The sequence below is a fragment of the Bubalus kerabau genome, chromosome 21 (assembly GCF_029407905.1).
Source record: "Bubalus kerabau isolate K-KA32 ecotype Philippines breed swamp buffalo chromosome 21, PCC_UOA_SB_1v2, whole genome shotgun sequence".
Lineage (NCBI taxonomy): Eukaryota > Metazoa > Chordata > Mammalia > Artiodactyla > Bovidae > Bubalus > Bubalus kerabau.
In genome coordinates, this window is record NC_073644.1 from 50,593,388 (window position 1) to 50,737,566 (window position 144,179).

General features: G+C 39.5%; 1 protein-coding gene and 1 long non-coding RNA gene across 4 annotated transcripts; one reads left to right on the forward strand and one right to left on the reverse strand.

Annotated features, from left to right (window-relative positions):
- Window positions 1-3,293: 3,293 nt before the first annotated feature.
- LOC129636011 (uncharacterized) lies at window positions 3,294-8,187 on the forward strand. The gene is made up of 3 exons (XR_008706590.1): window positions 3,294-3,553; window positions 7,014-7,304; window positions 7,911-8,187. It is a non-coding gene; the product is annotated as an uncharacterized LOC129636011 (long non-coding RNA).
- A 19,154-nt stretch (window positions 8,188-27,341) lies between these two features.
- On the reverse strand, window positions 27,342-110,004 carry SMAD2 (SMAD family member 2). Of its 3 annotated transcripts, none has more exons than XM_055559399.1 (11): window positions 109,742-110,001; window positions 77,895-78,183; window positions 52,461-52,550; window positions 51,218-51,411; window positions 50,066-50,200; window positions 47,707-47,781; window positions 35,527-35,580; window positions 34,111-34,323; window positions 31,614-31,751; window positions 31,157-31,301; window positions 27,342-28,060 (listed from the first exon to the last, which is right to left on the reverse strand). In XM_055559399.1, exons 2-11 carry the CDS (start codon window positions 78,128-78,130, stop codon window positions 27,937-27,939), a joined length of 1,404 nt encoding a protein of 467 aa, XP_055415374.1. In that variant the 5' UTR covers window positions 78,131-78,183; window positions 109,742-110,001; the 3' UTR covers window positions 27,342-27,936. The 3 variants fall into 3 exon arrangements, with proteins under 3 accessions (XP_055415374.1, XP_055415375.1, XP_055415376.1); XM_055559400.1 differs by lacking the exon at window positions 109,742-110,001 and adding an exon at window positions 109,307-109,462; XM_055559401.1 differs by lacking the exon at window positions 52,461-52,550 and having other exon boundaries at window positions 109,742-110,004.
- Window positions 110,005-144,179: the final 34,175 nt, after the last annotated feature.

The following is a 144,179-nucleotide window of genomic DNA, read 5'->3' on the forward strand; positions in this document are numbered from 1 at the left end:
GGAACTGTGCAAAATAAATTTCTGCTGTTTAAACCACCCCTACTATGGCATTTTGTTATTGCAGCTCAAGCTGACTAAGACACTCTTATACTTACCACTTCCAATATTCTTCATCCTTGTCTACTGCTATCATTTCCCTTCAGCCTGAAGAGCTTCCTTGAACATCTTTTCTGGTATGGGTCTGCAGAAACAAATTCTCTAGGCTTTTGTTTTTCTGAAAATGTCTTTATTTTACTTGCATTTGTTTTTGAGATATATTTTTGTAGGATATAGAATTCCATGTTGACACATCTTTTATCTTTCAACACTTCAAAGGTGTATTCATTGTCTTTTAACTTTTATTTTTCTGATGAGTCAGCCATCATTCTCACCGTTTTGCCCCTATATGTAACATGTCTTTATCCTCTTGCTGTTTTTAATGCTTTTTTCTTTATCTTTGATATGTTGTTTTAACTGTTAAACTATGTGTAATTAGTATTGGTTTTCTTTGTATCCATCTGGCTTAGGATTCACTGATATTCCTAGATCTGTGAGTTGCTGTTTTTGAAGAAACTTGGAACATTTTGGCTAATATTTCTTCAAATAAATATTTTTTCTGTTCCATTCTTTCTCTTTTCCTTCTAGAATTCCAATTACATGCAGCCCACACTTTTTTATACAAGTCACTGAGGCTCCGTCCTTTTTTTCCCCCAGTATCTTTTCTTCTGGGTGTTTTTATTTAGATGATGGCTTGTCTTCAAGTCATTTGTTGTAACCAATCCTCTGAATATTTTATTGCTTATATCGTACAATCCAGTTCTCTGGTTACAATGTAATTCTTTTGTGTTTCCATACTTCTCCCGAAATTTCTTATCTCTTTACCAGTTAATTCATTATTCCTATTGACTTTTCAAAAGACTTATCAAGTTTATTTTAGAGTTCCTGTCTGCTGATGGCAACATATCTGTTATCTGTGTCTGCTTCTGTTGACTGATTTCTCTTTGACTATGGGCTACATCTTCTTGTTTATTTGAATTTTTTGTAATTTCAAACTATATATAGGCTATCACAGGTGATTGTTTGTAGAGACCCTAGATTCTGTTATCTTCCTCTGAAGAGTATTGTGTGCTGTTCTAACTGTTAAATAACTCTTAGATCATCTTTATCCTGAGAGGGCTGAATTTTACGATCTGTTATGGTGAATCTCCTTCAGTTTTGCCCTTAATCGTAGAGTGAGTCCCTTAGTCTTGGGGTATATCTTAACTACTGGAGTCCGGGATTTCTGAAATTTCAAAGGGAACCCTGAGATCAAGCCCCTGTACATTCAGTGGGAAGCTGCAGCCTCTGCTGATTTCTATCAGTTTTCCAGTCATCGTTTTCCTCTGGGCAGCTTGGAGTTTTGACCCCTGCATGCTTACCTAAGGAGTCAGGCAGGGGTTTGAGAAGAGCTCGTACACAGATTATGGGACTCCCTGCTCTGTGACTTCTTTCCACCTCAATTGCCAGCTTCTCTAGAAACTTCAGCCCAGTATGACCACTAATTTCTGCTTTAGTTCTATTCACTATATGATGCATGGGCCAGGGAGTACCCTCAGGAAAATAACCTATATAAATGTGGTTCTCACGCACCATGGTTCCCTTCTCTCAAGGGCTGAATCTCCTCTAGTATCTGTCTGTTGTAGGTCACTCTCCCATGCCCCCAGAGTTTATAATTATTGTCAGCAAAAGAGTTAGTCTGATGCAAGCTACTCTGTGGTTACCAGAGGCTGAAGCTTTATTCTTTTGGTTTTAGACACTCTATCATCATACAACTCCTGAATTTATGTCTATAGGCTCAGTCTCTCCCTGGTATCCAGACTTGTATATTCAATATCTTCTGAATTGTCAAGTAGGCATTTCAAACTATACATAAGCAGAAGTAATCCCCTGATCATTTCCCCTGCAAGATTTCGCCCCCTGCAGTCACCCCCATCTCAGTAAATGGTACCTCTGTCCTTCATGCAAACTTTGAACACATCCTTGGTTCTCCTTTTCCTTTACATCTCACAGCTAATCCATCAGCAAAGTCTTACGCATATCCAGAATGAAGTAATACCTCTTATGTTTGCATAAAAATAAAATGATAGGAGTGTAATGAAACAAGATCAGCCATGAGGTGATCATTGTAGCAGCTGGGTGACAGGTAATCATTATTTGTTATCCTGTCCTCTCTGTTTCTATAAATATTTGAAAAGAATACACACAGACACAAAATCAAACCACTTCTCACCACTTCCATTGTTACCATTCTGTTCCAAGTCATCACCACTACCTGGATTATTGCACGTGGTTTCTATTCCTTACCTCTGTACAGGGATACTACTCTCACCTCAAAATCTATTAACCCATTAATTGCTTTCCAGTATATTCACGGAAGAACAGCTTAAAACCCTAAGACCTCAGGATAGTCAACAAGGCTCATTGTTATATCCGTCTTCATCTTACTCAATTCTCTACCATTTGATCATAATTATTTCGTAGAACGTCCTCAATTTTGCTTTTTCTGAAGCTTCATCATGATTTGATTCAGGTTATACATTTGGTAGAAAACCCACTCAAACCAATGATCACTTTTAAAAAATATTTTTTTTAATTTTTAATGTTTTTGGCTGTGCTGGGTTTTTTTCATTATGGCTAGCAGGCTTCTCTTGTTATAGTATTCAAGCTAGTTGCCCTGCAGCATGTGGGATCTTAGTTCCCCATCCAGGGATCGAACCTGTGTCCCCTCCACTGGAAGGCGAATTCTTAACTGCTAGACCATGAGGGAAGTCCCCACTGACCACTTTTTAAAGAAGGGTTCCACCAAGACTCTCCACTGTAAACATACCATTTTCCTTCTTGTGATTGATAATCTGTGAAAATATGCCAACCCCTGATTCACTTTCACTCAATGGTTTTAGTGCCCAATGATAGTCCTTATGATTTAGTCATTACTCTGATGGTTACATAATGGTGATTTTCTGCATTTACTGGCTGGTATTCTCTGTAAGAAGTGCTCTCCCCTCTCAGGGTGGGTACTTTTCTAGCTGCTGCGGTTAGTGCTGGCTTCGATGAAGTCTGTGGTAAGTTTTGGTCAGAGACTGAAACAATGTAAGAAAAGTGAACTAGCAACTCCAAGGATAAGAACATGGTCACCAAAGGAATAGACAAAAGTAAACCCCTGGAGGTGCGCATGCCTCATGCACCCGAGAAAGAGTGAGAGGGTCTGCAAGACTAGAGCAGAGTGGATGGGAGGAGCGAGGTGGCGATAAAGCCAGAGCAGTAGCAGGGCCAAATCTTGAGCACCTACTGGGCCATGCTCCAGGAGGTGGGATTCTAAGAACAAAGAAAAAACAGTGATGATCTTGAGCATAGGAGGGCCATAATCTGATTGACCTTTTTAGAAGATCAAGTCCTCGTACCATTTTTTTCACCTTTCAGATGGAAAAGGTTGAACAAGTTTGATTAATACATTGGGTTGATAAGGGCATGTGGCAAAAGAAATATTCTCATTCATAACCTGTGGTGGTACACACTGATAAAAATTTCATGGAAGGTAAGTGCAATAACTCAAAATTTTAAATGGAATTTGATTCAGCAAGTCTACCACTGAGAATGTGTCCTACAGATATACTTGTGGGTGTATAAAATGACATAGGTCCAATGTTATTCATTGTAATATAGTATATAATAGTAAAACACTGGCAACAATCTAAGAATCACCAGCGGCCATTAAATATGGTACAGTATCCATAATAGTGGATGCAAAAACAGAAATGAGAGTGGACTTTGCTGAACAACATGGAATATTTCCAAGAAATTATAACTGACAAGATTAAGTTACAAAACATTTAAAATGTAGACTCTAGATGGTCATGAACTATATCTTGGAAGGATATAAAAGAAGCTGATAACATTGATTACCTCTTAGGAAGAAGAAAGTAACTTTGATGTCCACCCTGTTAGGCTTTTTCAATTTTATACTTTATCAGTTCTGTTTCCTGTTCAAAAAGAAGATAAAACTAAGAAGACCACTCTGGCTTCTATGTGGAAAAGAGCAGAAACTGATAGACCAGCTGGGGCTGGGGGCTGTGTGGTCCTTCGCAGAGAACTGATGGTGCCTGAGCCCAGCTGTTGTGGGTGAACTGGTGTATCTTTCACAGCCATTAGATCCCCTTCTTCTCTAGAAACTCTGGGTGTTATTGTCTCTCAGAGACTGTTTCTGAAAAAAGGAATAATCCCAATAGAATCTCCTTGTTGGGCCCAGAGAAGAGAAGGGCCTCGCCCAGACCACAGAGCAACTGGTGATGAGTCGATAGGAGATCTTAGGTCTTTTGAATCCCAACCCAGTGCTGACTCATTTCTAATTACTAGAGTCTTGAAACCAAAGCCCACTTGCTTCCTGTCCCACTTTCCAAGCCTCCACCTTTTCCACACCCTCCCTGCGACCCACAGGCATCACAGGTCCTGTGGCTTCTGCAGTCTTTTCTCTCTCTAGCCTTCCTTCTGGCCTGCTGCCCACCCCTGTCTCGGACCTCAGTTATCCTCCCCTCCTCCTCTCTGGGAGGCCCTCCACTACACACACACACACATGTGCCTGCACACAGGGCTGAACTCTTTCAAAGACCACCACCGAAGTTTCTGTACCCAGGCAACCTCCCAGGATGAGCCATCAGACCCCTGACTTCTCTCCCATGCACCCACCAGCATCCTCTTCCTCCCATCAGGCTCCAAACTTGCCCATCCTATATTCCCACCTCTTTGAGTCCTTTCGGCTAACCAGTGTAATTAATTTCAATCCTACCTTCCACTCTCAATAGAGCGTTTCTCCTACCAGTGCCCTGAGTCAGAGGCATAAGGGGCAGACATTTCAGGCGGCTTGCATTCAGATCCACCAACCACAGAGCTAGGGCACTCCCATTCACACCCCCACCCCCACCCCCCACATGTCAGAATGGGACCCAGGCCCCTAAACTCTGTGCCAGCTTTATATTCCTCATTCTACTCATTTAGTCTAATATTTAAAGTCAGAAGTCAATGGATTAATCCTACCCTGGTTACAAATATCTGCATGTGATCTAGAGACTCTGGGAGCCACTGAAGAGAATAACTAATTCTTCTGTTAGGGAATGACAGTGACTTGGCAGCAGACTGGGGTGTTTTTCCGGAATAGGCTTTCACCTAATTCCAAAGATATTAAACACAAGGACTCTCCATTCTTTTCCTGGAATGTGGCTGGGCTTGAGGGGTCTATGGCTTGGGTACAGTTTTGTACTCTGGAAGCCTTCCTGTACAGACCCTGTCTTGCTCATGCATGGCGACACTTTGGCCCCATGACACCACATGCAACCATGAAGAAAATGGAGCGGACAGGCTTCGGCGTAGGCAAGTAAAAAGCAAGTAAAAGCCACAAACCTCAAGGTGGAAATAAGTTTCCCATGGGCTCAGAGGGACCCTGCCCTGGGCGCTAATGCCATCCTCCTTTGTCCAGTGGGTTTATGCAGCACGGCCACAGAGTGATGTAACAAATGCTTTATTGACGATTCAACACACACTGTGCCATTCCCTGATCTGTTTAATGTGCTGTCCTTCATTAGCAACGTGTGTTTCAGGGTGCTGTGCAAAATCACCACCAGCTCGGGGCACTAACGTGACATTTCTATCCAGCCGTCACCATGCAGCTGGGGTAAGTGGGCTCACACAGTTTGTCTCGCTGGTTTTCACTGAGTCAGTATGTGACTACAGCATGTGCAGAAGAGGTCATCTCAGGCGGGCTCAATCAGGATAAGTAAATAAATGAACGAATGAATTTATCTACATTTTAAAACTTTACAGCCCCTCCTTAGTTTGCCAAGCACTTTTGCAGTTTGTTACCCCTGGCGATCCTCTCCTGTCAGTTACAGCCCGGAAAGAGGACCTAAGATTCACACAGACAGGGCCCTGAAGACATTGAAGAGCACCAGGGATCCCCAAGGGCTCCTCTTTTTTGTTTATTTGGCTGCACGAGGTCCTAGTTGTGGCATGAGGGCTCTAGTTCCCTGACCAGGGATTGAACCCAAGCCCCCTGCAATGGGAGTGCAGGGTCTTAGCCCCTGGATCATCAGAGAAGTCCCCCAAAAGGCTCTTCTGTCCGAAAAGACTAGAAACCATGAGGGTATGTGCTGCACTCCCCTTTTACATTTGAGGGCACAGCTCTATAGAGACACAAATTAGAAGACAGAGCCCCTGCCCTCAGGGAGCACTGGGAATGTGACTATAAAGTACAGTAGTCTACCCTTATCCATGGGGGATTCTTTCCAAGAATCCTCCTGGATGCCTGGAACAATGAATAGTGCCAAATCCTACATACAAACATACCCATGATGAAGTTTGATGTATGAATTAGGTACAGTAAGAGAATTGCTAGCATCACTACTCTTGTACCTTGGGGCCAATAGCTAAAATAAGTGTTACTTGAACTGCTATATAGCCCTGCTATATTGAAACAGTTCACCTGATAACCTAACTGGCCACTAAGTCAATAAACAATGGGGTTTTTATAAGAGCCTCTTGATGAAAGTGAAAGAAGAGAGTGAAAAAGCTAGCTTAAAATTCAACATTCAAAAAAAATCATATCATGGCATCTGGTCCCATCACTTCATGGGAAATAGATGGGGAAACAGTGGAAACAGTGTCAGACTTTATTTTTTTGGGCTTCAAAATCACTGCAGATGGTGACTGCTGCCATGAAATTAAAAGATGCTTGATCCTTGAGAGAAAAGCTATGACAAACCTAGACTGCATATTAAAAAGCAGAGACATTATTTTACCAACAAAGGTCTGTATAGACAAAGCTATGGTTTTTCCAGTAGTCATGTATGTATGTGAGAGTTGGACCATAACGAAAGCTGAGCACTGAAGAACTGATGCTTTTGAACTGTGGTGTTGGAGAAGACTCTTGAGAGTCCCTTGGACTGCAAGGAGAGCAGCAAACCAGTCAATCCTAAAGGAAATCAGTCCTGAATATTCATTGGCAGGACTGATGCTGAAGCTGAAGCTCCAATACTTTGGCCACCTGATGTGAAGAACTGACTCACTGGAAAAGACCCTGATGTTGAGAAAGATTGAAGGCGGGAGGAAGAAGGGGACGACAGAGGATGAGATGGTTGGATGGCATCACCGACTAGATGGACATAAGTTTGAGCAAGCTCCAGGAGTTGGTGATGGACAGGGAAGCCTGGCGTGCTGCAGTCCATGGGGTCACAAAGAGTCAGACACAGCTGAGCGATTAACTGAACATTAGACAAAGGAATGGTTTCATATCCCAGGTAGGATGGAGTAGAATGGAGTGAGATTTCATCAAGCTACTCAAAACATGTGCAATTTAAAACTTCAGAATTGCTTATTTCCAGATTTTCCATTTAATATTTTTGGACCACGGTTGATATGGTTAGCTGAAATCATAGTAAGCGAAACTGCAGAAAAGGGAGGATGACTGTACCACAAGTATTCTTAAATCAGTGGATCTGTTATGTTCTGATGAGAGATGCCCTTCAAAGACAAGAGGGGCAAGGCAGTGTCAGGGCTTAGAGCTCAAGCTCTGCTCCTGGAGCCCTGGACTCAAATTCCACCCCACCACTCATCAGTCAAGGGGCCTGGGCAAGATCCCAACCTGTGTGGTTTTCAGTTTCCCCAGCTGTGAAGTGAGGATGTTACCAGGAGTGTCACAAGGATTCAGGGAGATAATGTACATAGAGCCTTTAGCGCAGTTCCTGACACACCAGCTGCACACCTAAGACAATATGCCTCTGTGAGCCTTACTTTGCTGGAAATATTTCTGGACTCTAAGAATTTATATCAGGGCTTCCCTGATGGCTCAGTGGTGAAGAATCCACCTGCTAATGCAGGAGATTTGGCCTTGATCTCTGGTCCAGGAGGATCCCACATGCTGAGGAGCAACAAAGCCCGTGGACCGTAACTACTGAGCCTGTGCGCTGGGGCCCACGTTCCACAACCAGAGAAGCCTCTGCAATGAGAATCCTGCCCACCACAACTAGAGAGTAACCTCCACTCACTGCAACTACAGAAAAGCCTGCTCGGCGACGAGAATAAATAAATAAAACAAATAAAGCTCAGACAAAAATAAATAAATAAATGTAAATAAAGAAATTAAAAAAAATAATTGATATTGGGGTAATTTACAAATGACAGAGAAAAGAAGTCCTATGGCTTTAGTTCTACTTCTGCCTTTATTGCTAACGACGAACAGCCCCTTACGTGGTCATCAACTGGGTCCTTTGGGCTATTTCCAACGATGAGCCCTCTCCTAGTCAAGAACTGCTGAAGGTATCACAGGCAGAGCTCAAGGCAGGATTCTCAGTCAAGCCTTCAACAACAGCATCACAGGAGTCAGTCTGTCCTCTGCGTCTTTGTCGTTGGTGGTGGCCAGCGGGGAGGGAGAAGCTCTGTGTTGCCATGGAAACAGGCAGTCTGTACACTGCAGGTCAGGCCTGCAGATCCTCTAGTCACCACCACCCCCTTCCTTTTATTCAGTTCCCTAAAGCACGTGGTGGATGTCAGTGGGTGGTAAAGGGAAGTCAGTTATCCTGGCTAGAAGCAGGCAGGGTCAGGGGATAGGGGTAGGGGGACGACACCCTTCGATCTGGAAACTGAACCAGGGAGGAGGCTCAAGAAACCCACAGGAGGGGGTTAAAGTAGGCGAGTCAGTCTAGATATGTGCTGTCATGAAGAACAGCCCACCCCTCGCCCCCCTTCTCGGGGGCTAAAGAGCAGCCAGAACCAGAAAGACAATTAAGCACTCTTTTGACTGTGTGCCAGGTCTCCCAGACCTCCAGGTCCAGGTCAGAGCTCAAAAACAGGGCCGTGACTCCAGTCTTTTAAGAGCTTTGCTGGATGACATCCAAGGTTCAGCCTTGTCTGTCTGCAACTCTCTTAAATCTTCTGAGGCTTCCCCACACAGAGCACTCCCCCGCCCCCTCCTCACCTGATGACTAAGTAGTGAGGGAGATGTCATGTGTTCCTACCACGTACCTGTTACTTGGGTGGAGAGTTCTTAATTCTCAACCCTGAAGAACAAGCTACCTACTTCCTTTCGCTTTCTGGTCTGAGACATACTTGGATATGGAGTGCTGTGGACTTGCTACAGAAAACATTTTAAGAGGAGACTAGGTACAATGTTTTTTTTGTTTGTTTGTTTTAGGTATAATGTTTTTAATCAATTCTTTTTTTATCGAAGGATAGTTGTTTACAGTGTTGTGTTAATTTCCGCGGTACAGGAGAGTGACTCAGTTATACACATACATACGTTCTTTGTCATTCTTTTCCATTATCATTTATCCCAGGATACTGAATATAATTCCCCGTGTTATACAGTAGGACCTTGTTGCTTATCCATTCTATATGTAATCGTTTGCATCTACTAACCCCAAACTCTCAGTCCACTCTCTCCCTACTCCTCCCCTTGGCAACCACAAGTCTGCTCTCTATGTCTGAGTCTAATGATTTAAATGTATGATAGATTTCCACCCCATTTGCCAAAAGCCATCCTAAAGAGGGCTGATAAAAGTCTGCTAAATGCTGGTAATTATATAGTGGAAACACGTACCCTTGCAGACATGAAGTCAGAGTGCTCCTACCATCCTGTCTGCCTAGACCAGTTCATCAGAGCACAGTCACTGAGGAACCACTGCCAAACACCACAGCCAGATATTGCAGGGCCTTGGAATGGCTTCTCATCCTAGGAAGAAGTAACCTGATGCCGGAATTCGAGGAACCCAGCAAATTCCAAATTGTACACATATGAAAGGAAACTAAACATCCACCATTCAAGTCATTTCCCAGGTCTAGGACCTCCTGGGTTTTCTCTTTGCCCACTCATGCTCTCTACCACTTGCCCCCTGCACCTCCTTCCTCCACGCTCGCCATCCCCACTGCGCCTCTGCTCAGGCTTTGTTCTCAAAGGCAGTGCTGCCCACCCTCCCCTCCCCACCTTGGTCCACCCTCAGTGCTCCTTCTAGGATCCTGAGGCATTTTGTGCCCTCAGACTGTGCTTTTGATCTGATTCCACACTGCTTTATGATCGGAACTGGCTACATCCATGACAGCGTCTCAAGTTCTCCCAAACAGGTAGAGTTGTTCTCCAGTATCCACAGTAACCAGTGTTTCAAAAGACTAGTTGATCAAGCACCATATTTGATGTAGAAATGTAAATAAAAATAGCCCCAGGCATCCTCAGGCACAGCTAACTGTGGCTGAACCCTCCCTCTGGCACCATCTTCTAGAGTGAGCATCCTCCTCCTTCCTTTGATTTGAGGGGTGCCGCTCCTGGTTTTCTCATGTCAAAACAACTTCTATGTTCTACAAAGACATAATTATCAACCTAGAGGTTTTTCTGTGGGAGTGAGTACCACTGTCCCCTCAAGATTTGGAGTGCGCTGGGATGTTCCTTAGGACGACACTGCAGTATCTGCAGCTTCCACTGAGACCAATCTAACTCCTATTCCCCAGCCCTGAATAGGAGGTAAGGACTAAGCCAAGTTCACTTGATTTCTAGGGGAAGGACGAGAATCCAAGGCTCATGGCCCCTGTTGCTTTGTAAAAGGCTGCCCTGGAACCCAGAGACGTGCCTTAGCACCTGCAGGTACTATTCACTTCCATGAACTGGGTTGGACTGACCCTCAATCCCACCTCTCGCCCTGCTCCTACCCCAAACTCACTCTCATTTCAGGGCTCGCCAGAACCTGGAGTCACCAAGGAAAAAATGAGAACAGCTGATCAAGAGGGAACCCCATGGAAAGCAAAAAAACAAAAAACAAAAAAAGTGCTGGAGGAAAGAAAGAAGCATACTAAGCATTTTGAGGAAAACAACTTAAAAATTAATGAGCTCTCAAGAAAGAAAGGCATCACAAGAGGATCAATTAGGAGATTTTTTTCTGAGCCCCTGTCAGTTGATCAAGAAACATTTATTGCATGCCCACTGCTGGAAATGTTGAAGTGGACACAGTGATGTAGGATAGATTTTTTTTAAATGTTTGGGAAAAACTGATTTTAGCCTCTGACCTCAAGGAGCTTATAACCTAAGTGGTGCTGATCGAATCTAAACCATTCTTCCCAAAGGCCCTGGTCCTGTTAAACTGACTGTCGAGGTTCCTCTCACGTGCGCCCGTGTCACCCCATGTGCTCCCATGTGAGTTCTCGTGTATCTACATTCTCACAAGGTTCCAAGCGCTGCTGCCAGTTGTTGCCATGGTGGGAGGGAATTTTCAATCGCGGTGGTTAAGGAAGACTTCACACAGGAGAGCGAATTTAAACTGGGTCAAGAAGAGTGGATAAATTTGGAAGTGCCGAGCGAAGGCTGGAGAGCTTTCCAAGGCAGAAAGGAGCTCACGATTTAGCAAGGAAGTTGAGTGTACCTAGGCCTAATTATAACATGATAAATGCTCTCCTACCAGTAGAGACACATGACAAACGGAATGCTTAGAAGGACAAGGAAGTTTGGAGCAAATAGAGAGGTCCATGGTGGGGGTGAGATGTGAACTAGACTTTGAGGGATGACTAGTGTTACATCAGATTGAAAAGGAAAGGACATTCAAGGTACCAGGACCAGAACAGGCAAACACGGAAGCCAGGAAGAGCAAGTCTGAGGTGAGAACGTCTATGTAGAGCCAACACTTTGCTGATATTAAAGAATCCATCTTCCTCCTACAGTCTTCCTCCTGTGATCTTCCACTAAAGCTAGGCCCTGACGCTTAATAATGGCAGGACAGAAAAGGATATATACTAGATTAGTAGTAGCATAACTTTGACATTTAGAGTCTTTTTTATTATTTTACTATTCTCCGGCATCTCTAGGATGATGATAAGGAGTTTTGAATGTCAGGTTTTATTGAGAATGAAAAAGGAGATCTTAATTTCAAGAGTTCCATTCACATACCCAAAGCAAAGGTTGGACAACTGAATGCGGAGTTTTCTCTAGAACAAAGATGGGGGAACTTGGGATGTGAAGTAAGGAGAGTCATTTCATTAGGGAGAAAGTGGAATGACTCCTAGGGCAGGGACAGAGGAGGAGTCAGAAAGGAAGAGTAGGTTGTAAAGAAATTAGAATGCCCAGAACTTCATCTTCCTTCTTCTCAGAGTCAACACTCGTGTGTGTGTGGAGGATGCAGGGTGAGGATGGAGAGTGAGACAGAAAGAGCATGATGGGTAAGAGGACCGCTTTCCTAGGCATAACCTGGTGAGCCACTCAGAGAAGTCCTTCTTACGACTCAGAGGCATATGTGCAACACAGCACAGCTTGGAGGCACGAGCTCAGGACTGGCAGAGGGAACTGACCAGATAGTCTAATAATAGCCTGTTGGCTCCCCAAACTTGAGCAAGATGCTCAGGACATCCCAAAGTTCCAATCTCCTCCTTTCCCAAGAGTCAACCAGATGAATCGTCCTAAAGCTGGAAAATGAAGGCTGCTGAACAATGGAGACCTTGAAACCAAAGGCAATGGCAGACTGGAGTCATCAACAGGATATACCAACATGTGAACAAAAGCCACGGAGTCACTCACATGCACCAGCAGATTCAGTAAGGGCAATAGCCACTGAACAGACAGCAGGATGGATCACTGGCAGCAAGCCTGCCCAAGGAACTGAGCACATGCACTGGAGAGCCGCTTCCCTGTCACCCACCTGCTAAAGCCACCTCAAGGAGGAAAACTGGAAGATGCCTTGAAAAATGGAGCATTTATTCCAAAGAGGCAATTAGATGCTCGAGAATAAGAGAATGAGTTATCTTTGATTGGCAAGTGTAAGGTCATTTCCCACTTCCCACACCCTCCTAAATAAAGCTAGATGGGGCTCATGAGGAATTTTAAATTAATGATATGAAGAAAGTGCGACTTTCTTTTGCACGGTCTGAGACACAGTGTGTGGGAAGTGGGAAAAGAGAATAACATGGACAGGGCAAGTCTGAAAGCCCACCGGGGACGCGCTCTAAAGCCAGGGTTTGCTCACTGACCATCACTTCCGGCTTCTAAAATGCAGCTCCCACACTCCTTTCCAGACCTGCTCAGTCAAGATTCCTCAGGGGAGGCCAGGGAAGCTGCATTTTAAAAGCTCTCCTTGTGACTCCATTTGGGAAACTGGTCATCGAAACCCTGGTATTAATTCAAGAATTAGCCTTGGACGGGACACAGCTTCCTCCCAGTCAAAGGGAAAAGACCAGTGCAGCATCCAGAGGCAAGTGGAACAGAAAGGTGACTTCCGTAAGACGGTCAAGGGTGGCTGGTACAAACGAATCTCAACACACGTGGCGGGAACAGCGGGACAGTCCTGACAGGGTTGCAAGGACGTCTGTCTGCATTTCCTGTTGTCTTTTAGAGTGGGGGTTACTGGATATGTACAGGCTGTAGGAAGGGGCAAATGGTGACTGAGAATTGAAAATCTGAGAAGGAATGACTGATTGGAAGCCCTCTAGAGAAGCCACACAGAACCACCTGGGCTCGGAGCCCATGGCTTAGTCTTGACACAAGACAAGTATTCCTCTGCCATTGGACTGAGGAGGGGAGGGGAAGGAACTGGTGGTGAGGAGAAGGAAAATCCTGGAGCGTCACGTGGTACTAGCAGGGGTGACACCCAAGGGACAGTAAAGACACCTCTCAGTGAGGGGCCTCTCAGAACCTGGAGATAAGATCAACTTTCCTTGCAAATTTTAGCTCCTAGTCCATGTTTAGCAAAGACAAAAATACCCAAGGCTTTTTTCAGGGTGGGCTGTGGAAGTGGATTGGAATGGAAGGAAATTCTCCCTCTTTTTTTTTTTTTAACCATATCTATGTATTGTTCAGAAGTTTTGATTTTTTTTTTTCATTAAAAAAAAATCCTTATATGTGTGTAGCTTTAAAAAAAAAAAAACAAAGCATATTGTGACAGTTTTGGATTGTATGTAAAATATATACTTTTGGATAATACATTTTTAAGTTGGAAAATAAGACAGAACTTCACCTAGTAACTGCCTAAGTGATTTACCAAAACATGAACAAGAAAGTAACCACAAATGGTAGTGTGGCATGTTTAATATGTAAGTCCAACACATTTTCTATGTTCATTATATCTGAACACAATGCTAGTTGACCAACAAAATTTCTTGGTTCCACTGCACACTTTTATTTTAGGACGCTTGCAACAGACATGACAAAGAAACGTTTGGTTCCAAATACACTAACCAAAGTAACTAGTCAAGGTGAGGCACATAAAAATATCATGCATGAAATGTCTAAAATCTGTCCAACAGCAAATTTTTGTGTTGCTCAAAGCAAGTTAAAAAAATACATGTCAATTATGGCTTGCTTAATGCATTTTAGAGATTTTTCTTATGATTTGTAATAGCTTCCTCTAACTAAATGTGTTGCTGGAGATGCTTGAAACATTTCCCGTTAAAAATACATATATCCAAAGTAAGGAGGAGAGGAAAAACATGACACCTTGCAGTGGTTTTTTCTCTGGTTTTTATCTGGGTGGGTGATTTTTTTTTTTTTGGCTGGTGTTCTTGTATTTTACAAAAATAATGGGTATTTTATAATGTTAAATAAAAGTAGTTCCATCTCTATGCTTCCAATAAAAGTCCACAAAATATTTTCGTGTATTTACATGAATGTGATCAATAGTAGTAGTGACCATTAAAGGCGAGTGTGGGGAGCTCGTTCAGACTTATGCTTGAGGAGAAATGCCCAGTCTTCTGAGATACATGGTAAGGAAACACTTGCCCAGTCTTCTGAGATATACGGTAAGGAAACACCGGGCACACAAAGTCGAAGGCTGAAAAGTCAATCCCACTTTCAGGGGCGACCAAGCTGGGCCATATCACAAGAGAAGCGCTCACTTGCCAACCTCCTAAACAGCAGAGGCTCAGACTCTCCACACAATTGCAATATCTGTAATCAAGAGGACACAGATAATTGCGGTGTTTCTTTTTAAAATGTGTGTCAGAGTTACGACATACTGTGATCCATCTACTGTGATCCGTCATTCTTACTGGTGAAGCTTCCCTAAAGCATGCCAGGTCTCCAGAAAGGATCAGCGTGAGGGACAAGAGGCAAATGGCTCCTTTGCACATAAGAAGTCCCAGAAAGGTTTTGAAAGTGGTGTGAATCATGTAACATTCTGTCATGTGATGATGGCCAGGGACAACCGGAATTAAGAACCTAGAGTAGACAGAAAATACATGGCTTTGGTTTTAACTCACCTTCACAGTGTGTATTGGAAGAGGTTTCTACTGAATGCTCCATGGATTGAATACACTTGAGCTAAACAGATCCCAGCGTGGGACCTTCATCTCCTACCCCTCACTGGCAAGTAAGTACAAAGCCTGGGCATGCTGCATGGATAGCCTCCGGCCCCGATTCGCACCTCCTGGCACCTTCCTCCTCCACTACTTCACTGTGGCGCCTTTCCATGCTGAGCTGAGCCGGGGGCTCCCTTCTGGGGAAGTCGGCAGGGAGGCAGGAGACCGGAAAGTGGCTTGTGGGGCTGAGCCTCCCTGCCGTTCCCCCCTGCACCCTCATGAAAACATGCCTGGGGCAGCTGCAGGAGGATGGCACGCAGAGAGGAGCTGAGTCAAGTCCACCTCCCTAGTGAGCCAGGCAAACCTGGAACTACGCAGAGACGCCCCGTCTAAATCACTGACCTAATTTGTATACTGCATGTTTATAATTGCATGCCACTGGGCTTTTACGGCTGTCGTGCATTACTTCTGTGGCAACCGAGAATTGCCCCCGTGACTCGACAACTCTTGGTATAGGATCTCTCGAAGCTTTTCTGAGACAGGTTGGTGGCAAAGACCTTCTTCCCTGCTACCACCTCCTGAGGCTCCATCGACTGTGGATCCAGTCCTCCAGCACTGAGCTCCTCTTCTGGGTGATCCTCCTAACCCCCCTGAACAGCAACTTCCTCATTTTGGAGGATTGAAGAAAAGGAGGAACTTGAAGCAAACTGGTGAAATTATCTAAAGTTACCACAAATTGGCAGAATCAAGGCCCAAACCCAAGACCTCTGATTCTGAGTTCAGTTGTATTTTCCATTACATCAGAAATGATAACCAAGGCTTACAACAAGCAGAATGTTATTCTGTCCAAAGTCATTCAAGACAGAAAAAGTTTGTTTAAAAAGGCAACTGAGTTTTATTTCATTATTCAAGATAACTGAAGTAGTTGACCATTACAGGGCTGTTTTCTTCAAGCATTCCACCCTTAGCACCTTGTTGCTTAAATGTCTTTTAAAACATTGCTATTCACAGTTGAGAAACAGCCAGACAACCAAAGAGACTAAATTATATAAATCTCCCACCATTTTTCAGTTATATCTTAGATTTTATCTTCAATACTCCTCTTCGGCCAATCACTAATTATGTAAATTGTAAATGTGAAGATTAGTTGTTCCTTGGTGGCAACAGAGTGAAATACCAGTGAAAATATAAATTAAAAGAGAATATATGAACTATGTACCCATTTTAAAGGTGATCTTCTGAAAGATGTAATAACAAACCAGACTCTCAGACATCGCTCCCTTTTGTGATTTTGGCTCTTAAAAAAGTTAGAAACAAATCAATGAAATATTCTAAGATAAGGCAGTTTTCTAGGGTTACTTTAATTGCAGTTTATAAGGGTGGGCTAGAAATAGGGGGAAGCAGAACAGAGAATTAAGTAACATTTTGGTGAATGAAAGTCACACCCTATATTATATAGATATTACTTGAAATTTTACTTCAAATTTAGTTTAGCTTGATTTTACTAATATATTTTATACTTAGGTTAAATTTAAGCACTAGATACTGGGATGATATCTGTTTAGTTTAAAAAGTAGTTAAACTTTTAGAGGACATCTTGTCAGTGGCTGTTGCTTTAGAATTTAAAAATTGCATTTCACTTTGCATCGTACTTCCTTTATACATATAACTTGGAGCAGAAAATCCCTCCTTTAACAACTTCAGAACAAAGCAAGAAACCACAGTGGTTTGCAGGCCACTAATTCTGTTACAGATGAAAGCATTCAATTATCTCTATAAAATTCAATTCCTTAGAAAATGTGTTTGTGATTGACTAAGTATATTTTTAAAATGTGGTAATACCACACGCTATTATTCAAGATCTTGATTTAAAAGTTGGAATGAAGTAGCTTGTGGTTCTTGCGTAAAACAAAGACCCTGTTTTTTTCAATGTAAAAATATTTTCAATACATCTTATAGAAAAACCTGAATGAACTTTTGGGCCAACCCAATAAAAAGGCAACCTAGAATACTTTTGATTCCAGATGTTAAGCTGGGCCTGTGAAAATTATTTTTTTCCACTGCAGCCCAAACACTTCAAAAATGAAAACTGTTTCAAAGTGAGTCATCAATTATATTATTTACGTAGCATTTATATTTAAAATTCTGTGATCAAATACTGCCAAGAATAAATTAATATCACTTAGAGTCAAGATCTCTCATGAAAAAAAAAAACCCCTTAAACAAGATTTAAAATTAGAGTTAATTCTAAGCTCAAGATGGGTGGTCTCAATGGAATCGCTGTTGGGCAGTAGATAAGGCCTCTCTGATGAGTACCACTTCTCACCATGAATCTGCATAAAATACATACACAAAATTCTGCATAAAATCTCAGAGGGCTCTCTATAATCCTCTCCAGCTGTGAGCAAAAGGTTAAATTCCACTTAACACACACATGTATATGTACATGTTTAAGTTCCCCCTGCCCCAAACAAGCCCTCCATCCTGGGCTGGGGCTATGGCTGGTGTTCTCATGTCCTCCAGCCAGCCAGCTCAGCAGCACAATCTCTATACAGATGGAGACCCAAGGTGTAGATCTAGCTATGGCTTTTACCTCCTGGCTATCTAGGTTCTATTATCAGGTGCGGGCTTCGAAGTAGCACCTTCCCAGCTTGTGGCTGTCAGCTTCCTGCTCACCACACATAGAGGCTCAGTAGTTGCCTAGCTTTCATGCACATTCAGATTCACAAGTTCTGTTCCAAGATCTCATTTTGACTGGTCCCAAAAGTCCTCTTCATCTCTTTGTGATATTATTTCTTTCCTAAACTACTTTTTAAGCAATCTTATTAGGTATTAATAGGTGCAAAGGCAGCCAACAAAACAAATGGAAGATTGTAAAATCTACGGCAGATACGTATCCCAAACTCCATTTATTCTGTAACAAACAATAAGGTCACATAGCTTGGACTGGGACACAGTACTCTGTATTCTCTTGTACCTTCCCAAAGATCCTGTGGTCTTATCACAAACTTGCTACCCATAAGTCTGATTCAATGTTCTTGCCCTCAGTTAATGTGGTTGACTTTAAGAATGCAAACTAGCATCTCAGTATCTATTCACTGCAGCAGCAAACAGCTTTTATATATGCTGTTTTCTTTTGGACTCCTACATTGGCAAACTTCTAATTTTTAGGTTGGGCTTATCTTGTATTACTTTGATGAAAAGGATGAGAGTGTTAAAAAGCTGGACAACTGCATGGTACACATATATTCTTGAGCAGCAGACGAATGTGGTCTTCACTCTAGTTCTTGGGCACACCTGGTGCCGAGAAGGAGTGCACCGAAATACATTTGTTTGATACTAATAGGCATGCTTCCCACACTGGGACTTTTGATCTGTTTTGAAGCAAGTGGGATAAAAGCATTTGCCAAATGCGGAGAAAGCCCAAACATGCAAACAATACTTCTCTCCTACTCTTCGGCCCACTGAATATGTGCAATTAGGGACACGGGGGTTTGTCCTAAAAATCTCATGGTGCAGATAACCAGCATCGCTATCAGTAGGTTAACACGCAGGGATGTTCCCAGGGTGAAGTGACGATGGGAAAAGGATCTGTTTTAGTCATCTGTCAGCTGAAGTCATGCTGAAAATCAATGGCTCCTTTTAAATTAATAGAGCTGTATGGTGCAGCAATTTAGGCAGGATTTAAGTAGGTTTCCTACCAATACAAAATTGTTAACAAAATCAAGCTAGTCTCTGGGCTGTTCGGTACCAAGTAGCATAGTGCATTTTAGCTTCTGAAGTCCTTTTTGATACATCCTAAAGTAAGAGTCTTAAATGGTCTGAAATAAACAGTCTGCTAACGATTCAGAAGTATTGACTCATCCTAGGAACTGAGCTCTTGCAAGGCACAAAGAAAGTCTGGTTGATGTAAAAAGTTTGTTTCTCAATTATTTTATAACAATGATACAATTATGAGTATGTATTATGTATTATTTTTCAATGAAGTCTTTTAAAAATACCAACTGCTTTTTTTGCTAAGAGTACATTTTGAGAGTTAATGTGAATTTCACCTTCTATTCTGTTGTTCACTGAACAATCATGAGTATCAGATCATTAGTTTGGCACAGGAAAGCTCTGAAATAAACTAAAATGCTTAATCAGCTAGCTCTGTGAGGTATGTGCTGTGTGCGTCTATTCCAAGCAGTGTATATCTGTCTGCCAAGGGAATGGGATAAACTTTTCATATAACACCAAACTTAAAAAATAAAAAGAGTCACTCAATAGCATAATTCCATTATGTGAAATACACACAACAAAACTTTTTGTTTCCATATAATTTAGAGTGTGGTCAGCAAAATATAATCCCCTCTTTAAAAAATCAGTTTAAATTAAGATCAATAAAAACAATAAAAAAATTAGTCCCATAATAACATGGTTAACAACTCAAATGGCTTTTTTTTTTAATGCTAGGAAACATGTTCACCTTTCAATGGTGGCAGTACTGTTAACACAGGTAGAGAGCCAACAAGGTAAAAAGTGAAGCACAGACAGACACACACATATATAAAATTTGACCAGGAATCACAGGACATTTAAGCAATGTTTTCTTAAGTAGAACTAATTTTTTTTTTTTTTTTTGTACTTTAAATAGACTAAAGTATTTGGTGTGGGTGGAGGGAAGGAAATCAGTATTTCACAACTTTAACTTGAAAACCAGCTGAAATAAAGCCTCAGCTCATTGTTTACTTTTTTAAAAATGGAACCACATCATACTTCTGACAATCATAGGATTAAAGCTTACAAAGAACACATCTACCGTCTACATCACAGTGCACAGAGAGGATGCAGTCTGCAGACTACCACAGGGGAACAAGAACAGACTCTGCAGCCTTCATATTGCATTACAAAATCAATGCCGTCTTAGAGGAATCTTGCCTCCCGTGGTCGGTGTCGTAGCTGGCAAGCACCTGAGGGCTAGGAGGCTATCAGAACTGAGGGTGCTGCTCAGTGTGGATCAGGACACCAGTTCCTTGATCTGCCCCTGGCTGATGCATTTAGTAATCACAATACAACATTCACTGAGAATAACATAATAATGCCACATTCTGGCTTCTTGAGCAGGACAGTCTGGGGAATGCAGAAGATAGAGCATCAAAGGCCATATCTTTCCTCGAGAGAAAAAATCCACGCTCCTCAGTTTTCTTTTACCATGAGAATTTAAATTTCAGATATAATAATTTAACCCCATAAAGACATGATCTGACTTACATACACACACATGTTCTGAAGAACTTCACTGTCTAGTTGCCTCTTCTGTTTCATTCAACCACCGGGTATCTTTCCTGGATTACTGTTAGTCTCACTACCAAGAACACGTTAGTGCCATTAGCTATTATTTGTCTTAAATCTCACATTCCATCCACAGTAATAAGTGACCGGAGGACACGTGCCATAAGGCAACTGAACTTAACTGAAACTAGTACAATGTTTAAGGTGAGGTTAAGTCACAAGAATAGCCAGGGCTATCAGCTCCTCCTTGCTGTGTGGGCCTGGGCTTTCCTGGGTTTAGCACTCACAAAGTTTTGCATCCAAGGGGACCACCTCAGTCCCAGGCATGCCAGGGCAGGTTGCCACCCTGAAGAGCACTCCTCACTCCTCCCTTAGGATCACTAGAGGAAGCGTAAGAATCTTCAAGAGCATATAGGGCTACTTATGAGGGAATCAGCTCAAAAATCTTTTTAGGACACCTGCTAATCGCTAGTTCCTAGAAGTCCACAAATATCTTACTTTAAGAATAGGTTGATCGAACTTAAGCAAACTGGTGAGCATGTATCAGTTCATCCTTGAAGCCTATTTTCACATAAATCCTCTATAGGTTCTTCAGGTTTTGTCCAGTTATATAGTATTTTACTATATCTTTTTGAGATTTTTCAGAGCTAAATGAATAATCCAGTTTTGTATCTTTTCATATTCTTTTTTTTATGTGAAAATATTCTTTGCCAACCATTTCCCACGTTCGGGCTTCATATGTTAACAAGAAGACTGCCAACTGGAGCCATTTCCCTCAGATTATAAAGGCCCAGAATTATGTTACTTTTAACTGTGCTCCACCAGAAGGTCTGGCCTTGGGGAGAGACGGCAAAAAAAATATTCTCAGATATGCACATTTTTATTTTGCCTACAACACTATGATCTAGCTCAACAACTGCACAACTGCTTTCATCTTAATCATTATAGTTTTTCTTGTTTTGCCGTCTTGTATTACAGAAATGGTTAGTGTCACAGTTTCACTATCAGTAATAAAAAGATATAAATATTTATGCCTTAAAGGCCCAGGGTCAAAACAGCAAAAATGAAGCCTGAGGTAAAGCTGGTCTAAGAAATGACCATTTTGGGTTCTACATTTTGCCAAAAAAAATAGGGTATTTTTAAAAAATGTAAAATCCATGCATGTTACCTACATGCTATGTATGAGATAATTCTTTCTCCTGATTTAATCTGTGTATATACTAGTTACATAAAACCAACAAATGACTACATTCTTAATGCAGGTACATACATTCATCAGAAAAGGACCCTAATCTTTTTCACCAACAATTTTTTTTGTTTGAACAATCCAAGAATGTGAATAAAGAAAGTGACAAACAAGTATCATCTTAGGAATTACCGAGAAAGGAAAATCTCTTTGGAAGAAAAAGACTTTAGGAAGACTTCTATGCTGAGAACCAACTTTATGCCACAGCGCTGTAAACGGCAGGACTTAACACAGAACCAGAAATACAGCAAGTTACCTAGAGACTAACACTGAAAAACAGCCAAAAGCTTTAAAGCCACAGGGAGAAAAAAAACAGTCAAGTGTGAAATGAAAAATACATAATAGTTAAGTATTTTTACAATTCTAAAACTTCACTTCTGTCCTTAAATCAATATATTATGAATTTCACGGTTCAATAAATAAGCATCTTTAATCAGAAGAGGAAGTAAAACCCTTCCCAGCACCACCCGAACCTCCCCGCCTCCCCGCCCCAACCTTGCAAAAGAGCAGACTGGAAATTCTGGAGAGAGTAAGAGGTTTTTTGTTTGTTTTTGTTTTTTTTTAAAAGAGGGTAGAAGAATATAATCAGGGGTGGGGGGAGAAAAATCTAGAAGTCCTTTGTGTGGAGTTAATGAATACTCACTTCCTTCATCAGCGGCATTATTCTTTCAAAGGGCCCTTACATCTCAACCAACGGTGAAAATCTGGGTCTATTGTGGATTTCATGGCAGTGAACCAACTGACACTGAAGTTAACTCAGGCTAATAATACACTCTGGTCAGATCCTCTGTAAACCAGAAATGACCCAGAGAATCTTGGAAAATTCATTTCTGTTGAGCACAGCTAAGAAAGTCATCTTTAGACTATCCTTAATTACAGAAAACTTGACTTGGTAGTGGTACTTCCCAGGTTATGTAAAGCAGCAGTCTTATGCCAGGGGGAAAAAGAGTAGGGGCCGGGGGCACACAACCTAACATTATTATTTAAAAAAATCTTTTATGTAATCTGAAGTCAGTACCTTTCACAGAGACCACTCAAGAGCTTTTTTTTTGATGTCAGTTTCAGTTCTGATTCTTAATTGTCAAGCTGCCTAAAAATGGCATACTAACAGAATCACCAAATTAGGACCCTGGCAGAATAAAAAATTTACCCTGATGGTCTGTCCATGAAAGGAAGATGTCTGCAAGCCAACTTAGGAATTTTTTTACTGAGATCTAACAAATAAAATCATTGAATACTGTAAAAATGTGTGCAAACAACCCCTACTGTTAAGATTTTTATATGAGTGTATATGTATGTATAAATCCATACATACACATTACATAATTTATTTCCTACTAAAAAGACTTAAGGCAGTTATGCTATATATAAAGTTAGCTATAATATCCAAGAGAAAACAGTTCCTACCCAAAAAATTATGTGAACACATCAGACAACTTATCATAAAAGCGATCATGAGGCTATCTGTATCCAGTATAGCTCACATTTCCTGGTCAAGGCTCCCAACACAGGAATTCCACTCCCAAGATTAAATTTGCCCCTCGATCCCCACACACAAAAGGTAGTCTGAACAGACAAAATATTTATAAAAACTTTGAAATGGAAGATATTAAAAAGAACTTAACAGAATTCTGACAACCTCTGGACACCACACTCTATTGTTATTACTCTTGATTGTACTAAATACAACAACTCAATATGCTCCAAGGTGGAAACTGGGCTGGTATTATGGGGAAATTATTGGCTGCAACTGCTGGAAAAGTTCATAATCCTAAACACAATTTAAACAAAATGTGATGATTCATGCTATTTGGTCGTCACACACATACACCACACATATTTAACTGGACAGAATTTCTGAACCACTTATAAGTGACTTAACTAATCTGAACATCAACCTTCGTGGTGAAAAAAGTTAGGACCCTGGGTATGAACAGCACCATCCTTTTTGGTCTTTAGTAAAGTTCAAAGGATAGAAACACTCTGATGTATGCAGATAAAACATGGTTGGAAAGGAAGGGGGCAATCAGCAAAACCACTAGGGATACGTGCTGTCAAGAGAAGCAAGCAAGAAAGAAATTCAGCTGAGGAATATAAAGGGCTCAGTAAAACAAAGTTCATGAAGGAAAGAAAATAGGCAGTTATTTGTTATGTCTAAACCTCAACGCGTTGCACCAGAGTGAGAGACAAGATCATGGGTTGCTTATGTCCACAGACTACTTAATTATCTAAAGAGATACTGGGGGAATGGTGGAGGGGCAGCAATCTGTGAATCAGAACCACTCAGCTATGAAAGTCAAGACTGTACATAAAGACAGATGTTAAGAACAGTGAGGATTGTCTTGCGTTATATTACATCCCACCATCAACCAGACCAGGAAGGTGCTGATTATTGAATAAATGCTCAAAGTATTTAATTATTTTTTTTTAAAAAGATGTTAAAGATATATTTGGACAGTTTTTGGAAGAGGTAGAGAAACGAACTGGGTACATATACTCTTTGATTTGATTTGAACTAGCAAGAGACTAGACTGATTGTTTTTCACCTTCAAAATCTTAGTCTTGATGAAACTGACAATAAAGGCACAAATAAAGTGAAATTAAAATAATTTTAACAAAGAAGAAAATCTGGCAATGTCTAAAGAACAGATGAAGTAAGCAAAAACGTTAAATATGATTTAAGGTTTAAAAAAAAACCTTAGATATTAACAACTTGCAAGTATACACTCAGGATACAGAATAAGAATACAGAACAAGAATATTTAGGTTTCAAGAAAAATTAGGCAGGTTTTCTTCTGACAAAGTGACAGGTCCTGAGGGAGAAAGTAACCCCCACAAGACTAAGAGTCAGTACCAAATCCCAGTCATCTTACCACTCAACATCACACTGGCTGGGTAAAGAACAGGCATCAGTAAGTGTTCACTGAATGAAGGTACATCATAACGCACAATTACAACTAGTTAGTATGGTGTAGTTTAAACCCAGTCAGGAAAGTCAACCTTTTTTTAAGCAGTGAAACTTTAAAAAAAAGAAATCTATGTAGAACTCCAATACAGAATAAAAATGAAGCTGCCACTGGCCAGCCAGGCCGAAGTCAGTGGGAATAAACTAGCCTCCAATTCCCTAAACCAGCCCTAAGATGTATGTAATCCAGTGTGAAAACCACCATTTATTTTGGAAATGTGATAGAGAGCATGATCCTTCAGTTCTCACGTTGTTAAACTGAGGACATTACCAGCACTGTGTAGAAGAAATTCTAAATGATGTTGCTAATTTAAATAAAGACAAAATTCTACAAAGAGGAGATCGTATCACTTAAAGAATGAAAACAAACCCTGTAAAGGAAAAAAACAATCAGCAAAAATTAGGCCACAGTGGACAAAACACAATGCAAAACCAGCATCTCATTAAAAAGCAAATTAAGACCATTGAACATATTCATACAAATGTAACCACCACCACCATCAAGTCAACTGCTTGACTGGTCTAACTGCTGAATACAATAGGTGCTTCCAAAGAGCTGAGTCCCAGCTTCACACTATGTAGAAGAATCCCACCACAACTGTAGAGACGTGATGCATTACTGAAATGCTACAGATGGTACTGCTTTGCTTAATGTATTAATGCAAGAGTAACAGCCAGGACTTTCTACCATTTTGAGTTGTTCTTTGACCTCAGACAAGGAACAGTATTCCCTAACATCACACAACTTCCCAAGTACAGAGGGCAGAGCCTCCACACTTTCAACAGGTCTGAGGGTGGGGACACCTGGGACATTTATACCATCCACAAGACGGGCTGTACAAGTAGTGATCAGTGGGCAGCATGAAGTCTGGAAGCAAGCAGCCAGTTGCTACAACAGTGAAAATTTGCCCAAGGCAGAATTAAAGAAAGGGTTATTCCATTAAATGGTAGTGACCTGGTGCAAGCTTTTTATAGTAAGGACTTGAGGAAGAGGAAATACTAACAAGAATGACACATGAAGCAGTCCATTACAAAATAAGGCCACCTTTAACTATTATAAATTGTAGAACCAATCTGATCCTCAAGTTTGGATCTGTGAAGAGGTTTTTGAATAAAGCATAAAAGCCTAATAAATGATGAGTTTCCTTTAAAATATGCCTTTGCATTTGATGCCATTTTCTTTGCCAAGAATGCCTATTTTTCCCTGGCTCTCCGCATGGCTTGCTCCTTTCTCACGAGTTAGCTCAATCATCACGTTACAGAAGATTTCCTCTGCTTTGCTCTATCACAGCACCCTGTTTATCTCCTTCATAGACAAATACGCTAATTAAGTGTTAGAGTAACTGCTATCTCGGCAAAGGTAAGGGCCATAGCTGTCTTGTTCACCTTTATCCAAAGGCTAAGAAAGTTCCTGGCACACGTAACAGGTGAACAATAAATATCTGTAGAACGAAAAACCACTCTACCAAGTTTACACGAACATATACATGCCTATACAAACAAGGAAAACGCGGGATATCTGACAGAAAACAATCAAATGCGGAAAGTCTTGAAAATAACACCTGTACATACAGGTGAATATGGTTATAAAACACAAGTACCAACCAAAGAAACTCTGTCTTTAAAAATATGAAAACTTACTAGAAAGGGACCAGGAGTGGTTACTGGCTGTTTCTACTGAGATGCAAACAAGAAGAGTTTAAACTGGAATGAGTTAACAATAAACTAAATAAAATAAGGATTATCTGCTGTAGAATGACTTCCAACAGAGCTTTTGACACCTCTGGTCATGCCTGTCCCTGCAGAGCATGAAGTATGGTGGCTTCTAACAGTCACCACATATTCAGGATTAGTTAAGAACAGCTCAGACCACAGGTATTCATAAGTTAAAAAACTTGCTAAACGGCTTCTCCCCCAAATATTACAATTCAGAATTCATAATTATGTAAAATAACATAGATTTTATAAATTTAATACAACATACCTTAAAAACAGATGGCCCCTATCTGCTGATCAGACCTCAGCACCACTTTTCTAGGTATTCTGCCGAAGCAATTACATTTACAAAAGGTCCATTTCGTAATACAATCTGGTGATTAAATCCAATGAAATTCAACTCAAAAGAGGTTTGCTACTGAAATATTGAAAGTATCTTTTAAAAAGGGGGTTTATATTTTTAGATTGAATTTTCAGAAAGGATAAATATATTGAAGTAATTGCAGTATATCCCTGAAAATAATTATACTGCCACCTGTGCATTTTTTATGAGGTGTAAAGATAAATCAAAAGACTGCCAGGTTACACAAGTCTCTTATTACCTGTTGAAACTGAAATTTGGTGTAAGACAAAGGGACTTACTCCATATGAATTATCACTGTACTCAATTAACTGGTGCTGGCAGTATCAGTTCAACCATTGATGGTGATAGATGTCATGCTACACTGTTTTGGTGGAAAAGTAGAAATGGAGGAGAGGTTTAGAAAGATTTCCATAAAGTTTCCTTATAATGAGATTTAGCAGTAAGTAAACAAACACAGAAAGAATGAATATTTAAGACCCACTGAACACATTAAGGTCAAGGATTTCAAAAGTTAATCCACTTTTCTTCCCCCAAGAGTTTATTTTTGGTAAAAGGCAGAAAAATTAGTTTTTCTACAAGGGAAATCTGCTTCTAAATGATAATTTGAAAATCTTGATATATATTATATATTAAAAAAGACACACAAAAATAACAAAAAAGTGGGAATAACAGATTCGGTACTGTAACTTTATAAAGGCTTGCCTAAATCAAGAAGCAGCACACACACACACCTAATTTATGCAAACTAAAGATGTATATAAACAGCACAATACTGTGATACTGGATCATGATACATTACCTGTACACATAACTACTACTGTTATTAATAAACCTTTGGGACACTCAGGTTTATGCCCAACAAGACATCAGTAAGTCTTTAAAATCTTCTCTTCCTCCTTTACGGGAGAGTATTTCTAGACATTAATTTTCCCATCTAATATTCGAACATAGGAAACCAATTCCACAAGGTGCTTTAATTGATGAGACCTCAAGTGCTGTTTTCTCTTGAATTTTTGGATAGTAAACAGTCCACGGGGACCACACACAAATACTATGACAGAAGAGTTGGTACAGTAAGTCTTTTGATGGGACTTGATTGGTGATGAAGCTTTATGACATGCTTGAGCAACGCACTGAAGGGGATCCCATCTGAGTTAATACTTTGTCCAACCACTGTAGAGGTCCATTCAGATGAAGTTCAATCCAACAAGGAGTGCTTGTTACCGTCTGCCTTCTGTTTAAAAGAATGAAAGAAAATAATTACAAAATCAAAAGAATAACAGGGATATGGAAGAACTAAGATAAATCAATAGGCTGTATATACGAAAACCTAGATTCTTTTTTGAACGAGTATTAAGTTTGGACATCTATTATTTTGAAAACTGTTTAATCCTTAAAGTCTAACAAAGTACTTATAACATTATAAATAATCACTGGCAGGGCAGGAGACATAAACCAGCACTGTCCCAAGCAAATCAGAATATATACAGTCACTTTACTTATTAATCATCCGAAGAATAGAAAATACTCAAACAGAAAATGAAGTCCAAATGGAACAGAGTTCGGACTTAAAGTACATCAAAACAAAAATTCTGACCCAAGCTTACCACAGAAGGTTCAAAGCTGGGGTCCAATGTCCCCTGACAAAACCAACAACCAATATCCCTTTTAGCAAAATCATGCAGGTTTTTAATAAGAAACACCTCAAGTACTTCAACTAAACAAGCTATCCTCTAAAAATCGCACACTGTTCAAGGACATCCTGTCACTTTCACATGAAGATTTTAGTTCTTATTTATTATATACAGTAAGTCAGTAAGTCTATTTGCTTCAACGTGACAACCCAGCAAACATGAGGAAAGGCCATGATCAACTCTTCGCCTCCAAGTGACACATGCTCAGTATAACCTAGAACTACCACTGTATTTCAGAGGATGTGGTTTTCCGTAGCAGGTGGTGTTGGTGCCCTGCGACTCCCTTCAGATTCTCAGTGTTCTACAGCCCACTTCTAACTGTAGGTATCTGCATTTCTGTGCCTGCGAACCTCTGTTCTGTCCATATGTGGAACAGACCAGAAGTGCCAGTGAATTAACATCTCCAGGAACAGACCTCAACCAATGACACAGGAATTGGCATTTAAATGCCCAGTTTCTCTTCCCTCCAAGTGGCGTAATTCTGAGTGTCCTTTACTCTTTTCCCAAAGTTTTCCTAAGGGAACAGCTCTAGCGGTCCACCCACTCGAGGAGGAGGCTTAAGAACGGTATGTGTCGTATTCCCGCCCCTGCCTCTCTTCCTTACTTCCTCTTTCCTTGGCAGTGTTCCCTCCATTTCCTGAGTAAACTTCTAGCAGGCAAACCCTTGTCTCAGGGTCTGAGCCTCACATTATCTGTGCCCCTGCCTGATTATTCACTTCAGTACTCACTCACTTAACTGAGACATGAATTCTTTACACATCTGTATTTCCCCTTACTATGTCTCCTGATTTTTATGCTGGGAATCAAGCTGGCACTTAAAGAAACTGAAAAATAGTTTAGAAATCCAAACATCAAATCTATCTCCTCAGCACCTGTGTCATTAAGGATAAAAGGTTCCACAGTTCACAGATATATGGGTATCTAAGTTATTTTGATCTGTAAATATTAAAGGAAACTTTATTATCCAAAGTAGATGTACCTGAACTCCACTATTCATGAATACATACTGTATATTACTGCTTCTTGTATAGATTTTATATTATCTCTGGGTTAAAGAACAGCAGAGACCACAGTGAATGAAAGACAGTATCTCTTTCCACCAATCAACGCTGGTCTTAGCAGGAGACCCATTGACACACATGGCATTCTCTCTAACCTATGTAACTCATGTTTAATGCCACTCCATTTCTACCATGTTTCACAACATTATAATCTTTTGAAGGAGAAAAAGAATGACTGACCTAATAAACTGGTATCAGACAGTACTATCCGAATCTAATTTTAATATCAACTCAATCCAAGTTCAAAGGAAAAAAGAAACTCAGCATTGTTTAAAGTTATCCCATCTCAAAGGGGAAATGATTAAAACAAAAGAGAGCTACAGCAAAGTCAAAATATGAATTCTTGCACTAACATAACTTGGACAAAACAGTGACAAGTCTCACTTTAGATACAAATATATAACACATTGTATATTTTTAGAGAAGTAGTCAAACCAGTAGATCTCAAATCTCATCATCACAAAAGTCATACACTTCAAAATTTAAGACAGGGAATCAAGTTCAAATGAAATAAATTCTAAGAAGGGTGCAAACTGCTGAATGAAACACGAGTATTATTACTATACCATATGAGTATCTTCTTAAGCAGACATTCAAACTGTAAGTAATGTGAACTGGAGAAAGGCTAAGTATTTTATTTATAGGTTTATTCATTATTATGCTGATGAACTATTCCCTTTCTTTGCTGTGGAATCCAATCAACTGTTTAATCTAGCAACAGCCTAATTGATCTTACTCCCTGATGACAGATTGGTTCTGGTAAAACTCAATTATGTAACTGCTACTACTATCCTTAGAGAAGAGTCAAGGAGAGCTTTCCTCAGGTCCCATCTCTACCACTGAAAACGTGTCCTTGGGCAAACTATTAAATCTCACCTAAGCCTATTTCCAAATAAATATTGAGTTTGGACCTTTTTTTTTTTTTTTAAACTTTACAAAGACTGCAACCTTATAAAGAAAGAATAAAAACAGCAACAGTAATTCTTAGCTATGCCGAGAGGCATGAGATACTGCATTTAAAACACAGCACAGTGTCTGGTACCCAAATACCCCCTTCTGCTACTGAATAATGTTCAACCTTTTAACCTTATATTTAAGTCATCTCAACTTCTTTGTCCAGTCCTATTATTCTTTACTTTCTATACTCCAGTCAAACTGAACTATATTCTACTGCCAGGATCATCACTTTCCACCCCTGTACACCTGTGACTATTGAAATCCTAGACACCTTTTAGAACCCAGACTCTGGGCCATCTCTACCTCTCCTGGCCCCAGCAAAACAGCTCTCCTTCTATGAACTGATAACCCTTCCAATATGCCACTTACGGTATTTAACACTCTGCATTCTGTTACAGTGCCTGTCCATACACGTTTTAATTCTATGTTCTATGGTGCCAGCACAGGAATTTGCAATAGTTTTGAATCTAGAGGCCTCCAACTTTCTTTTGTTATTTTACATAAAGATTTGCTCTCTATAAACGTCAATGAAAATACGGATAAACTTCAGAAGATTCAAGGAGTGGAAGAAAAAGAATTACACTCTAGAAATTTAAGAAGTGAACATGCATGTCATACCGGTATTCTGCTCCCCACCCTTTCACAAAACTCATTCTTATGGTGCACATTCTAGTTAGCTGATACACGGCTTCAAAACCCTGATTAACGGACTGAGCCAGCAGAGCAGCAAACTCCTGGTTGTTGAAGATCTTCAGATTACAGCCTACGATTGAAAAAATATATAAAAACATGTACAAAGAAGATAGTATAAGAGAATCATCTTAAAAGAGCTACAGATATTAGAATGGTGGTGGTGGTGCAGTTGCTAAGTCGCAAAACCCCTTGGACCCTAGCCAGCCAGGCTCTTCTGTCCATGGGATTTTGCAGGCAAGAATACTGGAGTGGGTTGCCATTTCCTTCTCCAACAGATATTTAAATATGAGCATGCAAATCATCTCCTGATTCCAAAAATTAATAGCAAAGACAAACTCAGCAAGTTGACATGATAGGCCCATTTATATTGCTGGATCCATACCTGGTGGAATTTTACACACGGTTGCAGGGTGCCAGCCATATCTCTGATTACAGTTGGGGCTCTGCACAAAGATTGCACTATCACTTAGGCACTCGGCAAAGACTTCCCCACCTATGTAATATAAGCGCACTCCTCTTCCTAAAACAAAATACATATGGAATTAGTTTTACAACATTTACTACTTCAACATCACTTCTGAAGGATTCTTAGATGAAAAGTAAAATGCTATCAAGTATCGTGATGATCTCTCCCACAGCTATGCTTTTCCGAAATCTAACTTTGAAACATACTATTATTTTTCCAAGTATTTTCCAACAATGATTTTATTGATTCATAAAGATAGTATGTGCTCATTCCAAGTGCTTAATGTAGAAAAGTGGATAAGCAAAATAAAGAATTTCAAACAAATCATATTTTTGAATAAAGCAATTTAATTCATTTGAAGGAATTAACTAACGTCTAGATTAATATGCCTTCATTAAGATACACAGTTTTTCTTTTTAAAGAACCCACTATGCTTAAGAAAAGAAATAATAAAAATTATCATCTGCCCCTTTTAAAACTATATATTATTGTGGTAACCAGATCTCTATTTACAAACGCAGAATGAGGTAAGAAAAAATTATATCGGGAGATTTTAATATACCTCTTTCAGAATTTGACAAATCAAATATACATAAAATATAAGAAAGACAAGGATTAAAAAAAAAAAACTGTGAAAAGCAGAAATCTAAGACGGCACTTAACATTCTCATCCCTGGTGTGTTTATCTTGTCAATTATTCAGTCAAACACTAAGTAGTGCTTAAAGGAATTTTTCAGATGTATAGTTCTTAAATCAACTGACCCCAAGAAACGAAGAATATCTTCGGTGGGCCTGACTTAATCAGGTGACAAACCTTAGAGGGACTGGGCTGGTCCTGGAGAGAGGGACTCAAAGTGGGAGGGGAAGAACTTAACAGTCTTCACTGCTGACTGTGAAGATGCAGCAGGGCATGCAGCTGGCCTCTAGTTGCTGAGAGTAGCGTCTAGTGGACAGTCTGTAGGAAATTAGGATCTCAGTGCTACAACTTCAAGGAAGTGAACTCTGTAGTAATCACCTGTGAGCTTGGAAGGGGACCTCAAGCTTCAGATGAGGTAGGGTGAAAAAGCAGGGAAAGCCTACTTATTTAGAAGTAAATACGATAAGGTTAACCTCCTGTTGAATTTCTATGCAGAGCCCTAATGAGAACATAGAAAAATCAGAACTATTTTAAAGAAGGGTTAAACTAGTTAAAGAAGGGTGGATATTCAGAGGCCTTCATCACCTACAAGACATCTGAGTACCTCAGTGAGATTATGTAAAATTTATACATCAAACAAGATATGAGAAATTTCACACAGAGCCAATGAACATCTCTGAAGTCACTAGCACTTTGCAGTATCACAGACTCTTTAGTGATCAGCATTACTTCTCATAGGAGGTAATGGTTAATTAAATGAAAACAGAAGCACACTATTATTAAAAGAAGTTTCTTTAAGGTGATGAGAATTATGTTCAGTTATTTTAGTAGCATTCAAACTATTTCCCTCATTGTCAGAAAACAAAAACAAACAAAAAACCCCAATGTCCCAAAATGTTGCTATTCATATGTCTTAAATATATGCAAACTTACCACATTACATGTTAAAACTAAAGATTCAAAAAAAAATTAATTCATTTGAAAATCAAAATAGTAAACTTACTACATATTAACCTAAACAAGTTTATGAAAAGTAACTATTTCCCAAAGTAAGGAAAAAATTAGTGAGAAGAGTTTTATATCTTTGCAAACCTCCTTAATGTCTGGCTTAAGACAGTAGAATTCTCATCAGAGTCTATGTTTAACTTCTTGCAAAATCGCAAGCCTTGTAAGCTCTGGAATACTTCACTGTCGAGTCACAAGAGAATGAGAGTGAAAATGGCAAACGGCATCTTAGTACCATTACCAAAATAGTTTTCACCTCATAAACTTCCTGAGAGGGTACCTGGGACTACCACATTCTAAGATCCTCTGAATTATTTCTGAACAAGTTAATGGTGGTTTTTGTTTTAGATATCTTGCTTTAGATTAATAGTGTACAGATCTGATATATGAATTCACTGAAGCGGAGAAAAAACTAGATGTACACAAACTGAAAAAAATTCATGATTTGCTAAAATTACAACCCTAAAATCTGAACATGACAGCTTTTTGACTGGTAGAGGCTCAGCAAAGGAATTTTAACACATATTTACTGATGGACTTCCCAGTGTCGAGGGTGCCAAATAAGGAGAAACTCAAGATAAAAGTTCGCCGAGAGAGGAAGGATCACCAGAATCACTATTGAAGGCGGTGAAGCTGTGCAACGTGGCTGCACTTAAGCTGACAGAGAGAAGGCAGGCTTTCTTGCACACAATCTCTTGATGTGGTAAACCACACAGTGCTCACGTTATGAGTAAATGGCATTGGTTTTTCACACAAGGAAAACAAACATACCTATATGTCTTCTTGTCATTTCTACCGTAGCATTTCTGTTTACATTGGAGAGTAAACCTAGGCAGAACCTCTCAGAATTTGATGGATCTGTGAAGCCGTCTACGGTGAGCGAGGGCTGTGAGGCATGGAAGGTCTCTCCAACCCTCTGGTTTAATTCATAATATGCTATTGAACACCAAAACGCAGGCTCTGAGTAAGTAACTGGCTGCAAGTCTGGCAGAGGGGAAAAACAAACCCATAAAAGAAATGTTGTGTGAACAATTCAAGCCATGTCAAGCCAAGAATAGATTGAATATCATTATCTTTACATGTTCTATGCCAGCCTATACTGGCAATAGCCCAGGAAACAGACTTAACATCTACATCACGAACCCCAGATTCCAAAGATCACAGCAGATTTTCAGTTTCTCAAATTTCCCCTATCTCCTTAAGTCATCCAAATCTTCAAACATCTTTTTTAGACTTTATGGTGCATTACTTGTTCCACTAGTAATTCTACCCCAATTGCACCACATGTAAAATAAGTCAATTTGCATTATACAATTAATTTTGGGTAGGATCGAGTAGAACAAAGCTAAAGCAAGGATTAATACATCAACAGCCAAAGATTAAAAAAAAAAAACAAAAAAAAAACCTGTCATGACAGGATACAAAACATGACATATTTTTGACATTTGTCGATTTTAATGAGATTCTCACTGAGTTACCCTAATTACAAAAAGAGAAAGCCTGCATATACACAAGAAACAAAAATACAACACAAAGTATGCAAGTGGAAACACAATATAAATCGAAAGAATCTACGTATTTCATGGGAAAACAAGGACCATATATATTTAAGTGCTGTAATTTTGATTAAAATGCATAAGGAATACCACAGGAAAAAAATGACAATTTTGCAGAATAAATTCCAATGTGTAGAAACTAAAGAGAAATTGTGAAATTGTATAAAATGAAGACCAAGGTGCATACACACACATGAACATACATATGCACATGTATCAATACAAATACATACACATTAGCAATCACACATATGTATCTCCCATATCACATGTATATGCGAGCAATATGTCTCTATATTTATCACAGTCTCATATTAACAATTGCTATTATAAAATATAATAGAAACTAAATATACCCATAAAGTCTAGCCATATAGGACATAAAATTCCTCATGAACAATGCATATGATTTCCATGAATAAAATTTAACTTCTTATATTCATTATGTGCCAGGAGAAAGGTGTTTTAGTAATATTGAGGCACATTATCAGTATCATTTTTAAAAAAGCACTAATTTGAACAATCATCTGTTATTCATTGAGCTCTCTTTCTCCTATATATGGAAAATAATTACCAGAAAGGACATTTAAATAAAAAGGTGGAAGAGTACTTTTAAGTATTTGCAACTTACCCAAACTATGATTAACAGGGGAAAGAGTAGTAGGAGATAATTCTGCTGGAGATCCTGAAACAAAAGGATTCAATTTTAAAACAGCTTATGAAAGAAAGTATTTTCAAAACCTCTGACCAAATAATAAAATTTATTGTATCTAGCTGTATTAATAATCATAAATAATAACACAGATAATTTGCCAAGAATTCAAATGCTTAATGGGACGTTTAATTTTGGGAGCTTCAATATATAAAAGATAGAAAAAAGTCCTGGTTTCAAGTTACCCTCTTGCAAAGGCATCCAATGTTGTCAGTTCTTGGTGTATCTTTCCAGAAATATTCTACAAACCATACAAGCAAATGTATTTCTGTGCCTCCTGCTTTTTATGTACAAATGGTAAACACAATTCTGAACTTTGCTTTTTTATTACATATTCTTCTGTATCAACATCTAGAGATGCTGGTACATTTCCTTACTATTTACTTACACATCTATCCATAACATTACATTATGGTATATTATGATCCCATATTAACAGGTGTTCAAGAAGCAAGATTCCAATGAGCAACTAATCTTGCACATTTTGCATACTCTGAAGTGTATCTGAAGGATAGACTCTAAAAGGGAAATTGCCAAATCAAAGGACTCTCCATCTGTAACTTGGATAAATTTTGCCAAAATTGTCATCTACAAAGGTTGTATCAGTTTACACTCCCAGTCACAAAATAGTGAGGGGAGGCTCATGTGTTATTGCTGATAAATGAGAACAAGGTCTCAACAAGTGTAGTTTTAATTTGCATTTCCCTTATAAATGACACTCAGCAGCTTGATATTTGTTTATATTTTATTTCCTTCCTGTAAATAGTCTGTTCTTTTCTTTTGCTCAATTTTCTATTGTGGTGTTGATCTCTTTTCTCACTGATTTACAGAAGGCTCTTTATGTTTTAGCAATATGAGTCCTTTCATGGTACAGGATGCAAATACTTATTCATCTGTCTTATTTTTCAGCCCAATTTTGATTAAACAGTATTAAAAAACTTCTATGTGACATAATTAATCAATCATTTGGGGATATGTGACATTTTGACAAAAGTGGTGATAGGGGAAATTCTTTTCTTACTCTTAACTTTAAAGAAATACTTCTAGTATTTGCCCGTTAAGTATGATGCTGGTTTTAAGGATAAGAGATAAAATTCTTTATTTAGAAATTTTACATAAATAATCATAAGCAGTAAAGATCTGTAGATTTATGTTATAAGCACAAATGTTATGCTGCCTCATAAAGTCAAGCTAGAAGCTTTATGTCTTTTCTATGTTCTATAACAGTTTAAATAGTATTGGGATAACATATGCTTTAACAGTTTGGTAGAATTCCCATGTGAAATCATTTACAGTTAATAATTTTCTAGGGTTTATTCTAAGATATTACTCTATTTCTTCTACGAAAGATGACTGTTAAGACAGCTCTACTCTCTGGAGTCAGTTTGGGTAAACTATATTTTCTTTGAAAAAAGTATTTGTTTTTTCCAGTTTGAGGTAAACTGGTTAAATCTAATCAAGAAAATAAGGAAGGAAGGGGCACAAACACAAAAAGTTAAGAAAAAGAAGGAACACCACAGACAGAAGAGTGAGACATTACTTCACTCAATTTCAGGCAAATTTTGAAACATGTTTGCCGTAAACTGTCGTTAAATAATCGTAACTGTAGGATACACTTTGTTTTCTCATCATTATCCTCTACATATTTTGAGAATGTTACCCAAAAAAGCAAGACCTACAGCTCCCCAGTTTTAAAACTGCAGCAATGGCGCAGATGTCGAGTAAGGCCAGCAGCCCCCTGGTGTGCCCCTCCCTCTCTACACCACGTGAACCAGAACACCAGGCACACAGGTAAAACGGCAGCCCCCACGCAAACAAACGAACCAACAAATACAGAACAGGTGATGATTTCTGAGAAGCCAGAACAGCCTTCTATAACAAAGTTCTTGTGTTCTTTTTTTGTTCCTCAGTTTGAAAAATCTGTTGGCAAGTCATAACAGGTACAGCTATGAAAGGTCAAAACATATTTAGAACAATGAACTAAAACCCACTGCTGTTTCCTGAAGCTAAGATAAAATAAACAGAGCCACTATTAGAAATGGAGGAAACGGCCCAATTTTTCATATCTTTTAACTGCTTACTCTCTCTATTAAATACTTATTAGAAATGACCAGTAGAGTCATGGTTTATTAATTTTGACTGAGTCCAGTCGTATGTGATGAAAGTTAGAACTGAAAATTATGAAAAGTTGGTTATAATCATATACAAAATTTTTAGAATTAAGATAAAAATGTATTAGGTGGCAGAAGTTTTTAGAAACTTAAAAAAAAAAAAAAAAAAAGAGCCAGGTTAAATCATGATTACTCTGTTAGTTATTCATATATACATGCTTCTACTGAAGTCTGGGACTCGCAGTTATGAGAAGCAATAATCTCACTATTTAAAGCTAGTTTCTATTACTTGCAGCTAAAACATCTAGAGAAATCCTTGTGCACACAAGTTTGCATATATTTGTAGGATACATTTTTCAACAAGGAAATGCTGAACAAAAGGAATGTGAGGTTAAATTGTTATAAGGACCAAGTACCCTCCCAGGACATTCAGTCCCATCAACAATTTATGAGCATTTCTTCACGCCATGTCACTACCTTTTGACATACGACAATTTGAAAGATTTAAATGGGGCAACTCCTACATTTAAAATTTTTATTTATTTTTATTTTGTTATAAATAGTACACTCATGTCCTTTACATCCATTTATCTATTAAGCACTGTCTTTAACCTCTTGATTTGTAGGTTTTAAATCTAGAAATCAATTATGAGACTTCTTGCACATATTTCCCCCAAGTTTTTTGGTTTTATCTTTCAAAATAAAAAAAATTTTAATAACATTATTTTTTAGAGCAGTTTTAGCTTTACAGTAAAATCGAGCATTAATAATGTACAAGAGTTCCCATTTACCCACAAATGTACAACCTCCCCTGCCATCAGTGTCTCAGATCACAATGTACATTTACGACAACTGAGGAACCTACATAGACATTATTACTCAAAGCCCACAATTTATATTCGGGTTCATCTTTGGTTGATGTACGTTCTATGAATTTTGACAAATGTACGATGACATGTATTCACCATTATAATAGTAGCATACTGAATACTTATACTGTCCTAAAAATCTTTGTGTATTAATCCCTCCCTCCCCTTGAATCCCTGATCTTTTTACTGTTTCTATAGCTGTCTGTGTCTTTTCCACAACGTCATATAGTTGGAATCATACAGGTATATCCCCTTTTCAGATAGACTTCATTTGTAATATGCATTTAAGGTTCCATGTATTTTCATGCCTTTATCTGGCAGATTTCTTTTTAGCCGAATAACATCCCATTGTCTGGATGTGCCATCGTTCGTTTACTCATTCACTTACTGAAGGACACCTTAGTTGCTTCCAAATTTTGGCAATTAATGAATAAAGCCACTATAAACATCCGAGTGCTAGTTTCTGTGTGTACCTAACATAAACTTTCAACTTTAGGTGACTACTGAGGGGCATGACTGCTGATTGCATGCTAAGTATGTGCAGCTTTGTAAGCAGCTGCCAATCTGTCTCCCAAAGTGGCCATACCATTCATTTTGCATTCCCATTAGCAATGAATCAGAGTTCCTGACGCTCCCCTTCCTTGCCAGACTTCAGATTCTGGTCATTCTAAAGGTATGGAGCGGTAGTGTTCTAAATGTCATTTACTTAAGTTTATCAACCCTTTCTTCTGTGGTTTTATATCTTGCATAATTCTTGCTCAGATTATTTTAAAACTTCAAGTTCTCTCCAAATGGGATTCATGTTGATATGACTTACATATTTAGTATCTATTTTATAACTTTTTGAGAAATATTAAAATTAGTTTGAATTTCTTGATCAAAATTAATGGCAAAAAATGTATATTTTACTTTTTTTAAGTTTCAGTATATAAACTAACCATAATTATCATTCAAATAAAAAAATAGACATTCTTCCAAAAGGAATATATGGGAGGACAGAAAAGTTAGTTAAAGGCCTTAAAATAATTTCATTTTATCATCTTTAAATTCAAATTACAAAAAACAGTCCCAAAGAACTAAAATTATCTATGATTTTGTTTTTATACCAAAAAAGTCTTAAACATATGATTTAAAAAAAACTCATTTACTGAATACAGAGACCAATCACATTCACAAACCTTTCAAAAAACTGATCGTCATGCTGGCTTACTCCTTCCACCATATCCATACCTGATCACCAACCAAGTCCTACCTCAGCAAATACTGCAAAAGCAGGCGTTTTTCTCCATCTCTTCAGAAACACGCCAGAGGAAGCCTAGTGCAATAGTCAGGAACAGAATTTCTAGAATCTGAGATCCTAGGTGCAAATTCCTCTGTCTCTTTCTAGCTATCCTATGACATTAATTGTGGTACTGCTTTTTATGAATTAAACACCTGCTTTTAATTTTTCATAATGAATATCCACTTGTTGAATAATTCAAAATGCTGCATCAGAAGTTTAATCTGTAAAACACTGTCAAACTTTTGACACAGAATGGTAAAAATTTAAGATTAAGCAAAAATAAGATATAGAAACTATGTAAATCCAGTTTAAAAAATACATACTTCCTTCATGTTTCTTTATTATGTTCTATGTATTTCCAAGTTTTCTGTAAGCATGAATTGTTTTCAAAATGAGAATACAGTTGATCTTCTTTTGTTTTTATTAGTAATTTGTACAGGGTTCCCCTTATGGTTAGAATATAGAAGACTGTTGGAAAAACCCTTACTCCTACAATAAGAAAGTATCAGAAACACTAAAAAATTGTATTTTTACCAAAAGTGACCCCAAAACTACAGACTCATTTAAATTGTAAGTCATTTACTGAAAGGGATGAGCTCTTCCTACATTAAGTAGGGAGTGGTAACCATTTTCATTGCTGGGAATATCTGCCAAGTTATCACACACAGGACTGTTCTTGCCAAAGGACAAACCAGATTAAAATTTAATGGCCACACACAGGCAACTGGAATCTGAGAAGCTCAAGCACAGATACAGTCCTCTTCACTAGCCAATTCTAACTCCCATATCTGACTTGTTGAAGGCAGGTGAAAATTCCAAGTAAACCTCACCCTCTATCAGACTAGAAATGAGGGAAGGCGTTCACAGTCTATGAGGTTGGAAAGCGGACATCCCATCTGGGTCCCTGATACACGCAATAGAGATACTAAAACAAGCAAGATCTCTGAACCAATGAAAGCTTGGGTTCATCATTTATACACAATGTTGACGGATGTTTATGTTTATATGAGACACATTTTATAACAAGAATCACTTCATCAGAAGGATGTAATTCGAAATGTGTACCATTTAATAAGAGACTCAAAATACATGAAGCAAAAACTGACAGGACTAAACGGAGAAAGAGATAAACTCAAAGTCACATTTAGAACCAAGTCAGAGTTAAGAAGATTTAAACAGTATCAGCAATGACCTCAACCAACAATGACACCTAGAGGAACACTACAACTGCACAAAATTCTTTTCCACTGTAAATGGAACTGTGAGTCAAAGTTACGTATACCACACCGCGGCACAAAATAATTCTTAGTAAATTCCAGAGGCCTGAAATCATACCCAGTATGTATGAAACATAATGGAATTAAGCTAGAAATCAACAGACTATCTAGAAAGCCCCTACACTTCTAAAAAATCATGGATCAAAGAAATAAAAGAGGAATTAGAAAATACTTGAATGATAACAAATAATACTGAAAAATAACATTAAAATTTGTGGTATGAAGCTAAAATAAGGGTTGGAAGGCAATTTTCAGTTTTAAAAGCTTACATTAGAAAAGAATCAATGGGAAAAAAATACAAAAGAATCAACTATCTAAATTTAAACTACAATGCTCTAAAAACACCAAATTTAATGCAAAGTTAAGTAGAAGAAAATAATGAAGAATAGAAACAAATCAAATAGTAAAAAGAGAAACACAACGGAAAAATTTAACAAGCCCAAAACTGGGTATTTAAAAATATTAACTGATAAAGCCCCTGCAAGATTTATCAAGAAAAAAAAATAAATTATCAGTATTATAAGTAAATAATCAAGATTTGCATGATCTTGCAGACATCAAGGGGATAACAAAACATTAGAAATGACTTTATAGCAATAAAATTTACCACTCAGATGAAATGAACAAATATCTTTTAAGACACAAGCTACCAAACCTACATAAAAAATAGAAAACAGAGAATCTAAACGACTCCCAATTTTAAAAACCCTTCCCTTTAAGAGATGGTTTCTCTAGTAGGAGCTATCAAGTAGTTAAGGAAGAAATAACAATCCTATGCAAAATTTTTCAGAAAATAGGAGAAAATCTCATCCAATTTAGAGTCCATTACTGATACTGAAGCTACAGAAAAACATTATATGAAAACTAAAGACCAAAATCCCTTATAAACATAGACTTGAAAATCCTTTAAAAAATTATCAAATCAAACCCACAAAGATTTTTATTAAAGTGCAATTTATCATAACCAAATAAGGTCAAAATTGGTTTGTTATCAGAAAAATCACTTTGTGAAATTCACTTCAAAAAGGAATAAAACTGTATGATCCTCTCAGGAGACGCAGAGAAAGTATGGACAAAATTCCACGGCCATTCATTACAAACATTCAAAGCACCAGGAACAGAAAGAAATATCCTCAATCTGATAATCTATTAAAAATCCATAATTAACATCTCACTTATTCAGGAATTATTAAATGTATTCGCCCTATGATCAAGAACAATGTAAAAATATCCATTCTTAGTATTTTTATTCAACAGTTTACTGTAGGGCTTAGCCAGGACAGAAAAAGAAAAAAGCATAAAAATGAGAAAGTAAGAAGTAAAACTGTTTTCAGAAAATCTTAGGAATCTACAGAATACTAGATATGAAAAGTGACTTTAGCAAAGTTCAGGAAAAAAAACCAACAGACAATAATCAAATTTTACTCTATATTCTAGGAATAAACAATTAAAAAATAAAATTGAAAAATAAATTTATAATAACAGCAAAAGGTTAAAACAGTGAAGCATGCATCTCATAACAGCTATACATCTATGCTAAAAACTATAAAACACTGCAGAGATGGCACACCCAGTAAGACCATTACTCTCAAGTTCACAAACCTGACCCTTTGTTCCTGGCAAATTACTTTCCTATTTTGAGAAGATCCTAATCATGACAATGAACTGCTCCTGCTCTGAGATCTCAATTCCCTCAATTTACTTCTAATATCCATGCAGTCAACTTTAATGGTTAATTCACCTTTTTTATATTTTCTCTAAATACACTCATACAGTATTTCCTATGAGTTAGGTACTATAATTATCCCTAGTTTACAGATAAGGAAACTGGTGCCTACATCATCAAGCATAGAGCAGAGGGACAATTCAAGTCCAGGCAGTCTAGTTCAGAGGCCAGTCATGCTATCCAGCAGCCATGCATCTGGTTAGAGATGCTGTCTTCTGAGTATAGCATGTGAACCTTATCTAGGGGTACACAAAATGACCAGGTTGCAAGAAGAAAAGGTTAGAACTAAACCAAACCTGTATTTCTTATGACGTTCATTCAGCCTGATCGCTAAAGTCCACAGGCTTTAAAGAATGAAGGCTTGATCAGAGAAATTAAAACACAAAGCAAAACAAAAAATAACATGTACCTGCTCATACAGTTCTGTATTTTACTTTATTTGTCCTCTGGCTTTATTTTTTTTTTTTAATTTTATTTATTTATTTTGGCCCCGAGGCTTGCAGGATCTTAGTTCTCCCAACAGAGATTAAACCCGTGCCCTCTGAAGTGCAAGCACAGAGTCCTAACCACTGGATCACCAGGGAATGCCCCCAACTATTAACTCCTTCTATCCCAGAAGGGTTTCAAAGATTAATTTAATCATGTCTTCCCTCAGGAAAAGTATGGACCAGAGTTTAAAGAGAGGTCAATTTTGTTCTAAATTGGGATCCTGCAGCAGTCAGAAAATTCTTGTCACTGCACTAAGACAATAATAGATAGCAGGTGGAAGACTAGTATTGAAGCAACTTTTTAGCATCTCATGAATCAAATATTCACACTGTCACTGTCATTAGAGTAAATACTTTTAAATGTGTCATTTTGAAAAAGATAGTAACATTTCCTCCATTGAAACAGAATTAGAAATATTAGGTTATGTTCAAAGCTAGCCCCAAAACAATGAATTCATTTTGATTCAGCTTATTCCCCCACACTGGATTTTGACCCATTATCATAACTAAGTCATGTCCGACTCTTTGGGCTCCCATGGACTGCAGCATGCCAGGCTTCCCCATCCTTCACTATCACCCAGAATTTGCTCAAAGGCATGTCCATTGAGTCGGTGGTGACATCTAAACATCCCATCCCTCTGCCACCCCCTTCTCCCTTTGCCGTCAATTTTTCTCAGCATTAGGATCTTTTCCAATGAGTTGGCTCTTCCCATCAGGTGGCCAAAGTACTGGAGCTTCAGCAGCAGTCCTTCCAATGAATAGTCAAGGTTGATAGCCTTTAGGACTGACTGGCTAGATCTCCTTGCTGTTCAAGAGACTCTCAAGCGTCTTCTCCAGCACCACAGTTTGAAAGTATCAGTTCTTTGGCTCAACCTTCTTTATAGTCCAACTCTCACATCTGTACATGACTACTAGAAAAACCATAGCTTTGACTATACAGACCTTGGTCGTATAGTCATGTCTATACAACACGACTACAGATGTCTCTGCTATCTCTGTATACACTGTCTAGGTTTGTCACAGCTTTCCTTCCAAGGCAATCATCTTTTAATCGCATGGCTGCTGTCACCGTCCACAGTGATTTTGGAGCCCAAGAAAATAAAGTTTGTCACTGTTTCCATTATTTCCCCATCTATATGCCATGAAGTGATGAGACCACATGCCATGATCTGAGTTTTCTAAAAGCTGAGTTTTAACTGAGCTTTTTCACTCTCCTTTTTCACCTTTATCAAGAGGCTCTTTAGTTCTTCCTCACTTTCTACCATTAGAGTGGTTTCACCTGCATATCTGAGGCTGTTGATATTTCTCCCGGCAATCTTGATTCCAGCCTATGATTCATCCAGCCCGGCTTTTCACATGATGTATGTTAAGTTAAACAAACAGTGACAATATACAGCCTTGACACAGTCCTTTCCCAATTTTGAACTGGTCCGTTTCTAACTGTTGTTTCTTGACCTGCATACAGGTTTCTCAGGAGACAGGTAAGGTGGTCTGGTATTCCAATCTCTTTAAGAGATCGGTTTGTTGTGATCCACACAGTCCAAGGTTTTCTTACAGTGTTGTAGTTAGGGATGTCCTTGGCACAGATCAGCTGGTTGGAGGGCAAGTCTTTGCCCAACTTGTGCTTGGATGTGCAGCAAAAGTTCATGAAGGTCTGGGCCACCACGCTACCACCATCACAATGGCTATCCGTGAACCTGGTCTTGGTCAAACATAAAGTGTGTGTTTTTGATCACATTCATTCAGAAGCACAGGGAAAGCTGCGGGCAGGTGGGCGTATGGTCAGCCAGGCATCGGCAGCCCTTGGGACATGGGGAGAAGAGCTGGCCTATGGCCTCCCCATCCTCCCAGCTCTGGCCTACACGGTGACCATGGATTTCCATGCAGCTGGGGAGACAGGTCCAGAGAGCCAGGCAGTGAGTGAGAGCTGTTCCCACTGCACCCTTGCCCCACAGTCCCAAGATGAGGTGTGCATACCCAGAGGCGCTCTCACGTGGGGTCACCCATGGGCACGGCCATGGTCCTCTAAGCCTGAGCACTTGTTCAGGACTGGGTTGGCTCCGGGAGACACAGCCCTGCAGACAGCTGATCTCTGACCCCAAACACCACCTGTACAACAGCCATCAGCTGGGTTACCAACAGCCTCTAGCCACATGTCACTGTTCAAATCAAATAAAGATAAAAATTCAGGTTCTTGGCTGCACCAAATATGTCAAGTACTCCTAGAAGCATGTGGCCACGTGGACAGCATACACCTAGAACCTTCCACCATTCCAGAGAGGTCCCTGGACTGTGGCCCACCAGGCTCCTCTGTCAATGGGATTTTCCCGACAAGAAAACTAGTATGGGGTGCCATTTCCTTCCTTAAGGGATTTTCTAGATCCAGGGATGGAACCCAGGTCTCCCACACTGCAGGTGGATTCATTACCGACTCAGCCACCACGAAGTGCCTAACCAGTGATTATATTCATCTTATTGCTCCTCGGATGTTTCACCTATATTATCCAATGGGCACTAATTGGAATCCTTATGGCTTTTTGTGCCTGGCTTCTTTCACCTAATATAATGCTTTCAAAGTTCATCCATGTTGTAGCATGCACCAGTATTTCATTCCTTTATGTGGTTGGATAATATTCCCAAGTATGGATATAACTCACTTAATTTATCCATTAATCATCTGATAGACAATCTGGGTCATTTCTACTTTCAGACTACTATGAATAATGCTTACATTTATGTGCAAGTTTAGTTTGGAAATGCTTTCAATTTTCTCGGGTGAAACTGCTGGGTCTTATTGTTATTCTATATTAAACTTTGAAGAACAGCAAATCTTTCCAAGGTAACTGAACCATTTTCCCACTAGCAACATATGAAGACTTTTAACTTCTCCGATCTTCATCAAGACTTCTTATTATTCTTCTTTGATTACGGCGCTTCTTTGGTGGCTCAGTGGTAAAGAATCTGCCTGCAATGCAGGAGACCTGGGTTCAATCCCTGGGTCAGAAGATTCCCTGGAGAAGGAAATGGCAACCCACTCCAGGATTCTTGCCTGGGAAATCCCACGGACACAGAAGCCTGGCAGCTACAGTCCATGGTTTCACAAAGAGTTGGACTTTTTGATTACAGCCATTCTAGAGTGTGTGAAGTGATATGTCATGATTTTATTTGCATTTTCCCTGATGACTAATGATGTCATCAGAGTATATTTTTATGGTATTCATGTCTAAGTGTCACAGAAGGAACTGTCCATCACAGGGCAAAAAGGAACATGGCTGATTTAGGAATATAGTTCTGTGAGGTCCAGTGGTTAGGGCTCTGTGCTGAGGGTAGGGAATGAAGAACTCTATAAGTCATTAAGCCAAAATTAAAAAAGAAAGAAAAAGATTCACAACATGCTATATCAAATGATCATCACCTACTTTTCTTCATCATTTACTATTCTGAAAAGCTATAAAGTATGATTAGCTATAGCAGAATTTCTTTACTTGGAAATTGAAATAATGAAAGAATTTAAGCAACAGAATTATTATAAAGCCAACCACCCAAGCCCTTGCCATTTAGAAAATCACTTAGATTATCATAAATATAGAATGCCTTAGTATAGACTGCGTAGAAAAGCTATGCTTTTCTTGGCAGGTTGTGATATTAAGGTGTCCAATCCTTAAGATACAACCAAGATGGAATAGATCAAGATATACAATTACAGGGACATCACAGCTACTTCACTGGTAACCTACTAGTTATGATGGGTTATACACATTCTATTATATAACAACTTTTCTATGTGTGTAATATTTATTACATGTCAAAATTTTTTCTTCATTGTGTTTAAAGTTGACAGCCAAGTATTAGAAATTAAAGTAGGTCAAGTACAATATACAAGGTACTTTATGTAAACAATCTACTATAAGTCAGAACTATTAAGTTAAAAGAGCACTAAAAAGCTGATCCCCATATCTTACTTCCAAGTTCCTCTGAAAACCTGTTATTGGGTTAATTAATTAGAGTCTTTCATCACGAAGACATTTATTCATAAAGTCCCTAAAACTTTAAACAGAAGCACAAAACACTTGAAAAATATCTGAGTGTTCCCTGATTTTTATTTAACTCTAGTAAGAGAAAATCTTAACAATTATTCTGCAGAGTAGTACATGTTAATCTTTCACTGACAAAGAGGGTCCTCTCTCTGATTGCTCAAATATGATTAAATCAAAATAAAAGATTCCATTTTTTTGGATAGGGGTCCCAACTTTTCTAAATATAAGGGTAAGTAATAATTTTAGTGAATTTCAAACACGACAAAATTGTGTATTTAATTACTGAGTAATTTTGAAAATATTTTTTACCTGTATCCATACTTTGGTTCAACTGTTGATCACTTGTTTCTCCATCTTCACTGATATATCCAGGAGGTGGCGTTTCTACAAAAGTTTCGAACAAATCAAGTACAGCTTCAATTTAATCTCAATGCCTTTTCTCCCAGCTACCAAAGATACCAACAAATCACTCCAAATAACATATGAACGTTATATAACATCACTATAAAAAGCAGTACTGGATACTGAGGGCTTATGACTCAGGTTCTGACCCAAACCTTATAGGTGAATCCTTAAAACCCACTTGTAACACAATTGAGCTCTCTGTGCATATTTTCTTAGCATTATTTACATATCTGGCTCATTCTCATTTGAATATTTTCTGGGGCAAGAGCCAAAAATATAACTTCAAAGATGCCTGTTCTTAATCAGAATGTTTAAAAGAAATTAGTAACCAAAGAGAATTTTTTAACTAATGGCCGTCGTAAATGGGTACTTAGACACACAACATAGGCACACAGGTTTCAGGTTTACAAAGTAATACAGGCTGACATACTATACTAGGTTCTATACGGCAAAATACGGTAATATAGTTCAGGAATGGTCTAGCCTGAATTCTATCTAAAAAGTGGATTGCTTTAGTGATTTCCAGACAGTAAGTCCTGAATGCTTGAGGCAGAAAATTAAATTCAAGTAAAACTGCTGCTACACAAAACTGAGGTCAATTACTTTCTGAAAATACGTAAGATTCTAATGTGTCATTTCCAAAATGACAAAATGTTTATATTCAGAAATATATGAGCAAAATGTTTATAAACAAAATGTTTATATTCAGAAAGTACTTGAATATCTGAATAAGCTTCATGTAAAATAAAAAATTTATACAATTTTACCAATCATAATTCCAAGCAGGAAAAAAAAGTTTAGGTGATGCAGGTTAAACATCTCCTTCATGAGCTCCTGACAATCTCTCTTCAATAAGTTAATTTTAAGTTTTAACTTAAGTATCAAACTTTTCGTTTTAAATGTCAGTGCCCCCCAATTTTTAATATGAGAATAAAATAAATTCCTTCATAGTAATACTCGAACAACAAAGAATATAAAAATAAGAATATATACAGTTATGTGCTATTTTAAAAGTTAAATCAAATAAAATTAAAAACAGCTAAGCTTTGCCAGTTTAACCACAATGTCTCAAAGGTGTAAACAGGGAAAAATACTGAACTGATATATACGCTATTCTTTTTCATTTTTCTCCATTATTATTTATATATAAAATAGTAAACAATAAAGGTATAATACTAGTGTCTTGGAGGAAATGTTACAATTTCTTTCGCAGGGGAATAAAAAGTGAACACCAAGGTTTTGCTCTCAGTTGGAGCTGGGTAAAGATCCACTGTCCAGAAAAGCAGGTTAAGTATAATCCACATGTGATTTTCCACTTTGTAAAAGACCCATATTTAAACAAAGATGATGGAAAAGCAGCCCAAATATCTCCACAGGTAAAAGTCAAACATTTTGATTAACATCCTTCTACATAATCACTGGGTAGGTGTCTTACAAGAGCGAATGCTTACACCTCAGTTTCCTAAGGATTGCTGAATTATACTAATTCCCACATCAGATTTAAGGACTCCCTCAATCCAACACACTACTCACATGTAACTACTTATAGCCAAATTCCTCTCCCTACAAAATGCCTTGTGTTCACCTTGCTTCCACTTGTCCTAGCCCCCATTTTCCACAACAAACTCTTTGCCCTGTACTAACTCCTCAAAATGTTTATGTTTCCCAATAAAAGCAGCTTTAAATCTTCTTTTGGAATAAATAGTAATAAAAGAAAAAAGCATTAAGATAGTCAGAAAACACTTTTTAACCTTAAAATTAGCTGTTTTAAAAAAGTCTTTATTTATTTTATGTTTTCAAAATTACCTCCAATGAACAAGCATTATTTCCATGATGAGACACATTAAGACAATTTCTCACTATAGCTGAAACTTGAAGCTCCTTACACATCTTCAGTGGTATAAATAAAACATAAAAGTGGAATAGATAAATACTACACATGGAGAAAAAAATTCAAACACCAAAAAATCCCATATACAGCTAAATGCTCATGCTTATACCTTTAGTTTATACTGGACATGTAATGTAATAGAGCGGAATTTGAGAATCATGTAGTTCATTTATTTTTCAGCATTACTGAGTCTCAGATGAAAAAGAACTAAAATAGAAGTTTCCTCATTTTTCAGTACAACATACATGTTGCTATGTCTGCAGAACTAAAATTTTTAAAAAGCCAAACCATAACTTATTATTAATAGATGAATGTTTATGAACAAAATTTGTATCTATCTCACAGTTTAGGAGACTCAGAAGGCAAAAATACCTGGGATATAATTACTCTGCGGCTCGATTCCTGCTGGGAAGTTAGTGTTTTCTGGAATGGAGTGGGTGTAGTCATCCAGGGGGGGCAGTTCCGTTAGGATCTCCGTGTGCCGGGGCACCAGCACCGGGGGCAGAACTGAAAGAGCCGAGAAGTCCACGTCAACGGCAAGCAGGTGAGAACGGGCCCTTCTACTAGAAGCTTCACACACACAAAGAATTAGCCCGATTAATGTCTGAAGTTTAGGATCGACTTATTTGGTATTATTCGGCTGCTGAGAAACTGACAAACCTGATTATGATTTTAATTTACCACGAAGTCCACAATCTAAATCTCCAAGTTCTGATTTACCTCGTACTTCTGGGGAAAGAGTGATCCTGATCATATTATACGACCACAGAAGTTCATAAATCCTCACTGGAAAGGTTGCAAAAAGATTTGTAAAATCTAGCTTTTTTTTCCCTAAATATAGCAGCATTCTATTAAGTTTCAAGTACTAAGTAAACTGAGTAAGTAAACTGTAAGTCCTGCTATGAGTTTTACTAAACTGCTTAGTTACAAATGGTATCATTAAAGTGCATCAAAAAACCAAAGAGCGAAATGAATTAAAACAGGTAATGCAGCAGACAGGTAATGAAACTTATTCAGTTCTAAGCAGACTGTTATCTATAGGATTAGAATTTCCTAGATATGTACTTTGATGTGAAATATTATTTCAAGAAACTAACATATCTTTCCCTCTAAGATATAGTTTCCATAACATATAATCAACATTTTTTTAGTATTTTTAATTACTGCCAAAAAATATACTGAATTCAAGGTAACTTTAATTAGAGTTTTATGCTCCCCTGGTATGTCAGATGGTAAAGAATCCCCGCCTGCAATGCGGGGGACCTGGGTTTGATCCCTGGGTCAGGAAGAAAAGGGAATGACAACCCACTCCAGTATTCTTGCCTGGAGAATGCCACCGACAGAGGAGCTTGGTGAGTCCATGGGGAAACAAAGAGTCAGACACAACTGAGCAACTAACACTTTCACTTTTCACTATTAGAGTTTTATACCAAAGTTTCCCTGGGTCAATTAGGTGTAAGAGTACCTAATATACTTAAATTCAAGCATTTAACTAAAACGAGGGAAAAAAACTAATTTTCCTACCTGGTGTCTCAACTCTCTGGTAGTGGTAAGGGTTTACACATACTTCATCCTTTTTAAGATTAAAAGCATATTCGCAGTTTTCAATTGCTTTGAGTTCATGATGACTGTGAAGATCAGGCCAGCGCCATAAGCGGCAATATATTACATGAGGCAGTCCTTTTCGATGGGACACCTGAAGACGACCATCTAGAGACCTGTTGGGAAGCAAGGGGAAAAGAAAGATGGGAACTTAAAAAAAAATAAACATACTCAATTGGGCTAAACTAGTACATTAAGAGCATAAAGAAAGGAATGACAGACATTTAGTTAGTTTTAATGAGTACAAGGAAGAAAAACGTACTATCTTATGGATCTGATATAAAGGTAAGCAGCAGCACTAGGGTATTTTTCTTATAAACATGCTACATAAATAACTCAAATGTCAATCAATGAACAGGGAGCCACTTGGGGAAAAAAATGTTTTTTTAAAAAAAGTCTCAAACAGCTACACTTGAAAAATGTTATCAACTTCTATCTCTAGTGACTCAAACTCTTACTTAGGGAGGCTTAAGGGCATTACTTCTGTAGGTGACTGAATTATCAAAAAAAGGAACTAGTGTGAAGAATGATAAATACCAACAACGATGTAAAAGTCACTTACTAAAACTAACGTAGTTCATTACCCAGTTGTGACCATTTTGAGTACTGAGGTATATTTTCTATAGCTCACACATAAATGCAGATGGTGATGAAAATGATGAGATGAAATGGACAAATACCAATATGCTCAAAAAGAGAATAAGGTGATTAAAAAAAAATAAAGAACCAAAATGAGTCAGCCTAGCATTAATTGTGACATAAGGGGTTCAGTAAATAACCATGTACTTATTAGTATAAAGATGAGATTTAGATGACAGCAAGAAATTTAGCAAAAACTGGTTATGTATCTACTGAAAAATTAGGCCAACAACAGATTATAATCTACCCTCACACTAAAATGAGAATATAGTTATCGAAGCTCCTATTCTTTAGGGGATGCAGTAATTTAAAGAAGATTCAAAACTAGAATTTCATTGATCAACACATCAGCGGAAACATTTAATATATTTTTAATACCGGCAAGCAGTTATTTTAAATGCCATGCCTTATTTTACATTAAGGTAACATCCTAGGCAAAATTATACTAAGCAACCCACTTTAGGTCTTCCAAAACACCCTCCCTCCCACAAGATCTCTAGGATTCCATAGAGGGCAGAATATTCACCTGGTTTGTTCAGAGAAGCTGTAAAGGCCTGTTGTATCCCACTGATCTATCGTATTTGGTGTACTCAGTCCCCAAATTTCAGAGCAAGTGCTGTGCATAAATTGAAAAACAAAAAATTGATGTGAACATGGAAGCATGGTTATTCAAATTACCATGATGTAAAACATGGAAAATGTACAGAATACTTCCTTCACCCAGAAAATATACACTGCTTCACTTTTTCACGGGCATTTAGTGCTGATTTCTATATTTTCTATATGAAGGAAGCCAATAAATGGAACATGTGACTCCAGATAAATTATGATTATGTTTTTAAAATGTGAACACCAATGCTCTCTAGCTTAATGAAATCATACCTGTGCCTTTTCCAATTTCCTCTACTCACAACAGAGGATCCTATGCCATTAAGTCTTACTAACAGTGCTTCATTTTATAATGCAGTTTAAAAAAAAAAAATCTAAAAATGGATGTCAACTGGTATTTTTAACAAAGATAAAATTTCAATTAAAACAGACATATATCCAGTTAAAATTTCAAGCTTATTTAAGATACATACATATCCAGTTTTACTGAAAATTATTATTGCTCTTATTACTACAAAGGACAAGGAAATGGATTTTGACGTCATCCTAGCATAGCACACTACCTGAAAATTTTTAAGAAATTGCTACAAGGATTAAAGATATGTGAAAGCACAAAATTTGTAAAAGACACTATGACTAAATTGCTGTATCTAGTTTTTTTCATCAATTCACCTGAAAGACATACACCAGAAAGATTTTTTTGAAAAATCTTATTTGAAATTTCAAAAATCAAAATTTTTCTTCCACATTTCTTTCCAGAACAAGGACAGTCCAGATATCAGTCTGCCTATTTTCCCTGCCACCACTTCATCTGTGTGAGACGAGGAGAAAAGAAGAGCTTAATAAATAGTCTGGAATCGAAGTACTGACTGCCAAAGGGGTCTCAGGTAGCAAGTCATACTTTTTAAAAAATGAGAGTCAAAAGACAATTTCTGAAACTCCATTCCAATTTCTTACCTGTTACAAAATCATCAAAACTTAAAGGAAGAGAAAGAAACATCTCAAAACAACTTTTGAGCATCCTTTGCTAACGAGCTCACTCACTCAGCATTTCAAAGGGCACTGGTGAAAAGCGCTGCCTTCCTGAGACTGGGTAACTCGTCCAGTCCGGTGGGGCTGCTCAGGGCCTCCTGCAGGGTTACTGAGCTGCACTCGGGATGGCTTTGCAAAATGCATTTTCAGACACTTTGGAGCAGCTTGTTGAGACATTTTTACAGATTCTCTTGGATTTTTTAGGCTTCACAAGTTTAACTTCCACTTCTCAGACTACAGAAGTCAGAAAAGGCCAAACTGGAGGCTAATTCAGACCCTTTTTTTTCCTCCCAAAGGTGCACTGACTACAAAACCATGACATAAATGGTTCTTTTATTTAAGATACTTATCAAATATCTACTGGAAACATATAGCACCAAGTGGTTTACAACACAATGAAACCAACCCAACCCTGGAGTTTCATGAATCTGAATTCAAACCTCCGAAGGAACAGTATACACCTTCCTCTCTTTAAAAACAGCCGAAGGAAAATGCCTGAGAAGAGTACATAATGTGGCTATTCTGCTCTTGAGGCTAAAATAAATATTTCACTCAAGAAATTCTGGAACTGACATGAGAAGCAGAAATATAACAGGGCATGAAGAGCTTAAGCTGTGCTTTATTCAAGCCCTGAAATTTATCAGAGAACAATAAACAGTAGCTGTTAAAAGCGTGCAATCAATCTAGAGGCAGACAGAACTACGTCCCAACTCTTAACTCGGCTGCTTTTCCACTGCCATCATGGGGCACTTAAGCCTCAGTTCTACTGACCACTGCAATCAATCTCTCTCATGCAAATTGGAAGGTTTATTTAAAAATAATAAATTTGCTTCTATCAAGTAAAATTTTTCCTCATTTATATATGAAAATTTTCTTAAAGAATCAATTTATATCAAAATATACAAAATACCTAGGATAAACGTAATTATAAATGTGTCAAAACTACTAAACACTTTGTTACTAAAGAACATAAAAATCAACCAAAGAGAAAAACATACATCTTCCTAAATAGGAAGCTAACATCATAGCAGTATCAGTTCTGCCTAATTTCTATATTTGATGGACTCTAAACAAAAATTAAAAAAAAAAATTAAGACTCAAACAAAATTGCCCAACATATAACATATCAAAAAAAACTACAAGAATGACCAAGAAAACGTCCACGAAGAAGCAACTGGCTCTACTAGTTCCTGAAACACATTATAATCTTCAATAGTGGAAACCGTATGAAATTAATAAAGGAATAAACAAACAAAACAGAATGCCGTGCCAGTAGAACAGCCTCAATCAGGCAAACCTTCCTGTGGATAAAAATGACAGCCTTTAAACAAAATATAATAAAATTAACTATTTGAAAACCAAATAAAATCAACTATTTGATAACAGTGGAGAGACACAAAAAACAGACACAAACTGAAGGAAAGTCAACCTCTATACGGGGGTCCTGCACCAGGTAAGAGGTGCATTTGCGTGGCTCCATATCTAAAGGCACCCCACAGTGGACGCTACCCAGGGGAACTAGACCTGAAGCAGAACACAGCGCTTTAACGACCTGCAGAATCAGAGGGTGGATTTGGGGCTACCGGAAAGGCTGGAAAAAGAAGAGGGAAATCCCATAATGAAGGAAAGAAGCCACAAAGGGGGGGAAAAAAAAACATCAAAACAGGAGTGTGAATTCTGGCCAGACCCTAAACTGTCCCTGTGGGAGAGGCTCTGGAGGCCTGTTCAAAACCAGCACTTGAAAGTCTGAAAGAACTAAGCTCAGATTTCAGCTACTCCTTTCCTCAGAAGCAGTTTGCACTTTAAGGTCACCCAAAACTATCTGTAAGAACAAAAATCAACAATCTTCAGAGAAAGATAGAGAATTTAGTCTCTATGATATTTTGTCCCAAATATCCAATACAAAAAAAAAAAAAAAAAAAATCACAAAATACTAAACATGTGAAGAAATAAGAAACTGTTACCCTCTGGTTAAAAGAAAAAACAGCCATTAGAAACAGACCCACTAAGATGAATCAACAGACAAGAATCTTGAAGTAACTATTATGAGCATGCTCATGGACTTAATGAACCAATAGGAATCTCAGGGAAACTATTAAAACAAATGAAAACTCTAGAACTGAAAACTACAAAGTCAGAAATTAAAAATTAACCTGATGGAGGGAGAAGACAGAAGAGTCAGTGAATTTAAAGATGGATCAATAGACGTTATCTAATTAAAATTGAAATAAACTGAATAACAAAAGTCTCAGTAGCATGTGCAGTCCCAAAAGAGGACAATTAAGAACAGACAAAAATATTTGCAATAATAATAGCTGAAACTCTTCAACTTCAGTGAAAAACTAAACTTATACTTCCCAGAAACTCAGTGAATAATAAGCAGTTTAAAAATAACACCCATGAAACAACCAAAAACACACTAGAGCATATCACTGTCAAACTGCTAAAAACAAATGCGGAAAAGAAAATCTTTAAGCTGGTGAGAAGTATGAAAACTCTTTCGAAACACAAAGGACTCCATCCAAACCTCTGCAGTAGAAGACTTGACCAAACTCTAACATGGCTCCTAGAAACCTAAGGCCTCGTCGAGTGACACAGACCCTTTGGAGTTCCTGTCTGGAAATGCTCAAGACTGCCAAAAGAATTTACCATTTGTCCCAGCCAATACTGATACATAGGCTTCTGACCTCCTTTTCCTGAGGAGCATCTATTTAAAAAAGCTTACAATTGTAAATCCTTCCTGTCTCTTTGAAATGTATATATGACTCCTACAACTCAGGAGGGGAGGACCTGAAAACCATTCCTTTGAAATGTAACTGATCATCAGGAAAAAAGGGCCTCTCTCTGCCTCCCAGTCTGCCCTCTAAGGAAAGGCAGAAGCCTAACTTCTGATAAATGCCTTTCGGCAAACACAGATGGCCTAAATCAGTGACACTGACCAAACCTCTAGCCTACTTGTGTATATAATTTTTCACTTCCCTGACTATGTTGCAGGCCCCACCCTTGATCCCCGTGCTACTCATTATTCCAGTCACCTCTGGGCAAATTGGAATTGGGCTCCCATCTTACCACCCCGATGGCAATAGTTACTGAATAAAATTTGCTTTTTATCACCTTTAACCAACGACACGCAGCTTTAACTTTGACAGCGGCCTAACCACAACAATTCATACATGCAGAGGCATAATAACAATTTCTCATTAGAAAGAGTGGAAGCCTGCAGGTAATGGAATAGCAGCTTTAAAGAGCACCAAGGGGAAAAAACCCTCAACCTAAAATCCATGATCAACAAAATTCAGGATAAAGAGAAATGACAACAGATGTAAGTTAAATCACAGGGGAAATTTTTAAAAAACTAGAAAGTAGAGGTATGTAAGTAAATATAAAAGATAGTATTCATTTCAGCTCTTCATTTCTACAGAAAGATGATGACCAACAACAGAAAAAAACCTATAACTAAAGGTATGCGGGTGTAATTTAAATGACAAGGGCAGCAGAAGAAACAGGAGGCTTTTTAGAATCACTACACTACTGCAAAGCTAAAAATACATACTATCACTGGGAAAGCAACCCCCTCCTCAAACAGCCAAGAGATATAACTAAAGAGCATAGAGAAAACTATTAATAAAACAAAATACTAAAAAATAAGTCCAAAGGAAAGAAAGAACAAATAACAGATGATAACTGAAAACAAAGTGTAAAGAGTAAAACAAAGAGTAGGCCCAACCCCATCAGCGTTAACATTATACATAAACACACCTTATACTCCAATTAAGAAAGACTTGTCAGAGTGAATACAGGATGCAATATGTCTACCAAAAGGGTGTACTTTACATATATAGATGAGCTGAAAACACAAGAGTGGAAATATAGTTCATATAAGCAGTGAGTTTAATAAAGCATAGTACCAGAAATAGTAAGACTCATGTCTAAAAATATTAACAGAGATAAACAGACATATTTCATTGAGAGGGCCAATTCATCAGTAGACCTGTATGCATTTAAAAATAAAGTTCAAAATACATGAAGTAAAAACCAACATATCTAAAGAAAGAAATGAACAAATCAGTCATCATCAGAGTTATCTCACTCACTCTTAGGACAGTCAGACTACCAAAAAAAAAAAATCTGTATATCATAATAAGAGCTGTACAATACTATCGAAGACCATCTAACTGACATTTATAGAATCTGCTTCAAGTACACACAGAATATTTAACAAAGAGAGCAAAACCGTGCCTGACAATCAGCGGGTGGGTGGGTAAGTGCCTGGTTGTTTAGAAGAGGTTAGAAAATTGCCTAAATTTTTCTAGAAATGCTAATTTCTTCCCAGAAATGGCTTTCAATTTACATCACTAAAAAAAAAAACCAGACCAAACTTAGGACAATTTTCTCTTTCCTTCTAGTCTTTATGTTCGGGGACATGTAGTTCAAGACCTCCCAAGAGGACTCCATCAGTTTTCCTGATCATGTATTTTAACAAGAATGGCATGTAATGAGAAGTTATCCACAGATCTACGGTATGTTGTTGTTTAGTCACTAAGTCGTGTCCAACTCTTTTGTGACCCCATGGACTGCAGCCTGCCAGGCTCCTCTGTCCGTGGGATTTTCCAGGCAAAAATACTGGAATGGATTGCCATGCCCTCCTCCAGGAAATCTTCCCAACCCAGGGGAACTCTCTTAAGTCTCCTGCATTGGCAAGTGGGTTCTTTACCATTGGAGCCACATGGGAAGCAAAAGATCTTCAAAAGCAAAACATCTGGAAAAAGAAGAATTATTGATACAACATGGATGAATCTCAGAAGTATTTGATTCAGAGAAGCTGAACATGAAAGACTAGATCCTGAACGATTCCATTTACATAAAGTTCGAGAAGGGACAAAACCAACTGAAAGTGCAAAAAATCCCAACAGTAGTTGCCTCTGGAAGGAAAGAGAAGGAAAAACTTTCTGAGTGACTGAATGAAACCTTCATCTTGATATACTGTAGCGATGGACAGGGAGGCCGGACGTGCTGCAGTCCACGGGGTGGCAGTCAGACAAGACTGAGCAACTGAACTATGTGCATCTGTCAAATCAAAACCTACTGAGCACCGTGATTTGTGCACTTTTTGATTTGAAAATTTTACAGAAAAATACAAGCGAGGAGGGGGGGAATTCAGACACTGAAATAATAAAAATGTAAAGTAACAACAAAAAAATTATATATTAATTTAGTATATAATAAAGTTCCCTATGAATTGACAAGGAACAATCTCTCAAATAAAATATTAAGTTGAAAAAATGTACAGTATTTTTCAGCTACTCTGTTTAAAAAAGAAAGACAGTAAAAATATCTTCCAATGTCTGTACAAGCGTACAGGAAAGACACACACACACACACACAGAGTGAACCGGAGTTACTTGAGGTGGGGAGAGGGAGGGAAGAGAAAAATTTTCAATGTTTGTTCATTCTGTTTTTACATATGCATGCATATATATGTTTACACATAAAATATATACAGATTTTAAAACTATGTCAATGTATTGCCTTTTACCAAAATTAAACAAATCAAACAAAAGAATACTGCCACAGAATTAAACGTAAGTCAAGTTGTCTTGACATTTCTATTAAAAGATATGCTTCTAACCTTAGATAACTAAGAATAAGAAGTACAGATTGTTATTTTCTATTCTGTGCCATTTAGGAGATAACAAATGCCAGTCTGAGGTCTGTTTATTCTAGCCAAATGTCCTCTCTATCTAACATGAGCCTTTGGTACCCATTTTCTTCCACATGCATTTATGTCAATGGCCTGCACCTAGCCCCCTTTTAACCTGACTACTAATTCTTTAGGTATGCCTAGCAAAACAGGTTAATTTTTAAGACCTAGTAGTCTAGGGGATTTAAATCAGGCAGTTTTAATTACTCCCTCTTCTTTAAAGAGTCTTTCTACCCAAAGATTTTATTTATGAACAAAATAAACCCCATAAGACCTTGAGCTTCCAAAGGTCTCTGTATCCCTACCACATAGCAAGCAAGGTAGCTGGTGACTAAATTAGTATTTTTATAGCATAAAACTGAATCAGAATGTTCCTGGGCACACTAAATCATAATACTTTAAATAACAGTGAGGAAAATGGCTCTCTCAGGTTTTCAGTTTGTTAACAAGGAGTGGCAAGTTATAACTGCAAATATGGACAGTTCCTAAAAGATATTAAAAGAAGTAAATGCAGGAAAAATGTCAGAAAAACAGCACTGATTACAACTACTTTATAAAACTCTTGTACATTCTCTATTTCAATAAGTCCAAAATGCAACATTATCTTATACTAAATAAGGAAAAACTTCCAGTTTTATTTATATGATGTGTCCCAAAGTGAAAAAATGTACATCTGAAAACCAGTGAAGTAAGTAATAACAATTACCTTTGTAAGTTAGCCAGGCCATATGCCAGGCATAATTAAGACTTTAAATGTATTATGGACCTCATAAGAACCTGCAAGCTACTTGCTATCTCACTTTAAATTTAAGGTAACTGAGCCTCAGAGGGACAGTAAAACAATCTCCTAACAAGTGGCAGGGCCAAGATTCCAGCCCACTCTTGTCCGACACTTTCCACTTCACCAGGAGCTTTCTGAGTTTTTGTTTTCACGGCACTTCTGTCAGCATTTCTGTAACTAAAACCTGGGGATCCCTGGGCACCTCAAATACAGTACGGTCGGGAGTCTCCAATAATTTTTTTAAGTTGTATTTTCATCCCGAGTAAACAGTAACATACACCTTCTAGACACGTGTTCTGGATAACCTGGCAAACACCAATCTCGCTCTGCTGCATCGTCTCAGTGCCTCAGTTTGGATCAGGGTTTGACAATCACCTCAGCACCAAAGGTAAGCAGAGAGACTGACTTAACGTGTGAGTGATGAGACCACACCAAAAAGGCCAAATGGTATTAGGATGTGCTAAATAAACTATGCTTCCTAGTACTCTTAGAGAAAAGAGGTACAGAATTTAGTAATACAGGGCAGATGATAATATGCTGACCTTGAAAGAACCTTAGTCATTCAGCACCACAATCACAATGGAAACAAAAAATCAATATTAACAAATCATTAACTTGATGCTAGAATTTTCTGTTACAGAACTCAGTATAAATTAGCCTTTTGATAATCATAAACCTTCACTAAATTATGTTTCTACACATTTAAACAACATTAAGAAGTCCACAAGAAATGTCTACATATCACTTGAAAGTGAAACATATCAACGCTTCACTGTTATAAGGAAGCGAGATGGGTCTGAAAACATCAAATGGATAAAAATACTTGATAGGAGAAATTCATATGTTCCAAAGAAAGTATTACACTTTATTAATTACAAAATAAACTGTAGTAATAGCACTGTCCCATACACATTAGCTCAACATCTCCTAAATTTGACTATCTGACTTTAGGACAGTCTAAATACTGAAAAGTTTAAAAAAATTTGCATGCTAGTTGGTTAAAAACAAAAACTGGTCTCAGATAAATTCAGCCTGGTCAAAATTTGATATAGTTCACCAATGCAATTAACATACAATAATATGCTGAACTAAGACACAACAGACCAAGTGTAAGTCATTTACAAAGCTGTCCTTGCATAGATTCAGTCAGATGAGCAAGCATGTCCATAGCAAAATCTCATGCGAAGTCCTGCAGACCTTGTACTAGAGATTTCTCCACAATAAACCTCATTATGTTTTACTAATTCATTATTTTTCATGACTTTCTTGCCGAAAGAGTTTATTTCTTCTACAAATCAAAAGGAGTAAGGATCTAGACTGTCATGGGGAAATCCATATATACGACGCTGAACACTGAGTAAAATTAACAGAATGGCATCAACAAAAGAAACTTTTCTGGAGGCTCCAGTTCAATTACTGATGTACTCATGAGATACGAGGGGTTTCCCAGGTGGCACAGTGGTAAAGAATCCACCTTACAATGCAGGAGACACAGGAGACACTGGTTCAATCCCTGGCTTGGGAAGATTCCCCCAGAGTAAGAAATCGCAACCCACTCCAGTATTCTTGCTTGGAAAATTCCATGGACAGAGGAACTAGTGGGCTAGTCCATAGGGTCGCAAAGGGTCTGACGCAACTCTCAGCATGCATGCATGATATATGAACTCGTATGAAATAATTTGCATCGACCCATCTAAAACTATTTCTACTTACAATAGAGGAGTCCTTCCATTTTGTACATGACTAAAAAAGGCTAAAAGTTTATATCAGCTCAGGAATCAAGAGCTGATAACTGTAATAAAAAAATAAATTCTTGTCTCTATAATTCTGTATACTGTATGTATCTGTATACTCCACTTTATCACCATTATACAGCTGAAGTGTGGGATCAGAAAACAGGAAAACGCCTACCTTCAGATAGTTTTTAACCTTCCCTCCATCACCAAGAAAGGAGCTTTAGGAACAACCTTGTTCTTAACAAATTAGCAAAGGATATAAAGGAACAATTAAGAAATTTTCATTGGCTACAGAAAACTTAAGAAAAAACTGCCAACATTTATTTTAAGCATTTGCTATGTACCTGGCACTATTCTTCATATGTATTACATAATTTATACTCGTACCAACCCTATAAAGTGAATTAACATGAACATTGTTTTCATATAAAAAAAATGAATGTGAGCAGTTAAATAACTCAAAAGGTCACAAAGCTACTGAGGTAACAGCCAGGATTTGTATCTACTTCTGGCTGGCTTAAGAGCCTAAATTTTTCAAGGTATACCTTTGCAGAATGATGGTTTAAAATCTGTAGTTTTAAGCTTTTATATGAACATGTATTAACCATATTTTCTCATTTTCTGTATCCTTGACACGCTGGCATCTGGAGCTTTGATTTCAGAGAGACTACCCCCTTCCCAGGTCTAGAGACAGCAAGGGACTCCGTTGAGAGCTCACCTTTCAAACACAAATCAACAGATTCAGAGCTCACACCTCTACTATTAATCAAACTCTGACACACCAAGCTAATATTCTTCCTGCCCTAAATCAACCTAGGGGTATGTTCCGAGACATCTAGCAATCACCTCTATAGCCCAGAGACTGACCAAAATCACTAAAACTCCCTGATCCTAACCGTAGCTCAGCATGTCCGCCCAGCACTGCCACTCCTTCCCTGGAAAACTGCAACGAAAGCGCGGAGCCACGCTGTCCTGGCCCCAGTATCTATTTATCAGTCCATCTTATTTTTGATGTATTCAAAATTAAGTTGTAGATACTTTAAATCTAGACACTGAAAGCATACATATATCGCACTGTTCACTCTTTCTTAGAGGTAATATTTACACAGAGTCAAACAGATCTTAATGGTACCATTTTGTTAAGTTTACATTTTATCAAATACATAAATGGGTAACTCTGTATCCTGACAAGAAGTCCCCTCCCAGCCCTTTCTCAGTCAGTTCCTGCCATCCCCTCCCCACCCCCAGAGGCAATCTCTTTTCCTCGGCGGTGGAGGCTGTGCAGCAGTTATTTCACTGTGGTCTCAGTGTGCGTTTTCCCAGTGACTAACAATACCACACACTTTCTATTTGCTCAGCGGTCCTTTCCATATCTTCTTTTGTGATGCATCCAAATCCTTTGTCCATTTCTAAAGTAGGCAATTTCCTTCTCACTGCAGAGTTAAGAAACACTTTATAAAGTGCGGATACAATCCTCTTTTTAGTTAGAAATACGTTCTGCAAATATTTTCTTCCACTCTGGTACTTGTTTATTCATTTAATGGTTTTTGATGAAATGCTTTTTAATATTGATGGAAGTCTAACTGAATTGAATGTCCTCTTATTGCTTTCCATATCCTTTAAGAAAAAAAAAAAAACCAAAACACTTTGCCTAAGTCCAGGTCACAAACAGCTGAGAAAAGAAGAGAAGAGAAAGGCAAAGGCAAAGGAGAAAGGGAAAGATACACCAATTGAATCAGAGCTCCAGAGAACAGAAGGAGAGATAAGAAAGCCTTCTTATGTGAACAATGCAAAGAAACAGAGGAAAACAATAGAACGGGAAGGACTATAGAGATCTCTTCAAGACAATTGGAGGTATCAAGGAAACACTTCATGCGAGGATAGATATGGTAAGGAAAGGACAGAAATGGTAAGCACGTAACAAAAGCAGAAGATATTAAAAAGAGGTGGCAAGAATACACAGAACTATACAAAAAAGGTCTTAAGGACCTCGATAACCACGATGGTGTGGTCACTCACTAGAGCCAGACATCCTGGAGTGTGAAGTCACTGGGTTTTAGGAAGCATAGTACTAGAAACAAAGCTAGTGGCGGTGAGAGAATTCCAGCTGAGCTATTTCAAATCCTAAAAGATGATGCTGTTAAAAAGCTGCATTCGGTATGTAAGCAAATTTGGAAAACTCAGCAGTGGCTACAGGACTGGAAAAGGTCCGCTTTCATTCCAATCCCAAAGAAGGGCAATGCCAAACAATGTTCAAACTACCATACGATTGCGCTCATTTCATGAGCCAGCACAGTAATGCTCAAAATTCTTCAAGCTAGGCCTCAACAGTACATTAACCGAGCACTTCCAAGATGCACAAGCTTAGAAAACGCAGAGGAACTAGAGACTAAACTGCCAATATCCACTGGATCACAGAAAAAGCAAGGGAATTCCACAAAAGTATCTACTTCTGCTTCACTGACTAAGCTAAAACCTTTGTGTGGATCACAACAAACTGTGGAAAATTCTTAAAGAGATGGGAATACCAGACCACCTTACCTGTCTCCTGAGAAACCTATATCCAAGTCAAGAAGCAACAGCTAGAACTGGACATGGAACGACTGGTTCAAAACTGAGAAAGGAGTTTGTCAGTGCTGTATATGGTCACTCTGCTTATTTAACTTATGCAGAGTACACCATGCAAAATGCTGGACTGATGAATCACAAGCTGGAATCAGGATTGTGGGGAGAGAAACATCAACAACCTCAGATATGCAGATAATAACCATTCTATTGGCAGAAAGTGAAGAGGAGCTAAAGAGCCTCTTGATGAAGGTGCAAGAACAGAGTGAAAAAGTGGGCTTAAAACTCAACATTCAAAATACTAAGATCATGGCATCCAGTCCCATCCCTTCATGGCAAATAGATGGGAAGAAAGTGGAAACAGTGGCATTTTATTTTCTTGGGCTCCAAAATCACTGCTGATGGTGACTGCCTGCAGCAATAAAATTTAAAAGTTGCTTGCTCCTTGAAGGAAAGCTGTAACAAACCCTTGTGTTTAGTCGCTTCAGTCATGTCCGACTCTTTGCGACCCTATAGACTGCAGCCCACCAAGCTCCTCAGTCCATGGGATTCTCCAAGCAAGAATACTGGAGCGGGCTGCCATTTCCTCCTCCAGGGGATCATCCTGACCCAGGAACTAAACCCACCTTTCTTATGTCTCTTGCACTGGCAGGCAGGTTCTTTACCACCAGAAAGGTTCTGAGAAGCCCTAGACAAACCCAGACAGTGTATCAAGAAGCAGAGACACCACTTTGCCGACAAAGGTCCGGATAGTCAAAGCTATGGTTTTTCCAGTAGTCATGTACAGATGTGAGAGTTGGATCATAAAGAAGGCTGACAGCTGAAAAATTGATGCTTTTGAACTGTGATGCTGGAGAAGACTCTTCAGAGTTCATTTGACAGCAAGGAGATCAAGCCAGTCAATCCTAAAGGAACTCAACCCTGAATATTCCTTATAAGGACTGTTACTGAGGCTGACTTGGCCACTTGATGGGAACAGCCGACTCTCTAGAAAAGACCCTGATGCTGGGAAAGATTGAAGGCAGGAGGAGAAGGGGATGACAGAAGACGAGATGGTTGGATGGTGTCACTGACACAATGGACATGAGTTTGAGCAAGCTCCAGGCGATAGAGAAGGACAGGGAAGGCTCGTGTGCTGCATTCCATGAGCTCGCAAAGAGTCAGACATGACCTAACTGAACAAACGTAATTCAATTTGTTCACAACAAATTAGTCACAACAAGGTCACAAATTATTTTCCTATACAAGCTTGACAGTTTTAGCTTTTAGATGAGAACTCTGATTCATTTAGAATTACTTTTGTTGAATGGTATAAGATGGGACCAAGGTTCCTTCATCCACAGGGACAGTCCAATTCCCCCAATATTATTTGCTGAAAAAGACTTTCCTGTCTCGATTGGATTGCTTTGGCAAACCTGTCAAAAATCAAATAACCATTTGTTGGTTGTTCACAGTTGCTAAGTTCTGACTGACTCCTTGTGACCCCACCGACTGCAACACGCCAGGCCCCTCTGTCCCCCACTATCTCCTGGACTTTGCTCAAATTCATGTCCATTGAGTCAGTGATGCTCTCTAATCATCTCGTTCTCTGCTGCCCCCTTCTCCTTTTGCCTTCAATCTTCCCGAGCATCAGGGTGGCCCCAATAACAAGAACCCACATCTCTCACTGTTTTATAGAACCATCTATTTTAAGGTTCTATATTTTATCCTATTTATCTGTTTTCATGACAGAATCACAATATATTATTATTGTAGCTTCACACAAAGTCAGATAATTTAAGTCCTCGAACACTGTTGATCATTTTCAAAATTGCTCTGGACATTCTAGGTCCTATGTATTTCCATGTAAATTTTAGGCTAAGTGTGTATATTCTATGAAAAACAAATACATATATTTTTAGGGTTTGATGGAGATTGATTTGATTCAGATTAAACTGGAAGAGAACTTAATACTACTGAGTGCATCAATACACAAATATATGTCAGTTTACGGCATGATAGTTTAACAGGAAGGTTGTCTCAGAGGTGTCCCCATCGGTTTCCTCCTGAGCAAAGGTCCCATTCTCTTTGTTCCTCAGAGGTTGAGTAACTTAAAAGACTGTATGTTGGACGCTGAACATCACATGATGGGGATGCCCGATTCCTCCAAGTGTTAACTGGGTTTGTTTTGGCAGGTAATTAACTTGTTTGTACTCAAACTGCAAACTCTTAAAGTCTTCAAGCAATTTCAATCAGTTTTTACCTTCAGCCAGACTGCACTAACTCAACCCCACACACATGTGGGTTTAGGGGTCAGTCTAGTGATTTCTGCAGAGTTTTACAGGAAAACCTGAGACTCCCCTTCAGTGGCTCTCTCCATGCTAGAATTCTCCCGTCACTCATCAGCAACTCTGGTTGTCCTCAACCCTGATCTCTGCTTTGTCAGGCCAGAAAAGGTGAAATTCATATTGAAATTTTAGCTACTCTATCCATTCTGCATGGATAAAAGCAATAAACAGAAAATTTGCCTGTCACTGCCACCCAAGGGTCAAATCTCCTTCAAAATGTCGATTTTGTTTACTCTGTTGTGCCTTATTTTTCTTTTTATTCTGTGCAGAGTTGATAAGGTTTATCTGAGGGAGTGTGAGTCTGATAAAAAGAATTATCTGACTATGTGAGAAGAATTCTCTCCTTACTTATTTAGTCCTTAATTTTTAAGATTTTGAAATTTTAATATACAGATCTTGTCTTTAAAAAAAAATGTATTCTTAGATATTTTAATTGTATTCATGCTATTTATAGAATTGTTTTAATATTAATTCCACTTGTTTGCTGTTAATGTATTGAGTATTTAATGAAAATACAACTCATCCTGTAAAATGCAGCCTTGTTAAATTTACTCATTTGCTTTAGTGACTGTTTTTGTAGATCCCTTGTTTCTTACATAATCACGTCATCTACAAAATGTAAGCGCTCTGACCCATTCTTTGAGCTCTTTATGCCTCTTACATTTCATTTCCCTGCCCCACTGCACTGCCTAGGTCTTCACTTACTGATAAAATGATGAACTGAAGAAGATATAAGAATGGATATCCTTGTGCTCTTAGGGAAAACATGTTATTTTGTAAGTATAATCTTAAGCTGTCAGTTTTTCTTAAATGTGCTTTATCAGACTGAGGAAATGTCTTTACATTTCTCATTAGCTGGGAATGTTTGTCATGAATGGATGATGAATTTTTATCAAATGCTTCTAACCAAGTACAGTGATCACATTGCTTTCCCCCTTTGTTATTGCTCTGAATTACACTGATTAATTTTTGAATATTATAAACTACCCTCTCACTGTTGAGCTAAATCTCACTCAGTCATGATGTGCTCTTTGTATATTGCTGGAGAATATGTGTTTTGTTAATTTTTTATACCTTTGCTCATGACTAATACTAATCTGTAAATTCTCTCCTTGCTGTGCCATCTTTGTCAGGTTTTGGTATTGGGGTTACAATGACCTCATAAAATAACTGTTTTTCTGAGTTTCTGTGAGATTGATGTTATTTCTTGCACAAATGTTTTGAATTTACCAGTAAAACCATCTGGACCTGGAGTTTTCTTTGTGAGAGAGATTTTGATTATGAGTTCAATTTCTTTTTCACTGATATAGGGCTATCCAAATTTTCCACTTCTTCCTGCACCAGCCATAGTAACATGTTCTTAAATTTGACCATTACAAATTACTGGCATAAAGTTGTTGAAAATATATTCATAGTATGCTTTTAATGTCTGTAGGATCTAGCACAGTATTATCTCTATCATTTCACACATAGCTGATTCGTGGTTATGGGCTCTTTCATTCTTGTCCATCAGTGTTACAGGAGAATTTATCAGTTCTACTGACCTTTCTAAAGAATCAGCTTTTGGATTTATTATCTCTATTGTCTCTTTTCTAATCACTGATTTTCTGTTATTTTTTATTTTATCTTCCTTCTACTATTTTCTTTGACCTTTTCTCATTTCCTAGGTGACATCTTAGATAACTTTTCTAATATAATTATCTAAAGCTATCAACTTCCCTGTAAGCATTGTTTTATCTACATCCCACTTATTTTACATGGTGTAATCTGATTATCCTTTAGTTTTGATATATATTCTAATTTTGCTCACAGTTTTCTTCTAAATAACCCATGGGTCAAAGAATTATGATAATTTCCATTTTTTAATACATGTCTTATTGGTATTGATTTCTAATTTTGTTCTGTTCTTGGCAGAGAACATACTCGGTTGACTTTTAATCTTTTAAAATTTACTGAACCCTGCAAATAGTCTTTCCTGGTGAGGGCACCATGAGAACTTGAAAAGACTTACTACACTGATTTAGATCTACTTTTCTATAAATACCAAAATAGTACTGTAATTTAGATCTTCCATGTCTTTACTCACTTTTTTGGTCTTATTTAACTCTCTATAACTACAAATTTGTGATTCTGATGCATTAATTCTATCGAGTTTTACTCATACATTTCGAAACTTTTATTAACTAGATACATGTTTATGGTTATGGCTTCTCAGAGATGTCATTTTATCATCTTCTGGCCCCACTGCTTCTACAAAAGGCCACATGTCCTTCACATCATTATTTCCTGGTATGTAACATGTCACACTGTTCATTGGCTGCTTTTGAGATTTTCTCTTTCATGGGTTTGACTGTGATGCACTTAGTGTAGCTTACTTTCATTTACCCCTATTGAGTTTAATGAGGAATCTGACTCTATTTTGATGTTCAACTGTGGAGAGTTTCAAGTTCCACCATGTCTTCAACCCTCTGCCTCAAATGTGAGCAAACTGGTAAGGAAATCCTTGTGGCTGGCCGGAATTTTAAACCAAGAAAAGTTTGGGTACACACAGGAACGCAGGAATTATCAACCCAGCCCCACGACTCCCATTACTTCTTTCTCAAGTAATTTCTGGACAAGTCCGGAAGCCTGTCCTGCTTTTCCCGAAAGCTTTATCATATGAGCAATAATCTTTTTCATTCCCTTTTAATATACGTTTGGCTTCATCAGTCTCACATCAAAATCAAATTTGGGGAGGGATCCATCCCATGTACAGCTCACACAGATCAAGCACTTACTATATATCGGGCACAGCACTAATTTGTTACATATACTAGATCACCTAATCTCCCAACAACCCACAAGTAAGGCAGTTAACCCACTTGACAAATGAGATCATCAAAGCACAGAGATAAAGTGACACGTCTAAGGCTGTACAGCTAGCAAGTCGTGGGGCCAGAGGCTGCATTCTTAACTACCAACTCTATTCTGCCTCTTACATAGTTCAATAAAAATAAAAACATGGCAGATAATTAAACCAATAACTTTGGCATAGCATTTTAGATAAGTAAAGCATTATAGAATGTGCTTAACTATAAAAACTAGAGCGGTCACTATAAGAGTTAATTTCTCAGGAAAAAAACATTCTTTGGACAATGAAATTAGTAGAGTCACTCCCAAATCAAAACAGGAGGAGACAACACAATTTCCATAGAGTCCAATAAGATAAAAGGGATACTTTTATTCTTCTTGGTTTGGAACAGCTCTTTTTAGAAACAGAAGAAAGGACCAAGAAATGACTGAAAAAGTTACTGACCTTTCTCTTTAAATGTTATGTTGAAAATACTCTTTGAAATCTTGCTAGGTGCTTCTACTGCCTTTGAAAAATAGCAAAATATCCCCCACACAAATAAAATAGTCCCTATCATTGGAAAGATTTAAATATCAATTCTAAAAATAGTTGCTCAAAATATTCAAGTTCTTCCAAAAAACAGAAACTATTACTTAAAAAAAAAAAAGCCAGCACCAAAGTAGGCTCAAGGACATTTATTTTAATAATACAGCTGATGGATTTTTAAAATTTATTTTAATACATATTCTGTTTTTAACAATTAAAAAAAATAGTATCCTAAAAGACAAGAAATCCTAACAAAATATAACTTTGTGGTCATTTCAATCTATTAAATGCATAAAACTTAAAACAAGAATTGCACTCAGAATAGAGTTCTGTAAAAAACTCAACTTATTAATCACACATTATTGTGATGCTATATTTGGCTGTAAAGAAATGACTTTTTAATTTGACAATTTTAATATTAGCATCCTAGAAGATAAAAATTAACTCACATTTGTATACCACTTTGAAGTTGACAGTGGGATTTTACATGTAGAGGTTAAAATGTTTTACATGGTCAATGTAAATTATATAAGCAATCACATAAAACTTATGGGAAAAATTACTGTAAGTTAATTACTTTTCATTATAAATTTCTGTTCACTATCTAACTCTGAACTTTTACATCATCCTTAATAAAAATACAGCCTCCCTTAACTTCCTCTCCCCCACTGGCCTAGCAAACTTAGGGTAAACCAAGTTACGGAAAAATTATATCCTCTTAATACATAAAAAGCCATAAACATAAGCAAAGTTCATAAAAGAAAAAAGTCTGGGATGAAGGAGATAATCAAGAATTTTACATGTTTTAGTTCTAATTTAAGCATTATTCATGATAAGTTTCATACGAGTCTCAAGCAACCAATTCACATTGTTTATAACAACCCAAAAGCAAAGCTAAAATAAATCTGGATTTTGAGAACAGAGATTGAACAGTTCAAGGGGGAAAAAAAATGTGATGGTAATAAAAGAAAACTCTAGTTGTAATAAAATCGTTCCTGGGGAAAAAGCATCATTGGATAATTTAACAGGTATACAGTCAGATTTTTGTAAAAAAAAAAAAAAAAAAAAAAAGTGTTAAAAGGCTGTGCACTTCATGTAGACATACGTAACATTCCTCCATTCTCCCCACTCAGTTTGCTTGTCCCCAGTGTCACTAAATGTGGATTCCCTAGTTTTCTAAAGGAGAACATAGACAGTTTTTTGAAAACCTGTTCAGTATTCCCATATCATTATCCTCAAGCAAGCTCCTTTTCAAACTGTTTTCCTCATTTCTGCATAAAATCTCAAAAAGGTCACACGGCTGTTCTAGTACACAATATATATAAAGTATATATATATATATATACATATAGTATATAATATATATAATTAAAAACCTTTGAAAAAATTTATATTTTACTACTCTCATCTAAATCAAAACTTTTATTCTCTCATTGAATTCTGCTAACTTCAACTCTTCCAGAACTCTCCAGCTGTTACTTTTAAGGGCCCTGTGGGTTCTGGAATAGCAAGAGGGGATTTTAGAGGAGGAGGGAAGAGCCCTATAAGGTCAGAAGCCCAAATGCTACCTTTTTCCTGCAATTAGTTCCTACTGGAAGAGTTTCTCTGGCTGTCCGGCTTGGGTCACTTTGACTCTCCAAGTTGAGCCTCTTGATCTTTTCAAGATAAGTCAACTTCAACTACCTTAGAAAAGTCCACCCAGCCCGTGGGAAACTTCCACTGATACAGGAGCAGCTCAACTGCTCTCTTACTTTTTTTTTTAGGCTTTTTCAGGTGACAGTAAAGTACCAGTCTATTTATTTCCCATACCTCAATTCAAACTGAGGAGTTCCCTGACGCCCCTCAATCTGGATAAAAGAAGAAGGGAAATGCCAGAGCAAAAAGCTACTCTCTCCAAGTTTTCATATGGGATCTCCCTCACGAACTCTTTATCATGGCAAGCAGGTCAGTGATAGGTTAAACCTAACAATACTTGTCTCAGCTAATCTTTCCTGCAATTCCTGCATAAATGGTATAGCACCTCAATTCTGATTGTAGGTTACTTGTAACCAGTTCTTACATTTGGGAGGTCTCTGAATACATTTCATAAGAAGTTTCACTTTAATTAGCTGTTACAATTTTACTTCCAGGTAAGATATAAGCAGGTCATACATAGCAAGCTAATGTTCCCTGTTGCAAAAACTAGAGGGAAAAAGGTAACAAAAAAAAATTTACTCAAAGACAACAGTGAGCACAGCGAGCAATTAAAGCAATGAGATCCAAACGAACAAAGACTGAGAGAAGAGAAGACACTTTCTGGTGAACAGAAAACTGTCTGCGCCATTTCCTTCCCTGGAGTCACTTGTACATTCCAGGTACGAGCTGAGCACCAGGTTCAGTCTGGGAAAAGAAACTCTAATGAAGAAAATGAACACGGCCAAACTTGTGACAATCACAAGATTCTCCTCCCTCAAAGATGTCTGCCTAATTTTAAAAATGCAATCATCAAGAGTATCAAGCACCAAACTCAAATTATGGAAGAAGGGTTGATATGAATCTCCCACAATGCTAATGACGGAAATAAATAAAAGGTATGTGCCAGTGCAGACTAAAACAAATTAAAATGGCAACCAAGCCTCAGCCCAGATCAGCCATGGAGATTAAAGTGATCAGCCTGTCTACCTAAGAAAAAGTTAATGACTCTTTGGGGAAGGCATCATTTGTAGCATCTATAAACATGGCTACAATTTTTTAGATGCGTATTATTTTAGCTAGGTTGATTCTAGGCAGTTAAGTGAATTCTTCAAAGCAAAATACATCAGGTGAATGGGACAAGAAAAGTGAGGATGATGTTTACTGTAATGAGTGTTAAATTTAAAATTAAGTAGATAATAATAAATCTGGGTAATAATTCTGTAATTTTATAAAGGAACCTAGGTTCTAGGGCAGGTATGTTTTCTCTGATAAGGTAAATGATAAAAATGCCCCATGGAAGAATGTATTATATACACACACAAAAGGACTTTGAATACCAGGATCCTACAGCATGCGCTACCTCAGAAAAAATAAAAATGTAAATGTAGGCATCAGATAAAAGTTAAGGATCTTAGCAATGTGTCTTTCAAACTGTGTTTCACAGGAGCCTAATGAAGTGTTCATCAGAAGTGCTTTCACAACTTATACACAGATCATGCAGACAGAAAATGACAAGTTGGATGCTGAGGCTGATAGTCTCAAAGTTCTAGTTTGCATTTATACACTGTTTCACTGTTTTGACTAACTGATTTTATATTTTAATAGTTATACTAAATCATGATAATTATCTGGTAGAAATGTTTACTAAGCAAAGATAGACAATTATAATTCAATATGAGTTCTATGAGAAAACCTGGAAGGAAAATGAAGACATGGAATACCTGGGAACATTTCAAATAAATCATATTCATGACTATAGTGCTTTATAGCTTATAAACCAATAGTTATAGTATTTCAAAAGACCCCAAAAGAGTACTGTGAAAGAACTCAAGATAGTACTGACCCCTTTCACAGATGAAGAAATAGTAAAAAATACAGTTACACGCCTCAGGATTCACATTCATCAGTACTGAAGCAGCTTACAAGTCACCAAACTTAAAATTCAGAGTTCTTTCTGTCATAGTACTCCATGTATATTATCTCACACACACATCTATGTATGAGGGAGGAAGAATCATTCTTATTTTCTTCCGAAATAAAAAAGCACTAATTTAAGAAGAATGGAAGGATACTATAGTTCAGTTTTTAAAGACTTTTCTTTAATTCTTTCTGGGTTATCCAGAGAAGCAAAAGAGTAGGAATATGAAAATAAAAATAAAAGCTGACAATCTGCATAAAGTTTACTTCAATTAGTCTGATGTTTTAAAAATTTGGAAGATGGAAAACAAAATCCAAATGTCAGTGACAGTATTAATAAGATACTCAGTATCCTGGAAGGATATATAAGACAGAAGTAATACAACAGGGTGAGGATATGGGTGATGACAGGAAGGAGAGGGAAGAATTTTCCCGCTGTATAATCTGTGTTCGAATTTGGAATCATGTACAACACATACTACTTTACCTTTTTAAGGAACATACTTTTTAAAGGAAAAAATATAAACACGTGTATAACATGTTAAGAAAATGAAAACATTGTTTCCCTGTAACAGGAAAGTTGACTTAATTTAAAGGGTTTTAAAAAATACATAAGAATAGTCTAAATATTGCCAAAAAAGTTTTTCTTAAACATTTAACTGTGCTGACTACAAAAGTAAAGCATACCTTCATAGATAAATACTAGGGAAAAATTATAGGACATTTCTCGTTTTAGGTAATCCATAAGTAATCACTATTAACAATTTGGCATTATTTCTTCTAAAGTTTCAAGATTAAGCATTAACATTTTTATACTTTATCAACTTACGAAAATTCCTATTCCTAATTTGTTAACATGAGCACTGGATTTTATAAAAAAGCTTTCTAGATCCATTAAGATCAGAGCTTTCATAAATACGAATATGCAGTGTCTCATATTAATGGACCTCCAACAGGTCAATCATACTAGCATTCCTGCAGTACACCTTACCCACTCATGATTTGGTGGTTTTGTTTTTATAATTTGAGCTTTTTTATTTATAATTTTTGGATCTATTTTTACGAGTAAAATTGGTATAAACTTTACTTTGCTATTCAATTCTACTTTACCATTCAATTCTGGTATAAAATGAGTTATGTAAGTTTCCTTTATAGTTAAGGGAACTATGGGTTATGATTGGATTTATCTAATTCTTTGCTATTAAAAACAATGCTCAAGTGAACACCAGATATCTTTGACCACATTCCTGACTGTTTCTTTAGGATGAACCATCAAAATGTCATAAATGGTCAAACACAAAGTATCACCTTAGGAAAGTCCTTATAACTGATATTTATAAAAAAAAATTCTGTATTCCTGCTTATTTACGTACAAGGACCATTATCAAATTAGCATTCAGACCTCATAGCCTCCGGTTTTTAACTTTACAAGCTCTCCATCTCCACTGCTGTTTGGATTTTGTTTTTCTGTAGATAATATGCACTGAAGGCCAATTTTTCTTCTTTTGACTGATTCGTTCCCTAAACATCAATTGCCACTCTGATTTCTGACTGAGTTGTCTCGAGATGGAAAAGCTTCGTGAAACTTTATTTATTCGTACTATTCAGCTCACTGTAGCTCAGCAGGTTAAGTTCTGCCACGAGTCACTTTGTCGCCGCATACAACAGGAGGAAGGAAGCAGTGACACACGCGCAGCTACAGCTGTCGCTCTCTGCAGAGACAAAGCGATGAAGGCAGAGCTAATATGAGGGGGACGAGAGGGACATCAAGTCAGGTCTGTGTTTCTACCCACCATTTAGTCCCACTCTAACATCAGCAGATGGAGGTGGAGGGAAAGAAACGGTTGAGAGTCAATGAGACACTGACCATTTAAGAATATTTGCCATTTTAAAAATTAAGTAATTTATGCTTCATGTTCATCAATACATGATGAAAACATCAAGACATCAATACCTAAAGGTATTTTATTAACAACTCACTTGCAATTTTAAGCTAACAGACTTACAGTAAATCCATTTTGCATTACATCTTAAATAATTTTGCTTAAGCTGCGGTTTGGATTCCTCCACAATGGGCCCTTTCTGCACCCACTCGCCTTGTTTTACAGTTGATACCATGACGAGTTGACCAAATGTTTAAGGATATTCAGGAGTTGAGAAATGACTAATAACCTGATACAATTTTCAACTATTAACAAGAAAGCAAACTTCAAAAAATATATGGTTCTAAAGAGTACAAGAAACTTAAATTTTTCGATAACAGCCAATATTAAATCTACTTTTCTTGCAATATTAAAAAAAAAACCCACCAAATTACACAAGCAAGTTTCTAAGCTTCAATGAACTTTTATTAAAGAGTGAAAAACAAGAGACTGGACAATCAACACTTCACTTTCATTAATCGGGTAAAAGTGTTGGGGGAAAAATCTTTAAAGAAAAAGAATGTAAAAGAAAAAATCTCTGAAACTAGTGTTTAAAATGAAAAATGGACAAGAAGGAAAAGAAATCTGACTAAGGGGACTTCCACAGTTTAAATACAAAGTCTATACATTTCAATCAAGAGGCTGCTACCTACTGAATCTCCTTAAGAGGCAGGACTGCATGACTCTCCTTGCAGCTCCGCTCCGTCAACACTTCACTGCACTGGCAGAGCCTTAAATGGAGCCGTGCAGAACCACGGCCCCATGTCTTCCTGGACCGGACCGCATCGCTCCCTTGGATGAGGAGGAAACATACTAACCAGTCTCCCACCTCCACTCTTGACAGTCTCACAGCCCTTTTCCGCACGTCTTTACCTAAGACTCCCTGATGTCTCCCCCCTCACCCAATCCCCAGGGCTCAGTGTGAACGGTCAGCACGGGACGCAGCGCTTGCTCACTACCATGCAGCCTCTGAGGCAGGCCATCTCCCGTCTCCTCCCCTACACTCCCAGGACCCCGGTCAGCGGCCCTCCCCGCCGCCACTCTGGGTGAATCAAGCTTCTCCTAATTAAATTCCTCCTTGACGTCCATCCAACTCGGCCACCAATCTTTCTTCAGGAGGAAAATTTTCACAAGCTGCAGAATAGGGAAGGCTTCCCACTTTGGACACAACTCCCTGAGCATACATCTTTCAGAAAGCCTACTGTATGTTATAAAACTATCTTTCTTATTTTTTCAAGTTTACCTCCCTTACTAGGAAGTAAGCAACTCAACAGCAAAGACTGTATGTTGATATTAACAACTGTTTACTGAATTGAAATGCCAGGCATCTATAAACATTTCTAAAATGAAAGAATAAACCAGGAAAAGTGACACTTACTTAAGAAATACATGAAACAAGCTAGGTAAAAGAAACGGATAATTAATCTACCAAACAAGGCAGGAAACATTCTGTTAGTATTTGCAAGTAGATAGGCTGGTGTTACTAGGCTCTATTATCAACAAGCATCCACAGTGTATTTCCCAAAACTCATTAGAAACATGTCAAGTAGAATGGCTTCACATTCCATATGCTAGCCTATGTGTATGACACTGCAAACAATCATTTTATAAACTGACACTCCCTCAAACTCTATAATGTGCACAATTATGGCAGTACAAATTAAAACCACTTGCTACTTTATTTTAAAAAACACTGTTTCTGAGAGTGGTACTACTCTGAAAATGATTAAACGTACACTAATAAAACTTCAACCTCTTAGGTAACACATCCTTCTGATACAAGAGGCAGGTCTTCAAGACAGGTTCTGACCAACTATGACACACAGGAAGCTGTCTTACATACGGTCCTTTGTTAGAAGTAATGTTGCAACTCAAATAAAAACTATACAAAATTCATCACAATGTGAGCTGTCTCTGTTAATTCCTTACTGAAGTTTTGACCAAAGGAGGAGAAAACGGCCAGTCACTACTGCGCTAGTGATAGAAAATATTTGACTCTTTATTTAAATTCGATCACAGAAATTACAAAAGTATACAATGAAGCATTCAGGCAATGAAGGTAAACGAAGACAGTGAAGATAAAAATACAATCTAAGTATTTTATTTTGCTTGATTTAACCTTCTCACTGTTCAAGAAAATGATATATAAAATAAGTCTTAATGAGTCAAACAAAATTAATGTGATAGGTTAAGAACAGCTATCTTATTTTAATAATTACTACTGACTTGAAACTAAAAAAATTTCAGTAATGTTCCCTTAGATTCCTTTAAGCAACTTTCAACAGTAAGGCCCTCAAATTTCTTATCTAACAACACTTACCTTGGTATGGTAACACATTTAGTATTACAATTCTGAGTGGTGATGGCTTTCTCAAGCTCATCTAATCGTCCTGTTTTCTTCAGCTTCTTCACCAAACTTTTAACTGCTTTCTCACACCACTTTTCTTCCTGTCCATTCTGCTCTCCTCCACCAGCTCCTCCAGATCCACCAGCTGACTTCTTCCATCCCAACAGTCTCTTCACAACTGGTGGAGTGAATGGCAAGATGGACGACATGTTCTTACCAAAAGCGGTGGTCCACTCTAAGAAAATATTCTCCTTAATCTAACCTAGAAGAGACACCGAAAGAATAGTTTAGAGGCTAACTTTACGATCAACCACTAGTTTCAGCACAGTACCAAAAGGCAATTATGAAACAGAAATTCAAATTATTACTTTCACAACAGACATTCAAAAGTTATCTTTTTCACCCTTGAAAATAACTTTACTAATTTAAATGAACTGTGAAAAAACCAAATTCTTCTAAAAACAAGACAACGTTGTAAGTGGATAAATGTAATACTTTTGCAAGTGAAACCTTACATCTTTATCAACACTGGACAAGTTTCTCATCACCCACGCGACTTTATGTTTAACTTTTAATGGTATCAATAAAACATTTCACCAAAAGAAAGTTTTCCTCACCTTTTGGCATTTCAATCTATTCTCAAAACTCGTTAACAAAAGATACTTTTTATTTTACAAGCCCAACAACCCCAAAGTTTTAAACTTTCATAGCGAAGTATCATAAAGGAAAATCTAAAGTTATAACAATGGAAAAGGCATCAAGTGTGAAGTAAACAAGAAGGAAGAAACAAAAGTAAAAAGAGTCTGTGAAGAAAAGACTTGGTTCACTTTTACCATTCCCTGAGAAGACTTTTTATTAAGCTTCTTTTAAAAAAATGTTCATTTTTATCTAAGTAACAATATGTATAGGGAATAAAGTCAAATACAGCTCCTCTTCTTACACCAAGGTACAAATTCCTTAAAATCTTTTAAATTTATTCTTGCTATTTATACCTCAGTAATGATAGCCCTTGAAATATCAAGTTGAGATATACTTATCGATTTTTCTACAGGAAAATCAGGATTTACATCACAGCCACCTGCTTTCCTCCAACTTTAAAAATAACTATCTCCCAACTGTAGCTTTGTACCTGATGACATTAGCAGTGAACCACTGTATCATCATGTGCTCCTTTCTGTACAACTCTCTTCCCTACAGCTAACCATGTTAGTTTTTCATTTGCCCAGTTTTCTAAGCAGCCTCTACAAATTCTTCCCACACTCTCCACAAGCCCCTCAATTACAATTTAATGTCAATGGCTTTAATCTCAAAGTAAGACATAAGATAATTTGCCACTTGAGGACAGAACTGGAGAGTTCAGATTTGAGAAGAATGGAAAATATTTCAAAATCTAGCTCTGAGAAATTCAGTAGAAAATCCAACTACAGCAAAGTGAAATAACAAACTTTATCAGGTATTTGCTAGATTATATACCAGAAAGTATTCCATAAAGGAGTTCCACTTCTAATTAGGATGTAAAAGATCACAATAGATCATCACTTTCACCCTAACAATCCAAACAAGACAGAAAAGATATAAAATCATGGTTTTTCTGAACCCATCAGGAAGTTTAAGATGCAAAGTAACCTGAGTGGAACTAAATTCCAAAAAGTGTTGAGTCTTGATAGAAAAAGGAACCCACAGATGGTCTCTTTCCTGGTGGAGCGGCTATGGAGGAATAATCCCACCACAGTGAGAATAGCAGAAATCAACCTAAATTTTAATACATTTTAACAGCAACATGTAAGCTGACAAGATATATTAGAATTCCAAGGATTCCACAGAACAAGTTGCACTACTCAACCACTCAACCCCACAGACCTGCACCAAGTGTTGGCCAAAATGTGCCAAAGGGCAGAGGACAAGGCTGGAAAGCTGAGATAACCCAAGAAGCAAAAGGTCCTCCTCAAAGGCCTTGCAGAGGAGAGGTAAGAAAAATTAATCCAAGAGACTCCAGACATTGAGCTAGGCTGAGGTGGGACAGGAGAGCTGAGACAAGAACTTCTACAGAGATACTCTGTAAATTGAACTACCAAGGCTAGGGTAGGAAAGGATTGCTGAGAGAAAGCCCTGGAAGATACAAGAGCCTGCGGCAGCACTCCAGAATCACAAGAACCCAGAGAAAAGCAGAGAAATCACCCACAGTTGAGAAAGCTGATGGCTCAGATACAAAGCACAGGGAGAGAACTAAAATTACAATAAGACAACAAATCTTGTAGAATGTGAAGTCTTAACCCTACTCTTAAAACACTTGAGCTTATCAAGCTAAAGTTGCAAACAAGCCGAGAACTAGGTCAACTACACACACATCTTATCACTTAGCCTCACAAGAAATGATGGGCCATTGCATTGATTTTACACAAACATTCAGCATTCACTCAAAAATTACAAGACAGAGAGAGTAGCAAACCACAGTCAAAAGAGGACAGTATTAATATAATCAGATCAGAGGGCCTAGATTTGAAAATTATCAGACATACTTTTAACTATGATGAAAACTGATGGAAGAGAGAGACAGCATGTATAACAAAATAGAGATTTTCATCACAGACAGTGAGCTATAAAAAAAGATCACGGGGAAATGTGAGAAATGAAAAATACAATATCAGAAATTAAAGATCTCTTTAGATGGATTTAGAAACAGACAAAAATAAGCAGTGAATTTGAAGACAGGCCAAATTAAAGTGCTCAGATTTAAACACGAAGAGGAAAAAAAAGTGTGGAAAAAAATTCCAGAACATCCAACAGCAAATGTGAACTTGGGTTTAAGTGGAGTATAACTGGGGTCCCAGGAGATGAATGGGACAGAAAAAGCATAAGAAGAGATAATGGCCAAGAACATTGCAAAAATGATATCAGACATCAACCCACAGATGCAAAGGAAACAGCTAACAGTCAGTCTGCTGAGTATTTCAACCTACTGAATATTAAAGATAAAAGATAATGGAGAGCTCCTCCCAGTTAAGCGGCCATCTCACAGGAAACAAAGGCTTCAGCCAGGAGAGGAGATGCAGGAAAGCCTCCCACTTCCCAGGCCCAAGGGAAGATCCCCTGCCTCAGAGGGAGGAGCAGAACCCCAGCTGGGAGGGCGGGGGGAGCAAAACCTACTTGTGCACCTGCCACACGACAAGCCGCTCACGTGTAACATCCCTACGGTCCACTCCTAGAGGAAGGCAGGAAATAGCTCACCACCAGCAGCAAACGTGCCCTGATGCTGAGAAATGAGTATAAAGAAAAGCTGTCTGAAAACACATCCTAAGACCTACTTGACTTCACACTCAGCATGCCTGGCTCTAGATGAGTGACCACACCATCGTGGTTATCCAGGTCATTAAGACTTTTTAAATATAGTTTTTCTGTGTATCTTTGCCACCTCGTCTGCTTCTGCTAGGTCCTTACAATTTCTATCCTTTATCATGCCCATCCTTGCATGAAATGTTCCCTTGATACCTCCAATTTTAAGAGATTTCCAGTGCTTCCCATTCTATTGCTTTCCTGTATTTCTTCCCATTGTTCACTTAAGAAGACTTTATCTCTCCTTTCTATTCTCTGGAACTCTGCATTCAATTAGTGTATCTTTCCCTTTCTCCCTTGCCTTTTGCTTCTCTTCTTTCCCAAGCTATTTAGAAAGCCTCCTCAGACATCACTTCATGGCAAATAAATGGGAAAACAATGGAAACAGTGACAGACTTCATTTTCTTGGGCTCCAAAATCACTGCAGATGGTGACTGCAGCCATGAAATTAAGACACTTGCTCCTTGGAAGAAAAGCTATGACAAACCTAAACAGCGTATTAAAAAGCAGAGACATCACTTTGCCGACAAAGGTCCAGTCAGTCAAAGTTATGGTTTTTCCAGTAGTCATGTATGGATGTGAGAGTAGGACCATAAAGGCCACTGAACACCAAAGAATTGATGCTTTTGAACTGTGGTGTTGGAGAAGACTCCCAAGAGTTACTTGGACAGCAAGGAGATCAAACCAGTCAATCCTAAAGGAAATCAACCGTGAATATTCACTGAAGGACTCATGTTGAAGATGAAGCTCCAATACTCTGGGCCAGCTGAAGCGAAGAGTCAACTCATTAGAAAAGACCCTGATGCTGGGAAAGACTGAAGGCAGGAAGAGAAGGGGATGACAGAGGATGACATGGTTGGATGGCATCACCGACTCAATGGACATGAGTCTGAGTAAGCTCTGGGAGATGGTGAAGAACAGGGAAGCCAGGTGTGCTGCAGTCCGTGGGGTTGTAGAACAGTCAGACAAGACTGAGCAACCAAACAACTTCAGACAACCACTTTGCCTTCTTGCAGTTCTTTTCCTTTGAAATGGTTTTGGTCACCACTTCCTGTACAATGTTACGAACCTCCGTAACACTGTAGTTCTTCAGTCACTCTGTCTACCAGATCTAATCCCTTATACCTATTTGTTACCTCCACTGTATAACCGTAAGGAATTTGATGCAGCTCATACCCGAATGATGCTGTGGTCACTCACCTAGAGCCAGACATCCTGGAGGATGAACTCATTGGGCCTTAGGAAGCATTACTACAAACAAAGCTAGTGGAAGTGATGGAATTCCAGCTGAGCTATTTAAAATCTTAAAAGATGATGCTATTAGAGTACTGTACTCAGTATGTCAGCAAATTTGGAAAACTCAGCAGTGGCCACAGGACTGGAAAAGGTCAGTTTTCATTCCAATCCCAAAGAAGAGCAATGCCAAATAATGTTCAAACTACCATACAACTGTGCCCATTTTCACATGCTAGCAATGTTATGCTCAAAATCCTTCAAAGCTAGGCTTCAACAGTACGTGAACCGAGAACTTCCAGATGTACAAGCTGGATTTAGAAAACGCAGAGAAGCCAGAGATCAAATTGCCAACATATACTGGATCATAGAGAAATCAAGGAAATTTCAAAACATCTACTTCTGCTTCACTGACACTAAAGCCTTTGATTGTGTGGATCACAACCAACTGGAAAATTCTTAAAGAGATGGGAATACCAGACCACCTTAGCTGTCTCCTGAGAAACCTAAATACATGTCAAGAAGCAACAGTTAGAACTAGACTAGGAACAACAGACTGGTTCAAAATTTGAAAAGGAGTTTGACAAGGCTGTATATTGTCACCCTGCTTATTTAAGTTCTATGCACAGTACATCATGAGAAACGCTGGGCTGGATGAATCACAAGCTGGAATCAAGACTGCTGGGAGAAATACCAACAAACTCAGATATGTGGATGATACCACTTTAATGGCATAAAGTGAAGAGGAACTAAAGAGCCTCTTGATGAAGGTGAAAGAAGAGAGTGAAAAAGCTGGCTTAAAACTCAACATTCAGAAAACTAAGATCATGGGAACTGGTCCCATCACTTCATGGCGAATAAATGGGGAAAAAGTGGAAACAGTGCCAATTTTTCCAAGGAGCAAAACTGGTTTACCAGTTTAAAAAAAAAAAAAAAAAATCAAGCACTTCATTTACAGTATACAAGAAAAATCCTTATGATTCTCTTAACTGATGCAGGAAAAGAAAAGCATATGACAATGCTAATTTAACATCTATTGTTGTTTAGTCACTACACCGTGTGTGACCCTTTTGTGAACCCATGGACTATATGGGCCACCAAGCTCCTCTATCCATGGGATTTCCCAGGACAGAATACTGGAGTGGGTTGCCATTTCCTTCTCAGCAATCTTCCTGATTCAGGGATCGAACCCGCATCTCCCGCATTGGCAAGCCGGTTCTTTACCACTGAACCACCACAGAAGCAATTTAATATATATCCACGATCAAAAACTCTTAAGGGAATTAGAAACATAGACGAGCAAGAAGTTCTTCATTCTGGAAAAGGATAACTATGAAAAACTACAGCTGGCAACATACCTAATGATGAAACATTAAGTCCCTTTCCCTTATGACTAAGACAAGGATGCCCACTGCCACCATTTCTATTCAATAACACACTGGATGCTCCAGCCACTGCAATAAGGCAAGAAAGAAGTAAAACACATAAAGACTGGAAAGAAAGACGTATGTTCTCTGGTGATTGACCTGTCTCTATTGGAAACTGCATAAAAATCTATAAAAACACAGGTAAAATTAGTAAGTGAGCCAGTAAGGTTTTATGATAGAAGGTCAACATATAAAACTAACTGTATCTCTACATACAAGCAAAGACCAAATGGAAAAGGAAATTTAAAGAAATACAATACACAACTGCAACGACAAAAAAACCTATAGGTCCATCTAAATAAAGATACTCAGGACCTTTATACTAAGAAATGCAAAATACTGTTAAGGTAAATGAAAGAAGACTGAAATGAATAGAGACCATGTTTATAGACAGGAAGACTCAATATTATTTAAATGTCTATCCTTCCCAGTTTGACACATAAATGCAAGCCCTGTTGAAATTTCAGCAGGATTTTTTTTTTTTTTAAAGAAATTGATATGCTGATGCTAAAATTCCCATGGAAACAGGAGATCTAGAACAGTAAGACCAATTTTGAAAAATGAATGATTTTGGAGGACTTATACCACCTTATTTCAAGACCTAGTAATCAAGATCATAGAGTAGGCATAAGAAAAATAAACAGAGTGAAATGCAAGAGTTCAGAAACAGACACACACGTATTCAGTCAACTCATCTGCTATCAAGTGAAGTGAAAGCCACTCAGCTGTGTCTGACTCTTTGCAACCCCATGGACTATACTGTATAGAATGGAATTCTCCAGGCCAGAATACTGCAGTGGGTAACCTTTCCCTTCTTCAGGAGATCTTCCCAACCCAGGGACTGAATCCAGGTCTTTAGCATTGCAGGCAGATTCTTCACCAGCTGAGCCACAAGGGAACCCCAATACTGGAGTGGGTAGCCAATCCCTTCTCCAGCAGTTCTTTCTGACCCAGGAATCGAACCAGGGTCTCCTGAATTGCAGGCAGATTCTTTACCAACTGAGCTATCAGGGAAGCCCTTGCTACCAAGATTACCAAGACACCAAGTCAATCTATTTTCAACATTTTTTCAACAACATGGAAAACAGTAAGCCTCAATCACTATCTTATACCATCTTCAATGTGAAAGGAAAATCTTATCTCCAGAGGGAAACAAAAAATACTTTTATGTCCTTAAGATATAAAAAGCACTAACCATAAAAGAACTGTAAGTAACACAAACCTCATCAAAACTTAAAATGTTTGCTTACTTAAAGACACCTTTAAAAAAACGAGTAAAGTCACAGATTAGAGAAGAAAATGTTATAAATATATTTGGCAAAGAACTACTATTCAGAATATATAAAGGACTGAAAGTCAAAGAAAAACATGAACTCAAAAATAGGCAAAAGACAAATTACAGATATTTCATGAAGAGGATACAGGAGTGCAATAAGCACATTAGGAGATGTTTAATATCAACATTCTTCAGAAAAATACAAGTTAAAACCACAATGCATTTCACATCTAAAATGGTTTAAAAATACTCTGACATCACCAAATGCTGGTGAAGACATAGAATCTATTAGTTTGCTATTGCTGCTATAACAAATTATCACAAACTCAGTGCCTTAAAACAATACAGAGTTACCAAAATGAGTTTCAATAAATTAAAGAAAGTCAAAGTATTGTCAGGATTGGTTCCTTCCGAAGAGTCTAAGAGGAGACTTTGCTTCCTTCCCTTCAGCTTCTGTTGGCCTCCTGTATCCCTTGGCTTTGCCCCATTCCTCCATCTTTGAAGCACATCACTCCCATCTCTGCCTCCACTGTCATACTGCCTCTGCTTTCTGTAATCAAACGTCCTTCTACCCTCCTATTAGGACACTTGAGATTACATTTAGGGATCATCCAGATATTTCCCCAAAACCTCCACATCTCAAGATCCTGAACCACACCTGGCAAGTCCCTTTTGCCATATTAAGTAATATTCACTGGTTCTGGGGATTAGAACATGGGTGTCTTTGGGGACCATTACTCGGCCTGACATGTGAAGCAGGCGGAATGCTCACACCCTATTGACACGAGTGTAAAATGGTTCTGTGCCTTTGGAAGACTGGCAACCTCCTACAAAGTTCAACATACATCTACCCTATATCAAAATAATTCCACTCCGAGACATATGTTCAAGAAAAATGAAAACTTAGGTTCACAAAAAAGAGACTTGTACAAGAATGTTCACAGCAGCCACATTCACAATGGCCCAAAACTGGAAATGGCCCAAATACCAAGAAAACTGGAAAAAAAAAAATTAAATTGCCGTGTATTTGCACAATGGAATACTGCTCAGGAACAAAAATGAGTGAACTACTTATACACTTCACAACACAGATGAATCTCAAAACGATCATGCTGGGAAAAAAATAATAAAGTTATTATTTAAGAACAAAATATACAAGATATATACTGATTCCACTTATGACTTCTAACAAGTGGGGAAACTAATGTAGTGACAAAAGTCAAAATAACTGTCTCAGGAAAAGGTAGGAGCACACAGCGGAATGCTTGGCCAGAGGCACAAATATCTTTCTGGGGTGATAAAATTGTTTTCTATCTTATTTTGAGAAGTAATTACATGTGAGTACACAATTACGAAAACTCACAGAACTGAAAATTTAAGGTTTGGGCATTTGTCACATGTAAATTACAACTCAAAAAAATTAAAAAGCTCCTAAACAAATACACTAAGAAGTTCCAAATAAGCAAAGTTAAAAGGATTTCTTAACCAAAACTTTACCAAACCTTCAGTATGCCAACTCATACTGGAAGTTTCAGAAGGGAGGCAGTGGCAGCTGACCGAATCCGGAGGTGAGCCTCCACAAGCACGTCTAGCTGTCTGCTGGGGAACAGGGACAGGTGTGGTCGGGGGAGGGGCTGTTGTCTAAGAACAAAAACTGAGAGCCCAAATGACATCCAGTCACAGACTTAATTGGGGCAGTGGTGGCAAGGCTGCTGTACAAGGGGAATACATTTACTATTCAATAAATAAGTACAACTCTCAAAAAAGGACTCTGAATTCTCAAAAGGTCATTCTCAAAAATGATCTTCCAGCTAAAGATACTGAGGCCTCGGTATAGTCTGCTAGAAAATAAAGGTCACAACATAATTATCAATAATTATAATCATATTCATTCCCCTCAAAAGGAAAAAACAATTAAGTCCCCAACCTAATTCAGGAGACTGTCCCAAGGGTCCCAAATTTCATAAATTTACTTGGCCATAGTAACTTTTTTATAGGGACGTCTCTGGAATTCTACATAGCAACACTGCCCCGACATCCTTGATAGCCCAACTGTGATTTAGATGCTAAAAATTTGAAAGGAGTCAAAAAATAAGATTATGTGACTTCCTTTAAAGTTTTCCCACTGTGAGGTAAGTAAAGAACAATGAGAATTGCATAGTAGATAGCACCATTAAGCTGTCCATAGAGTGAGAGATGCTGTAAAAATGCACATAAATAAGCATACATACAAATGCTATATATTATACCAGAGTAAATATTATAACTGAAAAATACTATAGTATATAAAACCACAACCTGACAAAATAAAGCAGACACATAAAACTTCACCAAACACACGCAGACATTTACAAACCAAAGCAGACATTTCCAACCAACAGGCAGCAAAAAGTGTATTTGGCTACGTTTTAAACTCTGCTGAGTTCCTACTGTGTGTCACAAAGCACGCTCCAGTGCAGCCAGCTGCGCAAGCCTCAATACCATGTGACAGTCTTATTCGAGCGCGGAGAACATGCTTATTAATTCAACCTCTGGAAGGGAGACGTATCACAAAAGCGACAACAAAGCAGAAGTGTGGAGAGAGAGAGAGAAAACGAACAGCAGGCAGAAAGTTCAGTATATTTGAGAGACAGGAAACGTTTTAGGAGCTACAAAAAAAGAAGAAAAAAAATGCAGGTATTGCTGGAACACAGAGTACAAGGAAGCAACACAGTAGGAGAGAGAGAAAAGCGAGGCCGGTCCAATTTAAAAAACTGAAGACAGAAGTTACCGCTAATATTAAGAGCATTACTTCAGTGATTGCACAAACAATTCACATGTGTTTCTGGCCAAGCGGATACGGACAGTTTAGGGAAAGGGAGGATTTGAAGATAATGGTCACTAACCAGTGTAAACCAAGCAGCACAGAATAATGCATTAATCACTATTCAGAACACAGAGGCCAATCTGAAAACTAAGGTTACAGGGTCTGTATTAACACATGGCCTTACTCGTGTTCATCACATGACCGGGGGCAGCAGAAAACACAGCAGAGGCTCAGCAGAGGGTAGTCAGCAGAGGAGAGCGCACACCCAGGCAAGGCAGAGCACGCAGCCCTGTGGAGATCCTCCAGGCACCGTACAAGCTCCACACCCATTTTATCCTTAGATCAAAACTCTTATTCCTAAGTTACAGGAAAGAGCCCTGTTCCTTGCGAAAAACTGCCAGAACAAGCAAATACAACAAGATGCTATCTAAAAGTGCCTATACCTTTAGTTCAATTAGTTCAGCCATGAGAATTACAGCTAGGAAAATGAATAAAAATCAAACTTTTCTATTACCAGCAAAATGAAAGGGATTCCCAGAGTCAGGAAGAACCTGAGTAAACAGGGTCTCTGTTTCACTTTTGTTAGGAAAAATGTTTCTTGTGAGTTAAGATGTATTCTTAGGGATCTGAAAACTTTCTATAAAGTCTTTTATAAAAACTTTTTTCTTCATGGAATTGAAAACATGAAAAGTTTAAGCCTATTCTGGGTCATCTGAATGACCTCATGACCTAGTACGGCCATGATTTCAGTGTCCCATGTCTTAGAAAAAGCAGTTATGATCACTTTGGAACTACGTGATCACTTAAAGTTACCAGCCTTAACTTGTCATGTCCTAGTAATCATGGCTGGTTAACTCCTGGCTAATTATCTCTGGAGAATTTTTTCAATTATGCAATAAAATAATTTTTCAGTAATGCTAATATAATTAGTTGGGCATTTTAAATAGCTAAGGCATTATATATTTAGCCAAAAGTTTTAAAATGTAAATAGATTGAGTTTAGGTTTTTATAAGATATCGATTTCTGCATGTTCCAACTTGAGGACAAAATAGAGTAAGAAAACAAGAAAATTAATTTATGATCAAGTTATCAAAATATGAATGAATCTTTTACATCATACAGATTTCCTTCAATAGTGTGGTAGCAAGCTCTGTACTCAAGTCAGAAATGTTTTTCTCAACATCTGCAAGAATTGAAAAGTTCAGATACTAACCTTGCTTCTAATTCCAACTGTGATACTTACATAGTGCAAATTTCAACAGAATAGGAAAATTTCACTTCACAGCCAAAGAAGAAAGCTTATCAAGTGATATTTTAGTAAAACTGAGATTCCAAGATTACTCACTGGAAAGTTTCAGTTAAGTAAGAGGTCTGATTATCCCGAACTAGCAAATAAAGCCAAGTTATTAATAACTGTAAAACAGTTTTGCAAATGGCATTCCCTACATTTCATTTCTTCAGTCTTCAATTTGCTATTCTTCGTATACTGTTTTTTATTCTGATAAAAAACACTATCAACTGAATGTGTATTACAAAAAAAAAACACCTCGAAATCCTCAGAATGTTATTTTATTTCCTTACATTGTCTTTTAGCATACAAATTTATACTTAAATCAAAATATCTTATGATACAATTTTGTTAAGTTCTAAAAAAAAATCTCTTTCTACACTCTAATATAGTAGCAAACATTTACTACGTGCTTACTCAATGACACAACACATTAGTCTAACAGGTAAGCATTAACTCATTTAATTCTCTTAAGAATTCAGTGGGGTGGGTACTATTATTTACAAATGAGGAACCTGAGACACAAACAGATACCTTGATTTTTTAAAGATACTGCTCCTTCTAGATATTCTTATAGTTTACATTTGCTTTTCACATTTAGGTTTTAACTTAGCAGTAATTTCCATTAGCCCGCCAGGCTCCTCTGTCCAAGGGATTCCCCAGGTTCGAATACTGGAGTGGGTTGTCATTTCCTCCTCCAGGGGATCTTACTGACCCAGGGATGGAAACTGCATCTCCTGTACTGCAGGCGGATTCATGACCACTGAGCCACCTGGGAAGGCCCTTTTATAAGCACCGTTAGTTTATCTTTTCTTTACTAATTCAAAATGCCACTCCTGCCACATACCAAGCCCCTGTAAATAGATGTCTCACTGGGGCCTTCATATTCTGCCCCCTGGCGGGCTTACTCACACCTACACGCCTGCTACTGCTCAGACAAGTTTCGGTATCTGAAAAGCAAGTCCTCCCTCACTCTTTTTTTAATTTGGATGTTACTTTTAATTTGATGGACTTCCCTGGTGGCTCTGTGGTAAAGAACTGTCCTGCCAATGAAGGCGGCTCAGGTTCGATCCCTGGGGTGGGAAGATATCCTGGAGAAGAAAATGGCTCCCCACTGCAGTAGTCTTCCTGGGAAATCCCCTGGACAGAGGCGGCTGGTGGGCTACACCCACAAGGCTGCAAGAGTTGGATCCAACTTAGTGACTGGGCTTCTCCAGTGGCTCAGCTGGTAAAGAATCTGCCTGTAATGCGGGAGACCTGGGTTTGGAGGATCCCCTTGAGGAGGGAACGGCTACCCACTCCAGTATTCTGGCCTGGAGATTTCGATGGACAGTAATATACTCCATGGGAGAGTCGGACATGACTGAGAGACTTTCAATTTCACTTTAGTGACTAAATGACTTTTAATTTGATGTTGTCAAATTCCACCACAACCCTAAGAATTTTGGAAGTGTGACAAATTTGTATTAATTTATGACACTATGTTGGAGAAGGCAATGGCAACCCATTCCAGTACTCTTGCCTGGACAATCCATGGATGGAGGAGCCTGGTAGGCTGCAGTCCATGGGGTCGATGAGAGTTGGACTCAACTGAGCGACTTCACTTTGACTTTTCACTTTCATGCATTTCCAGTGTTCTTGCCTGGAGAATCCCAGGGACGGGGGAGCCTGGTGGGCTGCTGTCTCTGGGGTCACAAAGAGTCGGACACGACTGAAGCAACCTAGCAGCAGCAGCATGATACTATGTATTCTTATTTATGCAAATAAGATAGTTCCACTTATTTTGGACTTAATAACCATCAGTAAGCTGTCTAATTTTCTGTATAAAGGTGTTACACATCTCATTAAATTTACTTTTCCCTCCAGTTATCTTGAATTTTATTGTGGCTAGAGTGTTTATTTTTTAAAAAAATAAGTATTTCAGTCATACAAAAATATATATTGAAATACCCTTGGATCTCCCATCCAGCTCTGTCAACTCTCAGCATTTTGTAGTATATGATTAGATATAAGACATGACAGATGGATTTAGCTAAAGTCTCCTATGAACACCTTTATTATCCCACTGTCCTTCCTCTTGCTTCTCAAGAGACAGCCACGATTTTGACTTTCCTCCACAGTCATTAAAAGGTTTTCATACACATGGTATCCATAACAATAAAGTTTTGCACACTTCTATAAATTTGTGTCAAGCTTTGACACCGCTCATGTCATTTCCCTTTTTTCATTCGTTATTAGAACTATTCATGCCAATACATAAATAATCTTCAACTCTAGGGCATTCATTTTAGCTGTCATATAGCATTCCACTGTATGACCCCAACAGTTCAGTGTCTGCTGCTGCTGCTAAGTCGCTTCAGTCGTGTCCGACTCTGTGCGACCCCATAGACGCCAGCCCACCAGGCTCCCCTGTCCTTGGGATTCTCCAGGCAAGAACACTGGAGTGGGTTGCCATTTCCTTCTCCAATGCGTGAAAGTGAAGTCGCTCAGTCATGTCCGACTCTTAGCGACCCCATGGACTGCAGCCTACCAGGCTCCTCCGTCCATGGGATTTTCCAGGCAAGAGTACTGGAGTGGGGTGCCATCACCTTCTCCAGTTCAGTGTCTGTCTCCTTCTAAAGAGGAGGCTGTTTCCAATTATCCACTCTTACAAACTCCCATCAGTAAGTAGTTTGGCATGTAACTTCTCATTCATATAGGAGAGCTCTTTAAGGACAGAAGCTTCTGAACTTCCTGATCAAAGAAGAAACCCCACAGCAAGAAAAACGGTTTCTCACTGCAGCCTCACACACACACTTAAAACAGGCATTTTTATTATATGTTATCCTCTGCCATCTCTCTAAATTGAGGGTTGTGAACTACCGGTGACTATGAAATCAACTTAGTTGATCCTGAGCCCTATCTTTTTTAAAAGAACAGAAAAGAAAAAAATAAAAACAGAATACGTAGAAAACAGATCATACTCGATTTCAAAAATTTTAATTCAGCCTGTGTCTCATATATCAATATATTTCCCACCATGGGTCTGTAAAAAGCGTATGAAAAACAATGCCTTAGGACATATAAATGCTGCCTGGCAGGACATGCACATATACATCTTTACCAAGTACCAACAACATGATTACACTAATTGTCATTCCCACCATGAAAAAATGAGTTCCTATTTTACCATCATCAACACATTATTTGGTCCCTCAAACTTTCATCAAAAGCATGAGTGCAACAGAGAGGAGGGCTGTCAACACTTAGCATTTCCCCAATTACTAAGAAATTTGAGAATATTTTCATGTTTACTGACTTTTCAGGATCCTGTTCCTCTGAATCATTTGTTCACATTCACCATCTTTTTCTTGCCCCTGTGCTTAGTCACTCAGTCCTGTCCACCTGTTTGTGCTACGGACTGTAGCTCACCAGGCTCCTCTGTTCAAGGAATTCTCCAGGCAAGAATCCTAGAGTGGGTTGTCATTTCCTTCTCCAGGGGAACTTCCTAACCCAGGAATTGAATCAGGGTCTCCTGCATTGCCAGCGGATTCTTTACCAGCTGAGCTACCTGGGAATTCTTCATATAATCATCTTTTGTTAATTACACAAGCCACATATATCTTCACCTAGCAAGTGACTTTTAATGGCCTTTTTTAAATAAAGTATTTCACTTTAAAGTGCTCAAATTTATCAGTATTTTAAATCATGTATACAAAGAAATAGAGAAAAACAAAAGAATAGGAAATACTAGAGATCTCTTCAAGAAAATTAGAGATACCAAGGGAACATTTCATGCAAAGATGGGCTTGATAAAAGACAGAAATGATATGCACCTAACAGAAGCAGAAGATATTAAGAAGAGGTGGCAAGAATACACAGAAGAACTGTACAAAAAAGATCTTCACAACCCAGATAATCACAATGGTGTGATCACTCACCTAGAGCCAGACACCCTGGAATGTGAAGTCAAGTGGGCCTTAGAAAGCATCACTACGAACAAAGCTAGTGGAGGTGATGGAATTCCAGTGGAGCTATTTCAAATCCTGAAAGATGATGCTGTCAAAGTGCTGCACTCAATATGCCAGCAAATTTGGAATACTCAGCAGTGGCCACAGGACTGGAAAAGGTCAGTTTTCATTCCAATCCCAAAGAAAGGCAATGCCAAAGAATGCTCAAACTACCGCACAATTGCACTCATCTCACACACTACTAAAGTAATGCTCAAAATTCTCCAAGCCAGGCTTCAGCAATACGTGAACCGTGAACTTTCAGATGTTCAAGCTGGTTTTAGAGAAGGCAGAGGAACCAGAGACCAAATTGCCAACATCTGCTGGATCATCAAAAAAGCAAGAGAGTTCCAGAAAAACATCTATTTCTGCTTTATTGACTATGCCAAAGCCTTTGACTGTGTGGATCACAATAAACTGTGGACAATTCTTCAAGAGATGGGAAGACCAGACCACCTAATCTGCCTCTTGAGAAACCTGTATGCAGGTCAAGAAGCAACAGTTAGAACTGGACATGGAATAACAGACTGGTTCCAAATAGGAAAAGGAGTACGTCAAGGCTGTATATTGTCACCCTGCTTATTTAACTTCTATGCAGAGTACATCATGAGAAATGCTGGGCTGGAAGAAGCACAAGCTGGAATCAAGATTGCCGGGAGAAATATCAATAACCTCAGATATGCAGATGACATCACCCTTATGGCAGAAAGTGAAGAGGAACTAAAAAGCCTCTTGATGAAAGTGAAAGTGGAGAGTGAAAAAGTTGGCTTAAAGCTCAACATTCAGAAAACGAAGATCATGGCATCTAGTCCCATCACTTCATGGGAAATAGATGGGGAGACAGTGGAAACAGTGTCAGACTTTATTTTTTGGGGCTCCAAAATCACTGCAGATGGTGATTGCAGCCATGAGATTAAAAGACGCTTACTCCTTGGAAAGAAAGTTATGACCAACCTAGATAGGATATTCAAAAGCAGGGACATTACTTTGCCAACAAAGGTCCATCTAGTTAAGGCTATGGTTTTTCTTTCTTTTTTTTTTTTTAAGGCTATGGTTTTTCCAGTGGTCATGTATGGGTGTGAGAGTTGGACTGTGAAGAAAGCTGAGCGCTCAAGAATTGATACTTTTGAATTGTGGTGTTGGAGACCCTTGAGAGTCCTTTGGACTGCAAGGAGATCCAACCAGTCCATCCTAAAGGAGATCAGTCCTGGGTGTTCTTTGGAAGGACTGATGCTAAAGCTGAAACTCCAATACTTTGGCCACCTCATGCGAAAAGTTGACTCATTGGAAAAGACTCTGATGCTGGGAGAGATTGGGGGCAGGAGGAGAAGGGGACGACAGAGAATGAGATGGCTGGACGGCATCACTGATTCAATGGACGTGAGTCTGAGTGAACTCCGGGAGTTGGTGATGGACAGGGAGGCCTGGCGTGCTGCAATTCATGGGGTCGCAGAGTCGGACACGACTGAGCGACTGAACTGAACACACTTATACCTTCTTAAAGATCCTTGCATATGCTGTCACCTTTTAAAAGTCAAATTGCAAAGTTTTGCTGTTCACCGCTGCAATCCATTTTGGTGTGTGATGTAGGGTAGGTATCTTCTCCCCAACAGAAATAATCAAGTACACCAGTACCATATATTGAATCACTTCCCTACTGTTTACAAATGCTACTTGTGTTTCTAGGCTTTTTTTCCCTTTCCTTCCATTAGTCTATATCTGAAACAAATACCATCATGTCTTAACCATGAAAGCTACAGATTATGTCTTGGTATTGGACAAAATGAATTCTCTTTCAACTTTCTGCGATTTTACTTGGAATGACACTGAATTTATAAATAAATAGAGGAAAATTTGTATTTATGATACTGTATCTTCTATTCATAAATAGAAGTATATTTTCTTATAATTGAATATTATATGGGTCTTATAATTTTTTCCATTAAGGTCCCACATATGCTTTTATTTTTTCCTAGGTATTTCATAGTTTGTGTTGCCATTTTAAAGGGTGTCTTTTTTAAATTCAGATTTTGCTTGTTGCTGGCATATAGTAATGCATTGGTTTTTATATACAATTGAGCCTTGAACGAGAAGATTAGAGATGCTGACCCTCCACGCATTTGAAAATTCACATGTACCTTTACAGTTAGCCTCTATATCACAGTTCTACATTTGAAGATTCAATCGTGAATGGGGTAGTACATAGTTTCTGGGGGGGAAACACACACACACACACACACACACACACACACACAAACACAGACGTAGACAAGCACAGTTCAATTGTCAACTGGATTAACTTAAAAAAAAAAAATCAACTTTATTGAGGCATAGCTTACATACAATAAAATGCACAAGATGTTAAATATGTAATTCAGTGAGTCCTGATAAATACATACCTCCATATAATCACCATCCCTGTCAAGATACAGAATATTTTCACTGTCTCAGAAAGTTTCCTTGGATCCCTTCTGAGTCAATATACCCTTCATATTCCTGATTTATATCAAAGTAATTTTCACCTGTTACATAAATTCAGAAAGTTGTAATCATGCCACAAGTACACTTCTATTTTTTTTTAACAAAGACCATTTACTCAAATTAATAAGTTTCCTTATATTCCTAATATTCTAAGAAGTTTTGTCAAGAATAAGTACTGAATTTTATCATATGCTTTCCTTCACCCATTGAGATTATCATCGAGCTTTTTCCTCTTTTGATGTGTTAATGTGATGAATTTCATTTACAGGTTTTCTAATGTTTAATCATTTTTACATTTTGAGACAAACCCTAATTAATCACAGTGGCTTTTTTGTTATGAGCAAATACTAACATTTTATCTAAAATTTCATTGCTGTGCTTATTATTGAGGTATAGCCTGTATGTTTCCCTTCTGATACTCTATCTGTCCTGACGGCTGGTGGTACTAAGATTACAGTAGCCCAGCAAAATGATTTTTTCTCATATATTTATTCACTGCATCTCTTCTCCTATCAGGACCAGACCACATAACATTTTACATGACACTGGAATTACTGGTTCTTCGTAAGTTTTGTAGAACTTGTCCATCTGGGATTTTCACTTGGGGTTAGGATTTTTTGAAATTTTTATTTAATTTCATTTCTTTGTATTTTCTAACTATGAATTAAGATTTTAAACTTATAATCAAGTTTCATATCCTTAAGCCACTTTTGGTAGTTTATTTTGCTGCTGCTAACTCGCTTCAGGCGTGTCTGACTCTGTGCGACCCCATAGACGGCAGCCCACCAGGGTGCCCCGTCCATGGGATTCTCCAGGCAAGAACACTGGAGTGGGGTGCCATTTCCTTCTCCGAAAAAGAAGGCACAAATATATTAGAAATGAAAAAGGGATAGGATTGCGGACAAACTGAGGTTTCAAAACTGAGACACATGAACAGCTTTTGCCTTTCGATTGGAAAACAGGTTGAATGGAAATTTATTTTGCTACAGATTTCCATTCAACCTGTTTTCCAATCTAAAGGCAAAAGCCGTTCACGCGTCTCAGTTCTGAAACCTCAGTTTGTCCGCAGTCCTACCCCTGTTTCATTTCTAATATATTTGTGCCTCTTTTTCTCCTCTGTCAATCATGGCTAACTTAGTCTTTTCAACTTAGCACCTTAAGTTTAGTCATTTCAATTATATTTTTCCCCCATTAATATTCCTCAACTTTACTTCCTTCCTTTTGCTAACACATTACATTGTATAGTTAATGCATTTATTTTTCTTTACTAAACATTCTTAATTCTTCAATAAACATTTGAAATTCTAAATTTCCCAGGTAGGCAAATGAGCTTTTGTTGTCTCCCAGTTTTGATGAGTAGCATTTTCATCACCCTAAACATTTCTCATTGTTTTCCAGCATCCACTATGGATTTGGGAGCTGGCGCTGTCCTCCTGCTGTGTTTCTGACTTAACCGTGCTAGGGTCCCAGAACATGACTCACAGGGTGAGAATTGTTAGGCATTTGTCAACATTTGCTTTGAGGTTTGATACATAACCAAGTTTTAAAAATTCCACAAGTATCAGAAAAGAATATATTGTCTGTAACTGCTGCATGCTTGCTAACTGCACATTTCCAATCCTGTATAACCTTATTTTTTATCTATCTTTTCTTAAATCATTGTGACGTATACTAGAATCTCCTAGTACAATTATTACACATTTGTTTATCTTGTAATTCTGCCAATGTTACCGTATAGATCGCTACAGACTGTCCCTATCACACCCACCTTGCCCTGCACCCAAATTCTTAAGTACTGTGAAGCTGCTCAGTCATGTCCGACTCTTTGCGACCCCATGGACGGTAGCCTACCAGGCTCCTCCGTCCATGGGATTTTCCAGGCAAGAATACTGGAGTGGGTTGCCATTTCCTTCTCCAGGAGATCTTCCCAACCCAGGGATTGAACCTGGGTCTCCGGCATTGTAAGCAGCCGCTTTTACCGTCTAAGCCACCAGGGAAGCCATCAAATTCTAGGATGACATAATTTTAAAATAAAGAAATGCAAAAAGTTGTGCTAGGCATAATCCCCATTCGGGCTGCTGTAACAGAATTCTGTAGACTGGGTGCCCTATTAAACAGTGGAAACCTCTATTTCTTACAATTCTGGAGGCTGGGAATTCCAAGTTCAAGGTGCCATCAGATTTGGTGTATGGTACGGGCTCGCTTCCTACTTCCTAGACAGCTGTCTTTCTGCTGTAACCTCATATAGCAGAAAGGGGCAAGGGAATTCCCTGGGGTCTCTCTTAAAAGGGCATTAATCCCATTAAGGAGGGCTCCACTCTCTTGATCTAATCACTTCCCAAAGGCCCCATCCCCAGATAACATCACACTGGGAATTAGATTTCCACATAATGCCTAGCACAACTTGTTGCATTTCTTTACTTTAAAACTATGTCATCCTAGTTTAAGAGGCATTTAATTAAACTTTTTTAAGTTTTCATTCTCCTTTAACCAGTAAGCTTAATGTGAACTTATGTACTGGTTTATGGGGATACTGAAGCTAACTTTCTATCACCTTATTTTGTTTTCTAATTCCTAAGCAGTTTCTTCGATTCTTTTTCCCCTTTCCTGGCTTCTGCTTGAATGATCACATACTCATCATTTCAACCCCTTCATCCCCGCTGATTTGGAGTTACACATTCTATTCCAATTCTTTCAGGAGGCACTCCTTAAATTTTTAATGGAAAACTTTAATCAGTGGTTGTAGGTGAAGACAGCAAACAAAAACCAAAATAACACACAAATAAAGGGATTTAAAAACAAAAGACTTTCATGAGGATATGGTGAAGAGTAAGAAGAAAAGCAAAATTCTGATAACTGGAAAATGGATGGATGAGTAATAACTGTGAACAGATTTCAGAAATTACTACTAACTCTAAGCTACCTGTGGAGAACCATTCTATTTACACAGCAGAATTCTCAAAAGGTTAAGTTGTGGACACTACCAGGCATAGCAGGAGCTGAGGACCGCGAGGGGGGGAAGGAGATAAAAGAGACAGGATTGAGTGAGAGATATCTGAGAAGCAATCACCACCCACTTAGATCCGCTCCCCCGCTGGGTAACTAACTGCCCCTTTCTCTCTGCAGAAGACTAAACCTTTATTCTTGGCAGAGAAGAAATCAGTCTACCTGGACTGGGGAACGGTCTGGGTCCTGTTAGAAGAGATGGAGTAAATGAACACAAGGCATGCTAAATGCAGACACTCCCCAGCCCTTTCCTTCACTGAGTTCTGGTTTCCAAAAATACTAGAAGCCAGACCTTTACCCATTTAGTCAGCACAAGACTCCTCTCTGGGGTACCTGACCAACCTAGGAGGAAAAATATACAGACACTGAAATCAAGACTTTACCTACAAACAGTCCACTCAGATTATTCTTCAATGAAACTGAAAGGAGACATGCCTCACCCAAATGCATAGTTTCCAATCAGCTTTTCAGACCCCTACTTTCTTAATTAAGGATTACTTGGATTATTTGAGGAAAAATGAAGCAAAAACAGAAAAACGCAGCTTAAAGAAGTTTATATAGAGAAAGAAAACAGTCAAAATCATCACTACACCCAGAGAAACGAGAGACTATAGCAACCCTGACCAAGAGTGCATGTTTTACAGAGGAAACAAGCTTTACAAAGGGAACCATTCAAACAGTAAAAGAAGAGCTCTTGGACTGCCCAATGTTCAAACATCAGAGATGACAATGGAAGGAGGGGGAATTATCAAAGAAATCAAGAAATATCCCCTGAACTGAAAGATGGGAGCTTCCTGATTGAAAAGGTCCATCAAGACCCCAGGCCAATGGATCAAACATGCCCACATAAAGGCTGGTGGCTGTAAAACTTCTGAATGCTGAGAACACAAATGAAGAGCCAAAAGTTCCCAGATATAAATTTTTTAAAAGGTCATATAGAAAAGAATCAGAATGGATTTGATTTTCGGAACAGTAAACTAAGTGAAGCCAACAGAGCAATGCTCTCGTTAATTCTGAAACACAATTATTTTCAACCAAGAATTCTATTAGCCACCCAGGATTGAATAAGGGTATTTTCAGATATACAATATCTCCAAATATTTTCCACATACACTCTCTCTCAAGGCAAGTCCTGAAGGGAAGGATACGTTTTATAGAAAGAAGGGAGAGCAAAAGAATAAGAAATCTAGCAAAGGAGAAAGGCTAAGGAACCCCATGAGAGCGGAGGGAGATCCCAGGACAACTGCTGCATCCCAGTGTCGGCAAGCAGTGCAGAGTGGAATGGGTTCAAACAACATGCAGCAAGAATGATACCAGGCTTCTCTCCAAAGTGGACAGACATTGTAAAAGTCAATGGAAGCATGACTGCCACTGATGAGACCCACTAAATGTTGAGAATGAATGTGACAATAAATAACCACCGGGTTTGTTTTAACTAACATCCAGATTTCTGATCCTATAGATTAGAATGCAAAGGAAAAAAACCTGCCTGTTAAGAGGAACTCTCATACGTTCAGACATGTTTATATACATACGGAATTTTAGACTCAATGCTGCTCAACAAAAATAGCATGCAAACCACATATGTATTTGTAAACCTTCTATTAGCTACATTTTTTAAAAAAGTAAAAATAGTTGAAAGTAATCATAGTTAAAAGTAATCCGTGAACAGTTGGACTCAACTGAGCGACTGAACTGAACTGAATCATTTTAATAATGCAATCAGTTCAGTCCAGTCACTCAGTCGTGTCCGACTCTTTGCAACCCCATGGACTGCAGCATGTACTAATTTATCCTACCATATCTAAAAAGGGTTTTCCCAGGCGGTTCAGTGGTAAAGAACCCGCCTGCCCATGCCGGAAACATAGAGACAAGGGTTCAATCCCTGGGTTGGGAAGATCGCTTGTAGTAGGAAATGGCAACCCACTCCAATAAGCTTGCCTGGAGAATTCCATGGACAGAGGGGCCAGGCGGGCTGCAATCCACGGGGTCACAAACAGTTGGACATGACTCACCATACACACAAGCATCTAAAATATTATCTCAGTGTGTAATCAGAATTAAAGATGAAAAAACTTCATTTACAGGAATTTTTTTTTTTACTTAAGTATTATAAATCCAGTGTTTTATACATGCAGCCCATCTCAGTTTGGACTAGCAACATTTCAGGTGTTCAAGGGCCACATACAGCTCGTGGCTATCTACTGAACACAGCAGCTCTAGAAAGCTATAGAACTGGATAGTAGGAGGTAAGAGATCTGAGGGAGAGTTACTTTTCATCATTTACTATTTTGTTCCTTTTGAATCTGACATCATGTGCTCTTATTATTCAAAAAATGAATAAAGTACATTTCCTAAAATATATTATAAATGTAGATATCCTCTGACCTACTTCTAGAAATCTCTTCTATGGATGTTAATGATGCAGAAACAGTTATTTGTTGCAGCACTATTTTTAACACAAGACTGGAAATAAACGTCCATCAACAGAGGACTGATGAAATATATTATAGATACACATACAAAAAAATACTGTGCAACCAAAAGAAAGCTAAAAAGTACTTTTTATATACTGACAAGGAATAACCTACAGGATGCATTATTAAGCAAAACACAAGGCCATTTTTTGTACTAAAAGGTAACGCATGGACAAAGTTGCTCATATACGCGTACACTTTCAGAACAACACAATAAAACCTCATAATGCTACTTGCCTTTAGAAAGGCAACTGAGTAAGGCGTAGCAAGAGACTTTTCAGTGTGTATCTTCTGAATTTCAAGTTTGAATACAATAAAGTATTACCTACTTAAAAAGCCCACTATTCAGAAAAACCCCCCAAAACCCACTATTCTACATCTAACTAGTGTCTGCTTTTTATTTACCATGCTTGGCATTCATGGGATACTTAAGCCCATCTACAAAGACTAGTGTTTTTCTAGTTTTTCCATAGAGAAGCTTGAAGCTTGTTTTTCTCAGAGGCCACAGAAATTTCAATGTTATTGGAACAGATGTATATATATGTGTGCGTTTTAGTATACAGTTTCCAGAATTTTATCTCCTTTTCCCAAATGGCCATAGAACCCCAGCCCAAGCTACTGGATTATTTATCTAATAAATTCCCCAAGGCTTTTCCTTGACACTAACTGATTTTCTAAGCTTCTGATACCTGGAGACTTTTTTCTCCTTTGCTTCCCTCTCTAGATCAGCTATATATATATATAGCTGATAAAAACAGTTGTGCATTTTATTCAATATTTGAAGGAAAAGGAAAGGGCCTAATCTATGTCTCTTTGTATGATTTTAAGAAATCTAGATAAAGGGAGTATACAGTCAATGATGGCAAACACTGAAGCAGTATGATAATGGATGAAGACTGCTCAACTTGGCAGTTCAGAATTCAGTGATGACTTTTTTAAGGACAGCAGGAAGGCGATATGGAAATGGGTGACAAAAAAACCACGAAATTCAAGTGTCGAACAAAGAAAGTCATTCAGTGTTGAAAGTAACCGTGGATGTCAAACATCTTCAAATTGCAAATATGAAATATTCCCCAAATGTCTATATATTTATTTCAAAAGAAAATCAAGTTAGATATTTCAACATAAAATACGTGAAATGTGATGGTGCTGCCTCAAAAAGAACACCTAAGTTCCTGCTGAAATAATAAAACATCATTATGAGATTTTTGGCAATCCACATTCAAACATGTATCACACAGGATAAGGAAAAAAGCAAGATGTATTAATGACCTGAATTTTTACAACTGTTTTAGTCAAAGAAACCAGGACAATAGAAAGCATTAATGAACACAGACACACATAAAAGCCAGTTTAAAAAAACATTTCTCAATTCTCACTGTAACTGTCTTATTCCCAAAGTTGTACACTAGTAAGGAAAGGCACTGCCAACTGGAAACCCAAGTTGGCCCCATGGAAAGCAATGGGTAATGTGCCTTTTAAATAAAAGCAGAGAAACATCCATGTGTTCGGTTTTATGGACTGTTAAAACGTAATGTCAGAGCTTGAATTTAACCCTAAAAAGCAGGTCATTAGTTGAGAGAAAATCCACATTAAAGGAGGACTGCTGAGCAGAGTATCTGTTCTTCAGTTCAGCTACTTTCCTTTCACTTTTAATGAGTTGTGTGGAATCCATAGGCCTATATTCAGCTTATAAACATAAAATTACATACTCGTTTATCATCCCCGGATTGTAAAAAAGGATGCAATTATTGAGACTACACAAGCCCAGACTCAAATCAGCATAAATATTCAGTACTCCAACTTCTCTTCAAATTCCCAGAGTCTGTATTGACCTTCTGCTGAAGCAACAACTTACGCCCACATCAACCGGGTGCAAGTCCTCAGAGTGTAAAAGTCCAACTAAAACAAAAACTAGAGAATGCCCGACAGAACTTTAAAATTAACTAAAATTAAATTCAATATTCATTTCCTGTTACAGTAGCCATATTTCAAGTGCTAAATAGTCACATGTAGCTGCCATCTATGGGGTCGCACAGAGTCGGACACGACTGAAGAGACTTAGCAGCAGCAGCAGCTGGTGTCTACTATATTGAATGGTGTGGGTCTACACCAAAGATCCTTCTCTACAATCTATTATTCCTCTAGAGCTTCAAAGGCTTCCTGGGGGTAAAAGAATGACAGGGAAACTGCACAGGCAGGACTTCAGTAACTGCCACTTGGCTCACATTCTGAGATTCTGCATAATGTTGCTGTTGCTGACAGGAGCCTTCCTTCTGGTTGCTGCTGGGTGTACATAGGTCCGTGTGAGGTTTAAAAAGTGGTTTAGAGCAAAAATGACCAAGGCACAACCCTCAGGCCAAAGCAGGACCCTCCTGATACTTAAAACATTACACAAAAAGTTTAATTGGCCAGCTTACCTGAACTACAGCCTAACCACCTGTCTATAAAGTAAAAACACGGTCTAAACAAGGAAGATTTGCATTCATTGCCATAGATAGAGCAACTCTAGTCAACAAAAGTTTCCATAGTTCATTCAAATCAAGGGAGAAAGCCCACATGCTCAGCTTCCACTGTACCATTTATCAGGAGTTTATTCTGTGAACTTTGAACACCAGATTCACCACCCCACATTTTGTAATGAAGGGTGTGATTAAAACGGAGCATTTCTTTAATATTTACAAATCCGTAACCATTATCTCTTTATAGAATTTTTGGAAAAAGCTGAACATATGCAAATGTACTTTATCTTAAAACAGGCAAACTACAAGATCACAGATTTACTACACTACATCCTCAGATGGAGTTTCTGAATTGAAAGACTCAAGGTAATAAATTTGATGAACTTGCAGTGGCTCCTCCCAGTTATTCTTCCTTACTAGCTGAATCCTTTAAACCTGAAGCTAGGCCTGTCCCCTCCAAGAGAACACAGGTGGTGGGAAAGGGCACTACAGATTGTTTAAGGAAATGCAGGTTTTCAGATGCAAACTGGACATGAGTACTGAACAGATCAAAACTAAAGTCTGCACTCACATTCCATTGTTCCAAAGTGATCCCAAGATTTTGAAAAATTACAGAACTATCTGGAAGAGTTAGTGACAATTTCATAGTAAAATTTTAATGAGAATGAATCACTTTAGGATTTGTTTTCTTAAAAGCACACACCTAAAGACAGATCTAAATGACCAGGTATCTGTTCTCTATCAGTGTGGCTCACTTATTATCCAAAAGAAACCCGTACACTGTATGGCAAGTGTGTTAGCCACAATCACCTTAACTACCTTAATATTTCTGGCTAACTAGTCAAACCAGAGGCAGGGTCCAAACCGATCTGACTTGGCAAAATTACATTCTTCCTACATGAAACTACTGAAATTGAAACTCAGAGCTATCCTTGAGATGCCTACTTATAGTCAGTATTGAAGTATGTCCTAGTTGAACAGATCACAATTATACCAATCTGGAGAAATGATCGAAATTAAATCAGAGATACGCAATAAGCCTCAAACTGCATTTTTAAACAAAAAGGGCTGGATTACTACTAGTTTTTTTAAAAGTCCCTTTTTTTTTCCCCAAATAGCTAAGGCTATAATTACAAGGTCACCAATTAATATTAATATTTGATGGAGTAGATGGTTTAGAAAGTACAACCTGGAGATAGGAAAGAGGAAGATCCAAAAAAGTTATCAAGGCTAATATTGAACAGAAGTCACTTATAAGAAGCATGAAGCCCTCAACAGACAGACCAGCCAACTGTCCACACTGGTTCTAGAAATCATTAGCATACTTACTTTATCTTAAAACCCAAGTGAACAATTGTACATGACATCCCTGCAGACTGACAAACAGAACGACTTCCTCTGAAGAACAGGTGTGGGTGCTATACCATTCACATCACCTTTCTTTACTACTGGCCTAGCAGGAAAGATTTTTCAGTCTGGAATCAAGGCCCCCAGAAAGGCAAAACTAAAGAAAAGCAGCTTGGTCACGGTAGGTACTGTGGATCTTTCATGAAATAAATCATTAGAATCACGTTCTACTCCTTTAAGAACATGTGTTAATCATCCTGAATGACGATCTAAAGTATACTATGTCGATTACCATGCTCTTTAAATAGATTTTCCCAAATATGATTTAAGCTAATTGATGAACATTCATTACTATGCTTTCAGGTCTGGTCCTGCACTGAATGGTTCCAGACATGCTAGTTAGGCTCTGAGTATTTGTTTCTGTGTCTTGCAGATTATCTCCATTATCCTCACCAAGCTGCTATCTGTTTTATCTTACAATGGACAGTAGGTTAACAGTTCCCCATCCTCCTAGTCCACTCCCCATTAGCCTGGCCTCAACCTCCCACATTACCCACGATCTATTTGTCTCTAATCTTCTGAGGGTTAGAAGTAAGATAACTTTGCTTGTTAGAAACATACAAAATAAATGCCAACGGGATCTAATTAAGGGTAGCGATAACGCTCCCGTGACTAGAGCTATAAGGTATGGACTCGGGACAATCTGGCTACCCTTGGCCTTTCTGCTTAGTGTGTTTCTCGTATGTATGTTATCATAGGTCAAGGAGAAGAGGGTAGGAGAGTTGTCTGAATTAGAAAGAAAACAAGTGAAAACTACAACCAGAAGAGAACAAAAGAGATATCTGAGAAGACCCTTATGTCTTCTCAGCCACTGTTTTAGATACCTTCATACCCTCATCACAATCATTTACTCTTTCTAATAACCTTAAGAAGTAGGTGCTATCAGCTCCATTTTCAGTCAGAAAACCAAATCCCAGGAGTTAAAAGTAATTTGTCCAAAAAACTGAGAAACTGACTGTAAGCCTTGGTCTCTCTGACTCCAGAACCCAGGGCGTTTCCACTATACAAGATTACAGCCCAGTCCTTAGTCTTGGTTGGGTAACTGTTCTTATACTTTATTTCTGGTTCTTTCACTGGAACCTGACCAGTTCAGGTTTGCTTTTTTTCCCTAACCGTTTTCTATAAAGTGAAGCAAGAGTCGCTCAGTTGTGTCCGACCCTTTGCGACCCCACATGGAATTCTCCAGGTCAGAACGCTGGAGTGGGAAGCCTTTCCTTCTCCAGATCTTCCCGACCCAGGAATCAAACCAAGGTCTCCAGCATCGTAGGCGGATTCTTTACCAACTGTGCCATCAGAGAAGATATAAATGGCAATGGATAATCAAACCAAGGCCAAATTAGGCTAGCTCTTCAAGTGTTCACCTGCTCAGCAACAAATACTAATTTCTGAAAGACTGGTCATACCTTCAATTTGTAGAGACTGTGCAAAACTGGTGACAAGTTTCCTCTTTCCAAAAAAAATACATGATCTGTTCCCAGAGACGATGAGAGTGAACATGTGACCCCTTCCCCAGTGCTGTGCTCTATGCTCAAAAGAAAGCGGTGCAGGCATACTTCAGGAAGTGGCTCAGTCCTGTATTACAATCTCCCTCAATTTGTATCAATACATGAACATGATTTTCTAAACACTGGAGAACACGGCAAGGAGACATGAAGACTTCCCACTTTCCGAATTCCATTAAGGAACAGGGTATACTTGTTCCCTGTTACTTTATTGCCTAGTTCAGGGCTTGACACACAGCAACACATCATTTTACTGTTTAATAAATGAGTAAATGTTATCTGTTCAATAAATACAAGTTACGTGTTAAATAAATGCATAATCTTGCCTGGACTGGTTTTGAAATCTTTTTATTTCACATTTTCTGACATACCTTTGTGATACTTAGTGGAAAACATCTACAGATAAAAATGGCTCCTCTACTCCCATCAAAAGACATGCCCCTCTCCAGCCTCTAAAAATGACTCTTGTCCCAAGAATATGAATAAGGCTCCATCTGCCAGACTGCACTAAATACAGATTTTATATGCATTACAGAAACACCTGTATAAAAAAGCTGCTACAAGAAACGAGGCCTCAGAAATCCTAAAGTACAAAACCAAACAAGAATAAGGAGTGCTTTTGGACTTTTTATAAAAGCCAAAGTTGAAAATATCTGCAAAATAACTATTCAATAGGTCTTTGATCAGCAGGTTATGCAGCTGAACTATTCTGTCACTCAGATTTTCTCTCAATGTGAAGTAACAAGATGTCAGCAACACGTTTGAGGTATTTACAGTATGAAAATGAAAAGGGGACCTTTTGCCATCTTGAAGTAGAAACCACCTTTGTTCTTACTAAAGAGAATTTCTGCTGAAATATACAAAACTATCCCCAAATTCCTACATAAGAGTTAAAGCACATACCAAGCCTGACAAGCCACAAACAACAGGAAATTACTCTGCACAGTTTCTTGCAAACTATTATTTCATGAACCTTACAGATGTGTGTGTAGAGGTTTGACCATTTATGACTTTAAAAAGCCAAACTTTGCTGAACACTTACAATGTGAAATCACTTTAGAAGGTATAGCTACAAAGTATAAAAACCAAGTTCTAACAGCAATTTCATACTAAAAAAAAAGCCCAGAATGGATGTTTCCAAACACCTTACATTAATTAAAATAGACCAATGAACTACTTCAAACTCAACTTTAACATTAAGGGTTTAAGTGGGCACTCATCTTAGAAATGCCAATAGATTTGAACTATTCTTATTTACTACAACAACTAATTTTACAGCAGGAAAAAACTTAAGAAACTTTAAAAATAAAATCAGTGTTGGTCTCTGTGAACTTCTGGTGGAGAAAATTCTATCAATATCCTGTATGGTATTTTTTTTAAGGCAAATGAAAAAAAATCTTCAAACTATGACACATTTATGAAGCCCATTTTACATTATTTCTTTCATCTCTGTGAATATTTGCTTCATTTACTTGTTCACAACTTACCAAATTTAACTATTTACCCTACACATTCCCTAACCCTAACTTTTTTTAAGGGATCAAAACTAAAACAACAGCTAATGTATTATCAAAATAATAGAAAGTGTATTATCTATTAGTCTCAAAGAAAGCATCCTTAACAATCAGTGGTGAAGGTTCAATTCATATGAAATCAAAAGATGGAATTTTTGAAAAGATGCAATTACTCCAAGCAAGTTCGAGAGATCACTTATTTATTCACAACAAATTTAGCTGTGTCGTGTTAAAAGTTTAAACCACCACAATTTAGGATACCCCAAACTGTAACAAACATGACAAGACTGATGGAAAAATGCTACCTCATTTTCGTTTTACCTGGAAATGTTTCTTTTTAAATAAAGGGTTAGTTGACAACAAACCGGCAGTATTTAGCTTTTTCAAGGCTCAAGAGGAAGGAATAACAAAACCAACCTAACTACTGTTTTTTCTTTTGTTCAGGATCAAAAGGAAACCATTAACCACGAAAGGATTAAGTAAGTAGAAGACAAAAGTACTCAATCCAAGGGCAGTATTCCCCAGGAGAGAAGAAAACAATTAAAGAGGCAGGATTTGAAAACCAAGTTTGAAATACGTGAAATCAATTAGCGTGCTCTCTAAAGGCGTGTGATTAAAAAAAAAAAAACACTAATAGGCTCCACTCACAAGAGCAACTTTCACAAGCTAGTAGAGAAGTTATGTGGACGGAGTACCAGCCGTGTGCGTGTTTGTGTGAGAGCACACGCTCGCGATTCTGAACCCCGAGACCAGAATGGTTAACAAAGGTTACAGCACCACAGGAGGGGGGAAAAAAGTGGAAGCAAAGTCTCGCATGCTCCTAACTCGGGCTTCCCAACAAGTCCCCGAAACCAGAGCTCCGTCCCTGCGGGATTTGAAAATCACCACCACAAACTACCGAGGGTGACCGCCACGGAGGAGGAGGGGACGGGCCGGGCCACACAGCCGGCCCCCGCCCGGGCCGCGCGCGCGGGCGGGCGGGCGGGTGGCTCCAGCGCCGACCCCGTCCCCCCGGCCGCCCCGCCCGCGCTCCCGCACCCCGCGAGCGGCCCGGCGCCTCGCCACACCCCGGCTCCCCGGCCCCCCCGGCCGGGCCAGGTGACGCGGCCGGCCCGCCTCATCGACCCCGAGCCCCACAGAGACACACCCCGGCCCCGAGGCCCCGCCGGGCGCCGCGGCGTTACCTGGACCGAGGCTCCGGGTCCCGCCCCGTCAAGAGCCCGGGGGGGTCCGGGACCTTTGTTCCTTCCTCTTCCGAAGGGGATGGAGGGGCCGGGAGGGGAGAGGGGAATGGGCCGACTGGAGGCGGAACTGAAAACACTCTGGCGGCCGCCCCGCCCCCCCAGCCGGAGCCCGGCCGGCGGCCCGGCGCGCGGGGAGGGGACGGGAGAGGGGGCGGCGCGGGCCCGGCCGCCGCCCGCGGGGAGGAGGGGGTGGGGACGCGCGTCCCGCCGCCGCCACCGCCGCCCCTCCTCCTCTCGGGCGCGCGCCCGCCCGCCTCGCCCCCACCCGGGCGGCCCCCGACGGCCGAGCCGTCCTCCCCCGCCGCGCCCGCCGGCCCCACCTCCGCTTCCGCCCTGCGCCCTCCGCCGCCGGCCGCAGCGGCGCGGCGCACCCACCTCCGGGCGGCTCGCTCGGCGCTCGCTGGCTGGTGGCTGGGAGCTGCTCCTCCGCCGCCGCCGCCGCCGCCGCGGCCGCGCGGTAGCCCCGCCTCCCACCCCGGGCCGCGAGCCCCGCCGATTCGCCGGCGCAGCCCTGGGGGGCTGGCACCCTGCCGCCCTCTGATTGGCGCCCCCGGACGCCCGTTAGGGGCGCGAGGTACGCTGGCCGAGCGCGCGGCCTTGAGGGCGCGCGCGGAAGACCCGGGGAGCGAAGAAAGGGAAGGGGTTAGGCCTGAGCGCCCGTGTTAGGGCCAGGGCGCGCGCTGTGGGCTCTGAGAGGCGCGGGCCGCTACCTCTCCCCACCTCCTTTCCCTCCGGCCTCCCCGCCCTCCCGGCCGGACCGGCGGCGCACGCAGCCAATCAGCGCTCTGGGTGCTCGGGGTGTGAGCCGCGCGTCGGGGGCCTCGAATCGGAAGGGAGACGTCGCTCGCTGATTGGTCCCGCCTACCCCGTAGAGCGTGAGGCAAGGCGCGGCCGGGCGGGCGGCGGAGGACTTAGGCGGGGTGGGATGCCCGCCGTTTCGGTTGGCTTCGTCTCTCGCGCGCTCGCACGGGAAACTCTTGGAAAGGGAGTGGGGTGCGGGGAGGGGAGGCACGTAACCTGCCGTGAGGGCGACCACCCTTCCGTACTGATCTCGGCCCTGGTCCTTCGTCCCCGTCTCTGGCCGGCACCACTGGGTGGGGCCTGTCGGAGGCCGCCGCCCGGCCCACCTACTCTGTAGTCAAGCCGGGAGTGGAGGCGTGCTTATCCTCGGGGTGGGAGGCCCCGACGGTGGGCGAGCTAAGGGGCCGAAGAGGGGTGTGCCGAAGCCTGCGTCCCGGACCCACGCGCGGGGCGCCCTGTGCGAATGAGTGGGCGCGGCCCTCGTGGTGGTAAACGGGGGCGGGGTCCGAGATGTAAATAAGCCCGGGGCCGAGCTCTTTGCTTGGGCCGTAGGGTCTGGTGGCGGAGCGGGGGGTCACAGGTATTTTTCTTGAACGGGAACTTGGTCCTATCTTCGTGAAAAAATGGTGCTCATCATGCGTGCTCTGAATGCTCCTTGTGAAATCTAGAACACAAGTGCCTGGCACGATATCCCTCAACTGCTGAGTTATCTGTTCCGTTCTTCATTTCTGCACTGCTCAGGCGCTGTTCTTAGACCCCATCCTCGCACGTCTGCACTACAAAGCCTCTAAGCTGCTAGAAACTTTGGTCGCCTTTTCCTTGCAGACCCCGAGCCTCTGTCTGAAATCTTGAACCCAGCCAATCACATCAAGCGATTATCAAGCATGTACGATGTTAGGCAGAGAACACCATAGAACTTCAAGTTGAGAAGAAATTCGGGTCTCACATAGGTCGTTGGTGGCAGAGACTAGACTTGTAACACGGTTTTCTTGGTTCTTGTCTGGCACTCACATGTACACTGCTTCGTGAATTTAACAGAGGACTCGAGGCAGAGCAGCACTGGCAATACAAATCAGCAAGCAGGAAGTACCAAATGACCATTACAAATAGAAAGGCTTTCTGAAATACATTCTTTATTTTCAGAAATGAAGGCTTCTCTTAGGAGGATACCTACTGTTGAACCTGGAGAGATATTTGGTCATCCTCTGAGTGTTACAGATTTTCCAAATATCCTTTAAAAAAAAAAATCTCCATATCTACTATCTCTCTCCTCGAACATGGAAGTACTTTTCTCATCAAAAGTTTGTGATGAAGAGCATGAACCCTGGAGTTGGGCAAATTGTAGTTTTGAATGCAGCTGTGCTTCAAATCTGTGACCTTTGGCAAGTAAAATTCTCCTGCAATGATAGCTGCTTAACTATAGTTGTGTGAGGGAGGTGGGAGGGGGGTTCAGGATGGGGAACACATGTACACCCATGGCTGATTCATGTCAATGTATGGCACAAACCACTACAATATTGTAAAGTAATTAGCCTCCAATTAAATAAATAAATATAGTTGTGTGATGATTAAAGAAAGTAGTAAATATGAAAGTAAATAGCAAATGGTTTTGAAGTTCGAAGAAAACCAATAATCGTTATCATTTTTTCCCTTCTGTTCCCTGCAGGCACATAGGTCAAGATGAACCCACTCGACAGAAATCTTACCTTCAAAAGTTTAACCTCCAGGGTGGCCTCTCCTCTTGTAAATTTAGAGGCAGTTCTACTCATCTCTTTCTGAAAACAGCTTGTGAAGGAGAGCTAGGAAGCCAATTGGTGGAGCTGTTCCACCTCTTAAGACTTCCCTTTCCACTTCCCAGAGCCACCAAGGAGGATGTTCTAGGGCAAAGGCTATTTGACGTAGAAGTAGGAAGGCTGTTTATGCTTTGTGGTCCTTCTTCCTACTAACAGACCACCAGTTTTTAAATGAAATAGTCCATAAAAAGCTACCTGGGTCACACAAGTGTTTTCTCCTATGTGACCAGGGTATGCACTTGGATGTCCCTGTGAGTGAGGACAAATAGAACCAGATCTGACTGGAATTCCAGAAGAATCTGCTCCCAGTGTAAGACGTAGGTACTTTGAGAGGCACATTAATTCGATGGATAATATACTTGAGGTCTAAGACCATCTCTCCAAAGTGTCAGACTTTGAATCCCTAACTCTTCCATTTAGGAAGCCTTCCAGGATTTGTATGATCAAGTAAAGGGGAGGAGGGGCAATCTGGCTACCAATGCAGTCCCCAAAAGGCTTAGGAAAGGAGCATGCCTTCTGCCACTCAGCTAGAAATGCATCTGAGCAGAAGTGGATCGAGATAGAAACTGAAGGCAGATGGAGCAGGGATCGCCGTGGCAGCAATCAACTTAGAAATTCATTAGGGCACCTCAAGATCTATCAGTAGGCCCCAATTATATAAGTTATATTTTAAATCTTATGTTTATATGAATAGACACCTTGTTTAACACTTTATTTTGCATGATACTGAAAAATCAAAATAAATCTATTTAAAAGTAGTAAAATGTTCCAGAAAGACACATAAGGAAAATGGTAACAGTGTTTGCTTCTAGAAGGAGAGTCTTGAAGTCATGAGTGGAAAACTTTTATCAGTTCTTTTGTAGTTTGAGTTTTAAAGAATATATGTGTGTGTGTGTGTGTGTGTGTGTGTGTATAATCTCCATGTATTGATTTTTCATAGACTAGAACTCACGTTCCTTCTCCTTTCTGCTAAATCTGTTAAGTTCTTCCTTGTTACTCCAGCCCAAAAGATACCACTCATCTATGAATTTTCTCTCATGGTCAGAAAGATTTACATACCATGACTTTGCTTTGATTAATGTCTTGATCTATTAGTTTAGTCTTGAGTAGTTTTTTAACTTCTCATGTGTGTGTTTTGTCTCACCATTTAGATTGTAAATTCCTGAAGGACAAGGACAGTAAGCATATTGTTCTCAGTTGTTTCCCCACAATCTGAGATAAAATACCACATAATTGGAGAAATATGAAATACAGCATTTGTATAGCAGAAAAAGGCTGTATGTGTGTCAGAGGTCTGCAAGCATTCTACACAGCTTTGCCCCTTCCAGTTTGTATTTGCCCTCAATAAAACGTTTGAGTATCTTGTGAACATCCAATCTCTATATTTGTTCATCCTCATGGAACGAAGTTGCCGTATTACATCTCAAAGATTCAGTTATTTGCAACTAAAAGGATACTGATTAATGAGATGACCTGAGTAAAAGTTGTAAAGAACGAATGTGTGGGGTTATTTTTGTTGTAAATGAAGAAACCCGATACCAACTGCATTTTTATCTCAGTACAATGAAATTTCATGTTTTAAATGAAGTTATGTTGAAGATGTGTACACCTGCCTCTACAAACACACATTCACATGCTAATTTTTACTAAAAATAAAAAATATGTAATATCTGATAGGAAATGCTGGGGAATAAAGCATATACAAGAAAAAAGAATTTCAGCAAGTATTTATCAGATATCTCTTATATGCCTATCATAAAAGCATCGGTTCTTCATGGTAGAGAATTCTCATTCCATGGCAAAAATCCCTCAAGAAAATAAAACATGCAAGTGGTTTTTTGATTTAAAGAAAATGAGATTGGAAGAGAAATGGCTGTGGTTGAAAAATACATTTGGAGAAAAGTTATATTTATCATCATTATCCAGGCATCTGATAATTAATATTTCTATCTGTACATTTGAAAGCATAAAGAATCACTGGATAATTTATGGTGAGATAGCTAATCCAATGATTGTTCAAACATTGCTTGGAAAATTATAATTCCAGTGAAGTGAGCATTCCCATAAAGGCATTTAAATGTTATCTGAGATCTCTGTATTTGAAATAAACTAAACAGGGGCCACTGTCTAAATCCTAGAAGGACAATGGACAAATTATTTAAAGTTCTATTGTGAGAGGGATAATTTGGTAGTCAGTTATCAACAATAGGGCCTTATGCCTTGATTATAATTGTCTGTGTGTGACAATATTGACTGAGCCAGGCTGCTGCTAGGCAGGATAAGTGTATGAAGGTATAATGCACTTAGAAAATTTCAAGCTTATTAGCATAATTGTTCTGATGAAGACTGAAGAGCTTACTTAACATAACTGACTGGAGTAGACAATAGACGCATAATCAGTGTCCTAATGATTGAATTAATGAGCCCCCATTGTTTGTCCTTACTGTAAGCAGTCCTCGGCTATGAAAAAGACATTTTGCTAAAAGAGTCTGACAATTGTGTTAGCTGATGAGCGGCCAGAATGTAATTAATGATGGAAGAGAGCTGATTACTATTTGGTCCTAAAGACTTCAACGGTGGATTTCAAGGGGTGAATTACATAGCTACAGAGAAGTTTCCTATCAGCTCCCCCTTGCCTTCATACAATAATGGAACCTGATCAAAGCTCTTATTTGCAGCTAAGGAAACTGAAGCCCGGGCTTTTCCAAAGTCCCGTGACCACTTTAGGGGCTCTACATACACTGCTTCTGCTGCTCTGGTACTGCCTGCCGACTTTGACCTGCCCCTGGTCTACGCCCTCCCCTATGCCTTTGCTACCCTCTTCAGTCTCCCTTTTACCTTCTGTGCACATGTCCTAACCAAACTTCACAATGAATATGGGACAGGTTTCTCCTCCACACCTGAACCTCAACACTAGACAAATATGTCTGTCTCCAAATCTATTCTCCAGACATTTCCTATGGAAAACCTGCTCCTCTGCCCGTGGAAAAAGCTTCTAGCTATTCTCTGTTCTAGATGAGAATCAACCGTTCTACACACACACACACACACACCAGTGACACTCTCATATCACCTTTAAACTTTTTTCTTCAGAACTCTTATCATTATCTGGAATTATATCTATTTATTTCTTTACTGATTTATCATTTGTCACTTCTCCCTGCTGAATGTAAGCTCTGTAAGAGCAGGAAACTTGTCTGCTTTATTCACCAGAGTATCCCCTACTCAAGCATGCCTACTTCGTTCACCGTATTGTCCCTAATTCAAGCATACCTGGAGGTACTCAATGCATATTTTTGAATGGATGGATAATTTCCCCTCACACTCAAAGCATGTGAACAGTGAACTCATTATCTTTTGTTTTACTCTCTGGTTGTGTTCTATCCCAGTTCCCTAGAAAGCAGAGCCTGAATCAAGGATGCTGACGCTTTCTTTAGGAGATATTATCCCAGGTCAGGGACAGGGAAAAGGCAAGAAAGAACGGAGAGCAACGTATAGCGATGCATGACTGTGCTGAACACTGCTTCATAGCAAGCCTTGACAAGCGCAACTGCTTGGCCAGACAGACAACATGGAGCACTCATGCCTTGGAACATCTGAGGAAGGAAGGAATTTTATCTTATGTCTCTAGTTGCCCACTGGCCACAGCTTGCCCCACAGGGGGCTAACTTTCCCATACTTCCCAGGTGTGTGATCTGTATCCTTTGACAGCCACTCAGAAAGCAGGTCCTGCCCTGGAGGCCAGAAGTGGTAGGAAAAAACTTGGTATGTGGCTGGTCGGCCTTAGGCTGTCAAATCGCGAGGGACTTCACTAAGTCACTCATGGTAGCGGCTAAGAGAGCAAGAGGCCCAGAGAATCTGAGAAGACACATGAATGGGGCCTGCTGTAGAGCAGTTGTTACCACAACAAGCATAAGAGCACGTCAGCTCCCTTCACTGCGTTATAGCAGTGGCCACCCACAATAAGTGATAAATATTTGTTGAAGGAATGTGTGTGTAAATGGCATCACCATCTCTGACTAATGTAAGCCAGAACCTTGGAATTGTCTGAACTTCCTTCTTGCCTATATATCTAATTGACACAAATCCCTCTATCTCCTTAATACATCTCCGATCCAATACCTCTTGTCCAAGGTCACTGACTTGATTCAGACCTTCAGCATCTTTCATTGGAATTCTTGCTATAGCTCCTTAACCGGTCTTCACATCTTTAGTCTTCCTCTCCAATTCAGTCTCCTTCCTGCTGCCAGAAATTTTTTTTATAGTGTATTTTCTGAATGCAAATCTGATAATGTTACTATCCTGATTAAATTGATAGTTTTTTTTTTTTTAAGATAAAATCAAGTCTCTTTAGCATAACCCAAAAGATCCTTCATGATCCGTCCTAGGCTACTCTCTTTAGCTTTACACCTCACCCCTCCCGCCCTGCCCTTGTACCCCAGCCAGGCGGAATGCCTGGTGTGTTTCCCCACACACCATACTCTTCCATGCCTCGGTGCCTACGTTGTGCTCTTTGTTCTGTCTGCAACACATTTGTGCTTGATGAACCTCTTGTTGTTGTTATTTAGTCGCTAGTCACTAAGTTGTGTCTGACTCTTTGCAACCCCATGGACTGTAGCCCGCCAGGCTCCTTTCTCCATGGGATTTCCCAGGCAAGAGTACTGGAGTGGGTTATTTCCTTCTACAGGGTGTCCACCTGACCCAGGGATCAAACCCACGTCTCCTGCACTGGCAGGTGGATTCTTGACCACTGAGTCACCTGAGAGCCCTGATGAACCTCTACTCGTACTTCAAAACACTGTTTCCATGTAACCCCAGTTCATCCATTGAGGATCCATCCACCCACCCACTCATCCATCCAGGGTTCACTCTAAACAGGTTTCTTAGTTGCAAGCAGCAGCAGAAGCTGATATTTGCTGAATTAAGAGAAAGGCAGTTCATGAAAGGATACTGGGTGACTGACAATTGCTGGGAAGTCTGCAGAAACAGTCTCAGACAGTAAGCAAGAACAAGGAAGTCTGGGCAGCAGCCAGGATCACAACCAGTATCGTGGTACAATGCTTCAAAGGAGGTGACTACCACCATTCAAAACAGGATACCACAGCTAACACTTGCAGTCCAGCAGCACTGGACACAGGTACCGTCCATTACTGGCACTGCCAGCACTCTCGGTCCTGGAAGGCAGATGTCACTGCAGTGCCTGTTATTGCCGCCAGAATGGATTCTCCACCAAACCTACTTTGTATTACTCAGGCTCTCTCTTTGAAGTCTGTGGCAGACCCATTAGGCTTACTAAGCTTAACACATATTCCTTGCTCTAATTTCAGGCAGCTTGGGAATGTAAAGAGGTGACATTTTTGGACATCTGTGTTGTAAATGGGATCTGCTTCTTTCCAGTAATCTTTAGATTACCCCCCCAAAAAGGAAAGGGGATCAGATTTTGGGAAACCCCAAATGACAAATGTGCTCAAGTTCTGTCAACATATAAATTGACATCTGCCTGTATTAGGTTCTCTTGCAGGCACTAAGGGTACAAAATTGACTGAGGTGACTACACCCACTGGACTGGTCAAAAAGAAAATAGCAAGTGTTAGCAAGGATGTAGAGAAATCAATGGGAGGAATGTAAAATGGTGGACTTTGGAAAACTGGCAATTCCTCAAAAGATCATATAGAGTAACCATGTGCTTAGTCTCAGTCATGTCCAACTCTTTGAGACCCCATGGACTGTAGCCCACCAGGCTCCTCTGTCCATGGGGATTCTCCAGGGAAGAACACTTTAGTGGTTTGCCGTGCCCTCCTCCAAGAATCTTCCCATCCCAGGGACTGGACCCAGGTCTCCTGCATTGCAGGTGGACTCTTTACTAACTGAGCCACCCAACAACTCTACTGTTAGGTATATATCCAAGAGAAATGGCAACATATGCTCACTTAAACACACACACACATGTTCATAGCAGCATATTTATAAGTGCCAAAAAGTGGAAACAAACACCCATCAACTGATGAGTGGACAAAGTGCGGAGTAGCCATACAATGTAATATTATTTGGCAGTGAAAAGGAATGAAGTCTGAAGCATGCTACCACATGGATGAACCTTGGAAACACTGTGCTAAGACAAAGAAGCTATTCACAGAGGACCACATACTGTATGATTCCACTTATATGAAACATCCAGCATAGGCAATTCTATAAGGATAGAAAATAGATTTGTGGTTGGCTAGGTCTGAGAGCCAGACATCCTGGAATGTGAAGTCAAGTGGGCCTTAGAAAGCATCACTATGCACAAAGCTAGTGGAGGTGATGGAATTCCAGTGGAGCTATTCCAAATCCTGAAAGATGATGCTGTGAAAGTGCTGCACTCAATATGCCAGCAAATTGGGAAAACTCAGCAGTGGCCACAGGACTGGAAAAGGTCAGTTTTCATTCCAATCCCAAAGAAAGGCAATGCCAAAGAATGCTCAAACTACCACACAATTGCACTCATCTCACATGCTAGTAAAGTAATGCTCAAAATTCTCCAAGCCAGGCTTCAGCAATACGTGAACCGTGAACTTCCTGATGTTCAAGCTGGTTTTGGAAAAGGCAGAGGAACCAGAGATCAAATTGCCAACATCCTCTGGATCATGGAAAAAGCAAGAGAGTTCTAGAAAAACATCTATTTCTGCTTTATTGACTATGCCAGAGCCTTTGACTGTGTGGATCACAATAAACTGTGGACAATTCTTCAAGAGATGGGAATACCAGACCACCTGACCTGCCTCTTGAGAAATCTATATGCAGGTCAGGAAGCAACAGTTAGAACTGGACATGGAATAACAGACTGGTTCCAAATAGGAAAAGGAGTACGTCAAGGCTGTATATTGTCACCCTGCTTATTTAACTTCTATGCAGAGTACATCATGAGAAATGCTGGGCTGGAAGAAGCACAAGCTGGAATCGAGATTGCCGGGAGAAATATCAATAACCTCAGATATGCAGATGACACCACCCTTATGGCAGAAAGTGAAGAGGAACTCAAAAGCCTCTTGATGAAAGTGAAAGAGGAGAGTGAAAAAGTTGGCTTAAAGCTCAACATTCAGAAAACGAAGATCATGGCATCCGGTCCCACCACTTCATGGGAAATAGATGGAGAAACAATGGAAACAGTGTCACACTTTATTTTTTGGGGCTCCAAAATCACTGCAGATGGTGACTGCAGCCATGAAATTAAAAGATGCTTACTCCTTGGAAGGAAAGTTATGACCAACCTAGATAGCATATTGAAAAGCAGAGACATTACTTTGCCAACAAAGGTCCGTCTAGTCAAGGCTATGGTTTTTCCTGTGGTCATGTATGGATGTGAGAGTTGGACTGTGAAGACGGCTGAGTGCCGAAGAATTGATGCTTTTGAATTGTGGTGTTGGAGAAGACTCTTGAGAGTCCCTTGGCCTGCAAGGAGATCCAACCAGTCCATTCTGAAGGAGATCAGCCCTGGGATTTCTTTGGAAGGAATGATGCTAAAGCTGAAACTCCAGTACTTTGGCCACCTCATGCGAAGAGTTGACTCATTGGAAAAGACTGATGCTGGGAGGGATTGGGGGCAGGAGGAGAAGGGGACGACAGAGGATGAGATGGCTGGATGGTGTCACTGACTCGATGGACGTGAGTCTGAGTGAACTCCGGGAGTTGGTGATGGACAGGGAGGCCTGGCGTGCTGCGATTCACAGGGTCGCAAAGAGTCGGACACGACTGAGCGACTGAACTGAACTGAGGTCTGAGAGCAAAGAGGGATGAGATAGGGAGTAACTGCTAGAGTTACATTTTTATCTCCAGCAAGAGTTTCTTGCTGGAGATAAAAATGTTCTAAAATAGATTGTGGTGTTGATTGTACAAATCTGTGAATATACTAAAAATTATGAAATTGTATACTCTTAACTGGGCTTCCCAGGTGGCACTAGTGGTAAAGAACTCACCTGCCAATGCAGGAGATATAGAGCCGTGGGTTTGATCCCTGGGTCGGAAGATCCCCTGCAGGAGGGCATGGCATCCCACTCCAGTATTGTTGCCTGGAGAACCCCAGGGGCAGAGGAGCCTGGCAGGCTACAGTAAATCGGGTCGCAAAGTCAAACACAACTGAAAGGACTTAGCATGCGTGCATACTTTAAGTTGGTGAACGTGTGGTCTGTGGCTATTTTTTTTTTAATGAGTGAGATAGAAAGCTCTCTCCTCAAGAAGCTGACATGCTTGTGGGACAGCAAACAAGCAGGTAACATACAACTTAAACTAAATGGTCAGCCTCTTCCTCGTTCCTACGTCTTCTTTCTTGATTCCTCTAAAGGGAATAGATCCCGCCCCCTCCCCTTCACAACACTTATTATACTTTTTAAAATCATCTTTCTCTGAAAAATAAGATCCTTGAGATAGGGTGTGTGCCTTTGAACTATGAGTCAACAGAAGTAGGCGCAGTGCCTGGCAGGTAGTAGGCTTATAATAATTGTCTGTTCACTGGAGAATAAACGACAGAGCCAGGATTAGGAGGTGGGTGTCCTGAGTCCCAGGTCAGCACTCCTTCCAGTCACAGCGGTGTCTGACATGAAGCATCCCCAGATTGGACAGCTAGCCGGGAGAGTCTACACAGAAGCAAAAGTGCTTTTACAGGCGTCAGTCTCAGGTACATGTTTACATTTTACGCTGTAAGCGTAATTGTGCTGTTTCCTCCCTCGTTCCGCATGTCCTTTGAATAATCTTTCTACTCACCTCATTCACAGCTTTCTCCCTAGAGTTCATCACACTATAGCAGCTTGGCTGGCATCTTTAACATCGTGTAATCCTGAACACTCAGCTGTGACTGGGGCTCCCTGGACTATGCACGCAGGAGTTCAGAAGCCCAGATTTTGGTTTTTTAATTATTATTATTTATTTTTGGCTGCAGTGGGTCTTCGTTGCTGCCTGTGAGCTTTCTCAAGGTGCAGCGCACAGGCTTCTCACTGTGGTGGCTTCTCTCGATGTGGAGCACAGGCTCTAGAGGACAGGCTCTGAAGTCGTGGCACACAGGCTTAATTGCCCCATGGCATGTGAGATCTTCCTGGACCAGGAATCGAACCCGTGTCCCCTGCACTGGCAGGCTGATTCCTACCCACTGGACCACCAGGGAAGCCCTGAGGCCCAGATTTTAGAGATTTGGTTTTTCACTTATCAAGAACCACCAAGTAGAACTCTTACAAGTAAGGATTACCTTTAAAAAATTATTTTTTTCACAGCCTACTGAGATATGATTTTGCAATGAATGTTCTCTACTTCTTTTCAGAAACAGCTTTTTTTGGAGACATAATTCACATACTATGCAACTTGCCCATTTAAACTATACAGTTCAATGGTTTTTAGTATGTTCACAGAACCATGCAGTGATCATCACAACAGAACATTTTGTCACCCCCAAAATAAACCTCATACCATTGCATTCACTTCCCTTTCTCTTCGCCTTGCCCCAGCCCTAGCCAACCACTAATCTAGTTTTTTGCTTTTGTAGATTTGCCTATTATGGTTGTCTCATGTAAACGGACTGGCTTCTTTCACTTAGTACAATGTTTTCAAAGTCCATGCATGTGGTAGCATGTCTCAGAACTTCATTCCTTTTCACGGCCAGATGATAGTCCATTGTATGCATATGCCACACTTGTTTATTCATTCACCCATTGATGAGCATTTGAATTGTTTCTGCATTTGAGCTTTCATGAATAATGCTGCTTTGAGCATTCTTATACGATTTTTTATACTACTGCATAGATCCTAACTTTATTCTCAAATTTCCTCTCCCTTTCTGATGAGCTCTAAATATGCTGTCCATCAGTCTACAAGATTCTGCCAGGCTTTTTATAAAGAATCATTCATGGATATTGAAAGCTTGGCAAACATACAGCCTTGCTGCTTTTGGAGTTGGCTGCCAATATATAAAGTATTTCATTGAACTAATGAAACAATTATCTCTCAAATGACATTTTGTGACTTCTGTTTGGAGATGCCAAGAAGCCAAGTTTTCCTTTCATTCAACAGAGCTGTGTGTTCCTGGAGAATCTCCCCTGTATTAAGGATTGTGCACTGTGCTGGGAAGAAAAGGAACAGGGCACAGTCCTTGCCCTACAAGATCCTTTATTCTGTTAGGAGGCAGTTTGTTGGGTTTGGTCAGGGTAGGCTTCCCAGAAGAAGAAGCAACTGTAGCCAAGATGGTACCATCAGAAGTTAACCAGACAAAGAGTCAAGACAGCAAAGGGAAGCAGGTGTGCAGAGGTCCAGATGTGAGAGGAACATGTCTGGATGGGAAGAAGGAAGGAAAAGAGAGAGAGAGAGGAGGGGGCATGAGGAGGTGGGGAAAGAGATGAAACTGAACAGAATGCCAAGTAAAGAGAAGATCACTACCTGAAGGGGAAGGGTTAAAAATTCAGCAGAAATGAGCAGTCACAGAATGGTTGACTCATAAAACAAACAAACAAACAAACATGAGAACTTTTTGGAAAACATACACTATGAAAAAAAGATCACGATTTGTTATTTTTCAATCCTCTTTTTAGGAGCAAATATATTTCCTTTTAATCAAAAGATTCAAATTTGGTATCAACTTGTAATACTAGTAATGTTTTAAATCACTTTAGTTGATCATTTAATAAATATGAGCTCTTCATAAATATGAACTCTCTTTTAATAAATATGATTACTCACTTCTCTGAGGCTATAAAATGTTTCCTAATGCTTGAATTTTCACTTCCAGGCATTATATGGTAAATCAAGTAAGACATGAAGAAAGTGAAAGGAATGCAAAAATATTTTATATATTATATGTATTACTTAGAAAAACAGCACTACAAAATAATTCAAGTCTGGGCACGAATCTCTCTCCTTAGCACAATTATAATTAATGCAATTTAAAAATAAAAGAGCCCTACACCAAGAGGCCTTCAACTAAGAGTCTTTTAAATATTTTTGCTTTGGAAATCTTTCTATTCTCTAGTTCAATTCAGGGTAGAACAATGGGAGTGTAATAAATACACATTTATTAGATGTTACAAGCAAAGCACTATTCTGTGGACTATGAGGATAGGAAGGGTACAAAGGATAAAAGGGTCCAAAGCATGGCAGGTGTGGTTCCTTCTCCCAGTGACCTTCAACTGAGAACAAGGGAGCTCAGGACAGGGGAGACAGCGAGTGTTTATTGCTAGTCCTATCACTGGATGGCTCCTAAAGCTCACTTTATCTCCATTAATTTTCAAATGACCCCAGAAACACGGAATTTTTCTTCTAAACAGCAAAGTTTCCAGAGAGGTAAAATAGCTTGCCTAAGATCAATAAGCTACAGTGGACATTTCCAGTTGAGCTAAAACCCAGGAAATGTGCACCAAGTGCAGACATCTGGGCAACCTTCTTGTTCTGCTGAGCCAGAATGAGCCTGGGTTCTCTTGTAATTGACCTTCAGGGGTCTTGTTTGCATATCTACCCTTTGTGGAAGGCAATGAAAGGACGTTCTGAGACCTGGGGATTGGACCTGGGCAGCCACCAGGGAAATGTGGATGTGTTTCTGCAAGGCGTTGATTCTACTTCCAGACCTAGGAGGAAGCACAGGGGCAGGCACGTTGCTGCTCATGCCTGGGTCACCCCAACACATTCTACCTAAATCTCCTTGGACCCCCAAGATGTGACTGTATCCTTGGGTGCAGGTAACTCAAGGAGTAGGGCCAGGGAGCTCAGAGAGGTCATGAGTTGTAGCTGGGAGCAGGATGCTTTCTCCTGGATACAGCAGGAATGTAGCCCAAAGGCACCAAAGCCACAGGGCTATGTGGTCAGTGGGCTGCATTTCAGAAGGACTAGAGATGGAAGTGTTCCCAGCAAGAAGACTGGGGGACAGTCAGGCTTACTGATGCAGGGGGTTTCTGCTACAGTGTTTTAGCATGGCCTTGCCTGGAATGGACTTCCCTTGTGGCTCAGTTGGTAAAGAATCTGCCCACAATGCGGGAGACCTGGTTTCAATCCCTGAATTGGGAAGATCCCCTGGAGAAGGCAAAGGCTACCCACTCCAGTATTCTGACCTACAGAATTCCATGGACAGTATAGTCCATGAGGTCACAAAGAGTCAGACACGACTGAGCGACTTTTACTTGCCTGGAATGGAGGAGCTCTTCCCTAGAATGGAGAGCATCTTGTCCTATCATATTTACTAAGCATATGCTGTGTGTCAGACACTGTTCTAGACACTGAGCTAAGTCACTTCAGTCATGTCTGACTCTGCAACCCTATGGACTGTAGCCTGTCAGGCTCCTCTGTCCATGGGATTCTCCAGGCAAGAAGACTGGAGTGGGTTTCCATGCGCTCCTCCAGGGGATCTTCCTAACCCAGGGATTGAACCCACATCTCCTGTGGCACCTACATTGGAGGTGGATTTTTTACCATTGAGCCACTGGAGAAGCCCATTCTAGACCCTAGAACACAGCAAATAGTATTAAACAAACAAACAAACAAAATCTCTATCCTCTTGGGGTTGCTGCTAAGTCACTTCAGTCGTGTCCGACTCTGTGCGACCCCATAGACGGCAGCCCACCAGGCTCCCCCGTCCCTGGGATTCTCCAGGCAAGAACACTGGAGTGGGTTGCCATTTCCTTCTCCAATGCATGAAAGTGAAAAGTGAAAGTGAAGTCGCTCAGTCGTGTCCGACTCTTTGCGACCCCCTGGACTGCAGCCTACTAGGCTCCTCCATCCATGGAGGATTTTCCAGGCAAGAGTACTGGAGTGGGGTGCCATTGCCCTTCTCCATCCTCTTGGGGTGCTGTATTCTAATTGTGGGGGCAGGAGGTAGAACATAAGAAAAATGGGCAGTAAATATCAGGGAGTTAACTTTGGAGGAGAGAGATAAAGCACGAAAGGAGAATAGGACATGCTGGGGTAGGGGAAGAGGGCAGCCTGCAGTTCTCAGTAACACAGAAGCTGAGACCTGCTGGAGGCGAAGGAGCCAGCCGAGTAGACATGTGGGGAGGAGGTTCTCAGGCAGCGGGGAGTGAGGGCAGTGGTCCCGGGGCAGGGGCAGGCCAGGCGGACCAGTTAAGGCACAAGGAGGGCAGAGTGAGCAAGGGAGAGAGTGGGGAAGGGGCGGGGTGGGGCTGTGGGTAGGGGCCATTTTAGGGACTGTGCCTCTAAATAAGGCACAGAATAAGATGAAGATCCTGGGCATATTCAGCTTTGAGGTTGTAGGGGTAGAATAAAGAGATAGCTGGATTGGCCAGGGTTGGGCTATTGCCACCCCAAAATAAAGAATTGGGAGCAGGCAAAGGAATGAGGGGGCTTCTCAGGTGGTGCTAGTGGTAAAGAGCTCACCTGCCCAAGCAGGAGACATAAGAGGTGTGAATTCAATCCCTGGGTCGGGAAGATCCCCTGGAGGAGGGCATAGCAACTCACTCTAGTATTCTTACCTGGAGAATCCCGTGGACAGAGGAGCCTGACGGGCTACAGTTCATAGGATGGCAAAGAGTCAGACACGACTGAAGCAACTCAGCACTCATGCAGGCAAAGGAATGAGGAGTAATTACAATGATGAATTATTCCACTTACCACTGTTGTGGAACCAGCTACCTTAAAATACAGAAACAACCACAGATTCTGTGTGTCAGGAATTGGGGTAGGACACAGTGGAGATGGCTTTTCTGTATTTGATGACGTCTGGGGTCTCACCTGGGAAACCTGAAGGTTGGAGGGTGGGCCAACACGGTTCATGCTGCCATAGAGGGGACACAGCTTCACTTCCACGTCTGGTGGCTCACGCTGGCGGCTGGCCAGCACACCTACACACGGTCTCTCCCTGCGGCCCAGCTCCTCACAGCCCAGGGGCTTCGGCAGCCTAAATGGCCACTCAAGGCTCCCAAGGCGAGTGTCCTGAGAGAAAGTGGAAGCTGCCAGTGTCTTAATGGGCACAATGTCACTTCACCATGTTCTACTGGTCAAGTAGTCACAGAGCCCAGATTCAAGGAAAGGGGACATAGGTTCCATCTCTTGACGGGAGAAGTGGCAGAGAAGAATCATGTTTAAAATACAGGACCAGCTGAACTCGTTTAAAGAGAGAGTGTGGTTAAAGGGCAAGAAAAGGCCATAACAACATTCTTAGAGTGAACTCTATCATTTGGAAGTAAGAAATATGAGGAGAATCCAGCCAAGGAGAATATAATGGTAGTGGGAAAACCGAGAGAATGTGATGATTGTTTTAAGAAAAGGGAAATGATCCACTGTGTGTGGTGTTGCTATTAATAACAGGTCAGAAAGATAAGCCTGAGAAATGCCCTTGGGCATGGCAAAGAGGAGAATGTTGATATCATGACAATGACAGGCTTAGTGAACCCATGGGGATGAAAGTCTGATTGGAATGGGTTAAAGATAGAATGGGGGAGAGAAAGCAAGGACAGCAAAGATAAGACATGTCTTTTGAGTTATTTTGTAAAGAGTAATAGAAAAATGGGACAGACTAGTAAAGGGAGTTGCAGATTAAAGGAAAATAAGATGGAACATAAAAGATTTTATAGGCTGAAATGAACGATCCAGTAGAAAGAGGGATTTAATGGTACAGGATAGAGAGGATAGTGGTGGGAATGATGTCCTTAAGTTGGCGAGAGTGGATGGCACCTGTGTACAGTGGATGGTTTCATGTACAACATGGATGGTCCACCTGAGGTATACCTTCTCTATGGGGGTGAACACTGGTTCTTACTCTTTTTATGTATAAGACTTCAGATATACATATAGTATAGAAACAGATATGCAGAGTATCTATAGGACTAATATTTCATGGGGGGGCATATTTAGGGAAGAATGTATCTAAAAAGACTCTTTAAGGAGTGTGGTAATGAAAAGAAGGGTTGAGAAATGCTAGTCTATTATAATCGAAAAGAAGGCAGGACATATGTATAGATAGTGGGTATTTGGGTGCTGTGGTAGGGAAGGTGGAAGCTCGCTTCTGATAACCTCTATTTCCTTAGTGAAATAGGAACAAGAAGAATCAAATGTTAGGAGATAAAAGGGAGTTCTGCAGGTTTGACAGGAGATGAAAAAGTTTGAAATTGATGTTTTGGCAGTTAGGAGTGGGAATTAACTAAGGGCTCACTTGATGCCAGTGAACATTTTAATACGAGACCCATTGGCACATTTGTATGCACTTCTCCAACCACATTTAGCTGCTCAGTTTAATCAGAGGTTGGGGAGGGGCCTATCCCAAAGAAGGACTCTACCTGTCATCATTGTCCCACCCACTCTCAGTGGTCCCCATCACAGTGAATGTTGCCGGGTTTCACACCAAGCACCTGCAACTCTCCATCTGAGAACTTCCTGTTGGCCTGTGTTCCAGGCAGGCCAGGAGTGCTGGGAAGCCAGTGCCCTCAGGACTCATCTTCAGCCAGTGATGGATGGGATGCCCCCATCTCCTTGCGCCTGGGTACGGCAGGGAGGGAATAACCTGATGAGTGTTTGCATACCTGCTCAAAAAACGCCCTTTATTCACTTCCTTCCCTTTCACGTCTGACTTTCATATATCCCTACCAGTGCTTTCTGGGATCACTTCCCAAATATACTGCTTGCACTCAAATTCTTATCTGAGGGTCATCTTCTGAGGGAACCAAACAGGACAATGATGAATCATAGCTTTTAAGCCAGGAAATGAGATAATTAAGTACATGATGGAGGGCGTGGGGGATAAAAGGGTTGAAAGACAGTAAAAGGTGATAGGACCAGCACGTCTGAGGAGCCAATGAGATTAAAGATTTGGAGTCGGGTTCCAGACAGTGATTAGAGAGTAGGACACTTGAAACTGAGATTATGAAGTTATTGGTGAAGACAAAGTTTAAAGTATGACCTTGGGGATGTGTGACTTGGTGGGGTGGAAAGTGAGATAGTTGCAGGTAAAGGATCAAGGAACTGAGAGGCCAAAGACTAGGCAAAAACATGTAGGGAAGAATGATTATCTTTCATTTGACTTCTGCCTCTCCCATAGAGTTATTCTGAAGATTAAATAATATAATCCGCCTAAAGGTGTTAGTATAGGGTTTGGCACATAGATAGTGCTTAATAAATGTCTGTAGAGACCCACAGATGAGCACGTGATGTAAACCACACCAGTCAGTCCTTCCCAAGGAGGGTTACAACTCAATCCATTGAGGAAGCACTGTCTTTCCTCTTTGGTTATGAGGCTGGAAGTTTGCAGCTGCCTAAGATAAAGAATCTGCCTGCAATGCAGGAGACCCAGGTTCAATCCCTCAGTTGGGAAGATCCCTTGGAGAAGGAAATGGCAACCCACTCCAGTATTCCTGTCTGGGAAATCCCATGGACAGAGTAGTCTGGTGGGCTACAATCTGCTGCTGCTGCTGCTAAGTCGCTTCAGTCGTGCCTGACTCTGTGCAACCCCATAGACAGCAGCCTACCAGGCTCCCTCATCCCTGGGATTCTCCAGGCAAGAACACTGGAGTGGGGCTACAGTCGATGGGGCTGCAAAGAGTCAGACATGACTGAGTGCCTAACACAACATGGCAACCTTCAGACCTCACAGGTGGCACGAGTGGTAGAGAACCTGCCTGCCTATGGAAGAGACAAAAGAGATCCCTTTTGGGTTGGATCCCTGGGTTCGAACCCTGGGAAGATTCCCTGGAGGAGGGCATGGCAACCCATTCCAATATTCTTGCCTGGAAAATCCCATGGGCAGAGGAGCCTGGTGGGCTACAGCTCATAGGGTCACAAAGAGTCAGACACGACTGAAGTGACTAAGCATACACGCACACATACATGGCAACCTACACTGCCCCACAGAGAGAAAGACAGATTTAGGGCAACACAAAGACAGAAGCAGAGAGAACATAGAGAGAAGATCCTAGCAGTGAGATTCCCAACAGTCAGTTCTCTCTAAAACCAGATCTGCTGCTGTTGCTGCTAAGTCGCTTCAGTCGTGTCCGACTCTGTGCGGCCCCATAGAAGGCAGCCCACCAGGCTCCCCCGTCCCTGGGATTTTCCAGGCAAGAACACTGGAGTGGGTTGCCATTTCGTTGTCCTATGCATGAAAGTGAAAAGTGAAAGTGAAGATGCTCAGTTGTGTCCGACTCTTAGCGACCCCATGGGCTGCAGCCCACCAGGCTCCTCCATCCATGGGATTCTCCAGGCAAGAGTACTGGAGTGGAGTGCCATTGCCTTCTCTGATAACCAGGTCTACCTTCCCTCATTTACAATGATTGCTTGATTTCAATAAAACTTTTGTAAAACTTTTCATTTTGTTTGGCTTGAACTAGTTTGAGTAGAGTTCCTATCATTTGCAACAATAATAAAAAGAATAAAATAATAAAAGAATTTGCCTCTTGCTTTATGCTAGCCTGAGTGATCAAACTCATGGTTCATACATGGAGATCTTTCAGAGCCCTAGAGAGGAAGAAGTATGGTGAGATTCGAAGAACATCTGACGAAGTTTCAGTCCTGAGTTTGTCTCAACTCTGCCATTTGCTAACTGAGTGAACATTATACCTTGAGATTTGACTGGGAGACTAGCCTTCCTAACTTAGGTTTAGCAAAGTCTTTGTCTGCATCATCTACTTCAACTCACATAGTAGATGATGCACACAGGAGACATTTGTTTTAGAATTCGTTGCCAGAAAAAAACTTTACTTCTCTCAAAGAATTGGCAAGGGTTTTCTTCATGAAAAGAGAGAACTACATAATCAGTTGTGTTTGTTCACTTTGGCTTTTCTGGAAGCTCAGAGTACAGCTCAACATGGAGGACCTTATACTCTGCATATGTGAATATGTGAATTTTGTATTTTCCTCCTAATCTTAGTATTCTATTCTTCCCATGTGGCACTAGTGATAAAAAAAAAAAAATCTCTTTTTCCAATGCATGAGACATAAGAGATGTGAGTTCAGTCCCTGGGTCAGGAAGATCCCCTGGAGGAGAGCATGGCAACTCACTCCAGTAGTCTTGCCTGGAGAATCCCTCGGACAGAGGAGCCTGGTGGGCTATGGTCCATAAGGTCACAAGGACTCGGACATGACTGAAGTGACTTAGCATGCACACAATCTTAATATTCAATTCTAGTCTATTTTTCTTAAAGCATATTTATATGTGTTACATAAAAATTTTTATATGTGTTATATAAAAATTCCTCAAATTATTTATGGAATAAAGCATAAATAAACAAGTGAACACACTAGTATTCAATCTGAGGGATGTTACTTCTCCCTTTACTGTAAAATGATTGAGTTAAAATTTTCAGCGGAGATGGCAAGTTCTCAAGCCTCCATTTTACTCCAAATTATAGCAGTCATAGATGGCTATAAAAAATGAAATGAAAACAACACAACCAGGTTCAAAAACAAGATAAAAATCTCCATTACCCAGAAACAAAATAGAAACATCAAGAAATAAAAAGGGCTGCAGCCACAGCTTGCTAGGCTTTGGGTCTAGAGGCAGCAGCCATGGCTAGGAGTTCCACTTCTGCAGAATAGTGAGGACCAAGGTGCTGCACATGCAGCGGGGTGTTGCAGCCACCAGCACTTACCTGACCAGGAAGGGAAGCTGAAAAAGCAAACTGTTTTGACCACTGTGTGAGCTTACAGCTTTTATAGAGGCAGGAGGGAAGTCTAGGGAGGTAGGAGACAGACACACAGGCCCACAACCAGGAACAAAAACAAGCAGCTCACTGGCCTGGTGACTGGATCTGAAGCATCCTCAGTAATGTTATAGGGCAGAACCCCCAACTGCATATATATATATGGTGCTCAGTCACTCAGTCGTGTCTGACTCTTTGCAACCCTGTGAACTGGAGCCCACCAGGCTCTTCTGTCCATGAGATTTTGGGATTTTACAGGCAAGAATCCCGGAGTGGATTTCTACTTCTTTCTCCAGGAGATCTTACCAACCCAGGGATCAAACCCATGCCTCCTGCATCTCCTGCATTGGTAGGTGGATTCTTTATCCTTGAGCAAACTCGGAAGCCCCTGTGTATATATAAGACCAACATTTCTAAGACCTAGATTGAGACACTGGGTTGAGGGTGGGTGGGGGGGAAACATAAGAAGTAACCACAAACCTGCTAAATAGGGAAGAGAGAAAAAAAAACAAATATCCCTCTCAAAATGAATTTCCAAACTAAAATTACTGCAAGGCATTTGAAGACATTTAAGGCTAAGAAGACTATAATCATAATCAGTAATGAAAATACAAATTTACTCCATTAGAAATGCATTTTAGAGGCTGTTCTAAAGAAGACTTAAACATAAGTATTTCAGCATGCTAAAATCACATCCATATAAGAAAGATAGGAAAACAAGCAAGCAAAAGTAAGAACAGTTATATGTGGCAAAAAAATGATTTAAAATTTGAAATAAAATTACAGATTTTGAAATTAAAAACCTCATAAGCTACTGAGTACTTTTTAAGAAGAAAGTAGTAAATTTGATGACAGTATCACAAAATTTCTCAGAATGCAGCACAGAACACATAAAAAGTTTTAAAGAAGAGTTAAGAAATGAGGAGAATAAATTGAGAAACTACACAATACATCTAATAAAAGTTCCAGAAGAGAAGAATGCAGGGAATGAAGGAGAAACAATAAGAAGTGGTAACTGAAAATTTACCAAAATTAAGGCATGATACAAGTTCTTGGATTGCAAGTATGGAATACCAAGGAAGAGAAGGAAAATTAAATCCACACTTAGATACTTTAAAGTAAAACTGCAAACTATTAAATGAAAAAAATTTTAATTGTTTGAGATAAAGACAGATCACCTAAAAATAAATGACTACTAGAGGTTTCTTATTGGCAACAATGCAGGACAAAAGGCAATGGAATAATATCCTCAAAATGCAAAACACTATATTTGGTGAGCCTGAATTTTATACCTAGACAAACTGTCATTCAAGATGCAGCAAAATATAGACACACCCACGTAATCTAAGAGATTTTACTACCTACAAATCCTCACTAAAGGAGAATATTTAAACTTTTTAATTTAAGGAAGTAAAAAGTTGAAGAAAAGAAAAAAGGAAGAAAATATTCAAAGAAAGTAAAGCAAAGCCTTGAAATATAGGCATACCTCAAATGGCATGTGATGGGTTCAGTTCCAAACCATTACAAAAAAAGGGAGATCACAATTGAGCCACGTAATTTTTTTTGTTTCCCAGTGCATATAAAATCTATGTTTGTGCTATACTGTAGTCTGTTATTGTACCATAGCATTATATCTAAAAATAACAATATACATATCTTAGTTTAAACGTCCATTACTGCTAAAAAAAAAAAAATGCTAACCTTCATCTGAGCCTTTAATGAGTGTTAGTAGTAACATCAAAATCACTGATCACAGATCACTGTAGCAAATATAATAACAGAAACTTTGAAATACTACGAGAATTACTAAAATGGGACACAGACAAAAAGTGCGCAAATGTGGGTGGGAAAATGGCACTGAAAGACTTGCTAACAGAATTGCTCTGTAAGGGCTGCCACAAAACTTCAGTTTGTGAAAAATGCAATATCTGCAAAGCACAATAAAATGACATGCCATAGAATGAAGTATGCCTGTACAAGGAGAAATGGTGAGTACAGAATGAGAATGTATGTTTCCATAAATTTCACTAGTACTGACTGTAACAAGAATAAAAAATGATTATACATATACAAAGGGAGGGTAAATTAATCAGAAGATTGTGGGCATAGTGTGCAATAGCTAAAGTGTATTCATGTTATCATTTTTAAAGAAGGATATAAATATTAAAAAATTAGTTAAATATGTACAAATTAAATATTTAGAATGATCACTTTAAAGAATAAAAATAGTATCTCTAGCTTCTCAAAAAGGGGATTTAAGAATAGAAATATAGAAAATTTTATCTATATACAGAAGTGTGGAATGGAGATGAAGAAGCAAAGAAGAATATAGTAAATAGAAAGCAAATTAAGATGATAGAAACAAATATGTTAACAATTTTAATATATAGAAAAGAAATTCACATAATAAAAGATAGATTATCAGATTGGATTTTAAAAATTCAACCATATGTTGCTTATAAGACACACCTAAATGAAACCATATAAAAAATGTTAATAAAAGAATGGAAAAAATATATACTGTGCTAATACTATCCAAAAGAAAATAAGGACAATAGCAATAATACCAAACAAAATTTACGGCATGAACTCCACATAGGGATAAGGGGTATAAAGTTAAAGTTAGTTACTCAGTCATACTTAACTCTTTGTGACCCCATGGACTGTAGCCTGCCAAGCTTCTTTGTCCAAGGAATTCTCTAGGCAAAGAATACCGAATTGGGTATCCATTCCCTTCTCCAGGGGATCTTCCCGACCCAGGGATCACACCTGGATCTCTTGCATTGCAGACAGATTCTTTACCATCTGAGCCACCAGGGAAGCCATATAACAATAAAAGTAATGATCTTAAAAAGATATACAATATTCATAAACATATGTTTACTAATCATGTAGCTTTTTACTACACAAAATAAAAAGTGATACACTTATAGGGAGAAATTGACAAATCTGCCACCCCAATGTAGAATATTAATGTAGAACCCTGCCTCTTTTAGAAATTCCTATATCAAGCAGACAGAAATTAGATAGGTTATGGAAAGTTTGAATAACAATAGTAAGAAGTAAGACCCATGGATTGTTTAGAAAACCCTGCTGGTTGGAGGAGGGTTAGCAGGCTCATTGGGAGAAGATTAGAGCAAAAACTCACAGGCTTGAGCCCTGTGTCAGGAGAGCATCTGCAACCAGCAAGCGCAGGCCTACATATTTTGAATTCAAGGGCAGGGTCCAGAGGAGCACACAGTAGGACAGGGACTTGTGGGGACGGGGTGGCAGGGAAGGTCAAGACATGGCCTCTACCTTGACTGGGCCACTTTGGGCAAATCACTTTGATTTATCTGCTTCAGTTCTACAAAACAGAGATAATAATTAAGACATATATCTCCGGGTTTTGAAATGAGAATCAAGTCAATGTGCTAAAAAGAAATTAAAGTGGCTGGCACATGTTGATTGCCTGCTATATGCAAAACATGATAATAGTTGTAAAAATTATAAAGGCAATGACATAGAACCTGCCTTTAAAACTGTTCAATTCAGTTCAGTTCAGTTCAGTCGCTCAGTCGTGTCCGACTCTTTGCGACCCCATGAATCGCAGCACGCCAGGCCTCCCTGTCCATCACCAACTCCCAGAGTTCACTCAGACTCACATCCATCGAGTCAGTGATGTCATCCAGCCATCTCATCCTCTGCCGTCCCCTTCTCCTCCTGCCCCCAAACCCTCCCAGCATCAGAGTTTTTTCCAATGAGTCAAGTCTTCACATGAGGTGGCCAAAGTACTGGAGTTTCAGCTTTAGCATCATTCCTTCCAAAGAAATCCAGGGCTGATCTTCTTCAGAATGGACTGGTTGGATCACCTTGCAGGCCAAGGGACTCTCAAGAGTCTTCTCCAACACCACAGTTCAAAAGCATCAATTCTTCAGCGCTCAGCCTTCTTCACAGTCCAACTCTCACATCCATACATGACCACAGGAAAAACCATAGCCTTGACTAGTCTAACCTTTGTTGGCAAAGTAATGTCTCTGCTTTTCAATATGCTATCTAGGTTGGTCATAACTTTCCTTCCAAGGAGTAAGCGTCTTTTAATTTCATGGCTGCAGTCACCATCTGCAGTGATTTTGGAGCCCCCAAAAATAAAGTCTGACACTGTTTCCACTGTTTCCCCATCTATTTCCCATGAAGTGGTGGGACCGGATGCCATGATCTTCGTTTTCTGAATGTTGAGCTTTAAGCCAACTTTTTCACTCTCCACTTTCACTTTCATCAAGAGGCTCTTTAGTTCCTCTTCACTTTCTGCCATAAGGGTGGTGTCACCTGCATATCTGAGGTGATTGATACTTCTCCCGGCAATCTCGATTCCAGCTTGTGTTTCTTCCAGCCTAGCGTTTCTCATGATGTACTCTGCATAGAAGTTAAATAAACAGGGTGACAATATACAGCCTTGACGAACTCCTTTTCCTATTTGGAACCAGTCTGTTGTTCCATGTCCAGTTCTAACTGTTGCTTCCTGACCTGCATACAAATTTCTCAAGAGGTGGATCAGGTGTTCTGGTATTCCCATCTCGTTCAGAATTTTCCACAGTTTATTGTGATCCACACAGTCAAAGGCTTTGGCATAGTCAATAAAGCAGAAATAGATGTTTTTCTGGAACTCTCTTGCTTTTTCTATGATCCAGCGGATGTTGGCAATTTGATCTCTGGTTCCTCTGCCTTTTCTAAAACCAGCTTGAACATCAGGAAGTTCATGGTTCACATATTGCTGAAGCCTGGCTTGGAGAATTTTGAGCATTACTTGACTAGTGTGTGAGATGAGTGCAATTGTGCGGTAGTTTGAGCATTCTTTGGCATTGCCTTTCTTTGGGATTGGAATGAAAACTGACCTTTTCCAGTCCTGTGGCCACTGCTGAGTTTTCCACATTTGCTGGCATATTGAGTGCAGCACTTTCACAACATCATCTTTCAGGATTTGGAATAGCTCCACTGGAATTCCATCACCTCCACTAGCTTTGTTCATAGTGATGCTTTCTAAGGCCCACTTGACTTCACATTCCAGGATGTCTGGCTCTAGGTCAGTGATCACACCATGGTAATTATCTGGGTCGTGAAGATCTTTTTTGTACAGTTCTTCTGTGTATTCTTGCCATCTCTTCTTAATATCTTCTGCTTCTGTTAGGTCCATACCATTTCTGTCCTTTATCGAGCTCATCTTTGCATGAAATGTTTCTTTGGTATCTCTGATTTTCTTGAAGAGATCCCTGGTCTTTCCATTCTGTTGTTTTCCTCTATTTCTTTGCACTGATCGCTGAAGAAGGCTTTCTTATTTCTTCTTGCTATTCTTTGGAACTCTGCATTCAGATGCTTATATCTTTCCTTTTCTCCTTTACTTTTCTCTTCTCTTCTTTTCACAGCTATTTGTAAGGCCTCCCCAGAGAGCCATTTTGCCTTTTTGCATTTCTTTTCTATGCGAATGGTTTTGATCCCTGTCTCCTGTACAATGTCACGAACCTCATTCCATAGTTCATCAGGCACTCTATCTATCAGATCTAGGCCCTTAAATCTATTTCTCACTTCCACTGTATAATCATAAGGGATTTGATTTAGGTCATACCTGAATGGTCTACTGGTTTTCCCTACTTTCTTCAATTTAAGTCTGAATTTGGCAATAAGGAGTTCATGGTCTGAGCCACAGTCAGCTCCTGGTCTTGTTTTTGTTGACTATATAGAGCTTCTCCATCTTTGGCTGCAAAGAATATAATCAATCTGATTTCGGTGTTAACCATCTGGTGATGTCCATGTGTAGAGTCTTCTCTTGTGTTGTTGGAAGAGGGTGTTTGTTATGACCAGTGCATTTTCTTGGCAAAACTCTATTAGTCTTTGCCCTGCTTCATTCCATATTCCAAGGCCAAATTTGCCTGTTACCCCAGGTGTTTCTTGACTTCCTACTTTTGCATTCCAGTCCCCTATAATGAAAAGGACATCTTTTTTGGGTGTTAGTTCTAAAAGGTCTTGTAGGTCTTCATAGAACCGTTCAACTTCAGCTTCTTCAGCGTTACTGGTTGGGGCATAGACTTGGATTACTGTGATATTGAATGGTTTGCCTTGGAAACGAACAGAGATCATTCTGTCATTTTTGAGATTGCATCCAAGTACTGCATTCCGGACTCTTTTGTTGACCATGATGGCTACTCCATTTCTTCTGAGGGATTCCTGCCCACAGTAGTAGATATTACCTGTAGGATTCAGTAAATAACTATTGCCATTAATAATGTTAATAAGATTAAAACGTGAAAAATAATGCAATTAGGATAAATGAAGTTGAAGAAACAAAAAGAATTTAGTTAGAAAATGTACTTCGTCAATGTACCCAAGTCCAGAATGACAAAAGAAACAATGTGAGTTGAAACTAGAAAAGTATTTATCTCCCCTTAGTCTAACACTTTTCATGTGATATAGGATTATGAAATCTAACCAGTCATTGTTTTTAATTCTCCCATAACAATGGCCACATCACAGTTATTTTCTAAGAGCCAACTGATAGAAGCATAAAAGCCTATAATTAGGGATCTTACTTGGATTGCGAAATCAGTAAGAAGAACTTGTCATTTTCTGATGAGGGAAGTGATGTTACCAAATAATGCCTGAAGATTAATCTTAATTTTCTAGCACATATTATTGCATTTCCTATATTACCGACACTTTCACATTGTTAATTTTGCTCTTGTGGCTTTACAACACCTTTCTGAAAGAGGTCTGGGCACATAGAATTTTCCCTATGTGAAGAAGAGATGGAGGTAGAGAGTTGAAGTACCATCCTAAGGTAACTGCTGCTGCTGCTGCTGCTAAGTCGCGACCCCATAGATGGCAGCTCACCAGGCTCCCCCGTCCCTGGGATTCTCCAGGCAAGAACACTGGAGTGGGTTGCTATTTCCTTCTCCAATGCACGAAAGTGAAAAGTGAAAATGAAGTCGCTCAGTCGTGTCTGACTCTTAGCAACCCCATGGACTGCAGCCTACCAGGCTCCTGCATCCATGGGATTTTCCAGCAAAAGAGTACTGGAGTGGGGTGCCATTGCCTTCTCCACCTAAGGTAACTACCTAGTTAGAATTTTATATGATAGTTTAAAACCAAAGAAAATAAGTCAATCAATCCAATGAAGATGTTGCCTGCTTAGACTAACCATCTAAAAGATGAACTGATGTATATGTTCTTTTAACAAATAGTATTTGCCCTGGGTCTGGGAACATATGGAGTCTCAGTCATTGTCCTATCAGAGAAAAGGACCTAGAAATACTTTCACAGGAGAGAGAAAAGGTACAATAGACTCACAACACTGCTGTCGTGGTATAGTGAACAATGAATATCAGTATTTGCCTGCCCATAACATTCCTTTCCAAACTACTCCTCTTCCACCTAAGAGGATCTCACAAGGGCTGCCATCTTCTTAGATTACCTCAATCCTATGGCCACAGTTGATTGGCCTGGAGGTGAAGAGCATCTGACTTCATCTGTGGCAATCAGAACCCTACCTAGGACCACTACCAGCCCATATGGCAACTTTGTGGAAATTAGAAAAGATGTCCCTTCCTCAGGACTCTTTTTATGGCCATCTGTGAGGAAACTGGGAGAAGGAAATGGCAACCCACTCCAGTATTCTTGCCTAGAGAATCCCGTGGACAGAGGAGCCTGGTGGGCTGCTGTCCGTAGGGTCGCAGGGTCAGACACGACTGAAGTGACTTAGCATGCATGCATGTGAGGAAATTATTGAAATCTACAATGCTTACAGTATGAACAGTGCCCCTGAGTTTGTGCAGTGACTTCCTCCAGCAGGATTTTTGAACTTCAGACTAAAAACAGTATGACAGGCAATCAGGAGCCAAGGACAGTCATCCACTCCGACACATGGAGAAGGCTGATCTGCAGTGAGACAGAATGAAGTCAGTTGGTGGAAAGAAGCCAAATACAGAACAGAGGGAGGTGGTTCTGGTCATTTTGGGGCCACGATTCCAATTGTTCCTGGAGGCTCCACTGTCTCCCTGCCTCTCCCATTGTTTAGATGTTTGACTCTTTCTATTTTTCCACAACCAAAACATTCCTCTTTTCTGCTTACACAAGATCAAATGGAATTTTTTGTTACTTGCAACTAATGCAGCTGTGAGTTTCATTCCACTAATTTCCACATCCCTCAATTTTAAAAGCTAATGCGGGAGGACACATTAGCTTTAATCTCAACTTGATCAAGTATGATTTTTACACAAAGGGAAATGGCTCTGTCTCTATCTATTCCAACCCAGTTAAGTAGTTTCTCATTCTATGTCCATGCCTAAAAAGAAAATTACATGTTGGCTGCCCACTTTAATTGTTTGTAATCACTGAAATTTGCAATCCTATCCTGTGGTGTGTTCTGAGACCTCTCCTCATGGGGCAGTCTTTCAGTGTGTTCTGTTGGCAGTCTCTGTAGCAATTAGAAAATTGGGAAATGTATAAAATCCAGAGGGATATCAATTTTGGCATTTCTTTTCTTCAAACAACGTTGTTGTTAGACATGTGTGGAGCCCTTTAAAAAATTAAGTGGAACCATGGGTTTTACTACTGACATATAGAGCTCATCTTGGTCCACGAATTCTTCGTTACCCCACTGGTAAATTCAAGTCTCTTACGTTGGTGCAAAAGTAATTGCCATCTTGCATTGTTGAACTTTGCCATTTGATTAATATTGGAATACATTCTTAAATACAAGTGGTTGTGTTATACATCATTTTAATGCTCATTTCTTTCTTTTTTTTTTGCTAATGATTTATTACTTTCCATGTATTTTATATTTATTTTAGACTATGGAAAAGTTGTTAGACAAAAAGCAAATTCAAGCGATTTTCTTGAGTTCCAAATGGGTCATAAAGCAGCAGAGACAGCTCACAACATCAATAATGCAGTTAGCCCAGGACCTGCTCAACGAGCATATGGTGCAGTGGTCATTCAAGAATTTTTGCAAGAGACAAGAGCCTTGAAGATGAGGAGCAAAGTGGCCGGCCTTTGGAAATTGAGAACGACCAGGTGAGAGGATCACTGAAGCTGATCTTACAACTGCGTGCTGAAAAGTTCAACATCGACCATTCTATAGTCGTTCAGCATTTGAACCAAATTAGAAATGTGAAAAAGCACAATAAGTGGGTGCCTCATGAGCAGACAGAAAAAAACAAACTAAAAACTGCCATTTTGAAGTGTCATCTTCTCTTATTCTACACAACAACAACAAACCATTTCTCTATTGGATTGTGACGTGTGACAAAAAGTGGATTTTATACAACAACCGGTGTTGACCAGCTCAGTGATTGGTCTGAGAAGAAGTGCCAAAGCACTTCCTAAGCCAAAGTTGCACCCAAAAAAAAGTCATAGTCACTGTTGGTGGTTGCACAATCAACGTTTAAAAAGTTGAGTGAATTGGAGTATGAAGCTTTTCCTCATCCACCATATTCACCTGTTGTTGTTATTCAGTCGTGTCTGACTCTTGGACTGCAGAACTCGAGGCTTCCCTTTCCTTCACTATCTCCCTGAGTTTGGTCAAACTCATGTCCATTGAGTCAATGATGCCATCCAACTATCTCATCCTCAACTTTGTTTACAGGTCAGTATCTTTATTAGACCATCTTCCCCCCAAGGGTACATGACTCTTTCTTATGCTTCTCTTTGTCATATTGGATTTTAATTTATAGTTACAGTCAACAATGCAAGGCAGGAAGATTGAATCTTTTTCGTGTGCATGCATAAACACATCTGGGCTTCCCTGGTGGCTCAGCAGTAGAAAATCTGCCTGCCAATGCAAGAGACCGAGGTTTGATCCCTGGGTTGGGAAGATCCCCTGGAGAAGAGAATGGCTCCCCACTCCAGTTTCCTTGCCAGGGAAATCCCATAGACAGAGGAGCCTGGCGGGCTATACTGTCCATGGAGTTGCAAAAGAGTCGGACACGATTTGGCGACTAAACGACAACAACAAATACATATATCTAATTAAATGCAACTATAAATCATAAGGCTAATTTTAAAACAAACGTAGAAGAACTGAGGTCCATCTTTCTGCCCATCTTCAATGTGCTTCAAATGTGTGTTTTCTCTTTGGAATAGGAAGGAGTTATTTGGAACCATGTTATCTGGCAAATCTTGCCACAGTATGCAATTTCAGGTTTGAGAAAAGCATTATTAAATTATAAGACCGATTTTCTATGTGGTTCAAAAGCTGCTTCCCAAAAAAATTTCCAAAGGAAATCAGCAAAAAACTTTCCGGCAGTGGAAGCATCCTTAAAATAGTTATGTAATCTTCTAAAGAGATTACTCGGAAGGGGAACCACTCATTTGGATAGAAAAGGATGTATATGCTTGCCATTTAAAAGAAGTTAAGAGATAAAAAAGCATAAACAAATGCATTTGCATCAAATACAGCAACATATATATTTATGTTTCTAGAATATTCACCAAAGGATTCTGGAAAAATTGGCTATCTATAGATAATCAAATTAGATCTTCACCTTATGCTATAGCCAAAAATAAATTCCCAATATATCAAAGTGAAAAAAGTAAAGTCATATAGGTTTTAGTGATTAAAAATGTGAATGAAATATAAACGAATATTTTAAATGGTCTTGGGACAGATTTTCTAAGCATAAAATTATGAAAGAAATGTAAATGCAAGAATGATATATCTGTTTACATAAAACATAAGACCAAAAAACATTTTATAGGAACACTGTACATTACAGAGTGAAGTAAGTCAGAAAGAGAGAAACAAATATTGTATATTAACACATATATGTGGAATCTAGAAAAATGTACAGATGAACCTATTTGCAGAGCAGGAATAGAGATGCAGGCATAGAAAATGGACATGTAGGCACAAGAGGGGGTGAAGAGGGATGAACTGGGAGATTGGCATTGACATATGTGCCCTGCCATGTGTAAAACAGACGCTAGTGGGAACCTGCTCTACAGCACAGGAAACTCAGCTCTGTATTCTGTGGTGACCTAGAGGAGTGGGACGGGGAGTGGGGTGGGAGAGAAGTTCAAGAGGGAGGGGACATGTGTGCACATATCGCTGGTTCACTTGCACAACTCTGTAAAGCAACTATACTATAAATTTTGAAAAAGAGAGAGAAACATTGTGTGTTAAATAAAGCAAAGATTCAATACCCTTAATACTATATAGAGCAAAAAAAATTTCTTTTTAATTTATATAAACATGAGATGCTTTTTAAAATGTTCAGTTTTACTAGGCACCAAAAACATTGCACATTAAAAGTTTTGTAACTGGAGTAATATTTCTAAGTATCTGACTAATGTGGGGTTTGTGGGGCTTTGGATGGGTTTTTTGTTTGTTTTGCTTTGCTTAATGGTTCTTAATTTTGCTTAATGAACACTTGACGTTCCCCAGCCTAAGAAATCCATCTGTACTGAGTGAAGGGGAAGGAGAAGAGCTGCGAGAGTGGGAGGCAGGTAGTGTTCTTATCATAAGAAAAAGGAAGAGTTAATAATTTGCTTTCGATACCAAAATAGGTATGTACAGCATGGTAAAAGTCTTGAGAGACAGACTTTGTCAGGAGTAACAGGATTTGTAAAGTCCTGTAGCTCCTATTTAACCAGACTAGGGACTAACCCACGAGGGCTCAGAGCATTCAGTCTACTCTCCTGTGGAAGGAAGAAACTTCCATCTCTGCCCATGATGGCTAAACGCCAAGATAGGTTGACTTCAGGACAAGAAGGATATAATATTGAAGCAGCAGGGAGAACAAATACAGACCTTTCCTGCTCAAATGAAGAGAACACCAGAGAAAGATTGATTTTTTTTCCCTTACTACTTATGCCAGGCAGATACTTAAAAACATCCAAATAAATTTTAGGGAGCCCAAGGCCACTGGGGCTAGCAGTTTCCTTGCCCAGATATGACACAGGAAAAACCCTACCTATAGCTGTTTCAAGCCCACAGAGAGGCTGAACAGGGGGTGCGCAGTTAGACAAACTGCACGCTCCTGGTTCTCCATGGCCAGCTTGCAGCAAGCAAAGGATTCATGTGAAGTCACGTGCCTTGGTAGAGAGCGCAACAAGGCTGACAGGGTCAGAGGACCACAGAAGCAAGCTCAAAAACCCCAGCAGTGGACGTTAGAACATCATCCCAAGAGGCCGGGTGGGGGCAGGTGTCCTTCAGCAGTACCAGGTTCAGGTAACAGATCATTCCAGTGTCCGAGAAGTTGTTGCCTTATGGGGAACTGGTTTCTGAAAAGTCTGAATTTGTACATCAAAAATACGTGTTTAACCAGAGGACCTGGGAATACTGTTCACAGGCAAGTGTAAAGGCTCCCACCATCCAGAGGCAAGGCGCTCACAAGGAATACCAGAGCGTTTTCAAAGCACACTGAAACTACGCTTCTAACAAGCACAAATGCAACTTGAATAATTGACTCTCCTGCTAACATCATATCTTTTTTTTTTCTTTCTTGAGTTTTATTTTTTCCTGTTGTACATTTTGGTACTGTCTTTCTTTTTTCTTTTTTTTCTGAAAATTCCAAGAGCAGAGGAGCCTGGCAGGCTACAGCCCATGGGGTCACAAAGAGTCAGACGAGACTGAGTGACTGAGTGCATGAACATTGTGTTTCTTTTTTTTTTTTTTAAACCATGCATTGCCTTTGAAATAAATGAATACAATAAACATTTTAAAGATATACTTTTATTTTAAACAAGAAGAAGAATCTAACAGAATGAAAGAGAATTAAGCAGAAGAAAATCTAAGCTGATGTCTTAGCTAAAATTAATTTCTCTGAAGTTATGTACAATTGGCTCTGCGCATCCCACATTCACAGTGGGTTGAATCCCCCAATGTAGAACCCACAGATACGGAAATCCCACTGTTCCCACACCTTGTATTAATATATAAGGGACTCGAACAGCTGTGGAGTTGGCTATCTGGAACCAGTCCCCCACGGATACCGAAGGGTGACTGTATACAATAAAAATTCAAAGGTTAACAAAATTGCTTTCCTTAATTTAGACACACCTTACTTCATATATATCTCTTTAAAAAATTTTTAAGATGAAAACGAGCCAGCTCCTGCACTGATTTTCATCATCTGTATTGGGGAAGTGCGGTATATCCCTGCCTAATTAAGCGTATGCTTACTGGGATTAGCGCTGGAGAAGAGATTTACCACCTCGCGAGGCTCGCGAGGCTCCCAGTGCCATCTGTGCAGTGAGCGGTGCCTGGAGGAAAGAGTGGGACAGAGATCTGGTGACTCACTGGACCCGGTAAAGATGCTGTCGAGACTCACAGAAAACAGGATATGGTAATTCTCTCGAGGCTTAGCCCAGCTCTGCTGTGGTTTCCTTGATATGCTCTCTGATTTCCCAAGACCAGACTTCGGTTTTTATTGCTCTTGCGGTGGTTTTTCCACACACACCCTGGTTCAGAGCGAATGATGTAATGAACTCGTGAGCTCCTTGCTTCTTCAGGAGGCCAAGAGGAACACGTGCCCAAGGTCATATGTTGGCCGGTGGCAGAGTGAGGACCCCACCTGGTGGTCCTGACTGCTCATCCGGGAGTACCAGAGTTTGAGGAGAATGCTCACGATCAAGGCTAGACCACTTGTTTACTTATCGACA

What these genes read in the sequence shown, in the direction of transcription:
- SMAD2 (XM_055559399.1), bottom strand. Translation starts at nt 78,130, where the DNA reads ATGTCGTCCATCTTGCCATTCACTCCACCAGTTGTGAAGAGACTGTTG. An exon ending in CCAGAGAGTTGAGACACCAG is followed by an intron (nt 50,201 to 51,217) that starts GTAGGAAAATTA and finishes CGGCTCTTTCAG; the next exon opens with TTCTGCCCCCGGTGCTGGTG. An exon ending in GGGTGGGGAGCAGAATACCG is followed by an intron (nt 28,061 to 31,156) that starts GTATGACATGCA and finishes TCTTTTAAACAG; the next exon opens with AAGGCAGACGGTAACAAGCA.